This window comes from Pantherophis guttatus, chromosome 8 (genome assembly GCF_059756535.1).
Source record: "Pantherophis guttatus breed Tessera chromosome 8, ASM5975653v1, whole genome shotgun sequence".
NCBI classification, from domain to species: Eukaryota; Metazoa; Chordata; class Lepidosauria; order Squamata; family Colubridae; genus Pantherophis; species Pantherophis guttatus.
In genome coordinates this window covers 57184324-57328502 of record NC_142070.1, presented here as the reverse complement: position 1 = coordinate 57328502, position 144179 = coordinate 57184324, and the positions used below count along the sequence as shown (strand labels likewise).

General features: G+C 43.9%; 1 long non-coding RNA gene across 1 annotated transcript; it reads left to right on the top strand.

Moving 5' to 3' along the window:
• The first annotated feature begins 33500 nt into the window (after nt 1-33500).
• Nucleotides 33501-121312, top strand: LOC148112662 (uncharacterized). The gene is made up of 3 exons (XR_015729239.1): nt 33501-33712; nt 96143-96294; nt 120716-121312. It is a non-coding gene; the product is annotated as an uncharacterized LOC148112662 (long non-coding RNA).
• Nucleotides 121313-144179: the final 22867 nt, after the last annotated feature.

The window sequence follows — 144179 nt, the reverse complement described above, 5'->3', positions numbered from 1 at the left end:
AATGGTTAGGCCCCTGATATATGCTTTCGTCGTGTCCCATAGATTTTGTAACGACGTTTGGTCCTTTGTGTTAATTTGGAAAAATATCTTAATCTCTTTTTCCATCATCTGTAGATACTCTTTTTCCTTTATAATACTTGTATCCATTTTCCATCTTTTTTGTTTTCGGGAGCCTTTCCAAATTATTTTGATAGGGTTGTGGTCAGCCCATATGTTAGGCATAATTTCTACGTTGTGTGTTTCTTTACTTAGTTGGGGTGTCATCCAGGCCATATCCAATCTTGACCACGATTGATGTGGGCCAGAAAAGTATGTGTACTGTTTGGTTGTAGTATTTAATTCTCGCCAGGTGTCATGTAGACTCATTTCTTGTACCAAGTTCTTAAATGTTTGTGGCAGTGTCTTCCTTTTGATTTTGTTCTTCCTGTTACTATAGTAGTCTTCTCGTGTGTTGGCAATTGCATTAAAATCTCCGACAATGCAGATATTTTCATAGTCCAGCTCTTTTAATTTGTCATGTAGTTTTTTATAAAAGTCTATTTGGTTTCCATTTGGGGCGTAGATGGCTACTAACAGTATTATTTTTGTTTCCAGTTTTACTTCTATTATTAAGACTCGACCCTCTTTGTCCACATATATCGGCTTTGTTCTTATATGGTCTCTAACATATATTACCACTCCCCTTTTTTTACAGTCGCCTAAGGATGTGTACATTACTCCTAATTTTTTATTTTCGAGTAATTTTTTCTGTTGTTTTTTTATGTGTACCTCTTGTAAGGTGATTATATCTGCTCCTAATTTTTGCAGTTTAGTGAAAATCTGATGTCTTTTGCTTGGTGAATTTAGACCATTTATATTTATAGAGATGAGTTTTAGTTCTTCTTCCATTCCTGGTGTTGTTTATTTGTCTGTTATTTTGAGTTTTGATGTGTTTCTTGTAACTCTTTGTGTGATCCCCGTCATTTCCTCCTTCCCCGGCTTTCCCTTCTTCCGTTCCTTGTCCTCCTTATTTATTGGCTGCTCTTCTTGGTCACTGGGGTTTGAATCTTCTCTGCCTCCTCTGCTCTCCTGTTCTCCTTCATATCCTAAATGTTGGTCTGCGAAGTCCTGGGCTTTTTCTATGGTGTCGATTCGAAATTTTCTTCCTTCCCAAGAAATGAGTACTCCTTCTGGTATAAGCCATCTAAATTTAATCTTGAGTTTATTCAACTGTCGTGTTAAGAAGTTATATTCTCTTCTCCTATCCCTGGCCCTTCTCGGTACTTGTTTTAGCGTTAGAACTTCCCTCCCTTTGTACATGACTGTCTCCTCTCTCATCTTTCGGTATATTTCTTCTTTCATTGTTTTTTTTGTGAATCTGATGTGTACTTCTTTAGGGAGTTTGTTTCTTCTGGCATAGTTTGTGAAGGCCCTGTAAATTTCGTCGATGCCACCTCTTATTTCATCTTTATCCTTATGTGTCACCTCTGCCAAGATTCCAACCATAATTTCACCCAAGTCTTCCTCTCTCTGTTCTTCTATATTTTGAAATCTTAAGTAGAAAGATGCCTTTTCCATTTCAAGAAATGTAAGTGCATCTTCTGTGTCTCGGCTTCTTGTTGCTTGTTGGTTCTCCATCTGTTCCAACCTGGTAGCTGTGGCTTCCGCCTTTTCCTCAACTTTATGGATTCTCTGTTCATTTTCGGTTATATTTTGTTGAATTTTCTCTATTTTTTCATCTATATTTCTAATCTCATCTTTAATTTCCCCTACATCCAATCTCATTTGTTCATGGTTCTTTTTCGTTTCATCATGATTCAGGGTCATCTTATCTTCCATCCTTTTCATTCCCTCCTGAATCATTGCAAGGGCAGCTTGGATATTTTGAATACCTATGTTGGTCTTTTCTTTATCTGTTGTTTCCCCTGTCTTCTGCTGGATCGGGGAAGCCACCAATAGTGTTTGGGTTGGGGGCATTTTCTTGGTTGATTTAATAGTAGTTGGTATGTTTGAGGTTGCCATATCTATTATGCTTATTATTTTTGCCCACAATTTCATAAAATTCTCACGTCTAATGTTTATAACCTGGATGCAGGATTATTTTTACAAGGTTTTTTCAGAGTATTTCTAATTAGTAATACGATATTGGGAAAACAGCAAAAAGGAAGGCGGGGGGGGAAGCAAGAGAAGGGGGGAACAACGGGGAAAAAGTAAGCTTCTAACAATTCATTAATTACCTTATTCTTCAATTACTTACAAAATAAAATGTATTTTATTATAATAGTTCTAAATTAGTATCAATATCAATTTAATTATTATAATTCTATCTAATTATTTAAAATCATTTACTGTATATGAATAAATTAATTAAAGATAATTAAAGATAATATTCTATAATTGTTTAATTAATTTCAAATAGACAAATTAGACAGACTATTTCAGAGAAAAACTAATAAGTTATTAAAGGTTATTTTCCGGGTCTAGTATCTTATAATATATAGTAGAATAGATTTAAATCGAGCTAAGCATATATATATTGTCCATTAATTATAGTCTCTTATCTTTCTTAGTGTTATGTAAACTTATCTTTCTTCCAACCAAATACGGTTCCAAAGGTCTGAGTCACCCTATTCACTTTAATTGTTCCACGATCCAATTTAATCTATAGTCCTCTGTATTCCTGTTGTTAGAATCCAGATCCAATCCCAAGAGTGTAATGTTGTATCCTCTATTTAAGTCCTTATCATCTGGTTCATCAAGTATTAATCAATATTTAAATTGTTCAATCCAAACAGTTCAGTCTCTAGTAGTCAAATAATCAAAGTCAAAGTCCCTCACACTTTGTATCAGTTTTGTATCCTAATCTTCACAAGAAGTATCACTAAAAGATAGTTTGTATAAATCAGTAAAATCCAATACGATCAATTTGTAGAGATCCGTCCAGGCTCCTCTCCTCTCCTCCGATCTCCGGCACTCCACACTGCACACGCTGTCCCCGCTCGCTCCGATGCTGCACGTTCTGTTCTTATTTGTCCAACTCTCTCCACTCAATCCAGTCTCCCACAAGCTTTTCCTCTTTCGAATTATCTAGTTCAATCCACACTGGCAACTCCACATCAGTAAAGTCCAATACGATCAGTTTGTAAAGGTCCGCCCAAGTTCCTCTCCTCTCCTCCGATCTCCAGCTCTCCTCGCTGCACACGCTCTCTCCGCTCACTCCGATGCTGCACGGTCCGTTCTTGTTTTATTTTTTATCCAATTCTCTCCACTCAATCCAGTCCACATTTATAAAATCCAATACTAATATCCAAGTCTTTTTAAATTATTCTCTATTCTCATCGCAGTATTCATAGGAATTACCTCCTTCCGCTCTTCCACTCTCACTGTACACTCAGCTGTTCGAATTTTTGCGCTGTCACTTTGCTTTCAAAATGGCTCCGTTCCGATCTATCTTCCGTCGCCGCTTATCCTCTTTCTTTTTTCGGGTTTCTCTTCCACCAGCGCTGGTTCTTACTATCAGGTAATTTTTTGGGGTTTTCTAGTTAAGGATCTTCTGTTGATGACCTCTTATAGCTTTCAATCTTCGCTTCCCTCTTATACAGTTATCAGCGCCTCCGGCCAGCCCCGTAAGGCTGGTTTTTCCTCACTCTGGATTAAGGGCTTTATCTTGTACCTTCGGAGAAGTTGCGATCTCCTCCGAGGTCCTAAGATGTTCCCCTTTAAACTATTGATCACTACGAGATCAATAGCGCCTGTTTCGGCTCCAGATGCGGGATTGTTAGGGACTCAGGAGCGGAGCTTCACCCCTTTCATCCCTAACGCGCTGAGATCGCCGCCGGAAGTGATCTCTAATTGTCCATCTCTAATTGTATTAATGAATCTTCTAATTCCTTATTTTGCATCGTCAACGTCTGATCTACCATGTCCAGTTTCTTCTCATTTTGTTCTATTTTTTGCTCCGCCTTCTGGATCCTTTGTTCGTTGTTCGAGATTGAGACTTGAATCTCATTCATCTTCTGGTCCAGTTGGTGGATATCTGTTTTTAGTTCGGTATGGTTATTGGACATTTTTTCCTGCATGGCCATCATCGTTTCTTGGATTAATGTCAGTGTTGACTGTACTGTTAGTAATGTTGGTGTTGCTATGGCCTTGTCCGTTTTTTGTAATCCTTCTGTTGATTTTTGGGTAGCCGGGGAGGTCATGGATATGGTGGGATTTGAGGGGGTCTTCTTCCCTGTTTTCAGGATCGTTGATGACATGCTTGTCATTTCTTTCAGAATTATTTTTTGTTCTCTAATTATTTCCTCGATATTTCTCCAAATTTTCATACACTGGCTGTCACCTTTTTTTATACTTCCTCAAAGTATGGGGGGGAGATTTTTTTTTTCCCAATCAATGTCCAAAATCAATGTCTATTTATCGCTTGTGTCACATGTATCACTTCCAATCACTATCTTAAATAAACTTAACAATCAATATCAATTCACCAATCTATATTACTTACAATCAGTGTCTTAAATAAATAACAAGAGTTGATTTATGACTTATAGTTATGTAATTATGATAGTAATTAATTAGTGTGTTAAGTAAGCAAGACCTGGTAATTCTAATCACAATAACCCATTAACTCCTAAGTAAATCTATGCTCTTTAGCTACAATTCTTATATCTAAATTACTGCTTAAAAAAGTATTAATTCAAATTTCTATACTTCTGATTACCAATAAGTTAATATGAGTAGGAATTGTAATTCTAATATGGCAATATATCAATATATGGAAATATTATTTGTACAGATAAATATAAATATAAATAGATATAATTAAATGGTTGAATAAATAGATATAAATCTAATAAACTTTGTAAGAATATATCTTGTATATAAGCAATTAATTAATATAGAGATCTACGCTTCTTGTTGATAACAATGATAATATGCAGAGAATCAAAATATTAAAGAAAGATTTTTCAGAAGAAAGAGGGAAAAAGAGGGGGAAATCTCCAAGTTTTTAGTTGGGGGCAAGCAATATTTTCCCAAAAGCAAAGGGGTGATATTCTTTCTTTCTTTCTCACTCAGCCGCCAGTCTCATCCAGTCCTGTCTTCTTCTTACGTTTACTTTTGCCACTGTCAAAACTCTATGGTAAGCCTCGAAGCTAGATCGTCTCCGTGTCTGTTCTTTTCAGTTTGCTCCGTCAGACTTCTTCAATGGCTGCACTTCCTGTTCTCTGGCACAATTAGATAGAGTCCAATCTCCAGCTTAATTCATCTTTCTGCTTTAACCAGCAAATAGAGAAAGAAAAGTTCTTCTGAATTCTTTTGGCTTCCTTACTCCCTATGCCCACCGATCCTCTTCTTGCGCAGGTAATTCAGCGACCTCAATTTCTTATTCTCTACGCCGGCTTGTCGAGCTCCGTGGTCTTTCAGTCTATTCTCCACTCTCCGTCACCGCTCTTTTCCGTTTAAGCCCTTCTCGCCCGACTCTGCCGGCCCCTTCCTGATGTTCACTCTCACGTAGGCAGGGAGGACACGGTTCAATCTCGACACTGCAGCCTCTGATCTTCCTTGCTTCCCATCTGGTTGTCAGCTACCACAGCTTCGGGTCAGCCATTGAGAGGCTGACTTCACACGCGTTGGCTTGACAGAGCCGCCCGGTTTAGCGAGAAGTGTGTGCGCTTCACTTTCTCGCTCACCCGGCTCTCTCTATTGTCCGCGGGACTCTCCAGGACCCGCACCCCCGAAGGGATCCCCAAAACGCGGTGACAAACGGTGCTGAGGGGTGACAGTCACTCACTCAGCACCATGTCGCTGCAGCTCGCCAACCCTCAATAATTTCTTAATACATGTCCAATGAAACTGTTTTGCCTTACCTACGTGTCGTGATAAGAGATTAACACTAAGTGCAATGTCGGGTCTGGTCCAACTACTAATGTACAACAGTGACCCAATGACTGAACGATAAAGTGTTTGATCCTTGAACTCAGGACTTGCTTCTTGTGTCAAGTTATGAAAATCTGTTTGCATGGGTGTCTTTGTTGTGTTAGCATCTTTCATGTTGCAATAATGCAAAACTTGTTCAATTTTATCTTCTTGTGAAAGACTAAACCCCTTCTGTGTTTTTTCAATCTGAACACCTAAATAAGTGCTAATGTGACCTAATGATTTCAATGTGAAGAATCTCTGCAAAGCTTTGGCAAAAATCTCACTCATTTGCTTATTTGGACCAATATAAACAATATCATCAACATAAACAAGAACTATCTCATATGCATTGTTAGATCTTTTTGTGAACACGCACTCATCAGTTTCGGACTTAATAAAGCCCATTGAATTTAGTTTGTCAGTAAGACATAAATACCACATTAAACCAGATTGTTTCAGACCATAAAGACTTGTGCTTAGAAACCAGGTATCCCCTTCTTGCTGTCGGAATCCTGGAGGACTTCTCAGGTAGATCTCTTCGTCTAGGTCTGCATGCAGATAAGCGGTGTCAACATCGAACTGGAAAACTTCTAGACCAAGGATAGTTGCAGTTGCTAAAGCAATTTTTACACTCTCAGTTCGAACTGTCGGTGAGTAAGTATTTGTGTAGTCCTCAGGATAATGTTGAGCGAAACCCTGAGCTACAAGTCTGGCTTTGTACAGTGACTCACCATTTGGTTTCTTTTTGATTCTGTAGACCCATCGAGTGCCAATGACCTTTTTGTTTGCTGGAGGTTTTGCAGGTGTAAACACTTTGAGTTTCTTTAGACTGTCCATTTCAACCTGCATTGCTTCATACCATTTGTCTTGCTCTGAATCAGGGAGCTGCTTGATTTGTGTGAAATTATCAGGTGGAAGTGTAACATTGCAAATCAAAGGCAAGGGTGCTTTTGTCAGTTGCCAAGAATATCGTTGTGGAGGGATTCCTTTTGTGGCCCTTTTGGAACGTCTCGGGACAACTGTCCAGTCTTCTTCTGCTTTGTCCTCGTCCTCACTTTCGTCACTAGCGTCAGCATCCGCGGCTTGCGAAGACGGAACATCAGGTTGAGAAGAACTAGTGGAATCTTGATCATCAATCTGCGTAGCATCAGCAGTATCATCTCTGGGAAAATAAACTCCAGGATCATTGGAATGAATCCTGGACCAGTCAATATCTTCTTCAAAATTAGCAGATTAGGAAATCACAATTACATGTTTAGAATCAATAAATTTGCTCCATTTTGAATTATCATCAATACCCATAAATCTCAGTCTCTTTGCTGCTGGACTTCCTTTTCTTCTTTGAGCTAAGGGAATGTTCACCATAGCATATGAACCAAAAATATGGATGTTTTTAAGATTGGGCTTGAAGAAAGGAGTCTGATTTGTTACACTGCTCCAAGTACGGTTGACAATGTAATTTGCATACTTGATAGCTTCACCCCAGTATATCTTACCAAGGTTGGCGTCTTCTAGGAGACAACACATCATGGTTTGCAGTACCTCTCTGTTGTGAGCCGGTGTGTCAGGGGCCGAAGTCTGATGAATAATTCCATTCTTACGCATCCAGTCCTGGAAACACTGGGACATGAATTCGGCACCACGATCACTCTGGATTCTGGCGATGCGAACTTGGTGTTGGGTAGAAACAAGGGCTGCAAAGTCTTTAAAGATCTGAAAGGTCTCAGATTTTTCTTTCATAGGATATACATATTCATATCTAGAGTAATTATCAACAATTGTTAAAAAATATTTTCTACCACCAAATGATGGTGGAAATGGACCAACTATGTCAATGTGAACCAAATCAAAATCCGTGTTGACAGGCGTGTAGTGCGTTTGGGAATGGCTGCTGCTTTGGATTTGGCCTTTTTGCATACAGCACAATCCAAAAACACCTTACACCCCTTTAGATCCAAACCTTTTGCGAACTCCAGCATCTTCCTAAGAACACGGAAACTGGCATTCCCCAATCTTCTATGCCATTTGTGGATACACCTGGAATGCAAAGGTTTACCAGTTAGTGAATTCTCAACATTAACATTTTTATGCGGAACCTCAGGCTTGCTCTGAGCAACCTGTTTACCAACTCTCTTTTTGTTGGCTTTAGGACCCTTTGGAATAGCAACAGGATCTCTCTCTGGAGCATCTCTCTCTGGGCCTGTGCTCTCCCTTTTTGGAGTTTGTATACTTGCCTGTGTTTGTGTTTTAGGCTTTGGCTTTAAGTAATAAACACCACCAATTAATATGGTTCCAGCAACAATATCTCCATCTTTAACTATGTAACTTGCATTTTCAAGGTGGTGAACCTGGAACTTTAACATTCTAGACAAGTGACTCTGACTAAGCAAGTTACTGGTTGCTGTTGATATGTAATAAACATCAGGAATGAATGCATCGAGCTCTTCAACATAAACAGTTTTCCTTTGACCTGACAAGGATGATTTGAAAAAGAATAAAGTTCATGTAGTTCTGGTTCAGGCTCATGCATCTCTGTGAAGAGTTCCTTTCTGTAGGTAACATGCAATGCTGCACCACTGTCCAAAGTCCACAGGAGTCGTCTGTCGTACTCTGGTTGAGATTGTGGATCATTGGTTAAAGCCAATGTGGTGAGTGGAGTTTGTGGATCACGCCGGGGACCACAACGACCTTGTCTTCCGCCTCTGCCTCTGCCTCTGGAATCTGTTCCTCTGGGCTGGTATGTGACGGGAGCTGGAACTCATTGGGGACAATCCCGGGTGGCATGTCCCACACGATTCCAGGTGTTGCATCTTGGCATCCTTGGAGCGTAGGTTCTTCTGGAGCTGGAGCTCTTGATGTGGGTGGTCCTCTCAAATGTGGCGTGGCCAACATGAATGCCTCTTCTTCAATTAAAAGTCTACAGACATTGTCCACTGTGCGTTGAGCAATTGGGACTTGGTTAATTTTTGTAACAGCATCTTTCCATTCATAATTCAAAGAGTTAATAATGATGCTGATCATTTGAATATCTTCAATGTTATGGCCTCTTTCTCTCAATTCTGTTCTCAGTCCTTTCAGTTTGGTCAAATGCCCTCCAATTTGTTCACCGGGTTTCAATCTCGAACCATGGAGTTCAGACATGAGTAAACATGAAGATTCAATTGAGACAGGCCTGTAGCAATTTTCCAATTGAGCCCAAATTTGTTGGGCTGTTGTATTTGGTGGAAAAGTGACCTGCAGTTCAGTATCCATGGACATCAATAATGTTGTGCGAGCCCTTATCTCTAAATCTCTTATTGCAAAAGTCCAAGGTTGTGCAGGGGGGTTAAAAACCATGCAGTGAGTGCCTTCTCTAAGAAGCAATAGTGTAATCTCACTGACCCAGGCTTTATAATTGTGTCCTGACATTTTTAGTTTTGACTCACCAGTTAGTGGAGAGACAGAAAATGCCTGGTAAGGAGCCTGCATTTGATATGCTGGCTGTGCTGGCAGAAATGCCTGTGGTATTTGCTGTGCCTGTTGTGGACCTAAAAATGGTCTTGGTTGTGCCATTGGAGGTGGACCAGGAGCTGGCCCTATTTGCACTTGTGGCTGGGGCACATATGCAGGCATTTGTAGCTGCTGTTGCCAGTTGCCATTTGTGCTTGAGCTGCAATATTGGCATGACCTGCTGGAGATGCAGTCATTTGCCTTTGCTGCATTAAGCGTGGTTGTGTTCCATCTAAAAAGACACCAGCACCACCAGGGGGTGTTGGAGTTTGGGCTCGTGGAGACACTTGTGGCATTTCAGCTTGAATCTCTGAGTGAGTTAGAGACAGGTTTGCCAGGGTCTGCTGTAATAATTTAAAGTGTTCATCCAAGCTCCGTTCTCTTTCAGCTTCCTGTAGTAAATTACTTTCGCCAGCAGATGGTGCTGCACCTTTAGCTTCGGGCAGCCCAGTTACAAGAAATGGCTGCGTGGCAGGTTTATATGTAACTTGATCAGGGAGACTTTCATGTGACGTATGCAGTGCTCTCTGCCTTAATTGGCCTGACACAGTATCCACCAGGGGGAGTGTCTTTGGCTCTGAGGAAGAAGACAAGATGGCCCCTTTTGAAAATCTTAAGTCACGGGACTCTGCCTTTTCTTGTTCCAGCATAAACAAATCTCTCTTAAAATGAGACAGTTGATTTTCATAATATTTCACATGTTCATGATAGGATTTGATGGCCATCTCACGCCGAGTGAGTTCAGGGCTTTGAGGAGAATAATGAATTGCTTCTCTCTCTGCATGGGGGTGAAAAAGCTTTGCTGTTTGTGGAAACTTTCTTGGCCTAGCACCAAGCACATCGTAATCTGTGGGCTCTGGGAGGATAGATTCGTAGCATGCAAATTGAGAAGAAAAAGCTACCAACCTCAGTCGCAGTTCATTATCTTCAAAAGCAGCTGTTCTGATATCTCTCCTTTGATGTGTTTCCGAAAGCATTTTCAGATCTTCTTCACCCATGGCACCTTCTTGTTCCAATTGCGTAGCTGTAGCAAGAGGCTGGAATCTTGAGGGCGTTACTATCTCCTGTTCTTCTTCCAAAGAGGATAAAGCTCTGGGCTTCATTTTTTCCTTTTTCTTGTGTTTTGGCATCTTAGCAAAAATAATTAGTGTACCTCAGTAGCTAAAAACTAATCGCCTATGCGCTCTTATCAGAAATAACAAAACAAGGAAAAAGCCATAAATCAACCGTCTGAGCTACCAGATGTCAGGGCATTGATTAATCCCATGTTTGGCTCTGGGATAAATCACCCTGATTAATTAGAAGATGGATCGTGGCTTCCTCCAAGTTGCAATATTCTGAAAAGAAAACCCGAAGAAAAGCTCTCTAATAAAACTCATTTATTTGTTATAAAGAAAATAAAACACCTCACTAACTAAGAAAGATAATTGCTACATTTTGAAAGTAATTCGGGCCGGATGCTTTTCACAGCAACCGGCACTCCTGGCAAGAGAACAAAGGAAAGAGTGTGTGAAGGAATGTGGGTGGATGCGGAAACACGTAGCTTACTGATAAGAAGTTGGCAAGCTACAGAGAGTCTGACAGTCCAGAAATAATTAGCTCAGCTGGTAAATAAAATAACGCAGTGACACCTCTTTCCTATACCGTCTGTCACCTATCACCATCAATGTGTTTCCTATACGCGCACCCCCCTCCACCGTGCTTTGTTGCTGAATCCAGATGTATTCTTGAACATCCCTTCCCTGCATGGGTAAGGTTCTTGCCATCAGGTTCATCACGTGTGTGTCGAGGAGATTTGCTACTCGACATGCTGCCCCCCCTACCAGGTTTCCTCCTGCAGGGGTGAGAACAAAGACATTGATTATCTGTTACCTGCCACATTTCTGGGTGCTTTGTCTGGGTGCTTTCTATGAAATTGTTTTAACAATCGTGGAGCGTTTAGGTCCTCGCTACGTACCCATGATGCATCTGTATCAGGAATTCCTTTCCATCTCACTAAATATCTAAGTGTTCCATGCCTTATTTTTGAATCAAGTATTGTTTCCACCTCATACGTATTACCTGTTATAGGTCCTGGACAATTAGCTGTTATCTGTATGTTATTTGCTGGTTTCAGGAGGCTACTATGGAATACGGGGTGTATTCGACTTAACAAAGGTGGTAGTTTTAACTGTACTGTTACTGGGTTTATTATTTTAATAATAGTGAAAGGGCCTATATACTTCGGACCCAGTTTCCTACTTGGTATTTGCAGTTTAATATATTTGGTGGACAAATATACTCTATCTCCCACCCGGAAGGGTGGGGTATCATGTCTCCTTTTATCAGCATATTTTTTATATTCTTTGGATGCCTTGGTTAAAGCAATTTTTATGTGTGGCCAGTTTCTATTTATTTTTTCTATCCAATCAGGGGGGTTGTATTGGTTCGGTACTTGGCTATCTAGTTCGGGAATGGCAGGAAATTCTTTACCCAATACTACTTGAAAAGGTGTGTACCCTGTACTACTGTGTATAGTGTTATTGTATGCTGCTTCCGCAAACAGAAGAAGGTCGACCCAATCGTTTTGCTGGTATGAAACGTATGATTGTAAATATCTTTCTATCATAGCATTGGTCCGTTTGGCTGCCCCATTAGTGCTCGAGTGAAAGGTGGAACTAAGTCCCTGATTGGTACCTATCCATTGCAAAAATGCTCTCCAAAAGCGAGCGGTGAACTGGGGTCACCTATCTGATATGATTCTTTTGGGTGCACCATGTATGCGGTACACATGTTGTACAAATAGTTTTGCTAGACGCCTCGCTGAAGGTAGGCCTTTACATGGTACAAAATGTGGCTGTTTTGAAAACAGATCAAGTGTGGTCCATATAACCGTACACCCATCACTCTTTGGTAGTTCGACGATAAAGTCCATTGCTACCTCATCCCATGGACGCTGTGGATCTGCTACTTCTTGGAGAAGACCGAAGGGTTTACCTGGGGCTGGTTTAGTTTGTGCATATATGGGACAACCCCGTACATAGGCTTCTATTTGAGACCGCATCTTTGGCCACCAAAACTGCCGACGTGCCAGATGCAATGTTTTTACAAAGCCAAAATGCCCTGCAGTTTTCACATCATGACACTGCTTTAGCACTTTATCCCTTAGAGCAGACGGGATATATAATTTATCCCCTCTCCAAGCGAGCCCTCCCCTATGTGTTATTAATGTTTGATGATTTGTAAGCCAGCTATCGGTTGACAATTCCTGCTTTAAGTCATCTATCCATGGAGACCTCCCAAGACCACGATCTCTTAACTGATGTCCAATTTGTCGGGGGTGGGGTATTAGAGCTTGTGTTGTATTATCTCTTTTACTCTCGTATTGAGGCATACAGGATAGGGCGTCAGCCAAATAATTCTTTCCCCCTGGCACTACCTTCAACCTAAATGTAAAACGACAAAAATACTGTGCCCATCTGATTTGTTTTGGTGACAATCTACGGGGAGTATGGAGGGCTTCCAAGTTTTTATGATCGGTCCAGACTTCAGACTGTATATTAGTGCCCTCTAGAAGATGTCTCCAGGTCTGGAGTGCCCATTTGATGGCGTAAGCCTCCTTTTCCCATACAGTCCAATTCCGTTCTGTGGTTGTTAATTTTCGGGAGATATATGCACAGGGGTGAAGCACCCCCTGGTTATCTTTCTGTAATAATACTGCTCCTACCGCTACGTCACTGGCATTGGCCTGCAACACAAATGGCTGTGATGTGTCAGGATGTTTCAGGATAGGTTTTCGGGCGAATAAGGATTTTAACTGTTCGAATGCTATTTGACAGGCCTGTGTCCATTCTATGACCTGCTTTGGGTTTGGTTTTCCTGGTTTGGAATGTTTGGGTCGCAAAAGATCAGTCAGAGGTAAAGCTATTTGGGCAAAAGATGGAATAAATTGCCTGTAAAAATTGTCAAAACCCAGAAAGCTTTGTAACTGCTTCCGGGTTCTCGGTGCTTGCCACTCCAACACTGCTCTAACCTTGTTGGGATCCATTTCTATACCTTTACCTGTAATCCTAAAGCCCAAATAATCAATTTCTGTTTTGTGAAACTCGCATTTTGACAGTTTCACAAACAGTCGAGCCCTCAATAATTTAGTCAGGACTTGTCTTACTAGGTGTACGTGTTCCTCCATCATATTAGAATAAATTAAGATATCAGCTAAATAAACAAGAACGCCCCGATACAAATGGTCATGGAGCACTTCGTTGATAAACTGCATAAAAACAGCAGGGGTGTCCTGCAGACCGAACGGCATCACCTGAAACATATAACTGCCAAGAGGACAGTTAAAGGTGGTCTTCCACTCATCACCTTCACGGATACAGAGCCTGTAATATGCCTCTCTTAGGTCTAGTTTGGTAAAAATCTTACCAGTTGCTAAGGCCGCCATCAAATCGGTCATGAGTGATAACGGATATAGCGGCTCCATGCAAACAGCATTCAAAACTCTAAAATCAACGCATAATCTCAACCCACCATCTTTCTTTTCCTTGAATAATACTGGTGCCGCCATATGAGACCTACTGGGTTTAATAAACCCTCTGGCAAGGTTTTTATCAATATAGCTTCTTAATAGCTCTTTCAGTTCATGAGGGGCCATTGAATACATCCGTGGCTTTGGAAGCCTGGCACCCGGTTTTAATTCTATGGCACAGTCAGTGTTGCGATGAGGTGGAAGGGACTCACACTCCTTCTCACTGAATACTTGCACCAAATCCCTGTATATATCTGGAACCCCTACTGGAAGTGGCAGAGGCATTTCCTTCCCAATCGCTCTGTGAGTACTCTCCAAGGGTTCAGGACCCACTGCAATCCTTACTTTACGATACCCATCCTCCCACCAAATAGTGGGTTTCCATTTATCCAGCCAGGAGAGAGTCCCAAAATGAGGGGTTCAATCATGGCCCCAACCACTACAAACCGTATTAATTCCCAATGTTGTCCGAATTCAAGTCGTACTGGTTCAGTGACATGGGTGGCTGGCTGTCCTCCTACTACTGAGCCATTCATTTGTTCAAACACTATGGGCTTTCGCAACTGAATAATACGAAGACCCAGGTTATCCGCTATCGACTGCCTTAACAAACAACGTGTACACCCAGTGTCTATTAATACTCCCTGTTGTACCTCCTTACCCGTTTGGGTATTTTTTAATGTCATCGGGATTATGAAAGGACATATGGGAACACATACCATAGGGTCTTGTGCCTCTTCTTCTTCCTCTGCAGCTTCCATCTGGGTTAGTAATTGAGCTGGTCCGGAACAGTAACCACCTCCCTCACGTACCTCCGGCTCAATGCCCGGTGATTGGGTCGCTATTCAAGACCTCTCCTGGGTTACTTGTGCTTGTGGCTTTGGTCATCTCCCTGGAACTGCTGCTTGCAGGGTTGACCCCCAAATGGGGGGAAGGGGACAGTCCACTGCTCGATGACCCTCCTGGTCACATCGAAAACAGCGAAACATGCGTTGTTATTGCTTGCTGGCTTGATATTCATCGGTATGTAGGGTCTACCCACCCCCTGCCCTGCTGGTGGTCTCTCTGGCAGTCTACGGGGTTGACTTGGCTTTTCCACGTTGGGACGAAACTCTTTCAAGCCGATGTCAAGCTCTACTGCAGACCTATACCATTCTGCTAAACTGGTCCCCAATCCTCGGTACACACAGGCTTGCCGTAATTCCCTATCAAGGCCCATGTGGAACTGATGTACTAACATGCGTTCCGGCCAGCCTCTCAATCGTCCAGCTATGTTGCGGAACTCCTGTACATAGTCCTTCACTGCACGGCCCCTTTGTCTCAATGACATCAACTCCCCCTCGGTAGCAGCCTGGGCACAGGCATCATCTTCAAACCGTCTACAAAGGGCCTCCAAGAAAGGCCCAAGGTCAGCTAACTCCCTAGCGTGTTTATTATGCAAGCTAGCCACCCAGTCTGCTGCTTCACCTGTCAAGACCGTAGTAACAGCTACTACTCTTGCCCATTGAGAGGGGTAAAAATGCCCATAGGTGTCCATATGACTTATCACCTGACTGAGAAAAAGGGCTACATGTTCAGAATTCCCATCAAAAGTAGCTTGCAGCCGGGGTGGGGCCCATGGTAGCTGCAGTGGCCACATGCCTGGCACCCACATTGGTCCTTGATCTCTGCCTCGAATGGTTCCATCACCATCATGGGCTCTCCTACCCGTTCCGGTCCGGGACCTACCTATTGGGTCCCCCTCCCTCTCACATTGGATTTGTCCCTGAGGGTGAGCCCCACTTCTCATTGCTCCCCCCAGCGAAGATATTGATTCAGGGTTTACAGACTCCTCTCCCCTGGTGCGATATCTTGCCTGGTCTAATCTCAATTTGGGGCTAGCGAGATGGAATCTGCTTTCGGAAGGGCCTCCCATCAATGAACCATTTCCCACTCCTTGCCATGCCCCTGTGTCTGCTCCAGGTGCCCATGATTGCCAGGAGGGAGCATCTCTAAAACTAGCTTCTCCGAATCTATCCCTTAATATATCCATCATGGTAGCTCCAGGACCAGCAGAATAACTCCAATCTCCCTCCTCTTCATCTCCCCACTGTCTCTCCCTCCAGCATTGACACTGCACCCCCAAGGGGGGAGGGGTTGGTGCTCGTAAACCCTGCTTCCCAAGTAAGGCAGAGCTGTGCCACCAATGTCCAGAAGAGCATTTTGCGTTTTCACCTCCCAAAGAGTCCTGGGCCCCTTTCTTCTCTTCTGCTTGGGCCACTCACTGTTTAGGGTGAACTACCGGCAATTCACACTCCACCGTCCCTTCTGCACCTTCCTCTGTCTTCTCAGCCCCCTCCAGCACCTCCAAGTCCGGCATAGATGCTCCGTCCATTGTCCCTTCTGCCATTGCTCCTATCAGCTGCCTGTCGTCACTCCGCCCCAACGGAGAGCAAAGAAATCACGAGGAGCTCCATCTTTCTCTCAGCGTTCCAGGAACCATCTGTCCAAAGCTGGGTAAAGCACAACACACACACAGAATTGGCTAATACAACCCAGGGTTTAATCTTGGTTAACACGACGGTCTTACAGAAAATGCTGGCACTGTGACTTCAGCTCAAAGACGGAGTTAGCTGCTGCTCAATTGCTGTGGTTTAATAGGCGCTGTAGCATCTTTAAATATACTGCCAGCTCCATCCCCTCCCATTCGAAGGCTGAGAATGCCAGTGAATGATGTCATCAGCTGTCGTCGCTGCTTTTGCTTCAGAGTGCCTGGGTTCCCCCCCCTCTTGGTTTCCTCTTTCCTATACTGTCCGTCACCTATCACCATCAATGTGTTTCCTAGACATGCACCCCCCTCCACCGTGCTTTGTTGTTGAATCCGGATGTATTCTTGAACATCCCTTCCCTGCATTGGTAAGGTTCTTGCCATCAGGTTCATCACATGTGTGTCGAGGAGATTTGCTACTTGACAGGCGGCCATTTTGTGCACCAAATTCGAAGTGAAACACAGTGGCAAGCATGTCTGCATTCCACCCACCTACGCCTTTTGATCCATTAAAGGAGAAATGAGACACTTATATGACCCAATTCGCATGCTTCATGGAAGCCAATGATCTTCTTGGGTTATCGGATAACCAAAAAAGGGCACTCTTCCTTAGGCATTGTGGCCACAACATGTTCAACATGGCAGAATCCCTGTCTGAACCAACTCTGGTGAAGTCCATACCATGGCGAGTGCTGCAGAATGCCCTGAAGACCCACTATGCTCTGGCGCCATCCAAAATCGTGGGACACTATGAATTCAGGCACTGATTACAGAAGGATGGCAAGTCCATCAACCATATATTGCGGCGCTTCGAAAAAGCCGCTGCTCATTGTGAGTTTAGAGACATAGATGATGTTTTGTTAGACCAGCTCATTTATGGCAAGACCTCCACCTGCAATGTAGGCTAAAATGAACCTAACTCTGCAGGCTGCATTAGACAAAGCAAAGGCCACAGAGTCGTCTAACAAAGCGGCTGAATCGCTCCAGAAGCTCACTACAGCCCCACAAACCATAAAGCCTACGGTCACTGTGCATAAGGGCCATTACGAAGATGAGGATTCCAAGGGAAGCAAGGACGAGGTCTATCGCATAGAGAGGAAGAAGCCCACAGAGCTAGAAAGCAAGCAGCAACCATGTGCCAGCTGTGAGGGTCAGCACCCAAGAATTTCCTGCTGCTACAGAGATGCCATCTGCTGGTGATGTAACCTGAAAGGCAGGGCGAACCTGCCTGCAAATCGCTGAGCTGCCTCAGAGACCATCCTACCCGAGGCCCCAAAACCTTGGCAAGGTTGGAAACCAAGGCATGAAAACACCAACTGAGGGGCGCCTGAAACCAACCAGACTAGAATTGGGCAAGCGAGCACCCCCTGCCAGAAGAAACTACACATGACAGTACAGATTGAGGGGTCCCCTTTTGAGATGGAGATCGACACCGGGTTATCGGTGACTATCATCTCCTGGCAAGCCCTGAAAAAAGCAGTCCCGAGTATCAAAAAGAATCAGCTAGATCGCCAACAGCTACAACTCAGCGACTACCAAGGGTATCACATCCCTGTGTTAGGCTGCAGAACCTTCAATGTAAAATTCAACACGTTCCATAGGGACCTGCCCTTGACTGTCATCGGCAGAGACCTCCTGACCCTGCTCAGGTTAAACTGGTTTGAATCCCTCGGGCTGTGGGTAACTGGCATCAACACAATCGCCAGCAATTGAGCAGACGACCTGATCAGAGAGTTCCAGGATGTTTTTAGTCTGGAGCTTGGCAAGTATGTGGGCACCCTGATATCCTTTAGCCTAAACCCCAATATCACGCCTATATGCATGAAGCCCCGGAGGGTTCCCCTCGCGTTAAAGCCTAAGATCGACCTAGAATTGGACAAACTAATCAGTCAGGGCATACTCAAATCGGTCGATCATGTGAAATGGGAGACCCCTATAGTGACTCTCGTTAAGGGGGACGGGTCATTGTGTATCTGCGCTGATTATAAGTGTACCTTAAATAAGGCACTTCAGCAGAGCGCCTACCCTGTGCTAATCATCTAACAATTATTGCATTCCCTGGGACCAGGAACTATATTTGCAAAACTCGACCTCGCACAGGTATACCAACAACTGCTGGTAGATGGCGCTACAGCAGAGGCCCAAACCATTGTAACACATGGGGGGGCATTGAAGTGTCACTGTTTACAGTTTGGGATTAGCATTGCCCCAGGAATTTTTCAGAGTGTAATGGAATGACTTGCAAAAAATTCCCAGGGTAGTGCTGTACTTTGACAATGTACTAATAACAGCCTGCAACAAAAAAGCAGTAAATGCCAATTTGGTGTCCGTGAGGTTGAATTCCTAGGCTACAAGACAGATGGGAAAAGCATACACCCCACCCATAGTAAAGTCTGGGCTATCCAGGAGGCACCCACCCCAAAGAACCAGACCGAACTGCAAGCATTTCTGGGTCTGCTGAACTTTTACAGCATTTTTCTGAAGAATAAGGCAACGGTTGCAGAACCTCTCTATAAGCTGCTAGCTAAACAAAGCCTTTTTCTGGGAGGGACAAAGAATCTGCTGCTTTTAAGGCAGTGAAACGTCTACTCTTGGCTGACAGTTTTTTAATCTAGTACAATGACACTCTGCCTTTGGTATTGGTTTGTGATGCCTCCCCTTTCAGCATGGGGGCAGTTCTCAGTCACTGCCTCCCAAATGACACTGAAGCCCTGGTTGCCTACTATTCTCAGACTCTGTCTAGTGCAGAGTGGAACTATAGCCAGCTGGACAGAGAAGCACTGGCTGCAGTAGCTGGGGTCAAGCAGTTCCACAAGTATTTGTTTGGGAGGGATTTTTAATTGATGATGGACCATAAGCCATTATTGGGCCTGTTGGCGGGCGACCGTCCCACTCTGACTGCTTCATCTCCCCGTTTCATGAGATGGACCATATTCCTGTCTGCCTATAGCTACAAACTCCTCCAAAGATCCAGAAAGATTTTGGGGTATGCGGATGCCCTCAGCAGGTGCCCCCTGCCCGACCTGTTGGATGACCTGACCCTGGGCATTCCCATCCTCCTCATTGACTGACTTGATTCTGGACTAGTGACTTCTGCTGAAGTGGCAAAGCAGTCAGCCAAAAAGGCCACATTCAAGACTCTTTTGAACTGGGTGTGGAGGGGATGGCCGAAAGGCCCGGTCAGAGCCGAGTTTAAGCCATTTGTGACTAAACAGCATGAAATGTTGGTGCAAGGGGGTTGTTTGTTGTGGGGAGACTGGCTTATCATACCCCCAAGGAAGGCCCCCTTACAGGAGTGAGAAGGGCCAAGAGCCCCTTGGTCTAGGATCCACATTGATTTCGCTGGTCCATCCCATGGCCAAACATTCTTGGTGGTAGTGGACGCATACTCCAAGTGGCTGGAAGTAATACTAATGGGCACGACAATTGTGGACGCAGTAATAAAAGTGCTAAGGAAACTTTTTGCAATGCATGACCTGCCTGATGTCCTCATATCAGACAATGGGCCACAATTCATGGCCACCCAATTCGAAAGGTTCCTGGCAGAGTAGGGGATACACCATGCCCTCATGGTGCCTTTCCATCTGGCCAATAATGGTCAAGTTGAAAGGATGGTAAGGTCAGCCAAGGAAGCTTTGGGCAGGTTGGCATTGGCAAGCCAGGGTTGACAAATTCCTCCTGTAGCAACACAGGAGGAATTTGTGTGGACCCCAGGGTGGTCACAGGGAGAAGCCCGGCTGAGCTTCTAATGGGCTGCTGCCTCAGATCAGTTCTAGACTGGGTTCACCCTAACTATGCACCCAAAACAATTCAAGGAAAAAAAAACCAGCACCCGGTCCTTTAGCATCAGGACCTGGTGCACACCAAAAACTTTGCTGAAAGAACCAATGGCTACCAGGCAAGATAGAGGAAATAACCGGCCCCTGGTCATACATAGTCTGACTAAACGATGGGCTTGACGTCAATGGAGGAGGCACATAGACCAACTACATAGCTGCCTCAGCCCAAGTACTGACACCCCGGAATCAGACCAAAAAGAGCCAGAGTACACACCTGAAGAACCGGGAATCCAGCAACGTTCCTGCTGTGAACTGGTTCCAATAGAATCCGAGGTCCCACCCGGAAAGTTCCAGGACCTTCAATAGGTGGACCAGGAGGCAGCAGCAGGCACAACCTCTCAGGCCACTGCTGCCACATCAGCTGAGCTGCGCAGGTCTGATAGGACCTGTAAGTGCCCTGGCTACCTGCATGACTACGTAAGTAGAGTGGATTGCTCCAACTAAGAGGGGAGGGGTGTTAGATACTGAAAGACTGAAAGGTTTTCCCTCTGGTCCATTGCTTGAGTGGGAAAAATACTCAAAAATGTGATTGGGTGAATTCCCTGACAGCTCCCTATATAAGGGCAAGCTGTCAGAGATGCAAGCTGCTGGATTGTACATAGTTGCTGAATAAAGAGCTGTTGTCTGAGCCTGTCTCCAGTCTCTTCAATCACACTACTCAACAAAAGAATTCCTTAAAGAAGGGAGATAGAAGAAATTTGGGATAATTCCTCCCTGATTTATAAAGGGTAAGTGCAGTCAGATCTGCAATATTCTTTTATTAGAATCTCTTTTATAGCTGGTTTCCTGGTCTAACTTTAAGGACTAAGAAGTTCAGATCTGGGCATGAAACAAAGGCAACTCTTAAATAGATAAATAGATTAACAGAGTTGGAAAGGACCTTGTAGGTCTTCTAGTCCAACCCCCCTTCTGAAGCAGGACACCCTACACCATTTCTAACAAGTCCAGTCTCAGTCCCATTGGTTGATTGTTCTCACTGTCAGAAAATTTCTTCTTATTTCTAGGTTGAATCTCTCCTTGATCAGTTTTTATCCATTATTCCTTTTGGCCTTCAGGTACTTTGGAAAAGAGCTTGACTCCTTCATCTCTGTAATAACCCCTCAAATATTGGAACACTGCTATCATGTCTCATCTGGCCTTCTCTTCACTAGACTAGCCATGCCCAGTTCCTATAACCATTCTTCATATGTTTTAGTCTCCAGTCCCCTAATCATCTTGGTTGCTCTTCTCTGCACTCTTTCTAGAGTCTCAACATCTTTTTAATAGTGTGGTGACCAAAACTGGATGCAGTATTCTAGGTGTGGTGAATGTATATAAATAACAAACTTCCTTTATTGTTTAATAGTTTTATTATATCTTGAGGGGCCGTATTAATAGCTGTCCATGGCCACATGTGGGCTGTGGGCTGCAGGTTGAGCACACTTGTTTAAGAGGATACAGATGTCAGCCTTGGAAGCCATATTAGGCTGGAAGCTTCAATGCTGCCATCTCCTCGTGGGTGGGAAAGTAGGAGGGGGGATTTAGGAGAGGAGAATTAATAGACGTGATAGCATTCTTCCTATTGGTCAAGGTCAGGGGCTGAGTCGAGGTGGAACAGACATGATTGGAGCATGTGATCGACTGGGGAGAAATGGGATGGTTTAGGGAGCTTTGAATTACTGAAGGAAAGCCCGGGCTTTTCAGATTCGGGATTTCCCAGATGTGCCAATTTGCCTATTCTAGTAAAGAGGACTTTGGAAAATGCTTGCTTCCGTGTCTTTACTTGGAGAGGGTTTTTTTTTCTGGAACGCTGACAACAGATACATTCAGGAGATTGAATGGGATGGAAAAAAAGAAAAACAAGGAGTGAGGGGAATGGATTGTTGATAGGTGCAATGATCATAATAACTTTATTAACAGTAGCCACCCATGACTATTTAAAATATATTCTTCCATAACAAATTGATCTATTATCTATGGTTATCCTAAGGTCAGTGAAAGAATATATTTGAATCATAGAATCATAGGGCTGGAAAGGGCCCTCTTCCCCCGCCCCAGCCTCCTTTTGCCAGCATTGCCAGGCAGACGTCAAGTTGGCCATGCCCACTCAGTCACATGACCATGCCAACCAAGCCATGCCCACAGAACCGGTAGTAAAAAGTTTGAATCCCACCACTGGTGCAGACCATGGTCCAGGAATCCAAAGGTTTTTTTGGGAACACCAGCCTTTTGGCCAGTGGTTCACTTCTAGAATCCTTTGTTCTCTTACTAGGTGTTGACCTTTTGTTGGCAGTAGAGATGAAAAAAATACTTGTGCATCTAACTCCTTAACTTTCTTGCCTAGCTGCTCATAATTGCTCAATATTGTTTTCAAGTTCTTTCTTGTGGATGTCTTTGGTTGGGTCATTGATAGCAAGAGAATGTGTCCCTCCTAATCTTTATCTCAGTGATACCATTAATTGTAGTACCTTTTTGTGAGAGTTGGGGATTGGGGTAGCAGTGATTCTGCTCCTTGCTTAGTAGGTTATTTCAGCTATGGGAATGATTTTGAAGAGATTGGCAAAAGAATCACTCTCTATTGGCATGCTCCAGGACATCCAGGGCATCAGACATAATTAATCTCTGCAGTAAATGAAGCTGCTGGGAGAGATCATCCAATAGTTTGGAGTGTGATATCATTAACAGAGTACCCAATGTCAATGTCTTATCCCAATGTCTGCAAGTGCCAAAATCTGATGGATTAACATATTGAGGTTGAATTGCAACAAGACAAAGTTTGTTTTTGAAATGTTCAATCTTTTTCTTGATGATGTGACATTGCCCTGAAGGACCAGGTTCATGACGTGGGATTATAATGACTGCTGGATTGGCAGGTCCCAATTACTGTTAGCATGAGCTCTTCAAAGAAGTTCACCACGTGCCCCTTGGGAACTCAACTGTGTTGTTATAGGGTACAATAGCAATCTTTGGAAGCCTGACTGAGATTTTTCCCCCTCTCTCTTTCTGTCCAACAGAATCATGGCAGAGCAATCCTAAGGTTTTCCTTACCTCTTCCAATCCAGTCCAGCTAAACTGATATTTGCATAATGATTGTTGAATACTTTTGCAAGGTGATATTTATACACCTTTGCAGCTGGTGTGCTAGTTATGCCTTACTGGGAGCAAGAGAACATTGCAACAACTGATCCCAGTCTGCTATTAACTAGCATTTTTTTTCTCGGGTATATTCATCTGTATTCCAGGCCCTGCACTGGCTTCCTATTAACTTCCAGGTATAATTCAAAGTGCAGGTTGTTATTTGTAAAGCCCTACATGGTTTGGCACCAAAATATTTATGGGACTGTCTTCTCCATCTGGAATTGGCCCATCTGACCTGTTCATTCAGTAGAAACTTACTTATTTTATAGAATAGTCCTTTCAAAGAAATTGGATTGTCCCCGATTTCTTAGCCTCTGGAAACTCCTGAAAATTGAGTTAATTGTTCTGGAGAGCTTATTGTGAGTGATAGGATAGCCAATTTTTAAAATGATTTTTATAGTTTTCAGAAAGCTATGTTTAAGTTCCCACTATGAAGATTTTATTTAAATGCTTGTGTTGCTTGTAATTATTGTAAACTGCAAAGAGTCTTGTCATTATAGTAAAAGTATAATAAATCAAGTTTAAATTTAGTAAATATGCATATACTATATTTTTGGTGTTGTGTATTCCTTTTTCAGGTTGCTGCTATGCGGGGAAATATGTACAGAATGCCTTTGTAAACATTGCAGCAACCTGGTGTCAGATCTGTTGACGGAGAAAGAAAATGTGTTACCACTGTGCCTATAGAGCAGTAGAACAGTAAAGGTTAAGAATGTGAACCTGAAGAACCAACTGAGTTGCTACCCATTTGCGCACTGGATGTCTGGGTCACTGAGACACTCCAAGCTGTTGATTCCAAATCCTGCCGACAGGAAGCACTTTTGGGTCCCACCTGGAGAGACACAAAGAGAGGTCCTTTCCTTTTTCAAAGATTCTCACTCGGGATGAAAACAGTGGATTTTTCCTAAAAGTTCCACCTTCTTGTGAACTTTTAGAGGGGATGGTTTTACTTCTTGCTTACTTATGCAGTTTAAGAATATAAAAGCATCAGATTATCAGATTATTCAAATGGTATAAAAATCAATATATAATCATGTCTTTTAATGAAAGCACATTTACAATATATACTAACATGAACATTTTCTTATTTGATATAGAGATATAAAAAACTGCAACTATTTATTCAAATAAGGCTGATTTAGCTTATATTTAAGTTATATGGCACACTGTTCAAAAGGTAGTTCAATAAGTTTATGAAAAGAGTTCATTTGTTTTTTAAATATGTGCATCTGTAGGTATGCTAACTATAATCATGCTTAGTTGACTTCTACAGTGCTGGCTCAAGGGAATATAGTGCCCAGACCATGGCAACTAATGGTGCCACCTCCTGCTGGTGCAAAGATTTCTATTTTTAGAATGATTTGAAAGGAGGGATAATGCAGGGGTGAAATGCTCCCTGTTCGGACCGGATCAGGCGATCTGGTAGTGATTGTGGCAGGTGGTTCAGAGAACCGGTAGCGATGGTGGTGCAAGGCTCCACCCACCTGCCTGTGTGTCATTACTTCCTGGTTTTAACCAGGATTTTTTTACCCTCTGTGCATGCGCAGAAGGTTTTGTGCATGAGCAGAGGGTCTATGCGCGGATGTGGCACATGCACTTCCAAACCAATAAGGAAGGTAAGTAAATTTCACCCCTGGGGTAATGTTGTTTTGGTACACTAGGTCAGTGCCTACTCAGCCTTAGCCGCAGACTGGCCCCATTATATATAGGCCACAGCAGCTCACTCTCTATGGCTGTCCTTCTGCTCTTCCACACGCTGCCATCTTAACAAGCACCAAAGATTCTTCTGCTCTTCTGCTTTTTTTTTTAGAGTTTTAAAACAAACTTTATTAAACATAAAAAGATAAAATATCAAATCAAGTACATATCAAATATATATATGTTTTCTGAGGTCTTCGCGGGTGTTTGTATGTAGGTCTTTGGTTATTCGGGTTTTCTCCCACGTAAAATTGGAAGTGTCTTGGCGACGTTTTGACGAAGTCTCATTCGTCATCTTCAGGCTGGTGTTTTCGGCTTCGTGCTTCTAGGAGCAATGTGTGATCGCAACTGTTTCTTCCTTTTAACTGCCAGTGGGGATGTGAACTGATTGGGTGAGAGCTTGGCTGTGTTCTGATTGGGTGGAGGTGTGTTCTGATTGGTTGGGGGCTTGCCTGTGCTCTGATTGGATGGGGGGTTGGCTGTGCTCTGATTGGATGGGGGTGTGTTCTGTTTGGGTGGGGGCTTGGTTGTGCTCAGGTTAGTCTGAGTTGCAGGGGGATTTGAGCTGATGAGCTGCATTGCTGTTGTTTGGCTTCGTAGTCGTGCCACATCTTCATGGTGGGTGTCAGTTTGCTTCATGTATAGATTGGAGGGGTTTAAAGTGGCTAATGATGCAGCTGTGGTCTGGCTTCTGGTTTGTGGTCATGCCTCATCATCGGTGTGGGTTTTAGTTTGCTTTTTGCGTGGATGTGTGGTGGTGACATCCTGTGTGGTTTTCGTGAGTGTAGGTCTGGCGTCATTCTTTGTGTTAGGGACTCGTTTGTCAATAAGGGCGGGTTTCCAAATGGCTGGTAGGCAGGAGGTATCATCTCGTTTATTCATGCTGTGTGGGCATTTTTTTATCTCAATGGCATCTCTGATTATTCTGTTGTTAAAGTGTTCAGTTTTCTTGTTCTCTGTCTTGGATTTTAGTGGGGGTTTCTTTTTAGATTAGGTTGGTAATCTTATTTCTTTGGAATCCATTGGATGTTAGTACGTTAGTGAGAGTGTGTAGTTTGGTTTTTAGGTGTTGTTCATCAGCTAAGCGTTTTGTTCTGGAGATGAGTGTCTTTGCTATGGAGTTGATCTGTGCTGGGTGGTGGTGTGAGAGTGTGTGCAGATAGTGGTTTGTGTGTGTTTTCTTCTGGTAGATGGTGTGTCCTAGGGAGCCATTGGATTTCTTGTAGACTAAGACATCCAGGAAGGGAAGTTGGTTGTTAGCTTCTGTTTCATGGTGAACTGTATTTTGGGGTGTAGGCTGTTGAGATGTGTGAGGAAGTTGTCAACAGCCTACACTCCAAAATACAGTTAACAACAACACCTAAAAACTGAATTACACACTCTCACTAACGTACTAACATCCAATGGATTCCAAAGAAATAAGATTACCAATCTAATCCAAAAAGAAACACCCACTAAAATCCAAGACAGAGAACAAGAAAATAGCAAAGCCCTCCTCCCATACATAAAAGGCACCACAGACAGAATCAGCAAGATCCCCCACAAACACAACATCAAGACAGCATTCTGCACAAACCGAAAAATATCCACCATCCTAAGAAACCCCAAAGACAAAATTGAGTTAGAAAATCAAGGAGTATATGAAATCCCATGCACCACCTGCCCCACCACATACATCGGACAAACCAACAGAAGTATAAGTGCACGCATTGAAGAACACAAGAACTGAGTCAGAAAAGAGAAACCAACTTCTTCCCTGGTCCAACACCTTAAAGCCACAGGACATGAAATTGACTTTAAAAAGACCAGAACTATCGCCAAAACTGAACACTTTAACAACACAATAATCAGAGAAGCCATCGAGATAGAAAAACGCCCACACAGCATGAATAAACGAGATGATACCTCCCGCCTACCAGCCATTTGGAAACCTGCCCTTATTGACAAACGAGTCCCTAACACAAAGAATGACACCAGACAGAGTGCACTTTGCTTCATGCATTGCCATAGTGTAAGCTCAAATATGGGACATGCTATGCTGGATTTGCTTTTCATCTCCTTCTCCAAATAACTTTTCTGGTGCATCATTTCTCAAAGTGCCCAGTAAACCATGATGTCAACTGGGATCAATCCCCAGAAAGAGGCACTTGGGGGCAATACTTGTTCAACACTTGGTTTACCTTCCATTGTCAGTTTTTCCCCCAGGCACTGAATTGTTTTGCTTGCTGGAGAACTTGAAAATCTCCCAAAATCAAAAAGTGGCTAGAGAAAATAATACAACTGATAAATGGAAAACCTGAGACGTTCCTACTAGGGATATTCACAGAAAAATTTACGAAGGAAATAAAATATTTAATATTACATATTTTAACTGCCGCTCGTATAGTCTATGCCCAGAATTGAAAGAAAGAAAATGTACCATCTGAAGAAGAGCTAATAAAAAAAAATCTTGGAATGTGCCGAGATGGACAAACTGACAAAAGAATTTAAAGAAAAAGAGGATACAGAATACTATAGGACTTGGCACAAGTGGTATAAGTGGCTGGAGGGAAGGAAAAATGAAGAAGAAAATTAGGGGGGAAAGATAGAAATGTTAAAAAAGAAAGAAAGGATATGTTAAAGTATAAAAAATAGGAAATAAATATGAATGAGAGAAATATATTGTATATATAGTAATTAAAATGCTGGGGACAAGTAGTAAATCGGAATAATACAAAGAGAAAGAAGGGGAAATTGTGAATAACAAAGAAGACCACCATGCAATAGCTGTAAAGAGATCGTGTTTTTAAATGTTGTATGTCTTGTATTGTTTTATTGTGTTATAAAAATAATAATAATAATAAAAAAGAAAGAAAATCTCCCAACTATCCTTTGGAAAACATTTAGATCCACTAGGCATCTCACATTACTCAGTACAGGATTAATAATAATATTTAAAGGTCTTTAAAGTACCCTTTGATTAATGGACACATTTTGATGCATGGCTGTTGTTTTCAATGGGCCACTAGAGGGAAATATTGCATTGCAAAGAAAATAATCCCCCAAAGCCATATGTTTATTACATTCAAGTACATTGTTTTATTTATTTTTTCCTTTTAAGCAAAAACAGTTCAAGGTAGCTTGTGATAAAAAGAAAGTTAAGCTCATGAATAATTTTTTAATAGACATATTGTATATGTTGAAAATTTGATGGAATAGAACATCCAAATTAGTTGTGGAATTCAAATTGTTTTTTACTACCGGTTCTGTGGATGTGGCTTGGTGAGCAAGGCGGGGAAGGATACTGCAAAAACTCAATTCCCACCCCACTCCAGGGGAAGGATACTGCAAAATGTCCATTCCAATCCCACTCCAGGGGAAGGATACTGCAAAATCTCCATTCTCTCCCCACTCCTGGGGGAAGGATATTGCAAAATCTCCATTCCCACCCCACTCTGTGGCCAGCCAGAGGTGGTATTTGCTGGTTCTCCAAACTCCTCAAAATTTCCGCTACCAGTTCTCCAGCCCCCATGGCCATCCTGGAAACTATAAAGGTCTGCCCCAGATCACTTTGGGCCCACACCATTGTCAGCATTCTGATGCTGCCATTAAAAGACGAGGCTTGACTTTTCACCTACTTATTTCTCTGTAGATAATATCCCCTAGGAGATGGGATGGGAGGGGGGAACATTCCTGTGGGGTGAGGTCAGAAGCTGGGGAGACTGACTTGGAAGATGGCCAATGAGAAGATGAGAATTGGGGAACGGAAAGGGAAGGGTTTGGGGGTCAGAGGGTTAGTATCGGCTACGACGAAGTCGGGGCCAGATCTGTCGTACTCAATAAACGGAATATTTCAGCAAAGATTAATTGTTTGGGAGTGCAATTTATTTGAGATGATATCGAAACCTGACAACCATCTTGGTCTGTGTGCATGGGCATAGGCCCAGTTCTCCGTTGCTGCATGCAGGGCAACTAAGGTCATTTGTAGAGACTATGGTTAAAAAAAAAAGTTCAGACCTTCCAACTTTTCACACACACAAAAAAAATCTCACATGGTTGGAAGGTCTGAACTATTTTTTTATCATAGTCCCACAGATTAGTTTAGTTGCCCTGCACACGGCAACAGAGAACGGAGCTGGAAAGCAGGTTAGTGAAGGGAAGTTGCTTCCCTGGGGGGGGTGAGAGTTTGGCATGGGTGGCCTGGCTGAGGGGCCCTCAGGTAAGCCCGGCAGGTGGGGGCAGCTCCGCAGGCTGCCTTGCTTCATCCTCCATCCTCCAGCTGCCCGCCATGCACTGGCTTACTGGCTTACCTGAGTGCCTTGCCAAGATGGATTATGTGCCCACTTCTTAAAAAGCTCTCAACCACCATAGCAGAACCTCTCTATGAAATATCTTTCAGAACCAGCTCCTTGCCTAACTTATGGTCAATAGCCACAGTCATCCCTATCTTCAAAAAGGGTGACCCCAGCCTAGTTGAAAATTACAGACCAATCTCATTATGTTGCGTCACGTGCAAAGTCATGGAATCAATCATAAACCAATACATTACCCTCTACTTAGAGACAAACAACCTACTCTCTAACAAGCAGTTTGGCTTCAGAAAAAAATTGTCCTGCAAACTGCAATTCTTATATTACAAAAACATATGGACTTCACAACTCGATCATATTATAAGCAACTGTGTTCTCTTTGCTGATGAAGTAAAACTGTTCAACATCACCGACAATGCTGTTACCCTACAAAAAGACCTTGACTATCTGTCAGAATGGTCAAACAATTGGCAACTCCAAATCTCAATCAACAAATGCTCTGTCTTACACATTGGCAAAAAATATCAAAACACAAAATACAAGCTGGGCGGATACGACCTCATAGATGACCCACACAATGTGTGACAGAAAGTAGACTCTGGGTGTGTTTTTCCAAATGTAGTAAGTGAGGTTGAATGTGAATAGTTTTAGAAGAGTTGTGTGTGTGTGTGTGAGAGAGAGAGTGCCTATACACACTCTATTCCCGTGATGGTGAATCTATGGCACGCAGCACCCTCTATGGGCATATGGACTCCTTACGCACAGTCACTCAGGCACTCGTCACTTCCCGCCTGGACTACTGCAATGCTCTCTACATGGGGCTCCCCTTGAGGAGCACCCGGAGGCTCCAACTGGTGCAGAATGCGACCATGCGGGGGATTATGGGAGCGAGGGGGCGCTCCCATGTGACACCTCTCCTGCGTGAGCTGCATTGGCTTCCAGTGGTCTGCCGGGTGCACTTCAAGGTGTTGGTTACCACCTTTAAAGCTCTCCATGGCATAGGACCTGGGTATTTGCGGGACTGCCTTCTGCCGCCGATAGCCTCCCACCGACCAGTATGCTCCCACAGAGAGGGATTCCTCAGGGTGCCATCAGCCAGGCAATGTCGGCTAGCGACCCCCAGGGGGAGGGCCTTCTCTGTGGCAGCTCCTGCCCTCTGGAACAATTTGCCCCCAGAGATACGAAGGATATCGGATCTCTGGGTCTTTCGCCATGCCCTGAAAACTTCTCTTTTCCATCAAGCAGGGCTGGCGTGAACTCCCCCCCCCTTTTTAGTCTTTTTTTAATTTTTTAGCTTTTAAATTGTCAATGGGTTTTAATTCAAATTGTTTTAAATTTGGGCCAAAGTTATGTAATTCTTTTAATAATATTAAATTTTGTATTGGTATGTGTTTTAGTTCTGGCTGTGCACCGCCCTGAGTCCACTAGGAGAAGGGCGGTATACAAATTGAATAAAATAAATAAATAAATAAATAAATAAATAAGAGCTATCGCCCCAGTTCAGCTCCACCATGCATGCGCCCGCATCTCCCGCCAGCCAGCTGGTCTTTGGACCCACACATGCATGTGTGGGGGGAGGGGGTGCATGAGCAGGGGGCGGGGCACATGCATGGGGGCCACACGCTTTGGGCACTTGGTCCAGAAAAGGTTAGCCATCACTGCTCTATACTATGTAATATGTATGTACACATATGGCATCTATACATAGGATTAAATAGTATATTTTGGATGTTCAGTAGTAGTAAATAAATAGACAGGGAAATTGTATCTCATTGAGACCTTTGAGGCATGGACAGGCCAGGCACCCTAACCCTAACCCTAACCCTAACCCTTGAAGTGAATGATGTTAAGTTGGCCATGCCCACCCAGTCACATGACCACCAATCCATGCCCACCCAATCACATGACCACCAAGCCACACCCACAGTCACATGACCACCAAACCACGCCCATCAAGCAAGCAATGCCCACAGAACCGGTAGTAAAATTTTTTGAAACCCACCACTGGATTACATTGGCTCTTTTGGCACACTGCTGGCTCATATTTAGCTAGTTGTCCACTAAGACTCCAAGATCCCTCTCACAGTTACTGCTATTAAGCCTGGTTTCACCCAGTCTATATGTGTACTTTTGGTTTTTCTTGGCTAAGTGTAGAATTTTACTTTTCTCTACATTGAATTTCATTTTGTTAGATAGGGCCCAATGTTCAAGTCTGTCAAGATCCATCTGAATCTTGAGCCTGTCTTCTAGGGCAGTGATGGCGAAGCTTTTAGACACCTTTTAGTGTCCAAACCGGAAGGTGCATGCATGTACGCACATGCACATGCCAGAGCACTGGAAACCTGATGACCAGCTGGCTGGCACCTCAGAAACCCAACGACCAGCTGGCTGAGCTGGGGCAATGGCACGGGTGCTTACAGAGAGGGCTCTGCATGCCACCTTTGGCACATGTGCCATAGGTTTGCCATCGCGGTCCTAAAGATTGGTCACCCTCCCCCCTCAATTTTAGTTTAAAGCCCTCCTGATAAGTTGAGCCAGTTGTTTTCTGAAAACATTTTTCCCAATCTTTGTGAGATGTAACCCATCCCTTGCCAGAAGCCAATCATGGAGATAGTATAGACCATGGTCCAGGAATCCAAAGCTTTTTTGGTGACACCAACCCTTTAGCCAGTGGTTCACTTCCAGAATTCTTTGTTCTCTTACCGGATGTTGTCCTTTTGTTAGCAGTACAATGAAAAAACTTGTGCACCTAAGTCCCTGACTTTCTTGCCTAGCTGCTCATAATCATTCAATATTATTTTCAAGTCCTTTTTTGTGTCATTCATCCCTACATATAGTAGTAGAAAGTAGTCTGTGAGTTTTATTATTTTGGTTAGGTTTTCGGCCACATCTTTGATTTTAGCTCCTGGGAGGCAACGTACCTCTCTGGATTGATTGTCTGGTCTACAAATGGCAGGTTCTGTTCCCTTGAGAATTGAATCTCCTATCACCAGCACTCACCTTTTTTTTCCTAGGGAGGTTTGGGGTGTTTTTCTATCTATCACAGAAGCATTTGATGGTGTTACTTTTTAAGGGACATTTGATAGTGCTTCTTTTCTATGTGTCTGCATGTTTTCCATGAAATCAATTGCTTAGCACCAGTGGGGCTGCGTCAGAGTGGGTTGGGTTGGTGAGGGGTTTTGTACTAGGTTTGAGTTTTTTTCTATGAGTGACATGTTTCCATCTGTCTTCTTCTTCCTATAAGAGGTCAATTCTTTTAGAGGTTGTTTGATCATTATTATATTCAATTTGGGCATATTCTTCTTGCAAGGTTTGGGGTTTCTCATTTTGTGGGTTGAGTTTCAGAGTAATTAGAGTTTCCTCTGGACCCTTTACTTTTTCTTCTAGTAACTTAATTAGTTTACATTTGGTACATACATAGTTTGGGTATTCTATGGGCATAAGTGTATACATGGAACATGTTCTGCAGATCACAATAGTATCAGTTTCTTCTTCCATGAGTGGATTTTAAAAAATTGAAAGTGGAAGTGTAGAAAGTTTTACTACAGATTTTTAAAAGGGAAAAAAGTCCAATTTGGAATATACAGTATATATTCTAACAGATCATTTAAGTTTCAAATTTGGGGGGAAATGTAGCTAAAAATTTAAGGTTCTAGCAGTTAAAGAATGTCTAGTTTAAGGATTTAAAGTTCTATAGTTCAAAACTGTCTAGTATAAAAAAATTGAAGTTCTAGCAGATCATTTAGGTTGTCCAATTTTAAAATTTTTCAGTGTTGAGTGGGCTTAAGTGCAAGTTTCGTTCTTAGCATGTCCTGGAATGTTCTATGATTGTCCCTTTCCTCCATTCCTTCTTATGATCCTTTCCCTCTATGCCTTCTGGTGGACTTAATTTATTTCTTTCATTTCTGTCTTTATATATTCCTTACTTGCTATTGTCTACTTGCCTTCGATTTTTTTTTGCCTTGTGTCCTGTGTTGTCTTTTTATCCTCCCTTCCTACTTGTTTTTCTCCTGCCACTACTGGGTATTCAGCTCCCCCTGCTTTTCTCAGTTCATGGTGTTCCCCCCACCCCTCGCCTGTTGGTCTCCCATGCTGCTCTGTTGCCGTTCTCAGTCACCGGTCTGCTGATCCCCTTTGCTGAAATGTTCCACCAACACCAACAGCCTCTGGTTGCACCGATGCTCTCCCATTGCTTTCCATGCTCCTCTCAGAATTTGCTTCACTGTGTTGCCCCTCGCTGCCAGCTCTCCCATCTGCTGTGCTGCCACTGCTCCTGGCTCTCCAGCCACATGGCTCCCATTTGCACTGCTTCTACAAGCAAACAGGACCTCCTGGATAGCTTACGGTAGGCTTGTCTCTTGTCTCCTCTACACAGCCTGTTCTCCTCCTCCTTCCTGCTCCTCTCTCTCACTGTTTGCTTTTTCCTTCTCTGCCAGTCGTTGCTTTGCCCCCAGGCAGCTCTCCTCTCTGCCCCACAGATGATTTTCCTCCCTGCTCCACAGCTGGGCCACACTCGCTCACCAGCTTGGCTGGTTGCTCTCTGCCGGTTCGTTTTGCCTCTCTGCTCACCTTGCTTCAATAGGCCTCAGGGCTCTTGGGTAGGCCTTTCAGGTGCAGCTGGGCTTCTCTCAGCAGGCCAAATTCACTGTGTACCATGTTCCTCCTATTTCTCCAATGTTTCCTCTCCTTTTCCTTTCTTCACTTTTTTTTTGTCTATGGTTTATTCTATGATTTATCTTTCCTCTCCATCTCCCCTCCTATCATTTATTTTAGTATAATAGCAACTTTTTTCTTCTTCTAACTCACTGTGATATAACTATGCTTCCTCTGTTGCCACCATCTTGAATAATGCCATCTTGAACAACAAAGATCCTCAACTCCATGATTGAAGTGAAAGGTTTACTTTTACTAGATTCAAGCAATTACAGTAAGCAAAGCTGGATCCGAATATTTCCTCACAAAGCCTGCAGTTTTCTCACTTCCCCTGGCCCTCTCCCCTTGACCAATTCATCAGTGTCCAATAATATTAATTTTAGATGTTTTGGGAATAGCTTTGAGGTTTGAACCTCTTTGATGTAGTTTCGCATTCCACTCTCCTAGTCTGTCCTTGATGGGTTGGATCATTCTGATTTGACACCTCTGGTTCCTGTCATCTTTACATTCCTTCCCTTTCTCCCTTTGCCCATTCCTTACCTCTGTATCCTCCTTCTCTCTCCCCTGCATTTTATGGCAGGAGGCCAGCAAAGCGAGGTATGCTGAAGATGGCAGGTATGACATTCTGCCCCCCTTGGGAAAAGACGTCAGAGAGAAAGGGAGAAAGGAGACAAAAGAGAGAGAATTATCACTCAAAGGGGTTTGTCCAGGTATTTGTTGCGGAATTTGTGAAGGAGTTTGGGGGCTTGGACATGTTGGGCATCAACCCATTCAGTTTCGGGGAGAGGGAAGTCTTTCCATGCAATTAAATATTGAATTTTCCCTCTGTGTTTGTGAGTCTAAAATTTCTTTAACCTCAAAGTGTTGTTCCCCTTTGATTAATATGAGGATTGGAAGTTGCTTTGTTGTGGGGCACAGTGGGGAAGTGATTGCTGGTTTTAAGAGTCTACAATGGAATAATGGGTGCACACGTATGAGGGATTTGGGTAGGTATAATTGCACAGTGAAAAGGTTGATGATTTTATTAATTGGGAAGATTCCAATGTATTGGGAACCTAGTTTCTTTGATGGCTGCCTAGACTGGAGCTATTTGGTAGACAGATAGACTCTGTCACCTACATTATGTTAGTCTTTTGGCTTGGAGTGTGTTTTGTCTCGCATGTCTCTTCCAGCACTTTGCTACTGGCCAAGGTGCTTTGAAGTTCAGTAATCCAGTCTGCTAATGGTGATTTTTGGCTTGGTTTGGGGTAGCTCTGGTATGGCCACAAAATCTTGGCCAGTTGCTACTTTGAATGGTGAAAAACCAGTGCTGCTATGCACCACATTATTGTAAACCACCTCTGGTCAGCCTAGCTGTCTTGCTGGTAGTTAACATAACATCTCAGGTATTGTTCTAGAACCCCATTCATGCATTCACACACCACGATTCATCTGCAGATAATGGGAAGAGCTAAGCCCCTGGGCAGTGCCAAGCAGATTCAGGAATTCTTGCCAAAATTGCAAAGTGAATTGGACCCCACAATCTGAAATAATTCATTCTGGGGATCCATGGAGTCTACAAACATGTTGTACAAAGATTTTGGCTACAGTACATGCTGAGGGGATTTTGGTGCAAGGCACAAAGTGCACCAGTTTAGAGAAGAGGTTGGTCACAATTGCTATCAACAATTGCTACCAACCTGCCTTCCATTGAGGACATGTATACTGCACGAATCAAAAAGAGGGCTGTGAAAATATCTGCAGACCCCTCACATCCTGGACATAAATTGTTTCAACTTCTACCCTCAAAACAACGCTATAGAGCACTGCACACCAGAACAACTAGACACAAGGACAGTTTTTCCCCGAATGCCATCACTCACTAATTCCCACAATACTGTCAAACTATTTACTAAGACTGTATTACTATTATTCTTCTCATCCTTCCTATTACCTATCTCCTCCCACTTATGACTATAACCATGTTGCTTGTATCTCTATGATTTATATTGTTTTGTTTCCTAGTATGATTCGATTGCTTATTTAATAACCTATGACTATCACTAAGTGTTGTATCTTATGATTCTTGATGAATGTACTTTATTTTTCTTTATGTACATTCAGAGCATATGCACTAAAGACAAATTCTTTGTGCGTCCAATCACAGTTGTCCAATAAAATATTCTATTCTATTCTATTCTATTCTATTCTATTCTATTCTATTCTATTCTATTCTATTCTATTCTATTCACTACGGTGATCCCTGAGCTTCCCAATAACTTTACTATAAAGTCCATAAAGATTTCCTTCCAGGGTGCTTGAAGTTTTGCCGCTGGTTGAAGGAGGCCTGGGGTTTTCCCCGATGATGAGCAAATGGGGCAACTAGCCATATAGGTGTCAATGTACTTTTACAGAGATGGCCACCAGAATTGATGACTCACTGTGTAGGGTTTTTACAAAGCCAAAATGCCCTGCAGCTTTAGAGTCATGTTTTCTCAAGTTTTCTCACTTCCCCTGGCCCTACCCCCTTTGACTAGTTCTTTAGCATCCAATAATATTCGTTTTAGATGTTTTGGGAATGGCTTTGAAGTTTGGCTCCTCTTTGATGTAGTTTCACAATCCACTCTCCTGGTCTGTCCTTGATGGGCTGCATTATTCAGATTTGACACCTCTGATTCCTGTCACCCTTACATTTCCTCCCTTCCTCCCCTTGCCCATTCCCTACTTTCCCATCCTCCCCCCCCCACTCCCCTGCATTTTATGGCAGTATGCCAGTGAAATGAGGTATGTTGAAGATGGGAGGCCTGACACTTCAACTGGTAGAAGTGAGGTAAAAGAGATCAGTCTTAAATTGGTGGTTAGAAAAGCCAGCTATTTATTTTTAATGTTCTAAGGTTGCAAGTATTTGAAATGGTAAATCTAAAAGAATCTGAACTTGGCATTTTGAGGTTGCTCCTTTTCAAACCACTATGGAGTGGTTTCTCAAAATTTTGAACAGAGCAAAGATGGAAATTCTAACTAGTTTGCTGAAAAATGGAGCAGTAGAGGACCATTTTTGAGTCCAGACATGAAGCAGATTGAAGTTGTTAACTAGCAAGAGTCTGGCTGTCCTAATAGGTGGATGTCTGGGGTGAAGCAAGCATCAATGATATCTACATTGATTGGGAGGTGAATATCACTAATTATTTTCTTATACTCTTGCAGAACATTTCCCCCTCTTAGATGTGGTGGAAGAATATCAGGGGTGAAATGCTACCGGTTTAGACTGGTTCTAGTGAGCCAGTAATGGAAATTGGGGCTGGTTCGCTGAACCAGTAGTGACCACTGGCTGGCCACGCCCCCGAACCAGTCCGCATCCCACAGTCCTGCCATGCTTGCCTGCCTTCCACACGGCCTTCCTGGCATCCCCGTGGCCAGCTTGAGAAGGTAGGCAAGTGGAAGGCCACGTGGAAGGCAGGCAAGCATGGCAGGGCTGGGGGGAAGGGAGCTAGCAGTCTACTCCCTTCCCTGCAGCCCTGCCATGCTTGCTTCCCTTCCACGCTGCCTTCCTGGCATCCCTGTGGCCAGCTTGAGAAGGCAGGCAAGTGGAAGGCCACGTGGAAGGTGGCCAAGCATGGCAGGCCACGTGGAAGGTGGCCAAGCATGGCAGGGCTGTGGGGAGGGAGCTAGCAGCCTACTCCCTTCCCCATAGCCCTGCCATGCTTGCCTGCCTTCCACACTGCCTTCCCAGTGGTCCCCCATACCCGCTTGCCTTCCGAGGTTGATGTCCAGCCTGGCCTGGCCAGTGGCTGGGTGGGCGGCCCTTGGTGGAGATGCCACCACTGCGCTGCCCCAGGACATGTGCAGCAGCCTGGGGACATCCACCTGCCCTCCCAGAGTATCACCACAGCGCTGCTGTTCGCCTTCTTCCTTCTCTTGCTGCAAAATGAAAGAGAACAGTGGCGGCGGTGCTTTGGGAGGGCACCGCATCACTGTCCAGGACTTCAGCTTGCCCTCCTGGAGCACCACCACAGCGATGGAGGCCCTCTCAGCCCTGGAGTAGCGGCTGCAAATCCACCAAGGGCCGCCCGCCATCAGCCTTACCAATGCTCTGGCTATGTTGGGATGATGGGCATGCTGAGTACGCTGGTGGAGGATCTAGAACAGTGGTTCTCAACCTTCCTAATGCCGCGACCCTTTAATACAGTTCCTCATGTTGTGGTGACCCCCAACCAGGGGTGGGTTCTATTTTTTTTTACTACCGGTTCTGTGGGCGTGGCTTATTTTGTGGGCGTGGCTTGGAGGTCATGTGACTGGGTGGGCATGGCTAGCTGGTCATGTGACCAGGTGGCCATGGCTATGTGTATAGGGACTATTCAGAGGGCTGAAAAAAGTCATTACTGACAGGTCCTCGCACTTTTGACTGGTCCTCACACTTATGACCATCCTCACATTTATGCCTGTGCAGCATTCTTAACAACCATGTCACTCATTTCACAACTGCTTCTCTTCAACATGGTATAAGATAGGGCAAAAAACGTAAAATGTGAGGACAGTCATAAATTCGAGGACTGGTCAAAAGTGCGAGGACCAGTCAAAAATAACTTTTTCAGCCCTCTGAGTAGTCCCTGTGCACAAAAGGACTACCCAGAGGGCTGAAAAATGTGATTTCTGACAGGTCCTCGCACTTTTGACCGGTCTTCACAGTTATGACTGGTCATCATTTATGCCCATTGTACCATTCTTAACAACCGTGTCACTCATTTCACAACTGCTTCTCTTCACCATGGTGACAAGATAGGGCAAAAACATAAATTGTGAGGACAGTCGTAAGTTCGAGGACTGGTCAAAAGTGCGAGGACCAGTCAAAAATAACTTTTTCAGCCCTCTGAGTAGTCCATATGCATAAAAGGATACAGCAATAGAGAGGGATGAAGGAAGGGAAGGGAAATTAGAGTAGGAGTGAGGGTAAGAGAGGGAGGAAGAGAGGAGGGGAAGGAGAAAGGAAGAGGAAGTAGGGAGAAGAAGAAGGGGGGGAGAGAAAGTAAGAAGGAAAGAAAAGACAGAGGTGGTAGGTTTGAGGAGAAATATTGCTGTACAATAAAAAAGATGAAAGGAAAGAAAGCCAACCCCAAACAAATATAAAGATATTAAGATAAAGAATGAATTGTTAAAATTAAAAGAATAAAAGAGAACAAATAGCAATAAATAGCAATAATTAGAAACACACATACAAACATACAACGTATTTTCTTTGAACAGAGTATTTGGCCGGTCCACAAATTTAAACAGTTGTAGGAGGTTAGCACCCACCCCTTTCCTAGAAGAATGAAATATTTTGGGAAATATTAAAAAGGCAGAATATTATATTTCCCTGGATGAGAAATGGAGAAGCATATTTTACAGACAAAGCAGCTTCCACCTTCCTGCCCCCCACCCTTTGTTAATGTGCCAGAGGCAGAAAGTCAATCCTTTGTCAAAGGACATTTGCAACACAATAGCAACAGAAACTAACACAATGGGCCCCATCAAGCCATGTGATCCTGTCCACCATTAAAACATCTTTCCAAACAGTCTCCATGTTTCCAGTGTCTTTTTCCCCACTTGGAGCAGAACCCAGAAGGATATTTCTTCCAACACAGTATTTAGTCATTTCAATTAAATTTACAATTTCTATATTTCCTTTTTACCATATTTATTCCTCATCTATTTTTAAAAAAAACCAATATTACCCTTCATCCTCATCTCTAATCTTAATCAAATTCAATTTTTCCCTTCTATTCTATATTATACCCCTTCGCATTGTCATCTATTTTCATATCCATCCTCACATTGGTTAATTATGTAATACAGTTGTTTAATACAAATTCAACATTTTAATATAAATCAATTAGTTATATAACTATCTTTTTTTTGTATATTAATCAATATGAACATGAATATTCCAATTATTTCCATGCAATCCAATTTCTTACAAATCAATTAATTATATTTACCAATAATAATAAACCAAATAATTTCCCCCATATATTCCTCCAAACCACAACTTAACCGTTTCTGCTTTCAACACAATATACAATTAATAGTATCTCAATTATTACAATTCCCTAGTTAAATAGAGCTTTTTTTCTTTTGTGTTTTAAAATCTTGAACCTCCTCTTGCCCTAAATTTCCTATTGTTTGCAGTTTTGTACCTACTTTTTTTGGTGAGGAAAAAGAAAAAGAAATCTCTCTGCCTCATTTTGTCACGTTGCAGCTAAGACCCTGCTTTCGCTTTCTCTTTTCAGCATAGCTAGGGGAAAAAAAACTTGCTCCAGGAATGTACCTCTTTGCAGCTAGCTCTTTGAAGCCCCGCGGCAAGAATTTAAAGTTTTTTTTCCCTCTAGCCATCAGCTGGGACTCCGGAGGCAGCAATAGATTGGGGGTGGGCGGGGTAAGCAAACTGCGACCGGGCGATCCAACAGAGGCAGAGGGTGAGGGTGAGTGAAGGGGGGGGCGAGAGAGGGCTTTGGCGACCCCTGTAAAATGGCCGTTCGACCCCCAAAGGGGTCGCGACCCCCAGGTTGAGAACCGCTGATCTAGAAGGTAAGGCCGATGCTGGCAGTAGAGGGGAGGGAGACCCGCTGCACTTGGCTCCTCAGAGGGACTTGGCAAGGCTCACTCGCCTTTTGGGCCTGGCACGCTTGGCTTCCATGGGGCCTTTGGCCGACTGCTGCCCACTTGCCTTCCCCTCTGCCTCAGATCCCGCCTGGCCTCCCAGAGCACTGCTGTGTCGCTGCCATTCGCTTTCTTCCTTCTCCTGCTGCGAAACGAAAGCGAACAGCGGCGGGGTTGCTTCAGGAGGTTGCTTTGGGCAGGCTGATTTCTGCCATGAGGCGGGGAGAGAGGGCGGCAAGAACGACAGTGGCAGGCAAGGGAGCTCCAAGATGAAGGACTACCCACATTGGCCTGCCCAGGTAAGAGCTGCCGCCCAGGCCAAAGGGAAAGTACCATGGGCTCCGCAGTGGCATGGCCAGGCCTGGCCCTCTCCCTGGCTGGGGGGCTTCTGCCCCTCTTGCTCTGCTTCTTTGCTGGCTGAGCCTCCTTCTCCCTGAGTGCTGGACTCTGCAGGCCAAGTTCTTGGAGTGGTGCTGGCAGTCAAAGAGAGCAGGCAGGGGACTGGGTAAGAATCTAGTGGGCTGCTTCAGATCCCGAAGCCCTGTGGAGCCAGCATGGGAGGCACGGGTGGAAGGCAGCCTTTTCTGCAGCATCCCCCTCCCCTCTTTGGATTGCCCTGCAAGGGGGGACTCTGCCTTTGCAGAAACAGGGCGGGCGGTTTGTACGAAGGATTGGTGGGGGAGATGTGCAGCCCTCCGGGAAGGAGAGCGAGACAAGAGGAGGCTTCGAGGTTTTGAGAATCAGTGTCTAATATGCTCTGGCTGCCTGGCTGGGGAGGAAGAGTGGGAGGCCAGGCAGCCTCTCTCTCTCTCTCTCTCCTATCTCTCTGGGAGAACTGCGTGATGCTGCAAAAGCCTCAACTGTAGCTTTTTTGTTGCTGTTATTTTGCACCGTGGAGAGGGCTGGGAATGCAGCCAAGCAAGCTCTGCAGTTGGGAATCCCAGCAACTTGGAAGCCAGGATCTCCCCCCGCCTCTCCTCCTCTCAATCACAAATCCCAAGCAAGGATTTACCACATTCGCCTTCAGGTACTTCGTTATGTCCTTATAAGGACATCCGCCCTGATTGGCTGCTAGCCATCGGGCGGGAAATTTGAATCCCTGTCAAGGGGCGGTGCGTCTGCCGGGAGCGAATATAAGGAGAGCTCCGACAGCGCGCCAGCAGTCTTGTCTTGTTACCTTTGTAATTATTAAAGTTACTAAATGTATCGAGCTGGTCACGTCTTCATTTCCTGCGCCTGATCTAACACTGGCGACGAAGGACTAGAGAAGAGAACCTGAGCAAGACTCGTGGCATGATCGCCCACCGAGCTGAAGTCACTAAACCACAGTGACTTCCAGAATGGCAACCCCGCAAGCTCCGATTGCCGCACTGAACCCATTCGATCCATCCCGAGAGAAGTGGAGGTCGTACATGGTCCGATTCCGGCAGTTCCTGCGAGGCAATGGCTACCAGAACCTTGACGATGAGCAGAAAAGAGCCCTCTTTCTGGCTCACTGCGGATCGGACGTCCTGGAGATGGCAATCGACCTCGTGGCACCCAGGGACATTGAGGAGATGTCCTGGAACGACTTGCAAGAAGCCCTGCAGGAGCACTACGCACCCACAGGCACCCCAATCACAAACAGGTTCACCTTCCAGCAGAGAAACCAGCGGGAAGGTGAATCCATCAAGGAATTCATGGCAGCGCTTCGCCAAATCGCTGCCAACTGCGAGTTCGACAACATGGACAATGCCATCCGTGACCGCGTTGTTTTTGGAATGCGAGATGTGGGGCTGCAGAAGAAGTTCCTCAGCCGAAAGAGGATCCCACTCAAAGATGTCCTCGATGAAGCAACAGCGGCTGAAAATCTGAGAAAGCAGCCACCGCAATGGTTAAAGCAAGAGGGATCCACAAGATCCACAAGTCGGGCCTGAACTCCTCAGATGACTCAACCACACAAACGGAGTCTGATGAGGAAATGGCCGTCTACAAGGTTTCCCGCCCCCCCAGGTGGGAAAACCCACAGCATGGCGACCGGGGAGAACGATGCGGCAGTTGCAAAGGCGACCACCCCAGGGCAACCTGCAGATGGAGGGATGCGACCTGCCGCCGATGCCTGAAGAGGGGGCACATCGCCGAGGCCTGCAGAGCAGCAGATCCAGCCCCAGAACCACCCAGACCACGATTCCGCGAGAATCACAAAGATAACCAGAGGACATCCAAATGGTCCTCGAACCAGTCCCGGCGCGGGGAGGAGGAATATCCCCGCAACAGAACGGTGCACCAGACCACCATCGCTCACACAAGCGACGAGGGGACCACCAAGTTCCACGTGACGCTGCTGGCAGAGGGGTCACCGTGCAAGATGGAGGTAGACTCCGGATCCGCCTACTCCATCATGGACTGGCAGCACCTACAGCAGCTGAAGCCATCCTGCAAGAAGACCCAGCTGAAAACCCCGAAGTCGAGGCTTGTGGACTTCAACGGAAACCCCATTGGAATCCTGGGCAGAACCACCATCCACATCAAATACAAGGACTTTAACGGAGAGCTGCCCATCACCATTGTGGAGAACAGCCGACTGAACCTGTTAGGAGTGGAGTGGTTTAAGCCGCTGGGGCTTTCCATTGAGGGCATCCACGAAATCCATAGGGACGAACTCGACACCATCCTCGAAGAGTTCAAAGAAGTCTTCGATGGTAAGCTGGGGAAATTTGTGGGGAGGCCAATTTCCTTTAATCTGGACAAGGGAATCACCCCAATCAGGCTTAAGCCCCGCCGAGTTCCGTTTGCCCTGCGGCCGAAAGTAGACGAACAGCTGGATAAGCTGATCGCCCAGGGCGTTTTGGAACCGATCGATCATGCCTCATGGGAGACCCCCATTGTGACCCCACTGAAGCATGATGGGTCTGTGCGCATCTGCGCCGACTACCGTTGTACCATCAACAAGGCGTTGGCACAGAGCGCATACCCAGTCCCAGTTGTGCAACATCTGTTGCATTCCCTGGGAACGGGCTCAATTTTCGCGAAACTGGACCTGGCCCAGGCTTACCAGCAACTGCCAGTGGATGAAAAAATGGCGGAGGCACAAACAATTGTCACGCACAGGGGGGCATTCAAATGTAACCGCCTCCAATTTGGAGTCAGCGCTGCCCCAGGCATTTTCCAATCCATGATGGAATGCCTTCTCCAAGGCGTTCCAGGGGTGGTGCCTTACTTCGACGATGTGCTTGTCTCAGGTGACTCAAGAGCTCAACTCCTTGAAAGGCTCAGGCTTGTCCTGCAGCGGTTCAAGGCCAAGGGCTTGAGGGTCAGGCGGGACAAGTGCATCATAGGAGTACAGGAAGTCGAGTTCCTGGGCTATCTCATTGATAGCACTGGCATCCACCCCACCAAATCAAAAGTGGAAGCAATCCATGAAGCTCCAAGCCCAAAAAACAAAACGGAGCTTCAGGCTTTCCTTGGGTTGCTCAACTTCTACGCCATTTTCTTAAAACAGAAAGCCACAGTTGCTGAGCCACTCCACCGCCTGCTGGGGAAAGCGGCTTCCTAGAAGTGGGGCCAGGAAGAGGAAGCAGCATTCCGGGCCATCAAAGGACTATTGACGTCCAAGAGCATCCTCATCCAATACAGCGAGACGCTCCCCATCAAGCTGACCTGTGATGCATCGCCTTACGGGGTGGGGGCAGTTCTCAGCCACGAACTGCCCAACGGCTCGGAAGCCCCGATCGCTTACTTCTCGAAGACCATGTCCGGCGCAGAACGGAACTACAGTCAGCTGGACAAAGAAGCCCTGGCCATCGTGGCAGGAGTGAAGCGCTTCCACGAATACCTCTATGGAAGACGCTTCACCGTAGTCACCAACCACAAGCCACTCCTGGGACTGCTCGCAGGCGACCAACCCACCCCGACCTTCATGTCCCCGTGGATGACGAGATGGGCCATCTTCCTAGCCGGCTACTCCTATAGGCTCGTGCACCAGCCAGGCATAGCCATAGGAAATGCCGACGCGCTCAGCAGATGCCCATCGAAGAATCCAGTCGAAGTCCCAGCCCCCACGCTCCACCTATTCCACATAGACGACGATGCCAGCTGTCCAGTCTCATCCGCAGATGTGGCCGTCCACACCCAAAAGGACCCCACACTCCGCCAAGTGAAGTCCTGGATCCTCAGAGGGTGGCCATCGGAAAAGACGGAAGAGAGGTTCAGCCCGTTCGCCAGGAAGCAGAAGGAGCTGTCCACCATAAAGGGCTGTCTTCTATGGGGAGACAGAGTGCTGATTCCAAGCACTCTGCAACGGCGGACGTTAGAGACTTTGCACAAAGGGCATCCGGGCATCGTCCGCATGAAGGCCCTGGCACGGAGTTACGTCTGGTGGCCCTCCCTGGACAGAGACATTGAACAATGGGTCTCCAGATGTGACCCATGCCAAGAAGTTCGCCCAGCGCCGCCGCAATCCGAAGTCGCGAAGTGGGAGACCCCCAGCAACCCCTGGTCGAGGATTCACATCGACTTCGCGGGTCCGATGCAAGGGCGACACCTCCTCATCGTGGTAGATGCCTTCTCCAAGTGGCTCGAGGTGGTACCCATGGCATCTACCACAACAGAAGCGACGATCCGAGCCCTGCGCCGTCTTTTCGCCACACATGGACTACTGGACGTGCTGGTCTCCGACAACGGCCCCCAGCTCACATCCCTGGCCATGGAGTCCTTCCTGGCAGGACTGGGCATCCGCCACGCCCTGTCCGCCCCATACAGGCCGGCCGGAAACAGACAAGCTGAACGCATGGTGAGGCTCACCAAAGAGGCACTCACCAAGATGGGCCTGGGAGACTGGCAGGAACGGATAGACAACTTCCTCCTCACCCAGCACATCATGGCGCATGCCACCACCCACAAGAGCCCGGCCGAACTGCTGATGGGCAGAAGGTTGAGGTCACCCTTGGACCGGCTGCACCCCCAATACAGCCCGGAAGTGACCGCAACCGCCAGCCTCCCGCTTCGCGCCTTCAGCAACGGAGATTCAGTTTTCGCACTGAATTTCAACGGCTCTCCTAAGTGGCTGAAGGGGAAGATTGCCAGCACAACCGGCCCCATATCCTACACCGTCGAGTTGGAAGATGGACAGGTCTGCAGACGTCACATCGACCAACTCCGGAAAAGGTGGGGGGGAACACACGAAAACCAGCCTGACGAGGGAGGCCTACAACACCCAGACGAGGTAGGCCTACAACACCCCGGCGAGGTAGACCTACCACACCCAGACGAGGTAGGCCTACGACACCCCGGCGAGGTAGGCCTGCCACACCCCTGCGAGGCAGGGCAACGCCATCCCGACGAGGTCGGCCCAGCACACTACCAGGTACTGTCACGTCGGCAGTCCAGCGAGGTAGACCGGGGCCAGCCGCACGGGGGATGCCAACACCAACCCAGCCAGGTGGGCACCCGGCACAACAGGGCCAGGGACCACCAACCCAGCCCACAAGTAGACCGGGACCTGCCCGGAGGAGGAGCAGCGCACCCCACCAGTGACGGCAGCCTACGCCAGCCCGGCCAGGGAGACCGCAGTTCCAGGCGAGTAGACTGGGACCCAGCCAAGACGGGCACCCCTCTACCCACGGGCGAGGGTGGCACACGACTCCCCGGCGAGGGGGACCCCCGCCCATCTCAGGAGACAGCCAGGAAACAACAACTCGACCCGGATGACCCCAGGCACCAACCGGCGGTAGACCAGGGACTAGGGGGAAGGGAAAGCCGACAACAACCTGGCCAGGGAGACCTGCACCACCCCGGCAGGGGAGACCTCCACCGCCCCGCAGAGGTAGGCCCGCAACAACACCCCGACCAGGTCGACCACCACCAACCAGACCGGGTAGACCAACGCCAGCCCAACCGAGTAGACCGACGCCACCCCTGCGAGGTCGAACAGCACAACGCAAGCCAGCACAAGCCGCAGCCGGCGGACCAAACCCGAGGGCACCGAGCGGAACCACCACCCGGACGGCAGCAAGCCGGACCGCAACCGAACCGCAGCGCCCGGGAGACCAGGGAGGAGCAAGCGACAGACTTACCGAGTCTCGGCCTCCCCCGACCCTGGATTGCTGATGCACAAGAAACACACTCGAGCCGGAATCGGAGTATCTTGGTTTAATCGGCAACAACAGCTCTCGGTGGAAACCGGATTGCAAACAATACAAAGACGCGGCTGCTGGGAGCTTGTAATAGAGTCCTTTTACAGAGCGAGTGCCGAGTGCTCCCAGCTGGGGAGACTCGAAGTTCCCGCAGCTGTCATTCCGGCCGCGCAGGGATGACGTCATCCATCTCGGGTTTTGCCGGAGCCGTGTTGTTCGCAGATATTCCTCTATGCCCACGCGTCCCCATCAAAACCCCCGTGCACAAGAACGCCTAGTCGTTACACTAACCCCTCCACCAGCACCCAGTGGCCCATGTCCACCCCCCCAGCGAGCGCGCCACTCAGGCTGCAGCGGTTGGACTCGAGTGCGTTGCAGCGGTTGGCATGCCGGGGGTATGCCAACTGCTAGCATAACCGAACCAGTGGTTCTGCGCATAGGAGACCATCAAGAACGAATTCGTTTTATAGTGATAGCACAAATGATAGAGCCAATCATCCTTGGTCTTGCATGGTTGGACAAATGGAAACCCCATATCTGGTGGGAGGGAGGGTATCGCAAAGTGAGGATTCCACTAACAGCAGATTCTTGTGTTGGGTTGCATGCTGAGGTGTTACCAGAGCCCCGGTACCCTCAGGTGTACAGCGACCTTGCCCAGGTATTTAGTGAAGAAGAATGTGACACCTTACCACCGCATCGGGACACAGATTGTGGAATAGAACTAAAACCCGGGGCTCAGCTACCTAAACCCTGGATGTATTCAATGACCCCGGCGGAGCTGAAAGAGCTACGCTCCTATATCGATAAAAATCTAGCGAGGGGCTTCATTCGCCCCAGTCGGTCGCATCTAGCCGCCCCGGTTCTCTTTCATGGAAAAAAAGACGGGGGTTTACGCTTATGCGTGGACTACCGAGGACTGAACGCTGTGTGCATCGAACCATTGTATCCCCTACCCTTGATGGCTGATTTGCTCACGACCTTATCTACAGGAAAGATCTTCACGAAGTTAGACCTCCGTGAAGCCTACTACCGGGTGCGGATACGCCCGGGAGACGAATGGAAAACCACGTTTAACAGTCCCCTCGGCAGCTACCACTTTCTAGTGATGCCTTTTGGTCTGCAGGGTGCCCCCGCCGTCTTCATGCAGCTGATAAACGAGGTGTTGCACGATTATTTGTATCGTGGGGTCCTGGTGTATCTGGACGACATCCTCATTTATTCAGAGACAATGGATGAACACATTCAATTAGTCAGACAGGTACTAACCCGATTATTGGAAGCCCGGTTGTTTGTTAAGCTTTCAAAGTGTGAATTCCATCAAAAAGAGATAGACTATCTTGGGTTCCGTATCAATGAAGCCGGGATACAAATGGATCCGAAAAAAGTGGAAGCGGTGTTGGAGTGGCAAGCCCCACGAACACGAAAGCAGTTACAAAGCTTCCTGGGTTTCGCAAATTTTTATCGCCAGTTTATCCCATGTTTCGCTAAGACGGTGTTACCCCTCACCGACTTGTTACGAACAAAAGGACTTGTAAAGCCTGGGACAAAGCCCAGACCAGGATACATATTACCGTGGACCTCCCAGTGCCAAAAAGCGTTTGAGGAGCTCAAACACCTATTCGCCAAAGAGCCTGTCCTAAAACATCCGGACCTGTCACAGGCATTTGTGGTACAAGCCGATGCAAGTGACGTGGCTATTGGAGCTGTCCTTCTGCAGGAAGACAAAACCGGTGTCCTAAAGCCCTGTGCCTACACCTCATGGAAATTCACAACAACGGAAAGAAATTGGGCTATATGGGAAAAGGAGGCCTTCGCAGTTAAATGGGCGTTACAAACCTGGAGGCACCTTTTGGAGGGCAGTACACAGCCGTTTGAGGTCTGGACAGACCACAAAAACCTAGAGGCACTCCAGACGCCTCGCAGGTTGTCTCCAAAACAGGTCAGGTGGGCGCAATACTTCCAACGTTTCCGATTCTCTCTGAAGTACAAGCCAGCAGGGAAGTTGTTTCTAGCCGATGCCTTATCTCGCATGCCCCAATATCACAGCAAAAGAGCAGAAGGTTTACAGTCTCTATTCCCTCCTATAGAGGCCGAGGCATGTGCTCTGGGAACACGACAAACCCGTAGTTGGATATCGGCACTGCAACAGGCCCTGTCCACCGATGAATGGTTGCGTGACAACCGCCCGCTTGTAACCCATCGGGATGGGCTAGCGTGGTGGGGGGATAGACTATATATACCCGGTGCGTTACGACAACAAGTCCTACGGCGTTGTCATGACCAGAAAACCGCGGGACACTTTGGGTTTTTGAAAACCCTGCATTTAGTCAGAAGGCAATTCTGGTGGCCGAAGATGCGAAAGGATGTTGACCAATATGTCGGAGGCTGTCACATATGTGCGATCTCTAAACCAAGACCCGGGAAACCCCTGGGCTTACTACAAGCCGTAGCCGAACCGAATAGACCATGGGATGAAATCTCCATGGATTTCATTGTAGAACTTCCAAGTAGTAGAGGGTATACCGTGATATGGACAGTGCTTGATCTCTTCTCCAAGCAGGCCCACTTTAGTCCCTGTAAAGGGCTACCGTCGGCACAACGATTGGTCCGACTCTTCATTCAACATGTCTACCGCTTACACGGGGTACCCCAATGGATCATATCGGATAGAGGAGTCCAATTTACGGCTAAGTTCTGGAGAGGATTCCTCCATGACATAGGAGCAACACAAGATTTGAGTTCCGCTTACCACCCGAGTACGAACGGGGCTGCGGAACGGGCCGATGCCATGGTGGAACGTTGTCTGCGGTCCTATATCTCATACCAACAGAACGACTGGGTGGACTACTTACCCTTCGCCGAAACAGCATACAATAATTCTGTACATCGCAGTACCGGGTATACTCCCTTCCAGATTGTCATGGGACGAGATTTCCCAGCTATCCAGCGGTTGGTGTCGAGCAGGGTATCCCGCGGGCTCGGTCCTGGCGGCCGCGGGGTGGACATCCGTGGTGGTGGTAGAGGGCATTCGGCTGCCCGATGCCCCTCCTGGTTACATCTGAAACACCGGAACGGCCGTCTGCTCGACTCGCCGGGACCAGTCTCCAGCACTGGGGGTGGCCTGATAAAACCCCTGTCGCCAAATCACCCGCCCAACCCTCGTTTTGGTTGGTTCTGGATGGTGGTCCGGGGTCTGAACTCACGCAACCCCACATCCAGGCTAACAGCTGCTTTGTACCAGTCCGACAGGCGAGACCCCAGTCCTCGATACACACAGGCCTGGCGTATCTCTCTGTCTAAACGTGATTGAAACTGATGAATCAGGAGGCGTTCCGGCCAGGACCGTAATTTCCCAGCCAGATTGCGGAACTCTTTGACATAGTCCTTGGCCGGGCGGCCCCGCTGTTTGAGGTTTACCAGTGCTCCCTCTATAACTTGCGTTCGGGTCTCGTCCTCAAAGCGACTCCTTAACGCCTCTAGGAACAGTCCCAAGTCTGTTAGTTCACGTGCGTGTTCGCTATGCAGGTCGGCCACCCAGTCGGCTGCTTCCCCTGTAAGAACAGCTGTCACCGCAAACACCATTGACCATTGCGAGGGGTACAACCGCCCGTACAGATCCATGTGGCTAATTATTTGACTGAGGAACAATGCCACCTTTTCTGCTGACCCGTCAAATGTAGCTTGTACAGGGGGTAGCCCCCAGGGGGTCTGAGGGGTCCACACCCTGAGTCCCCACATCGGCAATGGCTCCGGCTGGCGGGGTTGGGTTGGTCTTTGCCTTGCATCGCTTTGATCATGCTGACTATCCATGGCGTGAACCACCGTCCTATCCCTACCGGGTCGTGGAGGAGCTCTAGCAGGTGCACGGAGACCCTCCCCCCCCGGCGGGCTGAATGGTACTGCCTCTTCCTGGGGGTTGGTGCTCCCCGCTGACCCGTCTCGCGCGTTGTTCCAGTTTAAATTTCGGACTAGCGAGGCGGGGTCTGATGGCCCCAGAGCCACTGCTCATGGCCCCGCCCCCCTGCCACATCTCAGAGGGGTCTCCACCGGGGGCCCATGGCTGCCAGGAGGCTGCATCCCGGAAGCTAGCCTCCCCGAACCTATCTCGTAGAACATCCATGGTAGTTGCTCCTGGGCCAGTAGAGTAGCTCCATTCCCCTTCCTCTTCTTCAATCCACTGCCGCTCCCTCCAACCCTGGAACTGAGCGCCAGAGTGGGGTGGTGTTTGCACCCGCGTCCCAGGTAGGGCGGAGCTGTGCCACCAATGCCCCGCACTAGCTTGAGTAGTCGTTTCAAAACCTTGTGGCTCCTGACCCCCCTTCCGTGGGACTGCTCCGGTGCCCTCCTTCCGCGGCCCCTGTTGCTTTGGCCTGACCACCGGCTGCTCACTGGTCTCCGTCGGGTTGGCGGCGGTAGCCCCCTCGTCCTCTTCCTCCTTCCCTTCAGGCAATGTCTCCTCAGGCAGGGTGTCCGCGCCCTCCGCCATAGTGCTCCGCTGCTGAGAAACCTGGTGGGTAAGAGGAGCCGCGTCTTCCTCTCGGCCTCCCCTGACCCTGGATTGCTGATGCACAAGAAACACACTCGAGCCGGAATCGGAGTATCTTGGTTTAATCGGCAACAACAGCTCTCGGTGGAAACCGGATTGCAAACAATACAAAGACGCGGCTGCTGGGAGCTTGTAATAGAGTCCTTTTATAGAGCGAGTGCCGAGTGCTCCCAGCTGGGGAGATTCGAAGTTCCCGCAACTGTCATTCTGGCCGCGCAGGGATGACGTCATCCATCTCGGGTTTTGCCGGAGCCGTGTTGTTTGCAGATATTCCTCTATGCCCACGCGTCCCCATCAAAACCCCCGTGCACAAGAACGCCTAGTCATTACACTAACCCCTCCACCAGCACCCAGTGGCCCATGTCCACCCCCCCATCGAGCGCGCCACTCAGGCTGCAGCGGTTGGACTCGAGTGCGTTGCAGCGGTTGGTGTCGAGCGCTTCGTGCCGCTCGACACTGAGACTCAGACGCTCTTCCCGGGTCGGAACCGAGCAACCGAGATGAGGCGATAGATCCACAGGCCAGGAGGAAGACCACCAGAACCAGCCATCCAAGGTCTGCGGTCCGGCCGGAGGCACTGAGGGTGACCCCGCTCACTTGACAGCCGAACCAAGCCCGGTTCCGGGGAGGGAACCAGGAGATGAAAGAACCCCGTCCGTCCAGGCCGGAGACGGAGAACAAGTGAGACTGCGCAGGTCAGCTAGGGCGCCGAGGCGTCCTACGTACCTGCGCGACTACGTGACTTTTGTTGACGAAGTTTGACAGTTCCCGGACTAAGGGGGGAGGAGTGTTATGTCCTTATAAAGACATCCGCCCTGATTGGCTGCTAGCCATCGGGCGGGAAATTTGAATCCCTGTCAAGGGGCGGTGCGTCTGCCGGGAGCGAATATAAGGAGAGCTCCGACAGCGCGCCAGCAGTCTTGTCTTGTTACCTTTGTAATTATTAAAGTTACTAAATGTATCGAGCTGGTCACGTCTTCATTTCCTGCGCCTGATCTAACATACTTGAAGTGTATCTCCCTACAGATCTTCAGGCTAGACAAAACCAAAACTTTCAACCATTCCATGGAAAAACTTCCCCTTCAGGCCACTTATCAACTTGCTTGATCCCCTATGGACATTTCAATTTTTTAATATCCTTCTTAAAATGTCCTGCCCAGAATTGGATGCAACTGTAGCTTTGGGCTAAAAGGGTGGTTTAAGCACCTAGATTGTTTTCTTTCACATTTCTTGTGATTTCGCACTACCTGGAGTTGTGGTGGTGTTGGGCAGCCCCAAAATTTAAATAATAAATAATAAAATATCCTGTTTAATCAGGATACAGCATTGGAGTCTAAAAAGTCTAAAAAGATTTCTCAGCTAATCTTTGCCCCCAAACTGGGAGGAGTGGCTGCCTGCCAGAGAGTGGCTCCGGGAGAATGAGCCTGCAGCCTCAGCAGGCCAATAGCAGAAAGTCCCTGGCTCCTTAGTGACAGTCTATCTAGTCATTTACAATGTGGTCATGATAGCCTGGTGAGCGAGCGCCAGTGCACTCTTGGTGGGTGGGTGGGCTCAGTTTTGGGGTGCAGAAGGAGGGTGTCTGTTGGGCCACTTCTTCTTGGGGAAACCTGACAGCCCTCTGCCTTCCCTGGCTTCTCTCCCTTCCCTGTCCCAGTGTAATGGCCTTTGCTCCTTTGAACACACCTTTCTTTGCCTTTATCTGGGCAAAGATTGGAGATGCATATAAGCGGGCACCTCTTCTCTTTGGGATCCTTATTGAGGACCCCAGCTTGATGATTTAATGAGACATATTATTTCTAAGTTGGAGATCATTGTATAATACCATGTTTCCCTGAAAATAAGACTGGGTCTTATTTTCTTTTGATCCCTGAAAAAATGGCTAGGGCTTCTTTTTAGGAGGGTCTTATTTCCCCCCTCCAATGTACCGGTATGAGGTGGGGGGGTGAGTGGCCTTCCTGAAGTGGCTTCCTGAAGGGCTGCCACAGGCCATCCCACCATCCATGAAACAGCTGGTTCGCAGGTGCCACTCAGGCCACCTCCTCCATCAAGCGTGGCCACTTTTGCCACTTTTGCAATACGAACTGGTAGTAAAGGTATGTAAAACTCACCCCTGCCACATGCCCTTACCTAATGGTCGCACCTGCCATCCATGCAGAACAGCCTCGCGAGAGCAGCTCCCACAACCCTAGCCACCATGCCCCTTCTGATAATGGAGGCCACAACAAGAGTGGTAGGCCCAGTGACACACCTCATGCCCTCTTTACCTAACGGTGTGATGGTCGCAGCAGGCCATCCCACTGTCGAAGAAAGAATTGCTTCACGGGTGCTGCTCAGGTCACTTTTGCAGCCGCAAAAGTGGCAGGAGGCCAAGCGACACACCCCACACATCCCTTGGCCTCCTCATTGCTTGTTGTGCAGACAACATGAGGTAAGGAGAGGCCTGGGGGAGGGGAGGAGGAAGTTGCCTCACACAAATATGATACAACTGTCATATTTGACAGTTATAATCTGGGGTCTTGTGATCCCCTTTTGAGACCTCCTGACAGGCAAAGTCAATGGGGAAATCCAGATTGACTTAACATCCATGTTGTAGCTTAACAACTGCAGTGATTCCCTTGACAACTGGCAGGAAAGGTTGTAAAATGAGGCAAAACTCATTTTTGCCTCATTGCAAAAATTGCAAATCCCCCTCCCCCCAGGGCAACCATAATGCCAAATCCCAACCACCACCACACCCAGGGCAACCACAATTGCAAACCCTAAACCCACACACAGAGAAACCACAATGCTCATATATGGATATTATGTCGGCTGGCGACACCCAGGGGAAGAGCCTTCTCTGTGGGGGCACCTGCCCTTTGGAATGAACTGCCCCAGGACATACACAAGATCTCTGACCTCCGAGTTTTCCGCTGTGCTCTTAAGACCCTGCTCTTCCAACAGGCAGGGCTAGCTTCATAATTGAGTTTTAAATTTGGAATTCTTAAATTTTGGGGTTTTTTAGCTAATTGGTTTTGAATGTAATACTTTTAATAATTTTTAAATTTAAATTGTGATATTTGTATTGTGTTTTTACCTGGTTGTACACCGCCCCGAGTCCTTCAGGAAAGGGGCAGTATAGAAATAAAATTATCCTATCCTATCCTACAACAATCAATTTATTCAAATTCAACAATTTATTCAAATATAGTCATGTCATCTTCTTCTGGAACATTGTCAAAACTCTCCACACCCTGAATTCCAGTCTGAGTTTCTTGTGACTCCATTTTGTTTAAAACCATTGGTCCCAATCGCTGATGTCCAGCAATAGATGTCTCCTTAAAAGAGTACCTCCTGTCCATGTAGCCTGCTTGTATTGCATTGGCAATAGAGGTGTCACTGATTTTGTCCCATGCATCCTTGACCCAAGTCACAAGCTCTGGCAGGCTAGGCTTCACAAAGTTTCCATGCTGGTTTCTCCCCATTCTATTCTCAATGTACTCATTGATTTTGATGTGCAAATGGTCCTTGAATGGCTTGTTTATTGTGATGTCCAGTGTCTAGAGGTATGCTGTCATTCCTGTAGGAATCATTATTTGGTCAATTCTTTTCTGTGCAAGAAACTTTTTCATGTCTTTGACACAGTGAGTGCTGGCTGAATCCTAGACTAGCAGACCTCTTTGGCCACCTCGCACAACAAGTGGCAGCATTAACTCAACCCACTTCCTTATAGCTCCTTGTGGGCACCAGGCTTTTTCAGTTTCAAGAACATAAATCCCTGAAACATGTTCAATCTTTTTTTTTTTCTTGCCCTTGGTGATGATTAGAGATGGGACTTTGCTTCTATCCAGATGAATTGCCAAAATGCAGGTAACACGTGCACTTTCATATCCAGTGGAGGGAATGTAAATTGATGTGGCACCCCTCTGATCAATTGTTGTTTGAGCTCCTTGGCCCATAAACATTGCAGTTTCATCCATGGCAATCATGTTGGAGAGCTGGTATTTGGAAAAGTCAATGCTATCAATGAAGGACTAGAATGCAAGTGCATGTTTGACAAGTTCAGCATCTTCCAGCTTGAACAGCAAGATGGGTCTCCTCAGAGACAGTTCATATTGCTGAAGGAAGCCATCCAGCCAGTGTTGAGAGGTTTGAATTCTTCCTGGGGAATTTGTAACTGTGATGTCATTGCAAGGGAAAAATGCTTGAATATCAGCCCTGTGTACAACCAAAGCCGTTGCTCTCCTGTCAGTGATCCTTTCAGAGATGCTGTCTTCAAGTTTAGGAAATAATGGATGTTGACTGATTCACACCTGCGCTTCTTAGCATTTCCCTCATGCACCTGTTGACTGAGGTTATCGAACTCTGCTCTCCATTTTCGGACCATACAGCGATCCAACATCTTCTCTTTGCAGAAAACTGTCAGATTCTTGCCCTGAGAATCCTCCACAATTCCTTTCTTGAATTCCACGAAGTAGCTCTTTCTTTTTGAACTCATCTTGTCAAAATAAAAGTCATTTTAGATCATTAAATCCATTAATCCAAAACCCTGGGTGTGGTGGTGGTTGGGATTTGGCATTGTGGTTGCCCTGGGGCGGGGGGGGGAGGGATTTTCAATTTTTGCAATGAGGCAAAAAAAAATGAGTCTTGCCTCATTTTACAACCTTTCCTGCCAGTTGTCAAGGGAATCACTGCAGTTGTTAAGCTACATCACTGATGTTAAATCAATCTGGATTTCCCCATTGACTTTGCCTGACAGGAGGTCTCAAAAGGGGATCACAAGACCCCAGGTTACAACTGTCATAAATATGATAGGTAAGGCAGTGGTGAAATGTAAAATTTGTTACTACCGGTTCTGTGGGCGTGGCTTGGTGGTGGTGGGGATAATGTGACTGGGTGGGTGTGGCCAACTTTTTTTTTTTAACTTTTAAAAGCATTTTTTCTACAACCTCTTCAGCCAAAGATGTTGCAGGAAAAAAGCTTCTGACAATCAGGCAACTCAGCTTGGATCGTCAGAGGCTTTTAAAAGCATTTCTTTCTACAACCTCTTTGGCTGAAGCATTTTTTCAGCCGAAGAGGTTGTAGAAAAAATGCTTTTGATGATCGCACGGCTCAGCTGGGCATGGTGGGGTGGGGGCAGGGATTTTTGCTACTGGTTCTCCGAATCACCCGCCTCTATCGCTACCGGATCGTGCGATCCGGTCCGAACTGGGAGCATTTCACCCCTGAGATAAGGGCATGTGGGGCATGTTCCTCCCACCTTTCCTGGCCTCTCCTCCTCACCTCGTGTTGTCTGCACGGCAAGCAATGAAGAGGCCAAGTGATGCATGGGGTGCATTGCTTGGCCTCCTGCCACTTTTGCGACTGCACACTTGCTGGAGGTGGCGGCCTGAGTGGCACCTGCGAAGTAGCTGCTTCATGGATGGTGGGATGGCCTGCTGCGACCATCATACTATTAGGTAAGGAGGGTGCAAGGCATGTTGCTGGGCCTACCACTATTAATGGTGGCTGCCATTAACAGAAGAAGGGGCACAGTGGCTAGGGTTGTGAGAGCGGCCGCGGCAAGGCTGTTCCATGTGGATGGCAGGTACGACCTAGGTAAGGCATGTGGGGCATGTGGGGCATGTTCCTCCCCCCTTCCCTCCCTCTGGCCTCACCTCCTCACTTCATTTTGTGTGCATGACAAGCAACCAGAGGAAATGGCAGGGACCGGCTGCACAGGCACTTAAATAGGACTTTTCTTGGGGCTTATTTTAGCACATGCGCTCAAAAGAATGATAGGGCTTAATTTCAGGGGAGATCTTCTTTTCAGGGAAACACAGTGTGAACATTTGCTTCTCCAAAGAGCTTTCTTTGTCATGTATCCAGTGGTGATATTCAGCTGGTTTGGGCAAACCGGTAGTGGCGACCTGTGGGTGGGCCCCAGTGCTATGACATCCTATTTGTCACGAGTGTTTCCAGGATTGCTGTGGCTACTTGCCTACTCACAAACAGTATGGTTTTAATCAAGCCATCTCCTGTTTGTAATTACCTGCAAGCCTTCCCCGCCCTAGTTAATTGCAGGTTAACTCCCCATATAAGCAAGGACATTTTCGCTTGCTACTTGGGCCTAGACTCCTCGTTTAGGCCTAAATGCACAGCTCCTGCAGGAAGCTTAGTGCAACGCCGCAGATGGGAGAAGAATGCAGATAAGGACTCTAGACGCCGTTGCAGAGAAACTCCCACGGATGCTTGCCTTTTGCTGTTTTGAAGCACGCAAGCTATCATCGGGACTGCTGCTGGACCTTTTTCTTCCCACAAGCTTCAAGCAATGTTTACTGTTTGAACTGTTTTTACTTCAGGTGACTTTTAGCTGTGAAGTTTGTGCTGCCCCCATTTTGATTGCCTTGATGATGTATCGACGCCAAAGCTGCTTACCTTCATGCTAGCTTTATTCTCTTGTGAACTGTTTCGGTATTGTGGAGAGGGATCTAGGGAGATAGCCTTGCTTCACATACCCAGATAAGACTTTGTTTTTAATGTGCTTTTTTAAAGACATAGTGCTTTTTAAATGTTTTAAAGTAAATTATATTTTTACACAAGACGCCTCTGTCAGAATTATTTCAGTGTCAGTGTGTTTGCTCATGAGCTGGTTCACGGTCCGGGGTACCCCTCAACCCCATTCCATAACACTATTTAGCCACATTTTTAAGCCATGTGCATGCATGCAACCTGCGCGCAAGAGCATGCGCACACTCACTCATCTTTTCATCATGAGAAATTTAGTTCTAGCCTGACTTTACTACAGCCAGCATCTTTTAGTAAAATAACCTATTACTTCAACCAAATGGAGTCGAGTCTTTCCTAAGGGATCAGCCTGGGGCAAGTCTGACAGGATGGGCACAGAAAAGCTGGACTTGTCTGATCGGTTCAAACCAGCTGTTGTGGTAATGGTCTACTTTGATTTCAACAAAGCTTTGGACAAGAAACATCATAGTGTTTTCAGCTGTTGGTGTGGTTTAGCTTATATCACAGTAAAATGGATTCAAAACTGGCTCACTTAATGAGTCAGCATTTATGATTCTACATTGAGATGGACAGCATTAGCACAACTGTCTCATCCCAATGGGGCTGGCTTGTTCTTCCTGTGCTGGCAGAGGAGGCATATTGCGGACCTTGTCAATCAGGGAATTCTGGCTGGTGGAGTCCAGGAGAAGAGCCTTTTCTGCCATGACTCCAGTCCTTTGGAATATCTTGCCCCCTGAGGTGAGATTGGCTCCCAATCTCCTGTCCATCCATAAGAGCCTAAAGACCTGACTCTGCCAGTTGGGTCAGGGACCCAATGGGGGAGTATTACAGTTCAGATGGTTGATGGAAAAATAGCAGACACCACCTGTACGTTCTGCTCCCTCCCTCCCAATCCTTTAGTTATAATTCTTATTTATATGTGGATGTATGTATATGTATATATGACTGTGTATCTACACACACACACACACACACACACACAGGTATGACAGGCCATTTAACAAATGTTCAAAATTACAACATACACTACCTCCCACGCCAATCTACCTATGACTCTATTTCCAAGTTACGACAGCTGCAGAAGGCTGCAGTTGTTCAACATTATGATCCACCACAGGGCTGCTGCAGCACCCTCCTTTCTCCCCATCCCATCCCACCGGAACCCTGCAGAGTTCAAGCCATCTGCCCACAAACCCATCATGCTCTACACTTACCTTTTGAAGCTCTCCAGGCCTTATGTTATGGAAGGAGGGCAATCCATTTATTGATTGATTGATTGATTGATTGCGATTTATATGCCACCTTTCTCCCTAGGGACTCAAGGCGGCTTACAAAATGACAACTTCAATACAAATCACAATACAATACCAAATTAAAATCAGTAACCCAATTAAAAAATGATTTAAAATTATACCAGTGTACCCCCAAATGGATCAGTTTAATTGTCGGAAGAGCCACGTCTTCAGCTCGCGACAGAAGGAAAGAAGGTCGGGGGCTGTCCTGAGCTCAGTGGGCAATCCATTCCAGAGGGTCGGGGCTCCCACAGAGAATGCCCTTCCCCTGGGGGTCATCAGCCAACATTGTTTGGCCGACGGCACCCTGAGGAGGCCGACTCTGTGAGAGTGCACAGGACGATGGGAGAACGGCTGGAGATGGTCCTGCAAGTACCCCGGGCCTAAGCCATGAAGGGCTTTATAGGTGAGCACCAGCACCTTGAAACGTATTCGGAGTGCCACCGGTAGCCAGTGCAGCTCACGCAGGAGAGGTGTTACACGGGAGTATCTTGACGCCCCCGTAACTACCCGCACGGCTGCATTTTGGACTAGCTGAAGCCTCCGGACACATCCCAAGGGAAGCCTCATGTAGAGGGTGTTACAGTAGTCCAACCTAGAGGTAACAAGGGCATGAGTGACCGTGGCGAGGGCATCCCGGTCTAGGAACGGGCACAACTGGCGCACAAGACGGACCTGTGCGAAGGCCCCCCTGGTTACGGCCATCAGATGGTCATCTAAAGACAGCCAAGAATCCAGGAGGACACCCAAGTTGCGGACCCTATCGGAGGGAGCAAGGGTTTCACCTCCGATCATTAAGGATGGAACCTCCAGATCCCGGGATGCCGGCATCCACAACCACTCAGTCTTGGAAGGGTTGAGTCTAAGCCTGTTCCTCCCCATCCAAACCCGCACCGCTTCCAGGCAGTGGGACATCACGGAAAGGGCATCCCTAGGGTGGTCAGGGGTGGAAATGTAAAACTGGGTATCATCAGCATATTGATGATACCTCACCCCAAAACCACGGATGATCTCACCCAGAGGTTTCATATAGATATTAAAGAGCAGAGGAGAGAGAACCGAGCCCTGAGGCACCCCACAAGTGAGAGGCCTCTGGGAGGATCCCTGACCCCCCGCCCAAACAGACTGCAGACGGCCCGAGAGATAGGAGGAGAACCACTGTAAAACAGTGCCTCCTAACCCTATCCCCCTGAGCCGCTGCAGCAGGATACCATGGTCGATGGTATCGAACGCCGCTGAGAGGTCAAGAAGGACCAGGATGGAGGAGCAACCCCCATCCCTGGCCCACCAGAGATCATTTACTAGGGCGACCAATTTATCCCCAGGCCATGCAGCAGTGATCTAAATGTGGCTGCCATTTTGTCCCACCCATTTGTGGGTGGGACAAAATGGCTTCTGTCAAAAAAATTGCTTTATTTGGTAGCTTACAGAAGTGTGCACAGTGCTTCAGAAGCTTATGAATACTGACTGCCAGCTGCCTGCAATTTGGCAGTTTGAATCTCACCAGGCTGACTCAGTCTTCCATCCTTCCAAGGTCAGTAAAATGAGGACCCATATTGTTGGGGGCAATATGCTGACTCTGTAAACCACTTAGAGGGAGTTGTAAAGCACTATGAAGTGATATATAAGTCTAAGTGCTATTGCTATTATGAATGCTGAAGAAAACTTCTGAAGCACTTTGCAGACTTTGGTAAGGCAGCAAAGTTAAGCAGTTTGTCCCGGGGCTGTGTGGCGGCAATCTGAATGTTGTTTCTGCCTATTTGTGGGTGGAGTCAAAATGGCAGCTGCCAGACAAACTGCTTCCTAGTGCATCCCTGGTGGTAAGTATATAATATTGCAGGCAAACTCTTCCCACAGTCTACAGTTCAATCCTGATGGGCTCGAGGTTGACTCAGTCTTCCATCCTTCCAAGGTAGGTAAAATGAGAACCCAGATTGTTGGGGGCAATATGCTGACAACGGAAACTGCATAGAGAATGCTGTGAAGCACTATAAAGTCTAATGCTATTGCTATTGTTTCATTTTGTTATCCTATAGAGAGCTGCACTATGCTGCAGAAGTTCTCAATGCTGCAGAAACCTCTGCAGCACAATGTAGAGCTTGTTAAGACAGCAAAATGAAGCAGTTTGTCATCAGATCACGAAGCAGCAACCTGAATGCAGCCATAATTTTATGGGTGGGAAAATAACAGCTGCTTTTTTTTAATGTTTTATTTATTTTATTTGAATCTCTATATATAAAAGCAAAAACCACTCACACATTAATCACGAAATCTCCAGAACCGTAGAGTCTACAAACTTGAAATTTGCCACGTATGTTCATCTTGACTTCTAGATGCTCACTAAGAAATGATTCTTCGAAATGACCATCAGAGCATTAGTATTTCCTATATTATTATAACACGCTCTGATGCTAATTAGTTAGACATTCTACTCCTCTGCCCAACTTGAAAATAACTCTGAAGAGAATGGGATAGCATAGGACAGACTTCTGTGGGGCAAGCCTCACGGAGAAAAGGGGCTAGAAAGCCTGAGGGAGAGAAGGGGATAGGATAGGAGAGGCTTCTGTGGGGCCAGCCTGAGAGAGAGAAGGGGATATGAGAGGATCTGTGGGGCCAACCTGAGGGAGAGAAGGGGATAGAGAGGAAATGATTCTGTGGGGCAAGCCTGAGGGAGAGAAGGGGAGAGGAGAGGCCGATCGTAACTACTCATTAATTTTCAAACTCTAAGTGTCGACTTATCAAGCCCGATCACATAGTTTCATAGCAGAGCATGGATATTCAGCTAGTAACATATAAAAATTCCATTTCAATCAAACAGTATGTTGTCTGGGTACAGATGTTTTTAGGCAATCATAATCAAAATGTTTACAATAACATTCATCACAATAACATTGATGCTATAATAACAATAATATTTTTTGTCTATTTTATCAAATTTCCGTTTTAACATTTATCCTTTTTATGTCCTTGCATTTCTAACTTCTGTTTTTATTGTCTAACTATTGGTAAAATAACTCCCATATCAAAAAATACTCAGTTTCTTCTTTCTCCTTAATAGTAAGCGTTAGTCTATCCATTTCTGCACATTCTAATATTTTCTTTATTACACTCTCATCTGTTGGGATCTCATCACACATTTTATATATTCATCTTCAAGGTTCATCTTGAATAACATTTTATATACTTTAGCAATCAAGTGGTCATGTCTAGAACATAAATTGATATCTAATTCAGTTTTAACTCCTGTGAAAACAAAACTTTTTAAAATCAAGTTTAAATCTTTCAAAAATTCTATAATAATTAAACTAGTCATAATCAAAACCATCTGTAAGGTCCTGCCTCGCCAGTCTTTTCAAAAAAGCAGAACTCTTGAAACAAATTGCATTTCAAAAGGAATTTTTATTGGAAGACAGTGAAAGCAGAGAGAGTGTAGGTAGAATCTGAATTTTGCGTGCTGGAGCATTAGGTTAAACAGCTCCTTTCGAAGCCACTCCCCATGTCCAGTTCATCTTTGAGCCAATCCCAAGGTGCGAAGATATTATGAGAACTTCAGGCTGAGAAGGTGATAACAGACAGTTCCCAGATGCCATGATCTCGCTCCTCCAGTGGTGAGACAAAACAGATGGCCCAAGGTACATTCTTCCCCCCCAACACCCCAAAGATACATCAAAGAAAAGAAAAGGAAGAAATAAAAGCCCATGCAAGTGTAGCCCAAAATCCTCCCCCTCCCATCAGAATGGCAAGGTCCCTATAGAGATCAATGTGACCTGACATGCTGCTCCCCTAAGAAAAGGAGACATCCACCCGGAGGCAAAGAAAATAATAAAGAGGAAGACAATAATAAGAACAATCAGTTAGGTTTGTCAGGATAGGGTTGGTGGGAAATGTTTAATCACTCTAGAGCCTCTAATGTGTTTTTTATGAACCATTCATTTTGCGATGCAGGGAGGTCTTTAAATGCCACTAAATACTGGTGGACCCATGGTGCCGTCTTGAGTCAATGATCTGTTTAATTTCAAATTGTTGTTCACATCTACCATAATGTGTTATGATAAGGGGGTGGGGGTGGATCATAAAACCAAAGTTACATCTGGTTTTAATAGGTTGCAATGGAAATTTGGGTGCACTTGTTGCAGTGACTTGGATAATTGCAGCTCCACTGTGACCAGGTTAATAATGTGGGTAATGGTGAATATGTCATGAGTGTTTCCAGGATTGCTATGGCTACTTGCCTACTCACAAACAGTATGGTTTTAATCAAGCCATCTCCTGTTTGTAATTACCTGCAAGCCTTCCCTGCCCTAGTTAATTGCAGGTTAACTTCCCATATAAGCAAGGACCTTTTCACTTGCTACTCAGGCCTAGACTCCGGTTTAGGTCTAAATGCACAGCTCCTGCAGGAAGCTCAGTGCAAATGCCGCAGATGGGAGAAGAATGCAGATAAGGACTCCAGACGCCATTGCAGAGAAACTCCCACGGATGCTTGCCTTTTGCTGTTTTGTAGCACGCAAGCTATCATCGGGACTGCTGTTGCTGGACCTTCTTCCTCCCACAAGCTTCAAGCAATGTTTGCTGTTTGAACTGTTTTTACTTCAGGTGACTTTTAGCTGTGAAGTTTGTGCTGCCCCCCTTCTATTACCTCGATGATGTATCGATGCCGAAGCTGCTTATCTTCATGTTAGCTTTATTCTCTTGTGAACTGTTTCGGTATTGTGGAGAGGAATCTAGGGAGATAACCTTGCTTCACATAACCAAGATAAGACTTTGTTTTTAATGTGCTTTCTTAAAGACATAGTGCTTTTTAAATGTTTTAAAGTAAATTATATTTTTACACAAGACGCCTCTGTCAGATTTATTTCAGTCTCAGTGTGTTTGCTCATGAGCTGGTTCACGGTCCGGGGTACCCCTCAACCCCATTCCCTAACAGTTGGTAGCAGAGGATGGTTTAACGAACCTACGCTCATGTGGTAATGCACTAGACTGAAAGGTCTGCAGTTGAATAGATGTTGACTAGGGCAGCAGCAGCAGCAAAAAGTATGAAGTCACAAACTGGACTGTCTGGGGCTCAGGCCAAAAGCGTTTTGGCTGAAAAACCCCAAACTCTAATTGATTTAGAGATAGGTTGTAGGTTTTGGAGCAGAGGCCTTAACTTCTGAAGGGCCTAAGATAGTGAGTAAACCATCATCACCTAAAGAAGTAGAGACTGGAAGAACGCCACTTCAGGTCTTGAAAACAAATACAGAGGTGGATGATGAATTTAGGAAGGCAATCCTTCAGTTTTTAGATTTGCCACAGTAAGTCAGAACCCAACTGCTGATTCTAGCGGATTATTAAAGAATCTAGCCGTGAAAGGAAAGAAAATCGAAGTCCTAGAAAACACCGGATCGGTAAGAGACTTTCAATCTTTTCCTAAAACCCCTACCTCAGACCATAAGTGGAGAATGGGGGATAACAGACTGCCTGATTCGAATATTCCTGCTTCTTTGTTAAACCAGCATGGCCAAGTTGATATTGCGCCACCTGCTGTTGAAGCCATCATAGATCAGGCCATAAAGACTTTAGCTCCCTTGATGACGTCAGTGACTTCTGCTAAAAATTTAAGAGACTCTCATGTTGAGCGTAAGGTTGCAAGTGTGATAGAAACTTTGGCAACCATTTTAGGCGATGGTTTGCAGGCGCCATCGGCTCAACAAATAGTAGCTGCACATACCAGAGTACCCCTGATGTCTGCCATTAATTCAGCGCACGCCATGAGTGGGATATATCCATCCATGATGACATCGACATCCAGAATGGTTCCGGAGGCTGCCTCAACTGAAGAAAGGAATTTGGGAGCGCGTCCAAAAATTCCTAGAGATGTGCACCAGAGAGGACCCTCGAGCTTTTGTGATCAAACCAGGATGAGCTTTGCATCCGCACAACGTGAAGTTTTAATCCCTCCCATTGGGGAGGAACAATTGTCAGAATGCCAGATGGAAGACATTGTGCTGTGTGCTTCCATTCCAATGCCTTATTGCCCGTTCCAGGACGGACCACATTTTGAACATCAATTAATGTCTGTTTCCATGTTTAATAATGTACAGGTCCTTCCTCCTAATTTTAAAAGTTTAAGTGTGGGTGGAGGAAATTTTAAGGAATGGGTTAAAAGTATTCAAGTAATTTTAATGGAAGAGAATGTTTTATCGTTGTTGTTAAAACCCCCACCTAGACCATGGTCCTTAGAAGTTGATCTTTTACATCATAAGGCCTTTTGTATTTTATTGATGTCCATTGACCCTGCACTATATCCCAGTATATCTAGTAACCTGACCGTAACAGAAGTTTGGGTGAAACTGCATAAGCTATTTTGTTCAAAAAGCTCCCAAGTTACAGAGTTTATAGGGAGTTCTATTCCGCAAGGTTGAAGGCGGGAGTAGATATTAATGAACACTTATGTGAGTTAAACAGGTTAAGGCAGGAATTGATGTTGAAGGGGGAAACAGTGTCTGAACAAACCCTCATTACTGTTATACTCAATTCCCTTGATCCTAGCTGGGATAATTTTATATCGCAACTGGATAATGTTAGTTGTAATAACTTATCTTTAGAAGTGTTATCTGGCAGATTGATTGCAGAAGATAACTTGCGAAAATGCAGGGCGGCTTTTCACAAAAAGGAAAAACCTTTAAGAAGGCCTGATAGTTCAGATAGAGCATATACTATCGGAGAATGCTTCAATTATGGTTCAAGAGAACATTATAGAAGGGATTGCCCACAAAACGTGAATGCTAGGGCAAGTTTAAAGACATCTTCTGATAATAAATGTAAAAGGAGGTCATTCCATCCCGGCAGAAAGCCAAGTGGAGATGTTCCTAACCACAGAAGGGGTAAAAAGCCAAATAGAGGCAACAAAGGGAACAATCCCATGTTTAATGATAGTTCTGTAGGTATAGTGGAAACTACTGAATCAGAACTTACAAGGGAACAGCGAGAGCAACTATGGTTAATGGACAGTGGAGCCAGTAACCATGTTGTCAGTGACCAAAGGTTGTTTGTTAATATGAGAAGGCATCAATCCATGGTCAAAGTTGCAAACGGTAAAAAGGTGAGTGTTGTTGGCATTGGAGATGTTTATATCCCTAGGATAGGGGAGATTCATGGAGCATTGTATGTACCTGAGATAGATCATAATCTGCTAAACCTAATGAGGATATGTGAGAACCCTAGAATGGAGATTCTGTTCTCAGGAGGAACAGCTGTGATCAAAAACAACAAATGTGTGATTGGGGAGGTTTTGAAGATAGGTGGCTTGCCTTATTATTCCCCCAATACGAATGCTGAGACCTGCAGTGATAGCAATTATACTATCTCATTTGGTAGTAACAATGAATCACAGTTAGAACTAGGTGATGAGGATCAAGACTTTCACCAGAGAAAGCCTTGTAAAGACAAATGTAAAGTTAATAAAAGGTTTTTAAATTTTAATTTAGAGTCAGTTAATAGGGAACCTGAAAATGCTAATGCAATTTCTATAGGAGAGCCATTGCACAATGAATGTGCTCACTTGATGCATCGCAGATTAGGTCATGTGAGTTTTCCTATAGTGAAAAAGGTAACCGAACACTCAAGGGGAACCAAGATCAATGATTGTAACACATTTCTAGACTGTTCAATTTGTAGGAGTGCAAAGTTGAAGGTGAAATCTGCGCCCAAGAGGTCTCAGAGGTACTCTGAACACCCGTTTCAGCTCGTCCACATGGATTTGGTGGGTCCATTCGCACCTTCCGTGGGTAAGAGACAGTACTTTCTTACCATAGTAGATGACCATAGCAGATTTGGATTTGTTTTTCCCCTAATGTCCAAGAGTGAAACGTTGACTAAGTTTAAAGAATTTTGTAACTTAGTCCAGAACCAGCACCAGGTCAGAGTTAAGAAGATCTTAACTGACAGGGGGACTGAATTTAATTTCAGGCAGTTCTCCAGCTGGTTGAGGAGTAAGGACATAGTCCACTTACACACCGTGCCTTACTCTGCATTTCAAAATGGCGTCGTAGAACAGCGCAGCGACGTATTACAAACTATGATGCGGTGCGCCCTAGAGGATTCCGGATTAAACTTCACGTACTGGGTAGAGGCTGTTAGGTACGCGAATTACACCCTGAACCGTGTGTGGTCTAGCGTGGTGCAGAAGACCTCATACGAGGTGCTATACGGCCATAAGCCTAGCTTGGCACACCTCCATGTTTTCGGAGTGATGGCCGATGTTCATGTCCCGAAGGAACTCAGGAGAAAGGGAGATCGGATCTCTGTTAAATTGAGATTCGTTGGTTATGAGCAGGGCTCCAAGGCATTTAGGTTTGCCTACCCTAACGGAAAACTGATGATATCAAGGTCTGCCACCTTTCACGAAGGGGCCAACTGGAGTAAGATCCATGCCAATGAGATTCTTACTCGGAACCCTTCCCGTAGTTGTCATAGGCAAACGGAGGATGTATCGGAGAACCTATCTGATGATAGGGATACATCTGGTTCTGGGGAGCGTGTATCCCAGGCACCCTTGAAAGGGGTATTGAAGCGTAAGATGGGGGTAGCCAGGAAGGATAGGCACCCAGCTTCTGAGACGCATAGTGATAGTCACGAGGTAGATGACTCATCAGATGACTCTGATGTGAGTGACACTCCTAAAGGCAGACCAGTTAGGGCTACCAGAGGCAATAAGCCTAAGAGGTACGACGACTTTGTTATCTCAGTCGACCAGGTTTTGGCCACCCCTCAGAGATATGAGGATGTGTTGCCCTTACCTGACCATGAACGACAGAAGTGGCTGGCCGCCATGGATACAGAACTAGACAGCCTGAAAAGGCTGGATGTATTCATGCCAACAAGATTGCCCAAGGACAAGGGGGTGATCGGCACCAGGTGGCTTTTCAAGAAAAAGTCCATTAAAGATGGGGGCTTTGTCTATAAGGCGAGACTAGTGGCACAGGGATTCTCGCAGAGATTCCCTGACGATTACGAGGACACCTTCTCGCCCACGGTGCGCCCTGAGAGCGTGAGAACAGCTCTCACTATCGCTACCATGTGAGGCGAACATGTATATCAGTTCAATATTCAGACCGCGTACCTGCATGCCCAGTTAGACAAAGAGCTGTACATGAGGATTCCTCAGGGAGTAAGCCATCGGGAAGACAATGTGTGGTTGTTGAACAAGAGCCTATATGGCTTAAAACAATCTGGTAAGCGATGGTACGAGTGTCTCACTAAAAGCCTGAGAGAGATGGGCTTTTTACCATCGTCGGCTGACGAGTGTGTTTTTGTCAAGGAAGATCAGGGCATTAGGGAAATGGTACTGTTGTATGTTGATGACATCCTATATATTTGCAGATCAGAGAACAGGCATAAGAAGTTCTCTGAGGACCTAAGTAAGAGTTTCGCCTTAAAACCATTAGGTCATATTAGCAAATTTTTAGGGGTGCAATTCGTAAAAACCGAGAAGGGGTTTCGGCTCTCTCAGGAAGATAAAATTCAGGAATTGCTTAAAAAGTGTAGCATGGTAGAGGCGAAGCCATGCGATACCCCTATGGCAACAGACTTCCTTAAGAGCATGTACACTCAGAGCACGGAGTTTGAAGATAAGACCCTTTACAAGTCTGTGATTGGGTCGTTGTTGTACATTGCAAATTGGACTAGACCGGACATCAGTCTAAGTGTAAATGTGTTATCTAGACATTCTGAACATCCCACACAGTACTATTGGAGCGGAATCAAACGACTCCTGAGATATTTAAAAGGTACTGTGAACTATTCATTGTTATTGGAACCAGAAGCAACCAGAGATCGTGTCATATTGATATTAAAATCAAACATGTGAGGCAATTAGTGAAAACAGGTTTCATTAAGACTGTGTATTGTGAAACCAAGGAACTGGTAGAGGACGTCTTTACCAAACCGCTGCCCCGTGACCAACACCTCTATCTTCTGAGTAAAATGTCGATGGCTATGTGAATGTACTTACCATTGATGCGTACATGTACCCAATGTAGAATGTATGTTTGTTAACAAGTCAAATAGCCGCAGAGAAGGGGATTGTCACGAGTGTTTCCAGGATTGCTGTGGCTACTTGCCTACTCACAAACAGTATGGTTTTAATCAAGCCATCTCCTGTTTGTAATTACCTGCAAGCCTTCCCCGCCCTAGTTAATTGCAGGTTAACTCCCCATATAAGCAAGGACCTTTTCGCTTGCTACTCGGGCCTAGACTCCGGTTTAGGCCTATATGCACAGCTCCTGCAGGAAGCTCAGTGCAAATGCCGCAGATGGGAGAAAAATGCAGATAAGGACTCCAGACGCCGTTGCAGAGAAACTCCCATGGATGCTTGCCTTTTGCTGTTAGCAAAAGCAAGCTATCATCAGGACTGCTGTTGCTGGACCTTCTTCCTCCCTCAAGCTTCAAGCAATGTTTGCTGTTTGAACTGTTTTTACTTCAGGTGACTTTTAGCTGTGAAGTTTGTGCTGCCCCCCTTCTATTACCTCGATGATGTATCGACGCCGAAGCTGCTTATCTTCATGTTAGCTTTATTCTCTTGTGAACTGTTTCGGTATTGTGGAGAGGAATCTAGGGAGATAACCTTGCTTCACATAACCAAGATAAGACTTTGTTTTTAATGTGCTTTCTTAAAGACATAGTGCTTTTTAAATGTTTTAAAGTAAATTATATTTTTACACAAGACGCCTCTGTCAGATTTATTTCAGTCTCAGTGTGTTTGCTCATGAGCTGGTTCACGGTCCGGGGTACCCCTCAACCCCATTCCCTAACAGAATAGTCCTACAAATTTTTGACCAAGTGTTTTAGATGACTGTAAGGACTGTAAGAACCGAGTGGACAGGTAGACTCAATCTCCAATTTTAAATTGTCTAGGCTCCACTCTTTTTTTGTCTGCTTGAGCCTTGTAGGCTGCTTTTGCTTCATCTAAGGCTTTGCGAACCATGGGCCAGGTGGTCTTTAATTGATTGATACATTCCTTTATGGAGGGGATCATTGGTTCTGTTGTGGATATTTCAGGCATTGGGTTAAATTCCTGGCCTGTGGCTTCTTGGAATGGGGTGAACCCTGTGCTGGTGTGCACTGGAATATTGTGGTCTACCTCAGAAAATGGCAACAGGTCAGTCCAGATGTCCTGCTGGTAGTTAATAAAGCATTGGAGGTACTGTTCCAGAACCGAGTTTTGTCACTCCATTAATTTGAGGATGATGACTAGAACTCAGGCCCTGGTCAGTTCCTAAGAGATCCAAAAAAGCTTTCCAGAACTTGGGTGTGAATTGAATTCCCCGGTCTGATATAATATGGTGTGGAGCACCATGTAAGTGGTATATGTGAAGTAAGAACAGTTTTGCTAGAGTTTTGGCCATTAGGATTTCCTGGCACTGGACAAAGTGGACCTGTTTTGAGAAGAGGTCCACTACAACCCAAATTACTATGTTTCTGGAGCTCTTTGGGAGTTCTATGATAAAATCCATAGAAATCTCTTTCCAGGGTCCTGAAGGATCAGCTACCGGTTGCAAAAGACCAGGGATTTTTCCCTGCCTGCATTTTGCCACTGTGCAGGAGGGGCAGCTGGCCACATAGCTTTCAATGTCCATTTTAAGGGGTGGCCACCAAAATTGTCGTTTCAGGAGATGCAGAGTTTTTACAAACCCAAAGTGCCCTGCTAATCTGGAGTCATGGCAGGCTTGCATAGTTTTTAATCTTTCACTAGCTGGGACATAGAGCTTGCTTTCCACCCATGGTAGTCCGTCTTGCATGGAGCAAGTATTTTAGTGATTGAGGAACCACTCATTCTTTTCTAGGGTTCATTTAAAGGCTACAGTGGTGGAATTATCCATGGGGTGGGGGGAGGGTCGCCCTTTGCTTCCGAACTTGTAGTGATTCATGCTGCCAACTGCAATGCAGGAAACATGGACTTAACTACTTCTGTCTTCATATTGGGGAAGTCTGGACAAAGCATCTGCCAGGAAGGTTTCCTCCTCCAGTAAATAGTGGAGGGTAAAGTCAAATGGCTGAAAGTATTGGGCCCAAAGGACTTGCTTAAGGGACATTTTTCTTGGGGTCTAAGGCTTCCAGATTTTTTAATGGTCAGTCCATACCTGGAAAGGGATTTTATTTCCCTCCAGGAAGTGCCGCCAAGTGAGGCGAGCCCATCTGACTGCAAATGCTTTCTTTTCCCATATTGTCCAATGTTGCTTGGTTTCAGTTAGTTTTTTCGACATGTATGCACAGGGGTGTAGTTGACCCACCTCGTTTTCCTGAAGCAGCACCAACCCCACTGCCACATTGCTGGCGTCGGTTTGAATTACAAAGGGCTTTTCTGGTCCGGGTGTTTTAACACCTGCTCAGCTGAGAAGAGTTTTTTCAGTTTCTCGAATGCCACTTGGCATTCCATATTCCACTTTAGTGGCTGGCTGGGTTTAGGCTTATCTATCCTTTTGGTTCTTAGCAGGTTAGTAATTGGGAGGATGATATTGGTGAATGATGGGATGAATTGCCCATAGATGTTTGCAAACCCTAGGAAGCTTTGTAGCTGTTTTCAGGTGCATGGGGTTCAGAACAGCCTGTGGGGTCTGGGGGGTGTCTGAACAACTGCATGACTGGTATACCATGTCCATACCTCTAGACAGAGAAATTCACGCTCACCGCAAAACCCCAGCAGAGAAGCTTCCTCGGAGAGCTTTAGCTAGACGACCCATTTCAAAGCCTGCTGAACCTCCCTTCCCAGGAGGTTACACAAGGCTGGCTCCAGGGGATTATTAACGTTTTTGAGTGAGGGTGTCTTGCCAGACGCCTTAAAAGAGGTGGTTGTGAGGCCCCTCCTCAAGAAGCCCTCCCTGGACCCGGCTGTTTTGGCTAACTATTGTCCAGTTTCCAACCTTCGCTTTATTGTGAAGGTTGTTGAGAGTGTGGTGGTGTGACAGCTTCCCCAGTACCTGGATGAAGCTGTCTATTTAGATCCGCTCCAGTCCAGTTTCAGACCTGGGTACAGCATGGAAACGGCATTGGTCACGTTGCTGGATGATCTCTGGAGGGCTCGAGGTAGGGGTTATTCCTCTATCCTGGTCCTGTTAGATCTCTCAGCGGCTTTTGATACCATCGACCATGGTATCATGTTGCGCCGGCTGGAGGGATTGGGAATGGGGGGCACCGTCTTGCGGTGGTTCTCCTCCTATCTCTCCGACCGGTCGCAATCTGTGTTGACAGGGGGGCAGCGGTCGACCCCAAGGCGCCTTGTTTGTGGGGTGCCACAAGGGTCGGTCCTCTCGCCCCTTCTGTTCAACATTTATGTGAAGCCGCTGGGTAAGATCATCTGTGGTTTTGGGGTGGAGTTCCATCAGTACGCTGATGATACTCAGCTGTACATCTCCACCCCAGACCATGCCAACGATGCCTTGGAAGTGATGTCCCAGTGCCTGGAGGCCGTGCGGGTCTGGATGGGGAGAAACAGGCTTCAACTCAACCCTTCCAAGACCGAGTGGCTGTGGCTGCCGGCATCCCAGTATAGCCAGCTGGCGCCATCGCTGGTTATTGGGGGCGAATCATTGGCCCCCATGGAACAGGCTCGCAACTTGGGCGTCCTCCTGGACGCACGGCTGTCTTTAGAAGATCATTTGATGGCCGTGGCCAGGGGGGCTTTCTGTCAGGTTCTCCTGATACGCCAGTTGCGCCCTTTTCTGGATCGGGACTCCCTACGCATAGTCACTCAAGCACTCGTCACTTCTTGTCTGGACTATTGTAATGCTCTCTTCATGGGGCTCCCCTTGGGGTGCACCCGGAGGCTCCAACTGGTGCAGAATGCGGCCGCACGGGGGATTATGGGAGCAACGGGGCACTCCCATGTGACTCCTCTCCTGAGCGAGCTGCATTGGCTTCCAGTGGACTTCCGGGTGCGCTTCAAGGTGTTGGTGATTACCTTTAAAGCACTCCATGGCTTAGGGCCGGGGTACTTACGGGACCGTCTTCTGCCACCAATTGCCTCCCACTGGCCAGTTTGCTCCCACAGAGAGGGCCTCCTCAGGGTGCCGTCGGCCAGACAATGTCAGCTGGCAACCCCCGGGGGAGAGCCTTCTCTGTGGTGGCACCTACCCTCTGGAACAGTCTACCCCCAGAGATACGCATGATACCAGACCTCCGGACTTTTCATCGGGCCCTTAAAACCTACCTCTTTCAGTTAGCTGGGCTGTCCTGATTTTATGATGGGTTTTTAAAATTTGAAATTGGTTTTAAATTGAAATGTTTTAAATTATGGGCCAAATTATTTAATTATTTTAAATCTATTTTAACTTTTGTATATAAAGTGTTTTACTTGGCTGTTCACCGCCCTGAGTCCGAAAGGAGAAGGGCGGTATAGAAATTTGAATAAATAAATAAATAAATAAATAAATAAATAAGTCACCCCCCTCAACTGGCAGAGTCAATTAAATGCTATCAGTGTGGACAACCAGGACATCGGGCTTCTGAGTGCCTGGCCCCTGCCCCAATTCCACAACAACATCCTGCCACAGCTGCTTGAGGCAGAAGGGCTCCAAAGAAGGCCCCAGACACCAGTCGATTTGCCAGACAAACCATAGAGGTTCCCCTCCCCACTGAAGAGAGTGAGGAACCTCTGGCCAAAGAAGCCCCTCCCGACGAGGCAAGCAGAGAGGAAGACCCGATGGTGAGTTCACCCATCACCCCTCTTTTCAATTAAAGTGAAACTGGTGGTGCCAGAGACAGGGGAGCAAGGAGAACTGCCAGCAATAATAGATACAGGCTGCACCAGATGTTTAATTGGATTTCCAATTGTTGAACAATTGGGGATCAGAACAAGAGCCTTAAAGCGCCCAATTAAATTTCACCGGGTGGATGGGACGTTAATTGGAGGGGTCCCCACCACCTATATTACAGAACTGGTTAGATTAGAAATTGGAAGACATCATGAATTTATATGATTTATAGTAATCCCAAAGATGTCAGAATCTGTCATACTGGGCCTGGCATGGCTGGACAAATGGGCCCCCACCATCAAATGGGAAGACGGATACTGGAAAATCATAATGGGTGTTGGCCCACTACCCCCTGCCCCTCCTCCCAAGGAACAGCCTACCCATAAGAGCCAGCTGCCAGAAACAGACAGACCTCCAAGCAAACCCCGAAGCGTTCAGCGAGGAGAAATGTAACCTCCTCCCCACTCATCGGCCCATGGATTGTGCCATTGAATTAGAACTGGGACCCAAGTTGCCAAAACCCAAGATGTACTCCATGACACCTGCTGAAATGACCGAGTTGACAAAGTACATTGACACCAACCTAGCCAGAGGGTTCATCGAGCCTGCAAAATCCAGGGTGGCTGCCCCAGTATTGTTTAAAGAGAAAAAAGATGGGGGGAGGGGGCTGAGATTATGTGTGGACTTTAGAAATGTAAACTGCATTTGCATACAAAATACCTACCCACTACCACTAATGAAAGACTTGCTGAACTACTTGTCAAAAGACAAGATTTTCACCAAGTTAGATCTAAGGGAAGCCTACTATCAGGCTTGCATAAAGGAGGGAGACGAATGGAAGACTGCTTTTAACTGCCCCCTGGGAAGCTTCCAATTCCGGGTCATGCCTTTTGGACTCCAAGGGGCCCCCGCAGTTTTCATGCAACTGATCAATGAAGTTTATTGTTTTATTTATTTTATTTATTCAATTTATATGCCGCCCCTCTCCGAAGACCCAGGGCGGCTCACAATACACTGACAAAATCACTATAAAAACACTTAAACATTAAAAACTTTAAAGACATTAAAACCCATTCACACCATTCATGGCCGGATCTCATCACATTGCAAAGTGAGATCAATGGCCCCAGGCTGCCGGAAAAGCCAGATCTTCACCGCTTTTCAGAAGGCCAATAGGGTGGGGATGGTCCGGACCTCAGGAGGTAACTGGTTCCAGAGAGCTGGGGCAGCCACAGAGAAGGCCCTCCCCCGCGGGCCCACCAGCCAACATTGTTTAGCTGACAGGACCCGGAGGAGACCAACTCTGTGGGATCTTACCGGTCGCTGGGAACTATGCGGTAGAAGGCGGTCTCGAAGATAACCTGGCCCTGAGCCATGTAGGGCTTTAAAGGTAATAACCAACACCTTGAATTGTGACTGGAGGCCAATAGGGAGCCAGTACAGCTCGCGGAGAATTGGTGTAATGTGGGTGTACCTAGGTGCACCCAAGACAGCTCATGCGGCTGCGTTCTGGACCAACTGTAGTCTCCGAACACTTTTCAAGGGTAGCCCCATGTAGAGCACATTGCAATAATCTAACCGTGAGGTGACAAGGGCATGAGTGACTGTGAGGAGAGCCTCCTGATCCAAGTAGGGTTGCAATTGGTGCACCAGGCGAACCTGTGCAAAGGTCCCCCTAGCCACAGCTGTCAGATGTTGCTCTAATCTTAGCTGTGAGTCTAGGAAGACACCCAAATTGCAAGCCCATTCTGAGGGAGACAATTTCTCCCGCCCCCCAGAACCAAGAATGGACAATCGACATAGTCTTTAGGAGGCAATACCCACAGCCACTCGGTCTTGTCTGGGTTAAGTTCTGCATGAGCAGCTGTATAAGGGGGTCCTTGTTTACCTGGATGACAGCCTTATATTCAGCGAAAATATGGAACAACATGTCAAATTAATCAGGCAAGTGCTGAAAAAACTCCTAGCGGCCAAGCTTTTTGCAAAGCTGTCAAAATGTGAGTTCCATAAGGAGTCCTTAGACTACCTGGGATACAGGGTGTCAAATCAAGGAATTCAAATGGATCCGGGGAAGGTGAAAGTGGTGCTAGACTGGCAACCCCCAAGAACCCATAAGCAACTTCAAAGCTTCCTGGGGTTTGCAAATTTTTACAGACAATTCATCCCTTCCTTCACCGAGGTTGGTCTCCCCTTGACAGAATTATTAAAAACTGGTCTGTCTCCCACCAAGCCAAAACCTAGCCAACCCCTAGCTTGGACAATGGACTGTCAAAAATCCTTTGAACAATTAAAACGCCTATTCACAGTGGAGCCGATCCTCCAGGACCCTGACCCAAATAGACCCTCTGTAGTCCAGGCTGACATGAGTGATGTGGTGGTGGCTGCTATTCTACTGCAAAGGAACACCCAAAACGAAATAATGTCGTGTGCTTACATATTGAGAAAGTTAACAGACACTGAGCGCAGATGGGCGGTAATGGGAGAAGGAGGCTTTTGTGGTGTGATGGGCTCTCCTATCCTGGAAACACTTCCTAGAGGGGGATAAGGAGCCTTTCGAAGAGTGGACTGACCACAAAAACCTTGAAGCGCTGAAGACCCCACAGAAGCTTTCCCCCAAGCAGGTTCGCTGGGCTCAGTATTTCAAATGCTTTAACTTCAACCTGAAACAATAGGAGGGGAAACCTATTAGCTGATGCTCTCTCCTGTAAGCTCCAGTTTGACAGCTGACGAGAAGAGATAGTTCATGCCATGATCTCTGAGACTCAGCCAGCAGCCCAAGCCTGCACTAAAATGCAAACATGCCATGGTTCTGACCTCCCTGAAGACAAGTTGACAGCAGAGTTAAAGCAGTGCTCTCAACCGATTCCTGGTTCAAGGAAAACCAGATGGACCTAACCCTAAGAGACAGATTGGCTTGGAAGGGGAGTAAGATTTATGTGCCCAGCAGCATGCGACTCCTGGTGCTAAAGAGAGGTCATGATTCTCGACTAGGGGGCCACTTTGGACTTTTAGAAACCCTCCATTTGACTAGGAGACAATTTTGTTGGCCAAGAATGAAAGCTGATGTAGAGGACTATGTTAAAAGCTGCGCCACCTGCGCCACCATGAAGTCCAGACCAGGAAAGTCCCCTGGCCTTCTCCAAACCATGGCTGAACCCACCAAACCCTGGGAGGAGATTGCAATGGACTTCATAGTCAAACTCCCTGACAGCGGAGGGAACAAGGTGATTTGGACTGTCATTGATTTTTTTTCCAAACAAGCACACTTCACTGCCTGCAATGGATTACCCTTGGCCAAGAAGCTGGCAAAGCTTTTTGTGAAGCATATCTACAGACTACATGAGGTTCCAAGGAGAATAATATCAGATTGTGGGGTCCAGTTTACTGCTAAGTTCTGGAAGGAGTTCCTGCGGTCCATTGAGTCATCCCAGGAGCTTAGCTTAGCTTTCCATCCATCGACTAATGGATCCGCTGAAAAATTGAACACAATGGTGGAACAATACATTAGATGTTATGTAAATTATCAATAAGAAAACTGGGCAGCGTTATTACCATTCGCAGCTTGGCTGTCTCAGGAATTCTGGGAGTTGAAGTCCACAGGTTGTAAAAGACCCACAATTGCCCACCCCTGCCCTAGCCCATCCAGTCGCTGGAGGAGACAAGTGACTTTTCTCCACCCTGGAACACTTGCTGCCCAGGCTGCAGTGGAAGCTCCGCATCGTAATGGGCTCCAGGAGGACGAGGGGCGCCTTCTGCCCCATTGTAAGAGCAACAAGAGCTGACTGCAGGCTCAGCCAGGTGGATGCATGTGCAATGGGGCACAGGCATAAGGTACCACCTCCAAGCCGAGGGGTGACCCGATGGTGCGGTAGGTGTGCTGCCACTGCCACCCAGACAGGAGAGGAGAAAGAGATGGAGAGGAAGGGGGGGGGGAGAAAGAGAGATGGAGAGAAAGGGACAGGGAGAAAGAGAGATGAAGAGGAAGAGAGATGAAGGAGAGAAGGGGGAGAAAGAGAGATGGAGAGGAAGAGAGATGAAGGAGAGAAAGGGGGGAGAAAGAGAGATGAAGGAGAGAAAGGGGGGGGGACAAAGAAAGAGATGAAAGAGATGAAAGAGACACACAGAGATACCTGTTTAAAAGAAAATACTGGGAGCCACAAAACCTGGGTTGGGAGTAAGTGATATGGAATTGGCAATGCCCACCCAGGTTTAAGGTTGTGTTTAAGTGTTTACATGTGTTGAAGGTTGAGTGTTTAAAGTTGCAGACCCCTGACCTACCCGATCTGATCACTTCACCCTGCAGCCAGCCCTGTAGGCTGCGCCCACCTCCCACCTAGGCAGCAGTGGCCTACCTACCCCGGTTGTATCACCTTGCCCTGCAGCTGGCCCGAATGCCCGCCTCGGACTGCCTCCGACCGCTCCAGCAGGTCATTTTTATTTAATTAATTTAATTAAGAATGCTGCAATGGGCATAAATGATGAGCGGTCAAAAGTGCGAGGACCTGTCAGAAATCACTTTTTTCAGCCCTCTGGGTAGTCCCTATGTGCATATGGACTACTCAGAGGGCTGAAAAAGTTATTTTTGACTGGTCCTTACACTTTTGACCAGTCCTTGAACTTATGACTGTCCTCACATTTTACATTTTGCACCCTATCTTGTCACCGTGGTGAAGAGAAGTAGTGGTGAAATGACTGACATGGTTGTTAAGAATGCTGAAACGGGCATAAATGTGAGGATGGTCATAAGTGCGAGGACCAGTCAAAAGTGCGAGGACAGTCAGAAATTACTTTTTTCAGCCCTCTGAGTAGTCCCTATGCACATAGCCATGCCCACCCAGTCACATGACCAGCTAGCCACGCCTACCCAGTCACATGACCAGCTAGCCATGCCCACCTAGTCACATGACCACAAAGCCACACCCCCAAGTAAGCCACACCCACAGAACTGGTTGTTTAAAAAATTGAATCCCACCACTGTTGAGTTGCCTAGAGAGCCGCCCACTTCCATGTCCCTAACAGAATGGATGACCTCATTAAAAAAGGGTTGGGAGAATACTAAGAAAGCTTTAGCTGAATCAGTGGCAAAATATAAGGCCCAGGCCAACAAACGCCAATCTCTCCAATCATGTTTCCAAATAGGAGATAAGGTGTATTTGTCAACCAAATACCTAAGCTTGAGGTTACCTAGCAAGAAGTTTGGACCCAAATTCATAGGTCCCTTCCCTATAGTGAAAGTGATTAACCCAGTGACTGTCCAACTTAGCCTCCCTTGCATATTAAGGAAAGTACACCCAGTTTTTTACAGTAGCTTATTGAAACCAGCAAGAGAATCTAACTTAAGGCCCTTACCAGCTGCTCCCCCCCTCCTTTGGTAGTACAAGGGGAGACTCATTATGAAGTTAAGAGGATCTTTGACTCTAGACTATTCAGGGGTCGGTTACAATATTTGGTATACTGGAAAGGGTACCCATTGTCTGAAGCTACCTGAGTGAAAAGTTGAGATGTGAATGCTGATACTCTAGTAAAGTAATTTCATGATAAATTCCCCGAGAAACCAAAAGGTCCGCCTGGAGAGGGGAGAGGGGGTTAAGGGGTCCTGTACAAGGTATTAACCTCTTCTTTTGTGTTTTGTCTGTTTTATTTTTCAGGGTGTGTTTTGGCTTTGGGAGCCATATTAGGCCGGAAGCTTCCATGCTGCCACCTTCTCATGTGTGGGAAAGTAGGAGGGGGGATTTAGTAGAGGGGTTATCTGTAGACATAATAGCATTCTTCTTGTCAGTCAAGGTCAGGGCAATCCTGCATCTGGAGAAGGAGTAGTCGGAGTGATGTCTCGAGATGGGACGGAGATTGATTGGAGCATATGATCGACTGAGGAGTGAGGGGATGGTTTTGGGGGTTTTGACTTACTGAGGGAAAACCCAGACCTCTCAGATTCGGGTTTTCCCAGGTGTGCCAGTTTACCTATTCTAGTAAATAGAACTTTGAAAATTGCTTGCTTCAAAGTCTTTACTTGGAGTTGGGTTTTTTTCTGGAATGCTGACACAGTTTACAAAGATCAGACTGCCCCCGTTGTGGGCCCAACTACTACCCCTCCTATGAAAAAAAATATTTCTGAGACTTCCGGTTGGTGATTTGCGGCGATATGGTGTCGAGTGAGAGATAGCTGCTCCCCGACACCCTTTATCACCGCGTTTTGGGGATCCCTTTGGGGGCGTGGGTCCCAGAGAACCCTGCGGACAAGAGAGAGAGCCAGGCAAATGAGAGAGTGGGGCGCAACCACCTCTCGCAAGACCGGGCGGCTCTGTCGATCCAACATGGTGAGCCGGCCATCTGATGGCGGGCCCGAAGTCGCAATAGCCAGCAAAAAGACGGGAGCTAAGAAGAAGATCGGATGTGCCGTACCAGATCTGACATCACGTTTTCCATACCTTGGGACGATTTAGCATTGAGAGAGGAGGTCGGTGGAGTCGGGAGAGGAGTGCTCGGTGTGGTGAGAGGCAGCGACGGAGAGTGCAGAGCAGAGCAGATCGTAACGGCGGAGACCCGACAAGCTGACGAGAAATACGCAGGGAGCAGGTCGCTTGTATAAAGAGCTCTGGAGGGCGTGGTGAGAGGGAGAAGAAAATGAGTATTGATGTGGCTGGCGCTGTGATCGATAAATGGGGAGGAAAGTAAGCAAGAGATCGAACTACTGAATTTCTTTTTTTTTGAGTGCTTCAGCGAAACAGGAAGTGCGGCCATCATTGAACTGAAGGAGTGAGATAGCAGAGGATTGACAAGGAGACGATCTAGCAGCGAGACCTACCATAGAGAAGTGTCGGAACTTACTAGGAGTGGAGAGAAGAAGATTTATGACCTTGCAGACACTATTTACTTATAACTAAAGGAAAAAAAGTAAGAAAAAAAAAAGAGGAGAAGAAGAAGAAGAAGACTTTCATACCCTTACTATATACATAAATCATGATACTCTGATTCCCATCCTCCCCCCTATTCTTTTGAGTAATTGGGTTTCTAATACTTGAACTTTGGTTTTCTTTCCAAATAATAATATTAAGAATTACAAACGGTTAAGGAATATAGAATATAGAACTTAAGTGTTGATTCTACCTTGTCGTTATTAAGTATATTTATATATAAGGATCCAGACATATAATTAACCAATTAATTACATTTACTATATTTATTCATATTTATCTAGTTATATTTATCTATCTCAGAATATTTATTCTTACGGGTAATATTTATCAACTTACTTATATTAATTCCATATACTAAGGCTTGAATTTAGATATATAAGAATCACAGGTAGTATTTATTAACTTATTTATATCAACTTTTTATATTAAGGTTTGAATCTAGCTATATTGTAATCATAATATTTATTGGGATACATAGGTATAAAACTCTTGGTTCTGTAAGCCTATGTGAGAATTAATTTGGGATCTGGTAATGTGATTTAACTCATAGGCTTTAATCTATTAAGAAAGTTTGAGAATTTCAGAGCATTATAAAGATTTGACTTAAGGAAGATATTCTGATGAATTGATCCTGCCTAGTGAAGATAGAAAATCTCTTAAATAGACTTAAGAAGAGGAATTAATAGAGGAAATAGGGGCAAAACCATTGAATAGTTATTTGGAAAAATATTGAGAAAATTATAAGAGAACAAAAGCTAACTCTGAAAGAAATGGCAACAATGACATCGACAATCTTGAAATTTGGCAAAAAAGCTCCATCTAATCCTACTCTAACAACACTGTCCCCAGTAATCCAGAAACCCTTAGAAGGCATACAGAAGTCAGACAAGCCACCAACAACCCCAACTCTTCAAATAGTACAATCTTCTCTATCGCTGATTCAAGAGACCATGTTAGTAATGCAGGAGAAATTGTTAAATAGTCATTCCGAATTAAAAACGGACATTCATGTTTTGGATTCAAAAATGACTGAGATTCAAGCTTCTATTGCGAACAATGAGAGAAGAATTCAAAATGTAGAACAAAGGATGGAACAAAGTGAGAAAAAATTAGATATGGTGGACCAGACATTCGCGATACAGAACGAAGGAATCGAAGAGTCCCTGATACAATTGGAAATGGATAAGGCTTCATACTACCTTCGCTTCCAAAATATTTGCGAAGAAAAGGAAGAGGATTTAGGCGATAAAATAGCTGAGCTGATAGCTGATGCCCTTCAACAAGATAAACAAGATATTATTAAAGAACTTGATGAGGTTTACAGGGTTCAAATGAATTATGTGAGAAGAAATAGGCTCCCCAGGGAGGAGCACGTGAGGTTCGCCAGGAAGAAAGTGAGGGATATTCTATTTAACATAGCAAGAGAAGAACAGGTTGTATTTAAAGGAAAGGAGGTGAATATTCTGAAACAAATTCCGAGAAGAGTGAGGGAAGTGAGGAAAAACTACAGGTTTCTGGCGAGCCAACTGAACAGAAGAAATATCATATTTAGATGGATCCTGCCAGAGGGGATGTTAGTATCATGGCAAGGAAGAAAAATCAAAATTGATAGTTTAGCTGTAGCACAAGATTTTTTAGACCAACTAAGAGAAGGGGAAGAAGAACAAATTAGCAAAGAAGAGATCGATATGGCAAACACGGAAGAAGAAACCTCACAAGAGCAAAGTACAAAGGAAGAAATAGAAGAGGAGAAGAAAAAAGAAGAAGCAGAAGAACAAGGAAGGAAGATCAGACCAGTAAGAGCAGTAACGTTAAAGACAAACAAGAACTAGAAATCGGACATAATACAAGAAATGGATGGCTTAAAAATTTTATCCTTAAACGTTAATGGCTTAAACGATCATAAAAAAAGAAAGATAATTCTATCAAAACTGGCAAAACAGAATCCAGACATAATTTGTATACAGGAGGTTCATATAAAAAAAGATGAGGCAAATTGTCTAGAATTTACTAAATTTGGCAAATTGTTTGTATCATTAGCAGAGAAAAAGAAAAGTGGGGTGGCTATGTATGTGAAAAAAGGAACTGAGGCAGAATTAAAGTATAAAGATACCAAAGGGAGAATTCTAATGGTAGAAATTAAGAGAGGTAATTCAAAAATGATGTTGGTGGGGGTATATGCCCCGAATAAGAAACAGGGACAATTTTACAAAAAACTACATGATCAATTAGGAAATTGGGCCCATGTTGAAATATGTATGTTAGGCGATTTTAATGGTATTGTTAACCCAGAGAAAGATCATAAAAGTGGGGAAAGGAAAAGAAATAAAAGATTACCTCTGCCAAAAAGCTTTTTTGATCTGGTGGATGAAATTAACTTAATTGATATGTGGCGTACACTATACCCGCATGATTCCCAATATACCTTTTACTCAACCTCACAGAATTCTTGGTCCAGAATTGACATGGCATGGACTACTAGAAAATTAGGTCTAGAAATTAAGAATGTGGATATAAGTACAAATATGTGGGCAGATCATAAACTTCTTGAAATAAATTGGCATTACACTAACAAGAGAAAGCAACAGAGATGGAGACTAAGGACTAACCTGCTGAATGAAAAAGAGTTTATAATAAAAATAAATGAAGAAATTAAGCGCTTCTTTATTGAGAATGGCAAGCAAGGCACGGCGAAGGAAATTGTATTGGATACCATGAAAGCGTACTTGAGAGGAGTAGCGATATCGTATATGGCATTTAAAAATAAGGAAGAAAGGAAAGTTAGAGAGGCTTATAATAGGAAACTAGAAGAAGCGGATAGTAATCTACAACAAAACCCGGGAGACGAGGTGGCCAAACAAAAATGGATGATGGCAAGGCATAATCTTAATATTCTGGATCAGGAGGAGTTGGCGCAAAAAATCAAGAGAATAAAACAATACCACTTTGAGAACGCCAACAAGTCTGGAAGGTGGCTGGCGTACAGATTAAAAAAAGAACAGGAAAAAAATCAAATTCTTACATTAGAAGACTCCAATGGCGATATTTTGATAAAAGAAGAGGATAAGCTAGAAAGAGCGAGAGAATTTTATGAAGCCTTATATAAAGAGGAAGCGATTGACGTAGACAAAATTGAACAATACCTGATGGAAGCTAACTTGCCACAGATAACGGAAGAAGAGAAAGAAATGTTAAATAATAAAATCACAATAGAAGAACTTAAATTGGCTCTTACCAAAATTAAGAAAAATAAAACACCAGGCCCAGATGGTCTCCCGGGGGAAATTTATGCAAAATTTGAGGAAGAACTACAATTAGAACTGTTAGAAATATTTAATGAGGTATTAGTTGGTACAAGAATCCCAGACTTTTGGAAAGAAACTTATATTACACTCATATTGAAAGAAGGTGCTGACCCGAAACATATAGCAAATTATAGGCCCATTTCTTTGCTAAACTCAGATTACAAATTATTTACAAGTATAATTGCGGAAAGACTAAAAAAAATTCTAAATGGCTGGATTCACAACGATCAGAAGGGATTCCTCCCAGGGAGACAAATGAGAGATAATTTGAGGACTGTAATAAATGTCATAGAATATTACGAGCAGCACCCAGAAAAACAGCTGGCGTTAGTGTTTTTGGATGCCCAAAAGGCATTCGATAACTTGAACTGGAAATTTATGATCAACCAAATTGATTTAATGGGATTTGGAACAAATTTTAGAAAAATGATTGAAAATATTTACCATAATCAGAGGGCGAGTATTCTAATAAATGGGGACAAGACGCGGATATTTTGGATACAAAAGGGAGTTAGACAGGGATGCCCCTTGTCCCCTTTACTTTTTATAATGGCATTGGAAATTCTACTTAGAAAGATCAGAGATAACAAAGAAATTAAAGGATTGCAAATTAAGAAAGAAATATTCAAAACACAAGCCTTTGCAGATGACGTGGCCTTAATAATAGAAGATCCCTTTAAATCTGGCCCCAAATTACTCCAGGAAGTACAACAGTATGGAGAAGTCGCTGGCTTTAAACTTAATAAAACAAAAACTAAAATTTTAGCAAGAAACATGACAGAGGCAAATAAGAAAGAGCTAGAAAAGTCTTTAGATCTTCAGATAGTGAAGAAAATAAAGTACTTGGGAATATGGATCACCCCAAGATATTCCTCTTTAAAGGAAGATAACTACATCCCATTATTACAAAAAATAAAGCAGGATATAGACAGATGGAAGAAGCTAAAATTATCTTTCACAGGTAAGATCTCGGCAATTAAGATGAACATTCTCCCCAAAATTATATTTTTATTTCAAACTATACCAGTGAATCTCGATAAAAAATATTTCCTGGATTTGAAAAAGAAGTTGCGAGAACTTTTATGGGAAGGGAAGAAGGCGAGGATTGCATACAAGACACTGCAAGGGAAAAGAAATATGGGTGGCTTTGGATTACCTGGTTGGGAAGTATATCAGAAGGCGGCTAAACTAGTATGGATCAAAGAATGGGTTACATTATAAAACAAGAGAATCTTGATGTTAGAAGGCCACGATCTACAGGCAGGCTGGCACGCCTATTTATGGGATTTAAAGAACAAAAAAAAAATAATATTTCCATAAACACAAGTGAAGGGAGACCCTTATTCAAACATGGGAAGAAATTAGGCAACAATTTTATGTGAAAGTACCGAATTAGCTTTCAATCATGGAGGCCTTGACTGCTTCAAATAAAAGAGATATTTTGAAATTCGGCACGTATAAAGACATATTAGATGATAATGGTATCCTTAAATCACGGGAAACATTAATAAATCAAGGCTTCAATTTAGACTGGTGGAGCTATCTACAGATAAGCTCAAGATATCAAAAAGATAGGGTTCAATTTGGTATAGAGGTGAAGCACAACAATTTGGACAAAATTATGTTGGGGACGGAAAAGAAAATGCTAGCGAAATTTTACAACTTTCTACTAGGCGAGGACAGGGCAGAAGGAATAGCTAGAAATCAATTAAATATTTTGGAAAAAAACATTGGTTATAAGTTATAACTGGGAGGAGGCCTGGAACAGAAACTATAATCTGACTAAATTAGCATCTTATAGGGAGAACCATTACAAAATTTTCCATAGATGGTATCTAGCGCCAGCTAGATTAGCAAAAATATTTCCCAGTGCTTCAGCAATATGTTGGAAGTGTGGAAAGGAGGTTGGCACCTTCTTTCATATGTGGTGGTCCTGCCCTGAGACAAAAAAGTTTTGGACAAAAATACGAAACTGGTTACGAGAAATAGTGGAAGAAGATATAGAACTTTCCCCTGAAATTTTTCTGTTAGGAATGATCGGAGATGGACTTTCTAAAGATAAGATACATCTTATAATACATGTCATAACAGCGGCCAGGTTAATCTTTGCAAAATACTGGAAGGACAAACAAACTCCTCCAGAGGTGGTAATAATAAACAAAATTCTAGAATGCACAGAAATGGTAAAATTAACAAGTGTTCTTAATGATGATGCGAATTCAAAATTCAAGGCAGTATGGGAAAGGTGGTACAAATGGTGGAATAATAGAATGAGATTGTAAGGATATGTTCAATAATGGTAGATTCAAATGTAATAGATATGTATATAATGTATATAACGTAAATATGTAATTACACGACACCTCAGATGTTAACAGAGATTTGATGTTTTCTTTTTTAAAATTTTTTTTTTAAAAAATCAATAAAGTATATATTAAAAAAAAAAGAAAAAAAATATTTCTAACCATTAAATTAGAGGGAGCTCCATGCCCCATGGAGGTAGACTCAGGATGCTCTCTATCCTTGGTATCTTGGAGCACTATTAAAAGGCTGGTGCTCAAGATAGCAAAAAGTTGGCTTAAAAGTAGTAATTGAAAAATCAGAGACTATCAGGGTAACTATATACCCATAATTGGTAGTCGCAAATTCAAAGTAGAATTTAATAATTTCTCTGGAAGACTTCTCCTAACTGTAGTTAAAGGAACATTACCCAGTTTAATTGGGTTAGACTGGTTCCAGTCTTTAGGGTTAGGAATTAACAGGAGTAAACCATATAAACAGTACAGAATGGAACTCACTATACAAGGAATTCCCCTCAGTATTTGAAGGTGGTCTAGGGAAATACACAGGCATCCCAATATTTTTTTAATTTGGACCCCTTTGTAGCTCCAATTTACCTTAAACCAAGACAAGTTCCTTTTGCACTCCGAAATAAATTAGATTCAGAATTAGACAAACTCATTGAACAGGGTGTTCTTAAGCCTGTAGACCATGCACAATGGGAAACACCCATTGTGACACCCATAAAACCTGATGGATTATTGAGAGTCTGTGCAGACTATAAGTGCACGTTAAATAGGGTGTTACAAACATATTCCTACCCAGTCCCTGTGGTGCAACACCTGTTGCACTCTTTAGGAGAAGGCAAGGTGTTTGCCAAGTTAGACTTGGCACAAGCCTATCAGCAGCTCCCCGTCAACGAAGCCACAGCTTTAGCTCAGACCATAGTCACCCATAGAGGAGTTTTTAAATGCTACCATCTCCAGTTTGGAGTCAGCATGGCCCCAGGCATCTTCCAAAGCTTAATGGAGAGGCTTTTACAGGGAATCCAAAGTTTTGTTCCTTACTTTGACAACATCCTGGTTACAGCAACAACTAATAAGGAATTACTGCACCGTTTAAGAACAGTTCTCCAAAGGTTCCAAAATGTAGGTTTAAAAAAGAGAAGCTATTTTGCTGTCCTTAAAGTAGAATTCTTAGGGTATTTGGTAGATGCAGCAGGATTACATCCCACAGCTGAAAAGGTAAACCATCAAAGAAGCTCCAACTCCCACACAAAAGGCTGAGTTACAAGCCTTTTTGGGATTGCTTAATTTTTATAGCATTTTCCTTCCTCATAAGGCTTCTATAGCAGAACCCTTACACAGGCTTTTAGATGCCAAAGCCCCTTGGTCTTGGGGAACTAAGGAAGCCAAAGCTTTTAGAGCTGTCAAAGCCCTCTTAACTTCTGACAGTGTTCTCATTCAATATGATGAGAAATTGCCAATTGTTTTGGCCTAAGATGCCTCCCCTTATGGGGTTGGGGCTATACTCAGCCATTGTCTTCCAAAGGGCACTGAGGCTCCCATAGCTTTCTTTTCAAGAACCCTTTCTCCTATGGAAATATAGCTAGCTTGATAAAGAGGCTCTAGCTATGGTAGCTGGAATTAAAAGGTTCCATGAATATCTTTACGGCCAGCATTTCAAGCTAATTACAGATCACAAGCTGCTTTTGGGTCTCCTGGCTGGCAACTGACAGACACCGCAAGTGCTGTCCCCTTGGATGTCCCGTTGGACTATGTTCCTTGCCGCATATGATTATTCACTGTTCTACAGACCTGGCAAACACCTATCACACACAGATGCCCTGAGCCATTGCCTGCTGCCAGGTTCAAGACCCTGCCCCTGCATGATTGGTCCTACTCATAGATGACCTCCAAGTTCCTGTAACAGCACATGACATTGCTTGTTATTCCTCAAAAGACAAACTCTTGACTCAAGTTTTGGATTGGGTGACTCGAGGTTGGCCCAAAGAACTGGTCAATGCTGACTTTAAACCTTTTAAAATGAGACAAAATGAACTGTCAGCCCAGCAAGGGTGTTTGCTCTGGGGGAACTGGGTGGTCATTCCAGCATCATTACAACAGACAGTTCTTTCTGCATTGCATGTGGGACACCCTGGAATTGTCAGAATGAAAGGGTTAGCTCGTGGTTATGTTTGGTGGCCAAACATCTACCTTGCAATCACTAATTGGGTGTCTAGATGCAGGTTATGCCAGGAATCAAGGCTATCCCCACCTAAAGCCCCAGTCAGGAATGGGAAACCCTATGGGGTCCGTGGTCAAGAATTCATATAGATTTAGCTGGCCCAATCCAGGGCAGAAACCTACTAATCACAGTAGACGCTTTTTCAAAATGGTTAGAGGTTAACATTTTACAATCTACTACATCAGACACTATTATAAAGATGCTAAGGGGATTATTTGCCACCCATGGGTTGCCTGACTTGGTGGTCTCTGACAACGGACCGCAGTTTACTTCAGCCCCGTTTCAATGCTTCCTGGCTAGCCAAGGAATTAGACACATGTTAATGGTCCCATTTCATCCTGCTGCTAATGGAATGGTTGAACGAATGGTACGCTCAGTCAAAGAAGCCCTAGGAAGGATGACCACAGGCGACTGGCAACAGAGGGTAGCCCAATACCTATTAGTCCAGTACGCCATGCCATGTCCCATCACTAATCAAAGCCCTGCCGAGGGATTAATGGGCAGGCGGCTGAGAACAACCCTGGATAGGCTCCATCCCAATTATGCCCCAGAAACTCCAATAGACTTAAGGGGGAGGATAAGAGCATTTGATATGGGAGCCAAGGTTTATGCTAGGACTTACGCCAGAAACCCATTATGGCTGTTAGGTTCAGCTTGTAGCTTACTCCTAACTTGTTGGTCAGGCAATATATCTGTTTCTTTAAGAAACAACTGAGCCACGTAATCAGGGTTTGCTGAACCCTGTAATTAGGCTACAGTGCATAAATAAGCATCGCAGAGAAGCGTTCTTTTTCCTGATTGCTCCTGTTGCTTCCTGTGTCTTTCTGCTGATTGGTGTTAGACTGAATTGTTATATGGTACTGTATACCGAGAGTTACTAAAGTCTGTTTGCTTTGGTAAGGGAAGATACTTACTGGACTGATATTACTGTTTATGACCTTGGACTGTTTTACCTACACCGAGACTGCTTCTTATCTTGTATATAAAGTATTTTTCTCACACGAGCTGTACGTTTATCTCCTTCCCTGTGTGTTTCTGCTCTGCTCGTTGCACAAGCAACAAATACTTTTTACACACACCCTAACAATGGCTACCTGGCAAGATTATAAGAATAAATGGCCCGTATTTCTATGAAGTGGAATTAGAAGACGGCAGAAGTTGGAGGTGCCATATCAATCAGCTAAGGGGTTGAGAACGACAAACAATTCAAAACCCAATCAAGCAAGACCCACTGGGAGCCATGGAGCAAACAAGACCTATAACAGCTATCGAGGAGGAACTGAGTTCCGAAGCAACAACACGCAACCAAGAACAAAATAAAAACTTACCAGAGAATAGTAATCCACCATTGAAGGAACAGGAACTGACCTCAGTAGAACCACAGGTCCAGGACGACTGCATAGAAGAAAGGGCCCAGCCCGTTGTTCCAACTGAAGTAGTCCTAAGAAGATCCAGCCGGGCCCGGCACCCACCAGACTATTTACGAGACTACACATGCGCCTCACTAGGTGGGAAGGAGTGTCACGAACAAGTTTCCACTCCAGTCCGCATTCCTAGGGGGCGCTATACTAACTGCTGACTGGTTGAGGTATTTGACAGCCGGGTATAAATAGCCGGCTGGTGTGAACTCAGCTGTTGCTGACAGCTGAACGGTATTTGTGTTAGCTGCCACTCTGGAAACCTTGTTAGTCATTTGTTAGAAATAAACTTACTGTTAGCCTGCTATCCTCCATCTTGTCTCCATTCTTGCCCATCAATTGCAGATATAACAGTAAGGATGATGATTATCTCCCTTTTTGTGTCTAATAATCAACCTAAATGTATCATGTAGTAAAGTCTTTGCATTGTATAAATAAGCAAGGAGGCACAAGCATATTATCTTAGAGATTTAGGCAGCACCGTAATCCAGGAGAAACTTGTATCAAATTTCTCTGCAGAAGAACTCATCAGAAATACCTTTCAATAAGAAGGACCATACCTACCAAAGTACACACACTGGAAACAAAATAAATTCTATAACAAATCAACAAGCACTCAAGCACACACTTCCATGGCTCTGTCTTATTTTTTTTTTTTACATACAATTCCAAGGGGTTAATACTATGCTAAGATCTCTCTCTCTCCCCCACACATACATAGACATGCATTCTTGTTTTTGTTATCACTCCAACTTTTCTCTTTTATTATTCAGAATAATAATGGGCTTGTGAGGAGATTTCATGTTTAAAAGGGGTGTTCATTTATACTTTTCTACTTCTATGTATTGCTCAAATAATTTTTTTCATTTAAGCATATTTTTAGTTGTTGTAATTAATGCCATTCACATTCATAAACACACACACACACAGAAAAGAAAAATATAATTGAAAGGTCCCAAAATGCTATTTGCTGTATGGCATTGAGCAAAGAAAGACTTTTATAAGTCCAGACGTTTTATAAAGAAAGTTATAAGTATAAAGATGCTGAAAATCTGAAGAGAAAACCCAGCTACACTCAATCATTATTAAAATAGATGACTACACCATTCTTTCAAGTAATTGCTGTTATTTAAAAGAGCCTTGGAGTGGCCTCTCAGTGTCAAACCAGTTTTCCAAGATATTTACAAATGGGTGTAATATTATTTAAGGTCACAACTCCTGTCAAAATGAGTACCACATGTCCAAGATTAAAACAGTAATTCAAAATTTGTTCCGCATATACCCACTTTACTTGTCATATTTTAATGCCAGGATAAACGATAGACTAATCCTGCAATTATAATTAGCGTAAGTGTGTAAATTTATTTCAAAGGAATTTGTGTTCCTTGTTTAACTGTTGTAAGTCAGATTTAAAACCCTATCAGTCAAGAGCACCAGGGTTTATCTAAACATTATTATCTCACAACATATGTGTGGAATTGTATATAATGCTCTTTCTTCATCCACTCCAAATGCAGGTACTTGACCATGTTTTTTGACCAGTTCTAGATATTGACCCTGATTGGCAAATAATATTTAACAGGACTGTATTTTGAACAGAAGAAGGAACAGTAATCTAAAATGCCTACAGACCTCCAAATATGCTATGGAAGCCAGAAAAAAGAACCATGTAATGCTTTTTTACAAGGGCGTAGGTAAACAAATCTTTATACAAAATTCTTTTTTATGATTGATTGATTGATTGATTGATAGATAATAGATAGATGATAGATAGATAGAAAGATAGATAGATGATAGATAGATAGAAAGATAGATAGATGATAGCTAAATAGATAGATAGAGCTAAAAGGATACTTTTAAACAATGATATCCATACTTCCCTGTGAAAAACAATCCAAATTATCCCCTCTGTTAATTTGAGTGGTATAAAATGAAACTTTGTCATTTTGTTTTGCAAAAATTAGGTCTATAGTTTTGCTCAGACAAGAATTGTCAGCTGGATAGCATAAAGGTAGAATGGAGGAGCTTTTTGGAGACCCTGGTAAATCTGACAATTTTAATTGTCACTCAGATCCTCATTTTCTGACAATACTTGGAATGCAAATATTTGGATGAGCATGACCATAGGATGGCAGCAAGGAAATGAAAAAAACCTGTTTTGGAGCCACCTTTTGCAACCCAAAAATATATTTAGAACAGAACAGAAGACCATCAGAGTTGGAAGGGACCTTGGGGGTCTTCTAGTCCAATCCCCTGCTCAAGCAGGAGACCCTATACCATTTCAGCAAAATGCTGTCTAGTGTCTTCTTAAAAGCCACCAGTGATCGTTCTCACTGTCAGAAAATTTCTCCTTAGTCCTAGATTGTTTCTCTCCTTGGTTAGTTTCCACCCATTGCATCTTGTCTTGCCTTCTAGTGCTTTGGAAAATAAATTGACCTCCTCTTTGTGACAGCCCCTCAAATATTGGAACACTGCTAATCGTGTCACCCCAAGTTCTTCTTTTCACTAGAGTAGACATACCCAGTTCCTGCAACCATTCTTCTTCCAGCCCTCCTATCATCTTTGTTGCTCTTTTCTGCACTCTTTCCAGAGTTTCAATATCTTTTTTATAATATGGGGACCAAAACTGGATGTAGTATTCTAAGTATGGTCTTACTAAGGCCTTATAAAGCAGTACTATAACACTACATGTGATCTTGATTCTATCCCTCTGTTAATGCAATCTAGGATTGCATTGGCTTTTTTGGTGGCTGCAGCACACTGCTGGCTCATATGTATTAGACTCCAAGATCCATATTTACTGCTTTTTAGCCAAGTTTCATCTAATCTGTACCTATATATTTGGTGTCATGTCCCCATTGGAGTCTGAATCTGCAGAGGAAGACAAGCCGGAGCTGGAGCTGAGGGAGACCGAAGGGGCGGCTTCGTTGGCTTCGGAGGAATGTGGGGAGGAAGCAGGCCAGAGCCCCTCAGGAGTGGACAGCTTACTAGCAGGGAGGCATGGGGGCAGGATGACTGAGAGAGGGCAAGCAGTGGAAATGAAAAGCAATGGGCAAGGACCGCCCCCTCCTGATCCACGAGCACAGAGAGTGGAAAGGAGGCGGGAACAGTGTAGGCTGACCCGATGACTCGGAAGGCGACCACCACACCCCTCTTCACAAGGCACACCTGGGGACTGAGATTTAAAGAGATGCTGTGGGGAGGGGCATTTGTCGGGAACAAACACTGAATTCATGGAGTTTTGTGTGCTGTTGCCGACGTTTGGAGTTTCCTGGACTTCTTGCTTTATTTCTTGCTTCCTGGATTTATTGCCTTGTTTCTTTGCTTCCTGAAACCATTGCCATGTTCCTTTGCTTCCTTATTCCCTTGCCCCTCTGGATTTCTTGCTTTGCAGCTGTTGTGCTAACAGCATTTTGCTAGATTTGCAGCCAGAGGCTGCTGGAGGTGTGTGTGTGTGTGTGTGTGTGTGTGTGTGTGTGTGTGTGTGATCACTTTGCTCTGGGACTTGCCATAAATGGGGGCGTGTTTGGGGAAAAGTTGGAGCAATAAAGGGGTGATGTCAGCCTCAGCTTGCCTGCTTCAGCTGCCATAAGAAATGGGGAGGGATTAGGTATGGAGCAAAGGGGGGGAAGGGAGCAGGAGGGGGTTTGTCTTTGTAGGAGGGGACTTCGTGGGAATCAAAACTGTATTTTCAAAAGGGGACGGCTGACCAACTGTCTCGACATTCCTGATGGATGACGCTGCCAGACGTGTTGCCACCTGACCTTTGGAAGACCTTTGGGTTGGCTGAGGATTTATAAACACGAGGGGGGGAAGAAGCTTAGTAGATGCGTTTCGCGCGTTTTGCTCACTTCCAGCTTAACTGGGTTGTTAATCATTTCTTATTCAGTAAAAGTACCAAATTCTTCAAAATGCTTGACTTTGGGGTTTTCTTTCCTGGATACTGAAGGAAGCATACCTGACATTAAGCTGGAAGTAAATTGCACACCCCTGTCAGAAATTATTCTTTTCGGAGACCCATGTAGTCAGTAAATCTGCCTAATAAACAGTTTTGCGAGAGTTTTTGCTGAAGGGATCTTTGAGCAAGGTATGAAATGTACTTGTTTGGAAAACAAATCAGTTACTACCCAAATGACAGTGCAGCCCTCACTGTCTGGTAAGTCCACAATAAAATCCATAGATATTTCCTTCCATGGGGCGTTTGGTCTAGCCACACTTTGCAGTAATCCAGGGGATTTTCCTGGAGGTCTTTTAGCTGAGGCACATACTGGACAGCTAGCCACATATGCCTCTGTCTTTTTTAAGTGCAGGTCACCAAAACTGTCTTTTAACAAGATGTAAAGTCTTGACAAACGCAAAGTGTCCTGCGGCTTTGGCATCATGAGCATATTTCAATATGGTCGGCCTTAATGTGGTCGGAACATACAATTTCGATCCAACCCAAGCTAGTCCGTCGCGAAGTGTGCATTCATTCGAGTGGATTTTAAACCACTCGTCAGCTTTTAGCGCTTCTCGTAACTTTTCGAGTAAATCCCCCGAGAGTTCTGGATTGGTTTTACTCTGTGCTCTGGTAGTGACAGGTGTTGCCAATTGAGTTAAGGGGATCATCGGTTGAACCACTTCCTTCTTTATGCTGTTGTACTGTGGCAATCTGGAAAGTGCGTCCGCCATGAATTTTTTTCCGCCAGGAAGGTAACGTAAAGTGAAATTGAATTGCTTGAAATGTTGGGCCCAGCGTGCCTGTTTCAGTGATAGTTTGCGTGGAGTTTTTAATGCTTCTAGATTCTTATGGTCAGTCCACACCTCGAAAGGGTGTTTCGCCCCTTCTAAAAATTGTCTCCATGTTAACAGCGCCCATCTAACTGCAAATGCTTCTTTCTCCCATATGGCCCATCTCCTTTCTGTCTCGGATAGTTTACGGGATGTGTAAGCACAGGGTTGTAATATTCCATTCTCGTTCTTTTGCAAGAGTATTGCTCCTACGGCGACGTCGCTAGCATCAGCTTGTACTACAAAAGGTTGTTCTATGTCGGGGTGTTTGAGCACAGGTTCAGCTGCAAACAAGCGTTTCAGTTTTTCGAAAGCGGCCTGACAGTCCATAGTCCAGTCTAGTATAGTGAAATTGGTCTATATTCTTTATTTGTTGTACATCTGTCTCTTCTTTTGGTATAAGAGTTATATATGCCTCCATCCATGAGTTCGGAACCTTGGCTTCTATTAGTAAATCATTAAATACTTGTATTGCTTAGTACATTTTGCAACTTTTTATATAATTCTGCTGGTAGTCCATCTGGTCCCGGAGTTTTTCCATTCTTCTGCTTTTTTTTTTTTTTGAAAAGTTTTTTTTTATTTTTTAAAACATGAAACATAAAATACATCTTTTTAGAGCAAGGATTTGATCCGGTATAAAGTAAATACAATTACTCACATTCCCTCAACCAATTTTGTTCCAAATTTTATCCATTTACCTCTTTAAAGAAAAAAGAAAAAGAAAAAGAAATCTTATTCTAAACATTTAGATTTTAAACATTCCACTATGTCACCCTAAATTCTAAACAATTATTTCCAAATAGACATCATTCCAAATCTTTATCATTTTAACAATCAATATTTCATATATATTCCTCATTTCTAAGACCCATTACATCAAGTCTATATTGTACCTCTTTTAAATGGCAGCTAGTATCCATAATCTTGACAAAAAATATTTTCCTCCTCTCTTAATTGTTTCTAAATCAATCAACGTTTCCATCTAAAATTTGTCACTCCCAAAATACTTTATTTTAAAGTCTAATATTTAACTGATTCATAATAGCTATTTCCCAACAGTGTTTTCTGCCACTTCTATCTCTATTTATTTAACTGGTTCACAGTTTGGCTTAACTATTCTCCAGGATTGTCTCCTCCACTACCTCCTGAGTTTATTTTTTGGCTGGTTCGCAACTTAATCAGTTGCTTTCCAGCGATGCTTTCCTCTATTCTTCTGCTTTTTAATTCCCTCCATCAATTCCATCATTGATATTCTTTCTTCTAATGTTTTTTAAAATTGTTTTGGTATTTTAGAAATCATTACTTTTTCCAAATATTGTTCTATTTTTCCTTCTGATATCTGCTCTTGTTGATATAATTTCTTATAATATTCCTCAATTATTTTTTTCTTTTCCTCTCTAGGAGTCTCTGCAGGCTGGGGACAGCAAAAAATGTCACTTCCTATCCAACTGAAATTTGGAAAATGGGCCATTTTGGGCCTCTGGAGGGCCTCCAAGGGGGTGGGGAAGGCTGTTTTCGCCCTCCCCAGATACATAGAGAGGATCTGGAGCCAGGTGAGAAAGAAAAACGGGCCTACTGGTCCATCGCATGCCAGGAGCTGGGTGGGGGCTGGGGAGGGGTGTCACATGCGCATGCACGGGGTATATGATTACAGACAAATGGCTGTCCAATCTCCTCTCGAAAACAGTGATGGAGCACCCACAATTTCTGAAGGCAAGCCATTCCACTGATTAATTTATTGTTCTCACTATTAGCCTTAAATTTGCTAATTTGCTAATCTTCGATAATTTTCCATTTATTACTTTTTATCCTGCTTCAGGTACTTTGGAGAATAGGCTGATCCCACCTCTTTGTGACAGCCCCTCAAATATCTTCACTAAATTAATCACTTTGTCAAAGAATGCAGTGAGGTTTGTCTGCCATGATCTGTTTTTGACAAACCCATATTGGTGTCAGGTCCCCATAGATCCCTTTCAGGATGATGCCATTCTGGTGGGAGGGGGAAGCCTCAGTATCTTTATGATCTGTCACTTGCTTTGGTCCTTCTTTACTTGATGTATCTTCTTGAGAAAGGGAGGGGAGAGGGATGAGCCTGGGGCCATCTGTTTTGTCTCAGCACTGAAGAAGACAAGAATGTAGTGCACCCACCCTACCCTGGGGACCATGCACAAGATGTCCAACCAGGGAAGTGAGCAGGAAGAAGCTAAGTGCTGGGGAGAGACCTTGGGCTCAACCTGACACAACCTCCAGCAAATGGAAGGAGCAAGTGAGCACCCTGTGAAGTCAAAATAGTCCATCGGCATGGGGAAAAAGGAGGACTGGGGAGGGAGAACCAGACCAGCTGCCTGCAATTACTGCAGGGTTCGAATCTCGCCAAGGCTCAAGGTTGACTCAGCCTTCCATCCTTTCTAAGGTAGGTGAAATGAGGACCCAGTTTGTGGGGGCAATAAGCTGACTTTGTATAAATATACAAAAGGATGAAGGCTATTGCTGAGCACATTGTAAGCCGCCCTGAGTCTTCGGAGAAGGGCGGCATATAAATCAAATTAAAAAAAAAAAAAAAAAAGGGAGTCACCCTCACCTGAGACAACTGGCAGAATGACTGGAGATGGGAGATGGATGCACTATACAATGACGATGACCTGGAGAAAGAGCCAGACCATGCCAATCATCTCATGAAGCAAGCAATGAGCTTCATGATGGCAGCTTTCCAAAATCTGAAAACCTGAGAGGCCAAGGCCTTCATGGAAGGAGGGGATGGAGAGCATGGAGAAGCCACAGGTGGAAGGAGGGAGTCCCTTACACTGGGGACATTCCTGTGTACTGCTGAGGCTGCATATAGAGTATCTGCCACACCTGTCAATCCTCCTCGGGGAGACCAAGGTGATGTGAACATCCAGAAAGCCAGGGGAGGAGAAGCCCCACAGCTGTAATGTAAGGCACCCCCCTGAGTTTGATGGAGACTCCCAGCAATTGGGATTCTTTATCACCCATGTCCTCACCTACATGCAGGAGTATGGATGAGGCTTTTCCACTGAAGGGGCCAGGGCCAGGGCCAGGGCCAGGGCTGTCACCTTGGCCCTGGAAGGGGCTGCCACGTGGTGGATGGTGACCCTCCATAATGCCCATACCCTGGAGTCTGCATCTTTGACCATTTCATGACAGCATTGAGATGGAGATTTGAAGACCCTCTGGCTGATCGCAAGGCTAGGGATCATATCAAGACAATGAGGCAGGGTCACCTCCCTGTAGCTGAGAATACTGAGGAGTTCCAGGACCTAACCTGCTGCTTGGACTGGCTGGAAGACATCCTGGTAAGTTATTTCAAGGATAGGCTGAATGATGACCTGTACCATGCCTGCATCACCAGAGGAGCCCTGAATCACCTCCACAACTGGTACATCCTCGCAGAGGAGGCTGAAATCGGCCAGGCAAGGGACCAATATTGCTCTGGCAGGGTGTGGAAGTGATCTCTGCCCGACAGAAAGAGAGAAGTAGCCAAACCCCAAATGGTGCTGCTGTGCTTGATGGCCTGCTTCAAGTGAAGTAAGGATGGTCACCAGGTTGCTGAGTGCTGCACAAAGTCCCCAGCCAAAAAAGGAGATTGCCTGCCTGGAGAAAAACTGATCAAACCCTCACAGCGCATCAAAGACATAGCCCTGAAGAGTGCCAAGGTCATAGAGTTCTGTCCCTCCCCAAAAGCTAGAGGGATAACACCAACCCCATCAGAAGAAGAACCAGGGCGTTTGGACAGTGATTTTGATTATGACCACCTGGTAAGTGAGCTGATCTAGACGGTCACCCAGCCCATAGAACTGTTGATCCCCAACTTGGGGAAGAAAGTAACTGTCAGGGCTGCCTCTGTCCATTTCCTAGAAAAAATCTTCAGCTCTATAGATTTAGAGAAAAGTACTTTACTAGAAATGAACTGAAAGGAAGCAATTCTAGGCAAGTGTGAAAACAGCAACTTGAAACAAACTGTTCAAACCAACCCCCTTGTAGCTAGGCAACCAGAGGACTTCTACATACCAACACTAGAAGAACTGACCTTGGAGAGGTAAGCAAAGTTCAGGCTGTAGTTGCAAAGCTGCAATGAAAAATTCCCCACTGATCCCTCCCCCCTTTTCTATGGCAGCAAGCAGCAGGCTAGTTGACATTCAGCCCACTGTAACAGAGGCTTTAGCCGTGCAGAGAAAATTTATATAGGTAAAACACGCAACACATCACACCAAGAACAGTGATTCCTTCAGGGTTTGTCAAGGTATCTTCTATAAAAAATCTGGAGTTTAGGTGCCCGGTCATGTTAAGCATCCACCCATTTGTGGATGGGTGGATGTGCAGTGGGAAAATGTTTCCAGGCAATGAGGTATTGGACCTTCCCTCTATGTTTCCTGGAATCTAGAATTTCTTTAACTTCAAAATGCTGCTCTCCTTCAATTAGAGTGGGTACAGAAGGAGTGTCAGGTGTGACACAATTTCAGGTTTTAACAAACTGCACTGAAACACAGGGTGAATACGTTTAAGGTTCTTGGCAACTCCAGTTGTACAGTGACTGAGTTAATTACTTTAATAATTGGGAATGAGCCCACATATTTAGGATCCACTTTCTTAGATGGTTGGGTGGACTGTAAATACTTTGTGGAGAAGTAAACTCTATCACCTACTTTATAGTCTTTTGGCTTCACATGTTTTTTTCAGCTTGTTTCTTATCTGCCTGACATGCCTCCTCCAGTACCTTACGGGCAACTGCAGTGTTCTGCAGTTGGGCTATCCATTCTGTTAAGGAGGGTATGTGTGGTTTTTCTTTCTTTTTTTTTTATTGAAAATTTTATGAAAAATACAAACATTTTCACCCCCCCCACCCTTCCCCCCTCAACCCCCCCTCCTCCCCTTCCCACCCTCCCTTCCCCTCCCTCCCCCCACCCCCCTCCCTAGACTTCCCAGAACGAGCACAGGGTATAGCATTCACAAACCAAGAACTAAAATGTGCTAACAAATTATTACATTTCATATTCTCCCTAGGTCCTTAACTCCTTATAACTCAGAAAAAACAAACATAAACTACTTAATATTATTTCATTCATAAGCTATATGAATCTTCTTATTCGGATACTTCTTCTGTATGTAATCAATCTATTTTCTCCATTCCGATATATATCTCTCATTTGAATGGTCTTTAAGGTATGATGAAATTTTTGCCATTTCCGCCAAATGCACAACTTTTAATGTCCATTCCTCAATAGTAGGTGGATCTTCCTTCTTCCAGTACTGTGCCACCAGTAATCTGGCAGCTGTTATTAAGTTCAAAACCAGCTTAGTCTCTATTACAGTACAATCCGTAACTATTCCCAACAGAAAAAACTGTGGTGTAAATTTAATTTTTTTCTTCAAAATATTTTGAATAATCCACCATATTTTTATCCAAAAAGCCTTAATCTTTTTACATGTCCACCATATATGAAAATATGTAGCATCTTCACACTCACATCGCCAACACTTGGGTTGTAAATTTGGATACATACAAGCTAGTTTTTTTGGGTCTAAATGCCATCTATAAAACATTTTGTAAAAATTCTCCCTTAAATTTTGTGCTTGTGTAAATCTTACATTTCTAACCCATATCTTTTCCCATGTTTCCATCATTATTGGTTCACCTACATTTTGTGCCCATTTTATCATACAATCCTTGACTAAGTCTGTTTCTGAATCTATTTCCAATAATGCATTGTACAACCTTTTTATGTGCATTTGACCTTCATCTCTTATTTGCTTTATCAAATTCTCATCCTGCTGCAAAATACCAATTTTTTGATCTTCTCTCCATCTGGCCAGCAGCTGTCCATATTGAAACCAAGTCTTAATAATCCCTTCTTCTTTTAATTGTTCCATGGATTTTAACTGTAGTCTGACTCCTTCCTTATAAAGGAGTTCCTTATATGTAATCTTATCTTGCTTTTGCTCTAAATTTATCTTCTCTATCGCGTGTCTGGGTACTGTCCATATTGGTAACCTATCATTTAGTTTATATTTATACTTTTTCCAGACACGCAATAGAGCATTTCTTAATATATGACTTTTAAAAGTCTTATCTACTTTCTTATCATACACTAAGTAAGCATGCCAGCCATAAACCAAACCATATCCTTCAATATTCAATATCTTTTCCTCCGTTAAGTTTATCCAATCTGTGATTGCTGAGAGGGCAGCAGCTTCATAAGACAATCTTAAATTGGGCATCTTAAGACCACCTCTTTCTCTAGTATCTTGCAATATCTTTTGTTTGACTCATGGTTTCTTCCCTGCCCACACAAACTTATTTATGCCCTTCTGCCATTCCTTCAAATTCTCATCTTTTTTTAAGTATTGGTATCATTTGAAAAAGAAATAGAAATTTTGGTAAAATATTCATTTTTACAGCAGCTATCCTTCCCAGCAAAGACAGTTGTAGTTTTTTCCAGTTGTCCAACTCTTTCTGTATTTTGTGCCATAATGGTTCATAGTTATACTGATATAATTTCGTATTTGCAGTCATAATATAGACCCCCAGATATTTAACCTTCTTAACTACTTCAAATCCTGTTAACCTTTCTATCTCTTCTTTTTGGCTCCTAACCATATTTTTAGCTATTATTTTTGTTTTAGCTGCATTTATTTTAAAACCAGATACTTGTCCGTATAAGCAGGTTATATCCATCAAGGCTGTAATCGATTGTACCGGTTGGGTTAAGGTAACAACCAGGTCATCCGCAAATGCTCGTACCTTGTATTCATGCTGTCTAATTTTAATTCCCTTAATTGTATTCATCTCGCGTATCTTGTTTAATAAAATTTCCAGCGTCAAAATGAACAATAACGGGGACAAGGGACAGCCTTGCCTTGTTCCTTTTTCTATATTAAAAACATCTGTTAAACCACCATTAACTATTATTTGCGCTGTTTGTTTTTGATATATTGCCTTAATAGATTGTACAAATTGTTCTCCAAATTGCATCCTTTCTATTAGTTTTAGTAAAAATTGCCAATTCAATCTATCAAAGGCTTTCTCAGCATCCAAGAACACAAGCACTGCGGGGACCTGGTTGTTCCTTCCCAAATACTCTAATAAGTTAACAATTTGCCTTACATTACCCTTCATTTGTCTACCATTTATAAAACCAGTTTGATCATGGTGAATCATTTGCTGCATGACTGTCATTAATCTACTTGCCAAAATTTTTGCAAATATCTTATAGTCTGTATTTAATAATGAAATTGGCCTATAATTTTTAGGATCTGTATCGTCATGCCCTTCTTTTGGGATCAACGAAATAAATGCTGTCCTCCAAGTTGGAGGTACCTCTCCTCCCTGTTGTATATTGTTAAATAATTCTTTCAGCGGTTCTATCATTTCCTCCTGTAAGGTTTTATAGTAAATAGCCGTCAAACCGTCCGTCCCAGGAGCTTTACCCACTTTCAACTGCTTAATTGCTAACGCAATTTCCTCAGAAGTTATCGATTGATTTAAACTATCCCTCTGCTCATTTGAAATTGTATAAATATTCTCTTTCTGCAAATATCTATCTATATCTATATCTTTAATTTTATCACCAGTATACAGCCTCGAATAAAACTCTAAAAAAGATTTTTTAATCAATTGTTGCTCATAAACCTCTTTACCCTTATATTTTATTCTCTCTATTGTCCTTGATTTTTGCTTTTTCCTTAACAAATATGCTAACCACCTGCCTGGTTTATTGGCATTGTAAAAAGTATTATATTTTGCATATCTTAAATTAGTTGCCACTTGATCTGCTATTAACATATTAAATTGACCTTTCAATAAATTGATTGCCTCTTTAATTTTCTTATCTGTTGGATTAGCTACTAAAGCCCGTTCCTGTTTACTAATCTCATCTTCTAATTCTTTTCTTTTTGTCCCCTGTTTCTTTCTATATTTATTATTCAAATATATCAAAATTCCTCGCATATATGCCTTACTTGCATCCCATACCATTTCCATCGATGTGCCCTTTTGCATATTCATAACAAAAAATTCTTTCATAAATTTTTTACACTCTTTTACATTTTCTTCATACCTAAACAAATTATCATTTAACCTCCAGGACCTCCTAGGCCCTTTCTCATACTCCAATTCCAGCCAAACTGGACTATGGTCTGTCAATGTTCTTGAGCAAATCTTCGTATTTTTCACCCTGGATAAAAGATTGCTAGTAATTAATATAAAATCAATCCTTGAAAAGGATTGATGTCTATCTGAAAAAAAAGTAAAATCTTTTTCTTCCAGGTTTCTTTCACGCCAGATATCTCTCAACTCCCAGTCATCCATCATTTCCCAAAACGCTTTGGGCAATTTTGCTCTTGTTGACACATTTTGTTTAGGTCCCATCTTGTCTTTTTTAACATCCAAAACACCATTCCAGTCGCCTAACAGGATACAAGTTTTATATGCCCAGTGTGTCAATTTTGAATGTAGTAAATTATAAAAGTTTTCTTGTTGTTGATTCGGGGCATAAACTCCGATTACAAGTATTTTTTCTCCTTTTACTAAAAGTTCTATCGCTAAAAATCTGCCTTGATCGTCTGCTTCAATTAATTTAGCAACTAAGTCTCTTTTCAAATATATAACTATACCATTTTTCTTTTCTGGTGCTGCTGCTACGTAAGATGTACCAAGTCTTGCATTAATCAGATATTTTTGATCTTGTATTCTTATATGAGTCTCTTGTAAACAAATTACTTCATTCTTAAATTGCTTAAGATAGTGAAATATTTTTCTTCTTTTCTGTGGAGAATTCAAGCCATTAACGTTCCAAGTCAAAAATCTAGTTCCCATCTCTGGGCTTTTGGAGCCTCTGAAGCAAGTCCTGATGCTCTGATTTCATTTGAGTTTTAGGTCTTGCTCCCCCCACTGCTCCTGTTCTAGTAGTATCTTGAATCATTTCTTGAGTTGCCATCTGGGATTGTTGTTGTCTTAATTCTTCCTTGAGTCTAGCTGTCACCGATCTGGTCTGTCTTTGATCCTTTGATAACTGCGAGAAATCAATCAGCACCAACTCCTGAGTAGCCATTTGAATTTGTATTTCTTCTTGATCAGCCAAAGCTCCCCCCTGAACTACTGTCAAGAGCTCTTCTGTCTCAGCTTCCATTACTTCTTTCTTTCTTTTGCCTTCTGGTGATTTAGTTGATTTGGGTGTGCCAGCCTTTAATACATTAGTATGAAAGTCTCTTGCTTTCCAAATTGTGTTAAGCCGATATCTCTCTCCTGAATAAGTCACCACTAGTCCAGTTGGCACCTCCCATCTGTACTGTATCTGACGTTTTCTCAGTTCATCCACCAGAAAGGCATACTCCCTTCTAGCTCTCAAGATCTTAGGGGGGATTTCTTTCATTGTCATTACTTCCTGGCCTTCCACCCGAAGCTTGTTTTTAAAAGTAGCCTGTAAAATTTCATTGCGTACTCTCCTTGTAGTAAAATATATCACAATGTCTCTTGGTAGATGTTTCTGTCTAGCAATCCAGGAGTTAACACGGTACAGCTTGTCCATCTGCCAGCCCAGATCATTTTTGGACTCCCCCACCAGCGGTGCCAATGCCTCAGACATCATTTCTCTCAAATTCTCTTGTTTATTCTCCTTCACCCCTCTAAATCTTAAAGCAAATTCCATATCTCTGTATTGTACCATTACTACATCGTCTTCAGCCCTTTGAATTCTGTTTTGAGCTTCTCCTATTTTGCTATCCAACATTTCAGAAGATTGTTTAATTTTCTCAACTCTGTCATCCACCATCTCAATATTGCTTGCCAGACACTTAAATGCCATTAATATATCATCCCTAATCCCCTGATTGCGAATTGCAATCTCATCTGACACAGCCTGTATCTTTTCATTAGTTTCCTTAATTTTTTCATTAGTTTCCTTAATTTTTTCATCAATCACATCAACAATTTTATTTTGGGTGATTTGGAGAGCTTGTTGCAACATTTCCAACGTTAAAGTCTGTGGATCCGCTGGAGGAGCAGAAACTTGTGATCTAGGAATATGAGCTGGGGAGCTACCAGCACTCCCAGTTCCTTTAGTAGGAACAGTTTTTACAGACTTTGAGGCCATTTCCAGTTTGAAATTAGTCTTTATATTTAATCAGAGTCAAAAAGAAGAGTTCCTCAAAAGATTTCCCAATGTTAATTAATGTTTAAAATCCTCCTTCTGTCAGCACAAAAGCTTTTTTTTTTCCCAAGCGAAGGGCTGCCAGCAAAACGAAACTTTTCCTGTAACTTTCCGTTTCCCCCACCCTTTCAAGCTTCAATCGCCATATTGTTGCAAAGTACTAAGTGATTACTTCCGAAGGAGGCTCTAGGCATTGGAGTTAGGTAAAAAATACTTGCAGTCTGATTTCTCCTTGCTCGTTCCGCCTGCTGTTAGTTCAAGATGTTAATTCCCTCATTTCCATTCAGCAAGATTGGTCGCGGCTTCTAATTCCGCTAATTAGCTAATTAGCAGAGACGTCCCTGGTCTGGAGCGGCTTGACAGGCTTTTAGGGAACGCACGCCCTTCGCGCCCCAGGATTTTTCCTAGGGCGTTTGGGGGGGTTCTACCTCCACCTGCCTGCTCTTCTCTCTCCCCTTTGCCCAGGGGGAGAATTTCAAGCCTCCAGACAGCGTTTGTCGGCTGTTCTGGGGCTTTAACGGAGCCAGGGAGCAGACGCTCTCAAAAGAACGTCTTTCAAAGCTCGCGGAGCCAGCGGAAGTCCCTGTGTGGTTTTTCTTGAAGCAGCTCTGGCATAGCTACAAAGTCCTGTCCAGAGGCCACCTTAAATGGGGTGAACCTATTCTACTATGCACAGAATTGTTATATGCTACTTCTGCAAAAGGCAAAAGGTCACCCCAATTGTCCTGTTAGTAATTAATGTAGCACCTGAGGTACTGTTCCAGGACTGAATTGGTTCTCTCACATGCTCCATTAGTTTGGGGGTGGTGGGAGGAACTTAAGCCCTGGACTTCAAAAATTCCTGCCAAAATTTCTGCCTTCTGCCACCAGTAGCCTCTCACCGGCCAGTACGCGCACATAGAGAGGGGCTCCTCAGGGTGCCGTCAGCCAAACAGTGTCAACTAGCAGCCCCCAAGGGGAGACCCTTCTCTGTGGAGGCACCTGCTATCTGGAGTGAGCTCCCCCCGGAGATACGGAGGATCCCGGATTTACGCACCTTCTGCTGTGCCCTCAAGACCTATTTATTTCAACAGGCTGGCCTGGCCTAACTTTCCTTTTAATTGTAACTTTTAAAATTGGTTTTAAAACATTAGAGGTGTTTTAAATTGTTTTGGGCCAAATTATTTAATGGGTTTTTATATTGTCTTTTAAATTTTGTAGTTTGTGTGTTTTATCTTTCTGGCTGTTCACTGCCCTGAGTCATTCAGGAGTAGGGCGGTATATAAATCTAATAAAAATGAAATGAAATGAAAATGAAAACTGAGATGTAAATTGCACTCCTCTATCTGAAAAAATGTGCTGTTTTTATTGCCTCTTCCCTCAGGGTTGCCGTGGCACCGAAGTTGGGTTTTCTGGATCAGCATGCCACAGCTTGGTGCCCTTTCTTCCCACATCTGAAGCATGTTGTGATCCTGGGATGTTTTTTACATATGGGAGGGAAGGACTTGCCCCGTCTGCTGAACCTCCCTCATCGGTCCCAGGCGAGGTCAATCTCCACTTCCTCCACCAACACATTCCAGTGTTGTAGGGTTGTGTGGCCCTGCACAAGATGCAGGTTTGGTAGACATCATCGTTGAGGCCATCTTTGAAGCAGTTAATGAGGATGTCTTCAGGCTATGTGGCTAACCAGCCTGCCATCTCCAGGAACTCCTGGGTGTATGTGGCCACCGGCCATCACCCTTGGGTGATGATCTTTATCTGGATCCGAGCCTTGTATTCAGCCAGTGAATCCATCCACTCAGCTGCTGCACTCTCCAGAGCCATGGTTAACTGTCTTATTTGAGTTTCTCCTGTCTCCAGTTTGGCTCCATACACCTGCATATAGTTCCAGAATTGCACCAGGAATAACCCAAGTTACTTGGGATCTCCCCCATACTTAACCCCCAAGGCTGGGATTTTTGGGCCTGGTGCCTTTGAGGAGCAGTTTCTGCAGATGGAGTGACTTGTGCAGCTTGGTCTGGGGTGAACCAAGAACCTTGGGTAGCCATCTGTGCAAGAAGTTCTTGGGGTCTTCGACTCCCCCTAACCTGTTGTATCAGGAACAGAGCCTGGTTTGGCAAGGCTTCCTCTGGGCTTCCCTCAAGGGGTGGTCTTTCCTTTGCCCCACACCCCTTGCCCATCTGAGCCTGATGGGCTTCTTGTTGAAGTCCAGCTCCTCTCACCATTCTGCCTCGGTTTGAGCACGGTGTAGTCTAGTGGGAGAACTGGCCATAGCTCCAGTTTCCTCCAGCTCACTCCTGTGGTTAGACATTGGATGATTGATCCCCACTGTAGACTACTGTCTCAAGGTTGACAATTAAAGCAGAGCTTGCCTAATGTCAGGGCTGCCTCTGTCCATTTCCTAGGAAAGAAAAATCCTCAGCTCCATAGATTTAGAGAAAAGTACTTTTACCAGGAACGAACTGAAAGCAAACAATTCCAGGCAAGCTGTGAGGCAAAACACACAAAAACAGCAACTTGAAACAAACTGTACAGCCCAACCCCCTTGTAGCTAGGCAACCGGAGGGCTTCTGCATACCAACACTAGAAGAGTTGGAGAGATAAGCAACACTTGGAGAGATAAGCAAAATTCAGGCTGTAGTTGCAAAGCTGCAATGAAAAATTCTCCATTGATCCCTCCCTCCTTTTCTAAGGCAGCAAGGATCTGGCTAGCTGACAGTAACATTAAAGGCCCTACTAGACATGGGATGCACAGGTGCTTAATAAGCCCAACCCTGGTGGGAAAATTGGGGGTCTACCTGGGGAGATTAAAGAACCAAATCACTTTCTGCCAGTTAGACGGGTCCATCACAGCTGGTGTCCCAGCCATATTCACCACTGAACCCCTGGAGTTAACTATGAAAGACCATTCCAAAACTCTGACTTTTGTTGTAGCACCAGGCATGGAATGGCCCCTCATCTTAGGGCTAACCTGGCTAAAAAAGTGGAACCCGTGGGTGGACTGGAGAGAGGGGCTCCTGAAATTCCCAAAAGGACAGCGAGCCCCACGCAACAGCAACCTCAAGGCAAGAGATGGGCCCTGTAGAGAAGTGGTGACCACTTCAAATGGTGAGCATTACAGGACATACCCTGAGAATACCAGGACCCGGCCAACGTGTTTAGCTCAGATGAGCTCCCACCCCACTGATGCACAGACTTGTGCCATCAAGTTTGTCCCTGGGGCCAAGTTACCAAAAACAAAAATGTATTCCATGACTCCGAGGGAGCTCAATGAGCTGCAAAATTTCATAGACAAAAACGCAGGGTTTCATTCAACCTGCTAGACCACAGGTATCAAACTCGATTGCGTTATGTGATGTATTGTGATGTTTTTGCCTTTGCAGAGCTGGAATGGGCATGGCCTGTGTGTGATACATCCAGTTTGACAGGTCTGTGCTAGACCCAAGGTAGCTGCCCCAGTACTGTTCCAGGAGAAGAAGGATGGTTCTCTTCATCTGTGCATGGATTATAGGGGTCTGAATGTGGTATGTGTTGAAAATATGTATCCCCTCCCCCTCATGAAGGACATGCTGGCCCACCTTTCAAAAGGCAGAATATTCTCAAAACTGAACTTATGGGAGGCTTATTACCGGGTCAGAATTAAAGAGGGGGATGAATGGAAAACTGCCTTTAACTGCCCTGTAGGGTGTTTCCAATTTAAAGTGCTCCCTTTTGGACTGCAGGGAGGTCCCGCCAATGTTCATGCAGCTGATCAATGAGATGCTCCATGAACACCTGTACAAGGAGGTTTTGGTGTACCTTGATGACGTACTAATTTACACCAAAATGAAAACTGAACATGTGAAATTGGTCAGGGCAGTCCTGAACAAACTCCGAGCAGCCAAACTGTATGCCAAACTGTCCAAATGTGAATTCCACAAGGACAAGATAGATTACTTGGGTTACCGAATGTCCCATGAGGGGGAAGAGATGGACCCAGAGAAAGTACGGGTAGTGCTAGAATGGGCACCTCCCCGCACAAGGAAACAGCTGCAGAGTTTCCTCAGCTTCACCAACTTTTACAGGCATTTCATCCCATTGTTCACCAAAATTGCCCTTCCCATCACTAACTTGCTGAAAAGAAGAGAGGTGGACAAGCCAAAACCCAGCCAACCCCTAAAATGGACAATGGATGCCAAGCGGCATTTGAAAAGTTTAAAAGCCTTTTTTCCGCTGAACTGGTGCTAAGGCACCTGGACCCGGAAAAGCCTTTTGTCATTCAAGCCGATGCCAGTGATATAGCCATCAGGGCTGTCCTACTTCAGGAGAACGCACAGGGCCAACCTCAGCCTTGTGCTTATACCTCAAAAAAATTAACAGAGATGGAGCAACGTTGGGCAGAGTGGGAGAAGGAGGCCTATACTGTTCAATGGGCTCTCCTCACTTGATGCCACTTTCTGGAGGGGAAAAAGATGCTGTTCCACATGTGGACAAACCACAAAAACCTCAAGAAAGACCCCAAGAAAATTGTCCCCTAAACAGGCCTGCTGGGCCCAGCACTTCCAAAGGTTTAACTTCACCCTCCACTATTTGCCAGGTGGAAGAATTTCCTGGTGGATACCTTGTCAAGGTTACCATAGTACAACAGCACAAAGCCAGAAATAGTCATGCCCTTGGTCCCAGCATTGCAATTAGCAGCCTGAGTAACCACTAGAGCACAAGAGAAGGGGGGCCCTTCCTTGGATAACCCAACTACCTTAGCTTTTAAACAGGCCTTGACTGAAGATGAATGATTCCTTAGCCACAAAGATTCCTGCTGCATGCATGAAGGCTTACCCTGGGCGGGAGGAAAGTTATACGTTCCAGCCAGTCAAAGACTAAAAACTATGCAAACCTGCCATGACTTGGGACTAGCCAGACAGTTTGGGTTTGTAAAAATCTTACACCTTCTGAAAAGATTATTTTGGTGGCCATCCCTCAAAAAAGACATTGAGTGCTATGTAGCTAATTGCCCCATCTGTGCAGCTGCCAAATGAAGGCAAGGGGAAATGCCTGGCCTTCTGTAGCCAGTGGCGGAACCTTCAGCACTCTGGAGAGAGATTTCTATGGATTTTATGGTAGAACTGCCAGAACTGCCCAAAAGCATGGGAAACACCATCATTTGAGTGGTGACCAACCTTTGCTTGAAACAGGTCCACTTCATCCCATGCCAAAAGATCCCACTGCCAAAACACTGGCAAAGCTGTTCCTCCACCACGTTTACAGCCTACATGGTGCCCCACCTCATATAATCTCCAATAGGGGATCCAGTTCACCTCAAAGTTCTGGAAGGCATTTTTAACTCTTTTGGGGACTGAGTTTGAACCATCATCCTCAAATGAATGGTGGAGATAGAAAGTATGAACAATACCTTAGATCACAGGTGTCAAACTCACAGTATCATGTTGCCGTCACGTGATGTTTTGTGATGTTTTCCCATTCACAGAGCTGGAATGGGCGTGGCCTGCACATGACACATCTGGCCATGGGCCACCAGTTTGACACCCCTGCCTTAGATGCTTTATTAACTACCAGCAAGACAACTAGACTGAGCTCCTGCCATTCGTGGAGATTGCCTATAACAACGCTGTGCACACAAACACAGGGTTTACTTCCTTCCAGGTAGTCGTTGGCCAGGAATTCAACCCATTGCCAGAGCTATCAAGCAGCGAACCACCATGCCATCCTTAAAGAAATGGATAAGCCAGCTACAAAATATATGGCCGGTGGTTTGCAAAGCACTAGATGAAGCCCAAGCAGTGTTCTGACCTAGGCTTCCTGAGTCATTAAAACACACAAGTAGTCCCAAAAACCTCTTTTATTGCAACAGCTGTGAATTCTGTTCATTCACAGATGAGTCCCAATTAGTTATAAATAGTCCTTCAGGAGAAGTCCTTCAGGATAATCACCCACCTTTATCTCCCTTGACACACTGCCAAAGACCTAATTGGCAAAGCCACATAGAGTCCAAAATCAAACAGAGCTTCAGACTTTAAGCTGAACCAAATGAACAAATGTTGCTTCCTGCAAAGGCCTATGTGCCTTTGCTCCTCTTTTAAATCTTATGGGAGGGGCCAATCATCTCCCAGTCCTACTCCTGAATCATCCCTTTTGTTTTAGCTGTTCTTGCCTTCTGGCAGCTCTGCGCATACGCTCACTGGGAACAGGTTCCCCCTGTTCCTCTGCCTCACTGAGGTACGACTCTGGAGGCTCCAGAGGTAGCACTTATCTCCCAGATGGCCCTTTCTCTGCCTCCAATGCAGATCCCTTGTCCAAGCCTTCCCCAGACTCCAGGACATGGTCCTCCCCAGCCTCCTCACTGTCTGACTCTGCTGCCAGCTCCACAGGCTGTTGGCGGAGCACAACAAGCAGCCTACAAGGCACAGGGCAGATAAAAAGAGAGTGGAACCTAAACCATTTTACATGGGAGATCACGTATACCTTTCAATGAGGTTCCTGCAATCCTTACAGCCCTCCAAAAAGCTGGGGCTGAAATTTGTTGGACTCTTCCCCATTACACGCATTATAAACCATGTCACAGTGGAACTTGAATTACCAAAAACCTTAAGGCAAATTCCCCCAGTGTTCCATTGTAGCCTTCTAAAGCTGGAAGTAACCTCACCCTTGAGGCCAGTCCATTATAATAGAAGGAGAACAGTTTGAAATTAAAGAAATTCTTGACTCCCAAAAAATCCACAGAGTGACTCAATATTTAGTGGCATGGCAAAACCTCCCTTCAATTCAAAACAAATGCATTCATAAGAAACATGTTAGAACTCCTAGGCTTGCTTTGGTCCTTCTTTACTTTGATGTATCTTCCTGGGAAAGGAAGGGGGAGGGATGAGCCTGGGGCCATCTGTTTTATCTCAGCTCCAAAGTAGATGAGAACGCTGCACCAGAGAACTTCTTATCACCGTCTCAGCTCGAAGTTCTCCCAACAATACAACACCAGGTGATTGGCTCACATCGGACTGAGCAGTGGGAGGGGTTTTTGATGAACAACTTTTAACCTAACATTTTAGCATGGGAACTTTAGATCCTGCCTATGTCCCTTGCTATCACTATCTTCCAATAAAAGTTCCTTTTGAAATGCTTCCTGTTTCAAGAGTTCTGCTTACAATTGGTTTCTAGCCTTTGCTCTGACTGGACTCCAAATAAGGAAAAGCAAATAAGAAATTTGGTATCCTTAACCTGGAAAAGATGGGAAAAATCTATGACAACACTCTGTAAATCCCTGAAAAGTGGTCCTACAGACAATGCTGACAGTTTGTTTTTGATAATGCTCTTCCCCAGGGCCTAGAACAGTGATGGCTAACCTTTTCCAGACCAAGTGCCAAAAGTACACATGCGTGCATATACGCACATGTGTGCCCAAACCCCCAAAATGCAATGCAGCCCCACGCATGCAATCTGCCCCCATGCATGCGCCCCACCCCCAGGTCTGTGCCTACCCCATGCATGCGCGCACAGCCCCCCATACATGTCCTACTCCCCATGCATGCACATACCCCATGCGCCCTGCAACCCACACATGCATGGCAGGTACCTGATGACCAGCTGGCTGTGGGAGGAGCACATGCATGCGCAGCAGAGCTGAATTGGGGCGATGGCTCGTGTGCTCACAGAGAGGGCGCTGTGTGCCACAGGTTTGCCATCACGGGCCTCAAATTTACTGGAAGACAAATTTCAAAATATCAGTTCAACAGTGAGACCAATTGACCAGGATTTGGTTTGCTTCCTTTCCTTAGCTGGGATTCAAGGAACAGGAAAATACCATTCCCTTATTAAACTTAATGCAGCTAAATTCTGGTCCTGTAGGTTTTTAAATTAAAAAAGAAATAACTTTCCACAGGGAAAAAAATCACTGTGCTGGGTAAATTAGTGCAGCAGCACACAGAGAGCTGGAGCTGAAGCTGAAGCTGAGACTACACTCAATCTCTTCAATGGGAGGGAGGACCATTCAGGAAGGGAATTACTTTAGGGGAGGGCCTGAGATTTGTTTCTTTTCCTAGTTATGGGGATGTGATATACAGATTTTGTTTTTAAAATGGGTAAACTCTATTTTGGAATTATACTGCCATTGTGTACACAACTCAGAACCAAAAGAACTTGGACTGATTTACAGCACTCAGTGAGCAGAATTCTGGAGAGATTTCTAAATCATCAAAAACATACCAATTAGCCCACATTCTATGTCAGAATCAGCTGGTTACACTGCATTTAATTTAACTACTACACAAAATTCCTGGGGAGGGGTTTTGATTCTTTATTTCTGTAATGCACAGGGGAAATATCGGAGGACTGAAAAAGAGCTGATATAGTACCAATCTACAAAAAGGGGTAAAAATGGATCAAGTATAGGCCAATCTGGATGACACCAATACCTGGGAAAATCCTGGAAAAGATAATCAAGTGGAGGATTTATGAGCACCTAGAAATGAACAAGGTGAGAAGCCAGCATGGGTTTATTAAAAAGAGATCATGCCAGACAAACCTTATATCCTTCTTTGATAAAGTGATTAAATTAGTGAACCAGCAAAATGCTGTGGACATAGTATACTTGGACTTTAAACTGTAGCCAAGGGAAGCTCGTGGAGTGCATGGGGAGGAGCTCAATCTGAGAGAGTCTTTACCTTTGTAAAGGTAAATTGATTCCTCTGCGCATGCCCCAAGATGGCGCTGTCCATGTGAGATCCGCCCGATGATGGGACGGTTTCTGGTCATTTGGGGGTCTGGGGAGCTGACTTGACCATCTGCAGCCCCAGCCCCAGCTGTGGGAGCCTCTGCCCAGCCTGTTGAGGGCTTTTTCGCCCTCCGGAGCATTGCGGCTGGGCGGAGCCGACGCGAGAGGCGCTGCGGGAGAATGGCGGCCTGGATACGGCAGTCTTCTTTGGCAGAGGCCGCGGAGGCCGGGGCGGCCCCGGCCCCTGTCGTGGGAGCCCTGCCCAGCCTGCTGAGGGCTTTTTCGCCCTCCGGAATATTGCGGCTGGGTGGAGCCGACGCGGGAGGCGCCGCGGGAGAATGACAGCCGCCTTCTGTGCTGGAGGCCGCGGAGGCCGGAGCGGCGGCAGCTGTGGGCGCGGCGGTGGTGGCATGGAGCAGGCCCTCCCCTCCCAGGCCCTGGATGTTGTCCCGGTGGTCCTGGGATGTGTCGAGGGGCCGGGTTCCAGACGGCATCGACGATGGCAGCTGAGGCGGCAATGGCGGCTGTGGCTCGATGGCGAGACGATGGCGGCGGCGGCCTGGTGCTTAGCAGCGAAGAATGGGGGGAGATATGGCCGCTTTGTTTCTGGCCTTACCATTAATATCTGGAATAGACTATCTGACCTGGGGGCTGGAGACTGGAGACGGGAGATACAATCAGGGGGTGTTATGAAGTCCTGGGGGCTGGAGAGGCTGGAGTGCGACCAAAAAACTGGTCATCTGGTCGCCTCGATTGATCCCTCCCCCCCCATGCCCTTGACTTGGTCTTCGGCTCCCCGCCTCCACGTTGTATCCAGCTGTATGTTATCCCTCCCTTTGAACATCTTCTCTCCCTCGGGTTTAATAACATCATGCCTCTATGGTCTGGCTCCTTTTTCATCCTGAGCCCCAAGCTGGAGGGTGTCTGGGCAACTGTCATGCGGGAGCTGAGGGAGTTGCTGCCTTTCACCAATGGAGGAATAGACCATCTAACCTTCCTAAGCCCTTTCCATCTGGGCTAGCCACCGTGAGAGGGTGGCTTGGATTCTTACCTCCAATCTTGATGAAATGACACGGGACTCCTCCCACTGCAGTGAGAGGGCAGTGGAGTCCAGCTACCTGCTTTGAGATCCATCTTGCTCCAACATCTTAGACTATTTATCAAACTCCTGACCAGACTTTTTTACCTCTCATCTATGTATGGCTTATACCACGACAGACCTGCTTGCGCTGCGAGATGCCCCCCTCTCGCGGCGATGGCCTTCCACGTTATCAAAGGCCTACCTTAAGGACGGGCTTTGGAGCCCTGAGAGGTGGCATGTTTCAAAGCGGGGATTAAGGGGTTCTTTAATTAGGGTTTTTAATAATTTTTTAAGGGGAACCGGGAGGACGACCAAAGGGGATGGGGGGGGTAATCCACCAAGGTCAGAGCCGAGCCCGGCACTGGGTAACGGTTTGGAGGACATTGCACGAGGGAATGGGGAGGGGGCGGAGGGAAATACCATCTGCACGGTGGCTGGGAGGGGCAGATATGGCGGGAGCAGGGGGCCACATCATGTGTTGGGGACGCGCACTCGCTGTCTGAGAGCAATTGCGCGCCCCGGCCCCCAAGGCTCCCCTCGGATACTAGGTGGCTTAGATACTCAGGACCTGGGCCTGCGATTGATGCTGTGCAACGCTAGGTCTGTGGTAAATAAGGCCCCCCTCATTCACGATCTTATCCAGGAGGGGGGAGCGGACCTGGCAGGTATTACGGAGACCTGGTTGGGACCGGAGGGAGGTGTCCCTCTGGTCGAGATGTGTCCACCAGGTTTCAGAGCATACCATCAACCGAGAGCCCAGGGGAGGGGCGGGGGGGTGGCGGTTATTATTAAAGAAGGTCTTGGTTCGAGGGAGACCACTGTGCCTCAGATTGTCGGATGTGAGTCCCTCTTCGTGAGATGGGGTCATGGGGTTCAGATGGGCTTGCTGCTTGCGTACCTGGCTCCCTGCCGCGTGGCAGCAGCCCTGCCTGAGCTACTCGACGTGATAGCCGCGGTGGCAGTTGATACACCCAGGCTTATGGTCATGGGTGATTTCAACTTGCCATCCGTTGGTGAAACGTCTGGGATGGCTCGGGAGTTCATGGCTTCCATGACGGCCATGGACCTGACCCAGTTAGTTCATGGCCCCACTCACGGGGGGGGACACACTCTAGACTTGATTTTTGTCTCTGGCCAGTGGTTGAGTGATCTTGTTATAGGGGATATAGATATGGAACCCTTGTCATGGTCAGATCACTCACTCCTTCGTCTGGACCTTCGTACCACTACACCCCGCCGCAGGGAGGCGGACCCAATTAGATGGGTCCGCCCCAGGCGCCTGATGGATCCTGATAGGTTCCAGACGGAGCTTGGGCCAATTCCTGATGATCTGGCACACGACTCGGCCGAGGACCTAGTAGCTGCCTGGGACCGGGCGGCTGGTGGGGCCTTGGATCGAGTCGTGCCTTTGCGGCCTCTGACCCGGTGTCGATCCCTCGCGGCTCCTTGGTTCACCGAGGAACTGAGGGAGATGAAACGCCGGAAAAGACGCCTAGAGAGCGGTTGGAGGGCCAGTCGCGCTGAATCTGACCGAACACTGGTAAGGTCGCATATTAAGACCTACCTAGTGGCGATAAAGACGGCAAAGTTTAATTACTTTTCCGCCTCTATTGCGTCATCAGGGAATCGTCCGGCCGCCCTGTTCAGGGTAACCCGCTCCCTGCTCCATCTGGGAGCGCGGGAGGATCCATTGGAAGGCAGGGCGGAGGATTTCGGACAATACCTGCATGACAAAATCGCTCAGATCCGGGGGGACTTGGACTCTGACTGGGTAGATCAGGGCAGGGTGACGAGGAATAGTCCTGAGAATGTTATCTGGGAGGAGTTTGATGCTGTGACTCCCGATGATGTGGACAGGATCTTGGGGAGACTTAGTGCGGCCACATGTTTACTGGACCCGTGTCCCTCCTGGTTGGTACTGGCCTCCCGGGAGGTTACACGAGGCTGGCTCCAGGGTATTATCAACGCTTCGTTGAGTGAGGGTTACTTCCCCGCGGCCTTGAAGGAGGCGGTGGTGAGGCCTCTCCTCAAGAAGCCGTCCCTGGATCCAGCAATATTGGCCAACTACCGTCCTGTCTCCAACCTTCGCTTCCTGGCGAAGGTTGTTGAGAGTGTGGTCGCGCGACAGTTCCCGCAATTCCTGGAGGAAACATCCTATCTGGATCCGTTCCAGTCTGGTTTCAGGCCTGGGCACAGCACGGAAACGGCATTGGTCGCGTTGGTTGATGATCTCTGGAGGGCTCGGGACAGGGGTTGCTCCTCTGTTCTGGTCCTGTTAGACCTCTCAGCGGCTTTTGATACCATCGACCATGGTATCATGCTGCACCGGTTGGAAGAGTTGGGGATGGGGGGCACCGTGTTACGGTGGTTCTCCTCCTTTCTCTCCGACCGGTCGCAGTTCGTGTTGGCAGGGGGGCAGAGGTCGACCTCGAGGCCTCTTATATGTGGAGTGCCTCAGGGGTCGGTCCTCTCGCCCCTCCTGTTCAACATTTATGTGAAGCCGCTGGGCGAGATCATCCGTGGCTTTGGGGTGAGATACCATCAGTACGCTGATGATACTCAGCTGTACATTTCCACCCCAGGCCACCCCAACGATGCCCTTGAAGTGATGTCCCAGTGCCTGGAGGCTGTACGGATCTGGATGGGGAGGAACAGGCTCAGGCTCAACCCTTCCAAGACTGAGTGGCTGTGGTTCCCGGCATCCCGATATAGTCAGTTGACTCCATCACTGACTATTGGGGGCGAGTCTTTGGCCCCCACAGAGAGGGCTCGCAATCTGGGAGTCCTCCTGGATACACAGCTGTCCTTGGAGGAACATCTGACGGCTGTAACCAGGGGGACCTTTTATCAGGTTCGCCTGATCCGCCAGTTGCGGCCCTTTCTTGATCGGGATTCCTTGTGCACAGTCACTCATGCCCTCGTGACCTCTCGCCTTGATTACTGCAATGCTCTCTACATGGGGCTCCCTTTGAGGAGCACCCGGAGGCTCCAACTGGTCCAGAACGCAGCAGCGCGGGTAGTGACGGGAGCAGCGTGGCGCTCCCATGTAACACCGCTCCTGCGTGAACTGCACTGGCTCCCGGTGGTCTTCCGGGTGCGCTTCAAGGTGTTGGTTATCACCTTTAAAGCGCTCCATGGCATAGGGCCTAGCTATCTTCGAGACCGCCTACTGCCACCGACGACCTCCCACCGACCCGTGCGCTCCCACAGAGAGGGCCTCCTCGGGGTGCCATCAGCCAAACAATGCAGGCTGGTGACCCCCAGGGGGAGGGCCTTCTCTGTGGGGGCACCTACCCTCTGGAATCAGTTGCCCCCTGAGATAAGGAGAATCCATGACCTCAGTGCCTTCCGCCGTGCCCTTAAAACTTTCTTTTTTCAACAAGCCGGGCTGGCTTAATTTCTTTTTAAGGGTTTTATTAATTGTTCTGTTTTGCTGATCGTTTTTAATTAACGGGGCCAAATCTATATATATTTTTAAATGTGTTTTAATATTTGTATGTGGTGTTTTTATCTGGCTGTTCACCGCCCTGAGTCCTCAGGGAGAAGGGCGGTATACAAATTCAAAAATAAATAAATAAATAAATAAATAAATATTTGCATAGCAAATATTTCCAGTTTACTTGCTGAAAATCAGTTAAAGTTGAGATTTCTCTCAGATGATATATCACTTTTGTAATAGCAAAGGAAAGGTTTTACTTCAAATGTATATTCCAAGACAAAGAGAAACAGATAACTTGAATTTACCCAAAATATATAACCAGTGAAATCTCAATTTTATTTGGAAGGAAGAACTTTCTTCTCCCCCACCTTTTCTATTCAGATCATCTGTTGGTAATTACTCTCCAATCTTTGTTGAGAACTTGTGTTATTTAATATTTCCTCCGTACTTGAACAAATAAGCAATAATAGCTGCAAGGTAGTTGACCACAGGAGTAGAAAGATGTTTAGCATGAAAGAGGCAATGTACACCTTGGTTTATAAAAACATCTGTTTTTTATTAGTGATTAAGACAAATCCTAGCTGTTGAAATCTGGGAGAATAGGTACACTGAAAGATTCTGCAAGTGGGAGAGACAGTTAAGCTTTAAATCCAGAAACATCAAAGGGTTTTTATAAAATAGAGAATTCTTATCTCAGACTTCATTATGTAATAATTAATTTCTGTTCTTTTACTATAGACTAAAGGCTATTTTCCAAATATTATGAAATCTAACTTGAGAAACATTTTCATTATATGCTTTGATTACATATCCATGTAAAACAAAAAAATAATAATCACAAATTAATATGTACTATAGATGTAGTGGAATTTTGAAAAGAAAGGCAAAGAGGTCGTGGTGGGCATTCTTTCTCTGTAAATGGGTTTTCCTTTTAAGATGATTGTGCATTGGGGAGCATAAGCTGGCTAGGAATTCTGGGCATTGAAGTTCACACATCTTAAATTTGTTGAGCTTGAGAAACATTGCAGAGAATGTGAACCAATTGTCGGTTACTATGAATCCCATTTCTTATATCTTCATTCTTTGGACATGATGTCATCATAGCATGATCTTAGATCAAAAGGTTAGGCAAGTCAGATTGACATGGTCAAGCATCTTTTCTTTAAACATGTATGATGGAATGTCTGTGGCATGTATTCTAGCACCTGGAAGATATTCTCTCTGATAAAGTGGTCAGTAATTAGTGATTAGTACCTGATTAGTACTAGTGTCAACTGTCCAGTTCGTAAATCCAGAAAAAGAAACTCCTGGGACATTATTTTATCAAGAGTATAAACTTTACTGAATAAATCACATTGGCACAGAATAAGTGAAACCATCTCTGTGTTTCCCACACAAAGCAAGTAGTTAATTCCCCCTTTCCCACAGTCCATTACGTCCACCAATCACTTCTGTTCATTTTGTTATGGGAACCAGCCAGCCACACTGGGGCATCTGTTTAGGGTGTCCTTGAGGTGGGAGTAATGTCTCACAGGAACCAACGATGCTTGGATGCTATTCCCCCTACCCTTGCATTCCATTCCATTCCACTCCTCTCACTTTTCTTTGTCAAGCTGTGAGTGGAACATAGATGAAAGTGTGAGTTAGTCTTGACAATTAGATTTACCCATGAGAGATTAAGGTCTCCTTTCTGACCTTGTTTGTTTATTTGTTGACCAGCTTCATTGATGTTACCTAGTTTGGTAATGAAATATCTGCAAGAAAACAACAAAACTCATAGAGCACCAAGGCTCCCTCATTTCAAACCTGAGTTACAAATATTCTCCTTTAGATGTAATTCTGTTTAGATTGGGATCCTAGCCATCTTCAGGTTTTATCCAGTGTCATCTAGGAAGATCCTAAGGGACACAAGCTAGATTTTCATTTTGTCGGCAAATGTGTTGTTTGTTGTAACTGTTTGTACAGTGATTTTCTATACTATGCTACATTTTGCTATTACATTTCTATGATTGCACCAACATTCTCTGAAAAACAGCTAGGACAACTCCCAATGATCCTTGATATTTCAAGATTGTAAACCAGTCTCTATTCCCCACCATTGCCCATTGTAGTCTGATATCTTTTTTCATTTTCCCTTCAATCTGTAAATATTATTTGTGCAATTTAAGAGATTCTCTTGGATTCTGGAGGCTGTATATTTTGTTGTCCACAGATACAGAGAATTGTTTGGATATGGTTTGTAAGTAAGGATATGCAAAACTTAACAAGGAAAGCCATAGAATATAGGAAGAACTATCTGTTCTAATGATTGCATTGCATTGGCTCAACCTACTTTTCCTTTTCGCATGTTTCATCTTAGTTACTAGAAGTTCAAAAGACTCAGACTTAGACCTCCAGTCCTTGTGGAAACAGAAATATCATTTCAGAGCTTTGATTTCAAATGTTGCTTACACATCTTCCCTCTTCTTTCAGCACAAAGAACAGTATATATCCAGGCTGAGCTAGTGCTAGATGAACAATGAACTGTTTAATAAACCAAATAGTTTTTTTCTCTGAAAAATCATGTTCAACTAGATTTACAATATGTATTTTAACTTTTTCTTGGCAGGATTTTAAAAAGGAATCTGGATGCTCTGGACATCCACATCTGTTTTCTTTCTGACATCTGAACTTCAAAGAAGTTACTGTGGCAGAGAATAAGACATTGCATTTCATTTCCCTTCCTGGGCAAGCTACAGACTGACAAGCTAGGGTATCTGTTTAAAATTTCATTGTGTAAATCCACTTTTTATTTCCTAGCTTTAAAAATGGATGCAAGAGTTAAACTAATATACAAATTGGAAATGTAGATTTATGTGCACTACATTGTATCCCAGATTCAATACAACTGAATGTTTACTTGAATCTCTACATTATAACAAAAGAAAGACATAAATATTTAAAGGCAACCTAAGCAGCTTATTAACTAATCAGGCCCTGAAAAAAAGGACTTTCTATATCATTAACTTTTTTGTATCTATCAAAAGTCCTAAATATTTACATTTAATTTTCTAAAAAAACACTGGTTAGTATAAAAATGTATAAGAGCATATATTAGAATATTTTGTCTATCTGTCTTGTTTGTTTGTATTATGTGGATATGGAATGTGGCATGCATATTTTTGAGTTTTTGTCCTAAAACTGGGAATAGTAAAATAAAATGTGCTGAAAACAAAGAATTTGCCCTTTTTGAGGTCTTTGTTGAGGTCAACTCTTCCCTTTTTCTTTTTTCTTTTTTTGTTACCTTGTTATGCAGGGGTTCAGGTGTGACTCGGTAAAAATAAAGAGACGGAGCCCTGATGTCTCTTGATAAGCCAAACACATTTATTCAGCTGAACAAGGCAGGTGCTTTTGTTGGAAGAACCCTGAACACAGTGTTAGGCAGATATACAGTATAGATTTCTTACTTTTACTTAGTTGCATAACAGGAAGTTAGCACACATCAGATAAGGTATAGAAGTTATAAAAAAACTTAGGTATGCCTTCTGTGATTTTGGTCACATGCTTAACCCAAAGACTTATGGTTTCTTGTAACACTTTCCACAGCCTTAAAAGCCTGCTCAGGCCTGAACTTTAGTTCTGCCATTTCAACATATGTTCCTTTTAATCAATCATCAAACTCATCAGATTCCTGATCAACAACTTCTTGGAGGGCAACAAATATTTATTTTATTTATTTATTTTATTTATTTAATTTATATACCGCCCTACTCCCGAAGGACTCAGGGCGGTGAACAGCCAAACAGTAAAAATACATAGATACAAAATTTAAAAACAAAGTAAAATCGAATTAAACAAATTTGGCCCAAACGTATTAAAACCCCAATCATTTAAAAAACCAAATTAAAATTTGCGTAATTAAAAAGAGGGAAAAGATTAGGCCAGGCCCGCCTGGTGGAATAAAAAGGTCTTAAGAGCGTGGCGGAAGGTGCGCAGATCCGGGATCCTCCGTATCTCCGGGGGGAGCTCGTTCCAGATAGTAGGTGCCCCCACAGAGAAGGCTCTCCCCCTAGGGGCCGCCAGTCGACATTGTTTGGCCAACGGCACCCGGAGGAGCCACTCTCTATGAGAGCGTACCGGCCGGTGGGAGGCTATTGGTGGTAGTAGGCAGTCCTGTAGATAAGCAGGTCCTAAGCAGCATATCAACTGCTTTAACTCTTCATCCCCCTTTATTTGTAGTTGGTGTACAACTGAAATCCCAAGTGTACAGTTTCACTTACAAGGCAGCATTTCTTCTCATATGCAAGCATTTAGGGTTGACACTGGGTTTTTATCCTGCTCTTTGGAAAAAGATATCTGATCAAGAGGACAGTTTTTTAAAAAAATTAAGTTTTATTGGGTTCCCCCCCCCCCACATTCACCCACATCTTTTTTGAACAGAGTATTGGTCATATCTTATCTTATACAATTTATCAAATTTAAATACATTTTACTCAATTACAATTTTTGCCACAATTTTCTTTTTTCCTTTTTTTAAATCATATCTCAATATTTCTTTGCTTACTTATATAAACAACATCTTCATTCGCCCTCAAATTCTAATTTTCCTGCTTATTCATATTTATTCTCTTTTATTCTTTAACAATTCATTCTTTTTCTTAATATATTTATGTTTGTTCGGGATTGCCTTTCTTCCATTTCATCTTTTTCCTTGTACAGCAATCTTTCTCCTCCAACCTACCATCTCCCTCTTTTCTTTCTTTCCTACTTTCTCTTTCCCTCCTCTTCTTCTTTTATCTACTTCCCCTTCCCTTCTCCTTCTCCTCCTCTCTTCCCCTCTCTCCTACTCTAATTTCCCTTCCCTTCCTTCCTCCCTACTCTTCCTTCCCTCTCTCTCCTCCCTCTTTCCTTCCACCTCTCTTCTCCTCATCTCTCTCTATTGCTGTATTTATCTTCGATTTAATATTTTCCACTATGGAGTCCAGGCAACCCCGATCTTTCATTTATCAAGTATATTTCACAAAATTCCTCTTATCTTTTTAATTATAACACTTAAATCATTTTTTAACATTTCAATTTCATTCAATTTTACATTCAATTTTAGTTTTCCATCATAATTTCAATTAATGCTTATGTTACTTATTTCTCTCCATTTAATGCTTTCTCCAAAATCATTCTTTCTTTCACATTGCACCTACTGGTCTGTTTCATTTAACATTTTCACATATAATTTCTACCACTAACATCATTCTCTTTATTAACAAATTAACATTTTCACTGACTCTTAACAATTTTCCCTTAATCTTTCCACAACTCCATTTCTTAGTTCCCATTCCCTTACCTTCCTCTTTTTCCTTTTCTTGTATCTCCCCTTCAGCCTCTTTCCTTTAATTTTAACTCTATTCATTTTCTTTCTCAATCTTTCCCCATTTATTTCTCTTCTTTTCTTATTTGAGATGTAGTTTCCCTTATCCATTCTTACTCTGTCACTGCTAAACCCAGTGTAATCATCTTTATCTTTATTTTCAATTATTTCTTCTCCAATATTATCTCTTTGTTTCTTTTGTTTCTCATTCTTCTGTTCTTTTTCTCTCTTTTTGCATTCTAACCAATCCTCTGCTTCTTTGTTTCCCTTAAATGCTTCTCTTATTTTTTGAAACATCTTCCTCAATGTCTCATATTCCTCCTCCCAATTCTCCATATTTTCAATTTAAAAAGCTGAGATTTTTAAATTTATTCTTTTCCTTTACATATATTTCAAATTTCCAAGTCCATATAGTGTTCTTTTTTCCCCCTTTAAATAATCTCCAGTTCAGATCTTTACTTGAGCCAGCACCATTTCAGTCTTTGTCCTTTGTTCTCTTATCTTGGTAGAGCTGTCTGAATACTCTCACACCTCTTTCTTGCACTCTCTGCCAGCAGCTGTCTTTCTCCAATTCACAATCCTTTGCATAACAAAATAGCCATCTTGTAATACACAAAAGCATTCACTTCCTCTTTTCCACATTAAATTCTTCTGCTGTTTAAAATGTTTTTCTATCTTCTTTTCCTTGTCTTATTTTTTCCCCCCAAAGCCAGTTTTAAATCTGAATGGAAGATTTTTTTTCCAGGGCTTTAAGTTTGATTTTTAAAGTTCTGGCTTTTTTCCCCCCTCCACTTTAGTCCTTCTGTGCCAATTAGCCGCCAATCTTCTGCTACATTTTTTTCAAGCAGTCAAAGACTTTTTTTTCTTTTACCTGTGAGTTGGCCAATTACTCACCCAGCAACAATACTCTGTTCAATTACCACTCCGACATTCCCTCTTTCTGATTGTGGCCATTCTGGCTTGTGACAGCTCCTTAATGGCTGCCTTCTTTTGCTGATGGGTTGAAGACTAATGCCGGCATTTCAGGGAACTTGCTCATTCCCTATCCGTGCCAGCCAGCATCTTCTTTCTTTGCTGTCTCCACAAAACAGCTATGATCCCTGGGGATCCCCAAAATCGGCTAGGATATCGGTGTTCTCCTGGAGCCCCAGAATCCACACCTTATTGCCTGATGCTGGCCACACACACACACACACACACCCGATCAAGAGGACAATTGAAGTGCAATTCAGTACCATGCTGGCCTTACAGTTCAGCAGGTTATGACATTCTAATTTTAACTTCTGCAAAGAAAAATGGATAAGGAATTCAATGTGGATTCCCTCTCTCCCTCCCTCCCTCTCCCTCCCTCCCTCCCTCCCTATCTCTCTCTCCCCCTCCCTCCCTCCTCTTTCGCTGTATCTTGTCTCATTTTAGCTAATTTTTTCTGGCTATTTCTTTATGAGTCAACCTTCATTTCTATGTCTCCAAATTTGCCACTCAAGAAAGCATTTCATACTTCACTTTGTTATTCAAGTAGAACATAGAACATAGAAGAATAGGTTTGGAAGGGACCTTGGAGGTCTTCTAGTCCTTCTGAAGCAGGATACTTTATACCATTCTGGACAAATGGTTGTCCAATCTCTTCTTGAAAATCTGTAATGATGGAGCACCCACAATGTCCGGAGGTAAGCAGTTTCACTGATTAATTGTTCTCACTTCTCCTTGGTTCTGGGTTAGAGTTCTCTTTACCAATATTCCACCTGTTATTTCTTATCTTTTTGTCCATCTGCACAAGATACACCTGTCCTTCTGCACAATTCATATAGGTTTCCTTTTGTGGTCTCCAGGCCACTCCTTTCTATTTTTTCTGCCAAGGAAAGAGTCAGCCCTGCTTCAGATTCTTACTTAACCTCTCAATAAAGGTCAGATCTTTCATTGGATTTTGGCCAAGTTATGTCAGTATTGGATTCATTCTTTGAATGAGAATTGCATTCCATAACATATGTATTCTCCAATTGATAAGGGCTATCTGACATTACTGCCACCTCCCACCTCTCATTTTCCTATTGTTTTCTCAATTAGCATATCACTTGGTTCCCGCAAAATTTCCAGCTTCCCCTTACAACCTTAAAATCCTTTTTTTAATCACAAAGGCTTGTCTTCTGGAAATTATTTTCTCTTTTAGTATTTATAATTTGTTAAAGATTACAGGGGGCAGGGTTAGTATGGAAACTATTTCCTAATATTATAGAAACACCTCATTTCCCCCTCTATCAACAATGGGCTAGGACTTTTTGTGAAATTATTTGTCCTAAATGCAACTGAGACATAACATATATAGATGTAGTATTCCCCTGCATTACTTTCTTACCAAAACATTGTATGCCTACTAGACCACTGATGCTCATGGTAACCTTACTGGCAACTGCATGTTTTTCTATCCAAAATATGTATTGTAGCCAGAAAGCCACATTTCTGAAGGATGTAGTACTGGAAAAAGGAACCACTTAATTGCATAATAATGACTTTCTTGCAATGAGCTATTGGAAAGATAACATATCCCACACTTTCCCCATTAATAACTTATAGTGTCATTTTAGAATCACTGCTCTGAGAAAATAACAGTTCAGTAATAAGAGCAGACTTTAGAAATTGGATAATACTATAAAATAGCAACAAGTCACTTGTGAAGAAGTCATGTATGTCCATCATTTTGATCTGCCACTCTTCATAATAACTAGCTTTGTTGCCTATCTAGAGAGTTGGAAGAGAACTTGCTGATCCTATGTTAGCCTAATCACTTGTTGATGCTCTGTGGCTATTGATTAATGGAAAATGAAAAGATCTCTTAATCAAGATCAAGTGAGGGAGCAGGAAGCAATGTAACCTATGAGAAACACTGAAATCTGAAGAAGGGAAAATAATGCAGTATACCTTTTCATAATGAAAATAAGCAATTAAAGCCACACAATTTATCAGTTTTAAAGCACTGGTATCATAACATTACTTTTCTCAGATGTTAATGCACAGAGAAACAAGTCATTTAATGGAATAGGCACAAGTGTGATTTAATTCATAACTTTGAAAATAAGTATTAGTTTTGAGAACTTCACAATATGGCAGCATCAGTCTCTATTAACTAACAATATCAAACAATATTTGATATACAAATGCTTATTTCTACTACTGTTATGGGAGAAGTTCATTGAGTGTTCCACTAATCTAAGGCAATCCAATCTGAGTTGTCAGGGGTGGAAGAAGGGTAGCTGTTCAAAAAGTTGGATTTGGTTTGGATTTGGATGCAGACAGGGTATCTTAAACAAGAAAGCTAAAGAAAAAGTGTAGGATCAAAACCATTCTTATTGTTTTGGTCCAAGAATTCATCAACATTGTTGGGCACCAGGATTTAATCAATATCTCATAAGAAGAGTGGTAACATGTGATGCTTCTAATATTTCCATTCTATTCCTCAGAAATAATGATAAGGAATAGTATTCAGAAATCTGTCTATTATTACAAATGATTAATTCAGTGCTGACCCAGAATATGCTATTTTGTACTGTAGTGCTTATTTAAAGTATCAGAGAACAGTCTGTTTTATGAATGACTTATAATAGCAGAGAGCTCTGACAAAATGTGATCCACTAGAGAAGGAAATGGCAACCCACTCCAGTATCTTTGCGATGAAAACCCATTGGACAGTACCAAAAGGCAAAAGATATGATGCTGGAAGATGAGCTCCTCAGGTTGGAAGGTGTCCAATATGCTACTGGGGAAGAGCAGAGGGCTAGTACTAGTAGCATCAGAAAGAGTGAAGTGACTGTGCTAAAGCCGAAAGGATGCTCAGCTGTGGATGTATCTGGTGGTTAACAACGAATGTCAACATTGAAGAAGGTGAAAAAATTAGAACTATCACTTCAGAAAGATCCCCAAAACAGGGAAATCAGAAAGGAAATAGAGTTAATGAAACATAAAATTAATATACTACAACAGAAAGAAATGATAAGGAATATAAATTTGGCAAAACAAAACTATTTTGAATCGGTAAATAAACCAGGGAGATGGCTCACCCACAAATTGAAAAAAGAAAAAGCTAAAAAACTGATACAATATTTATGAGATGAGTGGAGAGGGGGCGGGGCTGACGAGATGAGACGACGGTAGGTTTCGGCACTCCAAGACCATTGCCGATATCTCCATCGCTGGACGGTCCAAATTGGACCTCACTGTCCCGTAGAGACAGTGATAGAGGAGGGTACATCCTGCTGATCCCAGGGACACCACAAAGTCCCTGGTTTGATCAAGGAGAAGCCCTTTTTTCCGGCGTTGAAGAGGCAGCTATCAAGCTGCTGAAGTTGGGACAGCTCCAAATGGAAGAAGGTGAGTGAAAGTGTTACGATCTGATGAGAGCCTTTTTAAATCTAGATTTTAAGAATACCCTGAAGTGCAAATATAATTAGAAATTGAAGATAAGAGATATTTAGCCGCAGAATTGAGCCTGAACTTAAATTAATTTTCCAAAATTGTGAACTATTTTTATTTGTGGATGCTTATGGAGAGTTTTATTCTTAAATTTGACTGGACTGGATTGGAAAGAAGATTTCCTCTTTTATTCGTTTAAATATTAAATTTTGGTGCCTATTGAGCCTATAAGATTTTGGATTAGTTTTGTTACTTCCTCTTTTGGATAATTTGGTTAATTTTTACATTTTAATTTTTTTCTTCTTTTTATATTGGCTTCACTGTAAAGAGGAAGAGTGGAAGAAATAAGAAACATTGCCATCTAGTGGACTGAAACATTGTATTTCTTTTTGTTTTTTTCTTTCCATTGATAAAAAAGAGTAGCAACTGTGTTATTTTTTGAAGGTCACTAAGTCTGCCTATAGACAAAACATAGAAGAGCATTAAAGAGCGTTTGCAGGATTGTTTATACAGGTGCTCTTTGGAAAAAATATTGTTGACAGGCGGCTAAAATCTGAAAGAAGAAAACAGTGACTCTGGAAAGAGAGCTGTAAAATTGAGTGAGATGTATGAAAGAGCCTTTAAATGCTACACAGTTGTGGACTCTTAAATTAAATTTGAAACTAAATTAAACCTCATAGAAAGTTTTCTTTTTTATTACTCCACTTCTTCACTCTCTGATTATTTTTAATAGATCAGGTCTGTGACTGTAGACCCTTAGTATTTTTAAGTTTTTGAAATAGTATTTTTCTTTTTTTCTTTCTCACTTTTTTTTTTTTTACAATATATTATTGTTCAATTGGATTAGGGCACACAAGAGCCTGAAAATTGATTTTTTTTCTTGGTTTTTTTTTTCTTTTTTTCTCTTGCCTTTTTTCTTTTCTTTTTCTTTTTGCCTATAGTTATTTGGGATAACACCTGCTATTCATAAAAATGGATTAGGGTTGAGAAGAACCTGAAGATTTTTTATTTTACTGCTTTGATTTGGATTACCTATAGAAATGAGTAAAAAAGCAGCAGTTGTCAGCTCTGCTGGATCAACCCCCTCTTCATCACCAGCGGGAAGACAATGATCAATACAGGCCATGTTGCAACAGGAAAAAGGGAAAGAATGTGAAAAAGATAAGGATACGACAATGCAGATGATTTTACAAGGAATACAAGATATAAAATTAAAAATACAGAAAATTGAACAAAGAACAGGGGAAATAGATGGAAAAGTGGAGAATATACAACAGATGATGAAGAAATATGAGGACAGACTTGGAAAAATTGAAGAAAAGGAGGAACAAAGAGAGTGCCTGGAGGCCGTGCGGGCCTGGATGGGGAGAAACAGGCTCCGACTCAACCCCTCCAAGACCGAGTGGCTGTGGCTTCCGGCATCCCGATATAGCCAGCTGACGCCATCGCTGGCTATTGGGGGCAAATCACTCACCCCCACAGAGAGGGCTCGTAACTTGGGCGTCCTCCTGGATGCACGGCTGTCGTTAGAAGATCATTTGACGGCCGTGGCCAGGGGAGCTTTTTATCAGGTCTGCCTGATACGCCAGTTGCGCCCCTATCTAGATCGGGACTCCCTACGCACAGTCACTCAGGCACTCGTCACTTCCTGCCTGGACTACTGCAACGCTCTCTACATGGGGCTCCCCCTGGGGTGCACCCAGAGGCTCCAGCTGGTCCAGAACGCGGCCGCGCGGGGGATTATGGGGGCGACGAGGCGCTCCCACGTAACACCTCTCCTGCGTTAGCTGCACTGGCTCCCGGTGGTCTTCCGGGTGCGCTTCAAGATGTTGGTGACCACCTTTAAAGCGCTCCATGGCTTAGGGCCAGGGTACTTACGAGACCGCCTTCTGCCACCAATAGCCTCCCACCGGCCAGTACGCTCGCACAGAGTGGGCCTCCTCAGGGTGCCGTCCGCCAGACAATGTCGGCTGACGACCCCCAGGGGGAGAGCCTTCTCTGTGGCGGCGCCCACCCTCTGGAACAACCTCCCCCCAGAGATACGTACAATAACAGACCTCCGGATTTTTCGTCGGGCCCTGAAAACCCATTTATTTCAACTAGCGGGGCTGGCTTGAGTTAATTTTAAATTGATTTTAAATTGGGTTATTTTAATTGACGGCCAATAATATTTAATTATTTTAAATTGTTTTTAAATTTTGTATGTATTGTTTTTTTATTCTGGCTGTTCACCGCCCTGAGTCCTATTCTGGAGAAGGGCGGTATAGAAATTTAAATAATAAATAATAAATAAATAATAATAAATAAAAAAAATTAGGGATATGGATAGCAGGTTAGAAGAAGTTGAGCGTGATAAGGGTGGATTAGGTTGGGAGATGGATAAATCAGAATTTTACCTAAGATTTCAAAATGTGGAAGAAGAAAAAGGAGAAAATTTGGCGGAAAAAATGATAGAAATCTTGCCAGAAGCATTAGAAATTACCAAAGAAAAAATGTTTGATGGCATTGATGAGATGTATCGAGTATATACTAGATACGCAATGAGAAATAAACTACCAAGAGAAGTCCATAAAAGATTTACCAAGAAATCAATTAAAACACAAATACTGCAGATTACAAAAAAGAAAACACTGCAGTACAAGGGCAAGGAAATTGTGGTTCTGAAGCAAATACTGAGAAGAATGAGAGAGATGAGAAGAGAATATCAATTTTTAACAAAAATACTGCTCCAGAAAGGTGTGAATTACAAATGGCTGATACCAGAAGGCTTGGTGTTTACATGGCAATTGCAAAGATTTAAAATAGATTCAATTGATAAAGCTAAAGCATTTTATGCAGAATACTTAAAAGAAAAGGATGTTGAACCTAGAAGGGAAGAGCCACTGCTTCAATTGCAAGAGGAGGACCTAGTGATGATTGAAAAGGCAGAAGATGCAGTAGGAGGCATTGTAGAATATAAAGAACAACGCAAACTGAGATCCACTAGAGCAACAAAACCCTTATACAAAGTATAAATACATAAATATGGAAGAGAAAAAATTGATTACAATGAATATAAATTGACTTAATATGGCAACAAAAAGAAGAAAAGTATTTCATAAATTGGAGAAATTAAAATTGGACATAATTTGTTTACAAGAAGTGCATATTAAAAAGCAACAGGAACAACTTTTGCTACAGCCTAAACTAGGGAAATTATTTGCCTCATTGCCACAATGTAAGAAAAGAGGAGTGGTTTTGTATATTAAAGATATAATACCAATGGAAAAAATTTATACAGATGAAGAAGGAAGAATTTTGATGGTGGAAATAATAGATAACAACAGGAAAATACTGTTAATAGCGATATATACTCCAAGTGACAATCAAGATGATTTTTATAGAAAATTACATATGAAATTAATTGAATTGGACTATGATAATATCTGCATAATGGGAGACTTCAATGGAATAGTGGATGGGAAAATGGACTATAATACACAAAAGATAACAAAACAAAGTAGGAGAATTCTACCGAAATCTTTTTTCAAGGTGATACAGAAAATAAATTTAAAAGATGAATGGAGAGAAAGAAATGCTAAAAATAGACAATATATGTTTTATTCTAATAGACACTTATCATGGTCTAGAATAGATATGATATGGATGACAATGGAATTGACCTCGAATATAGAAGAAATTGACATAGAAGCTAATACTTGGGCAGACCACAATCCAATGATGGTGAGATGGAGAAGATCCAGATGGACTTTAAATACCACAGTACTAAAAGAAAAGGACTTTGTACAGAAAATGGAGAAAGAATTGGCCTTTTTCTTCAAAGAAAATAGAAAAGAGGATACATCAATACAAAATCAGTGGGACACTATGAAAGCTTACACCAGAGGCCTGATAATTGACTATATAAGAAAAAGAAATATTAAGAAAGGACAAACTTATAAAACGTTAGAGGATGATTATAAGGAATATGAAAAAGAATTACAAAAATACCCACAAAAAAAGGATATTAAAATGAGAATGGACATAATTAAACATAAAATGGGATTAATAGAAAAAGAAGATTTAGCACAAAAAATTAGAAGTGCTAGACAGAACTATTTTGAAGATGCCAATAAACCAGGCAGATGGCTAGCATATAAATTGAAAAAAGAGAGAGAATCAAGAAAAATAACACAATTATTAGATGAACAAGGACAAATGAGATTTGGGAACGATGAGAAGAAAAATATTATACAAGATTATTATAAAAAATTATATGAAAAAGAAAATATATAGGAGGAAAGTGTTAAACAATATTTACATAAGGCGAATTTACCCCAGATTTCAAAAGATACTGAGATAATGCTAGAAGGAAATATAACGATGATGGAACTGACTGAAGCAATTAAAAAATAAAAGATTGGGAAGGCACCAGGTCCGGATGGATTGCCTGCGGAGTATTATAAGACTTTTCAGGAAACACTGAGTCTCCCATTACTAGAAGTTATGAATGAAGTAATGTTAAAGAAGGAAATACCCAAAACATGGTTAGAAGCATATATTACACTTATCCCAAAGGAGGATGCTGACCCACAACAAATCAAAAATTACAGACCTATATCCCTGCTAAATTCAGATTATAAAATCTTTGCTGCAATATTGGCAGAAAGATTTAAAAGATATTTAAATAACTTTATACATTCGGATCAAAATGGATTTTTACCAAAAAGACAGATCAGAGACAATTTGAGGATAATATTGGACACTTTGGAATATTATGAGGCACATCCGGAAAAGCAAATGGCTTTGATGTTTTTAGTTCTAACACAAGCTGAAATAGTGTGCCTTTTGAAGCTTTTGAAACAGAAATAAGAACAAGATAATTGAGACAATATCAACAGCCTTGCTTGGGAGCTTTTTTCTTTTTCTTTTCTTCTCTTGGCTGTTTGCTTGGGGGGTTTTAGGACGTTACCATTATTTGATTATTTTTTTATTCTTTTTTCTCTCTCCTTGACTATTTTTATTGATTGGATTGTGTTTCATTTTTTCTTTTTTTTTCCTTCTCTTTTTTTCCCTTTTTGCATTAATAGATACAGGATTTTTAGTAGTTTTTCCCCCTCTTTTCTTGGTTGGTTGGGTTTTTTTTTGAGTATTTGAATATCAATAATACATAAAAATTGGATTAAGGTCAGAAGAAACTGAAGAATTAGAAGTTTTGGGATTTTTAAACCCTTTTTTGGCTTTGTTTTTGGACTTCTTCTATTTTTGCTTTTTGCTTTGTGTTTTTGGTTTGATGAAGTTTTTTGGTTTCTACTTTTAACTAATCCATCCAACGGGGTGGATTAGGTATTTGGATTATAAATTCAAGTCATATTTGGATTATAAATTCAGTGGTTTATAGTATACAAAATGGGACAAGATGAAGAAGACAACAGCACAGTTACCTTCCACAACATCAACTTCAAGCCCATTGTGCTGCTGGCCCCTTGCTCGGGAAGGTGAATGCTGGTTGTGCCAAGGCCCACTCTGGCAGCTCAGTGCCAGCATGCTGGGGTGTCCCATTTACTCTGAGTTGGCTCAACTGCTCCGGCAGACCAGCTAGGGATTGGCTGCGTGATGGCGGTGGGAGTCCCCATTCCTCGGAGTGCTGGCGGTGCGGTGGCTGCGATAATTCCATCGTGGTTCTCACATCGCTCCTCGAATCAGGGTGACTCCACTGGCTTCACTTTACACTGCTAGGTCCTGCTGCAAGCTTCGCTTTGGCAGTTGCTCCTTAGGCCAGGCACCCAGTCGGTGGGCAGCCTCTGCAGCCTTTATCGCTTCCATCATCCCTGATTGGGGGGGGTCAGTTCTCTTCAAAGTTCTGGAAAGCTTTTTTGGGCCTTCTAGGTGCTGGACAAGGCCTGAGTTCGAGTCATCATCCTTCTACTAAGGATGATGATGGCGGATTGGAGAGAACTAACAACATTCTAGAGCAATATTTGAGATGTTTTATTAATTCTCAACAATTGGACTGATCTCTTGCTCTTTGCATACAATATCTCTGTGCATTCTAGCACTGGGTTCACCCCATTCCGAGTTGCAACAGGCCAGGATTTCATCCCAATGTCAGAGCTCCCAGGAGAGGAGCCAACCATACCCTCCCTTAAAGAGTGGATACAACAACTGCAAAACACTTGGCCAGTAGTAAGATTGGCTCTGAGCGAGTCTAGGGCCACTTTTAAAGCTCAGGTGGACAAAAAAAGAATGGAGCCAAAACCTTTTAAAATAGGGGATAAATTCTACTTATCCACCAAGTTCCTACAGTCCTTGCAACCCTCCAAAAAGTTGGGACCTAAATTCATAGGACTTTTCCCTATAACTAGGATCATTAACCCAGTGACAGTGGAATTACTCCTTCCCAAAACACTTAGGCAAGTCCACCCAGTGTTTCTCTGCAGCCTGCTGAAGCCAGAAATTACCTCACCCCTAAGTCCACCTGCAAACATTCCTCCAGTCCCTATCATGATTGAGGGGGAACAACACTTTGAGATTAAGGAAATCCTAGACTTTCGCACACACCACAGCTCCACACAATATCTAATAGCCTGGAAGCATTTACCCCCCTCCCAGAATGAGTGGGTACTAAAAAACTTGTTAGGGCCCCTGCATTACTGGAAAAGGTCCACTCGCAGTACTCTGACAAACCCAAATAACTCACTATGCTGTTTCTCTTGTACTTTCTTTACAGGTGGACCCCCTCATTTTTCTAAGGGGGGCAGCATGTCAGATCCCTATTACTGCCATTTCTGTGGGGAGGGGGGCTTGGATCATTTATTCACTTTATTACCCTCTTCCTGTTTCCTACATATCCTGTAATCCCTTAGTTTATAACTCTAACTCTGACACCTATCTGCCCTGTGCTTTGATTTACCTTTGGGGAATGTGTAAGCGGGGAGGGCCATCTGTTTTTTCTCAGTTCTGAAGCCTCCGGAGAGAAGTGCCTGGGAACACTCCCTTATCTCCTTTCCACAATGACCGTTTTCACAACATCTTCACACCTGTGGATTGGCTCATTCAACATTGGACTGAGGGGAAGGGTTTCTAACTCCTTTATCCTAACAGAATTGCGTAAGGGGACCTTAGAGCCTGCTTTGCTTTTGTCTTGCAATCGCTTCCTTTCAATAAAAGGTTCCTTTTGAAATGCTGCTGCTTCAAGAGTCCTTTCTTTCTTGATTTGGGGAGTAGAGGCAAGACCTTACATAATGTAATCAAAATGGTTATCAGGTTGATCACAGCCTCTATAGAAATGCCCCAAGAAATGATGGTCCTAGTTTTGCAATGGGCAGTGTGGACGGATGTTGAGTGGATAGCCACACTAAAGCTCCAATGACTAAAGAAGGACCTGCTTGATGGTGTTGATCTGCAAAATATTTGTAGTCCTCTTTACTTTTCTCCATTTTGTTTCGGGGCATCTGCTGGCTATATGAACTGATCAATCATGGGAACTAGGAAATCTGGAGAAGACAATGAGAAGAATTGAAGGTGGTATTCATAATTGACCAAAACCAACGACATCTGGGCAGTATGTGCTATGCATTGTTATACTCAAATTCTGCTAAGGCCAAGAAGTCTTTCTTGTTGCATTACTTGAAATTAACATTTTAGTGCAGATGCTAGGCACAGGAACCAAAATGACATTGTGAGCTGATCAAAGTTGCTTCTTTATTTTTGTTAGCCTATTTACAAGAATCTCACCAGACTAACTGTATTCTCTTGGGATCTGACAGATAAAAGGATTTTTAGGAATTTTTCTGGGATTTTAGGAATTGTTCTGCAGCATTTCTTCCCTTGGAGGGATTCCAAGCACACCAGTCTCTTTACCCCATGGAATATATTGTTCCAATATGGCATTAACTCATTCAATTCCACCATATAATTCTGGGTGATATACTGATGGGGAATGGAACAATTGGCAAAACTGCCTGCCCATGCCTGTTTCATGCTGCCCCCTCCCCGCAGACCCACCACTCCTCCCCCATCCCCTCACTCCAAGTGATTGACTGCAGGACAAATCACCGCTGATTCACCATGCAGGACAATTAGCTTCTAGTGGCTAATCAGTGCACCAAGAGATGGGCCTCTGCCTTCCCATTGAATATGACATGCAGAGAGGGTGCCAGGTTGGACAGGCAGCAGCCTCAGGCCATCCACTCTTGCAGCTGCTGCTTCTCCAGGCTCCAATGCTGTAGAATCTGGATTGCCTCTGGGGGAAGGATGAGCAAGAAGAGCAGCAAAGCCTTCCAGCACAGTGCAGAGGCTCTTGCAGAAATGTATGCCTCCACCTGGTGACCCCGGATGGCTGTGACTGCAAGACAAGGCAGCACTTAGTTCTGCTGCCCCTCCTTTGGGCATTGGGGCATTCTTGCTGTTGCCTTGATTGCCCTGCTGCATGGCAACATCTTCTGAAAAAGGTGTTGTAAGTAAAAGAAAGAAACAGTTTAAAGAGTAAAGACATAGGCAATGAAAACAAGATCTCTGGTACAACTCTCTCCCTCCCCCTTCACCCTCTCTCTCATACACACATATACATACATACACATGCCAAAGAACACACTTTAAAAAGAACACTCCCCAATAGTGATGAGCTCCCTTTTTGCTCATCTTTCACAGCAAAGGAGGGTATGGCTAGCATCGTGGTGAGATGACGCATCCCTTGGGAGCTCCAGGCACAGCGCCAATATCAAAGCTGCCAGGCAGTGGTGGGATTCAGCCAGTTCGCACCACTTCGGGAGAACCGGTTGTTAACTTTCTGAGCAGTTTGGCAAACTGGTTGTTGGAAGAAATCATTAGGGCAGAGAACTGGTTGTTAAATTACTTGAATCCCACCACTGCTGTCAGGTGGTCTGTTTGGACCATGAATTGCCTTGAAGGGGCGATGAATGAAGAGAGCTCACTCTGCTGATCTCAAGGGAGTCCATAAACTCCCTTATTGATCCAAAGAAAGCTCTCAAACCCGATGGAGTGGAAAAGATGGCTACTGCATGCCGGACCAAAGCTGGGGCAGCCACAGGAAGGAAGCATTGAAGACAGACTGTCAGTGTGATCAAACTGGGTGAGAGATTTCCAATTTTAAATTCTTACCAAATAGTGGAGTGAAAGTTCCCCTGAGAAGTAGTTGGTGAAAGTGGGACCCAAAAGAGGAGGTGGATCTGTTTTTTCTTTTTGACCCCCACAGAAAAGCAGCGAGAAGAGTTTTAGAGCCATTTTGAAACAGGAAGTTAAACTGGAGAACTTTTATTTTTATTTTTATTTTTTTGAAATATTTTTTTATTTATTTTTAAACATCTTAAACATAAAATACATCTTTTAAGGGCAAAGGTTTGGTCCGGTATTAAATAAGTACACTTGCTCACACTTCTTTAACCAATTTGATTCCAAATTTCATCCATTTACATCTTTAAAGAAAAAGAAATGAAATCACCAATTTTTTATCATACATTCTAACATCTTATTCTAATCACTTGGCATTCTATTATATCACCATAAATCTTAAATCCCAAATAAACACAGCTCCTTTTTTATATATACAATCTTTCATTTCCAAATAAACACCATCCTACATTTTTGTCATTTTATCCATCAAAGTTCCATATATATTCCTTAATCATAAGACCCATTTCATCAAATCTATATTTTAACCTCTATTGAATTACATCTAATTTCTTTAATCCTGTCATGAAATATACTTCTTATTTTACATAAAATCACTTCAAGATCAGTTCACATTATCATTCATTCCATGTTTCCATCCATGATTTTATCTAGTTCCTAGTCTACTTTATTTTAGCTGGTTTCCAGCGTATTCTCCATTACTACTAAATCTATTATTTAGCTGGATCACAACTAAGTTAGTTGTTTTCCAGCATATTCTACTCCACTCCTCTCGCTGATTACCAGCATGTTCTCCTCCTCTCCTAAGTCTGTTATTTAGCTGGTTCACAGCAAGCTGTTTTCCAGCATAGTCTCCTTCATTCCTCCCGCTGATTGCCAACATAATCTCCTCCACTCCTAAATCTATTTGTCACTGATTACCAGCATGCTTTCCTCCACTCCTAGCTCTGTTTGTTTGGCTGGTTCACAGCATTTTAGTTTAACTGCTCCCCAGTATAATATTCTCCACTCCTTCTGCTGATTGCCAGCATAATCTCCTCCACTCCTAAATCTATTTATCGCTGATTACCAGCATGCTTTGGCTGGTTCCCAGCATTTTGTTTTAATTGTTCTCCAGCATAATTTCCTCCACTCCTTCCGCTGATTACCAGCATAGTCTCCTCCACTCTAAGATCTATTGTTGCTGATTACCAGCATGCTTTCCTCCACTCCTACATCTATTATTTTAGCTGTTTTATTTTAACTAATTCACAGCATATTACATAAATTGCTTTTCCAATATATTTCAATATATAAACTGGAGAACTTTTAGAAGAGAGTAAAAGTATTCTGTATTTAAAAGCTGGACTGGATACCTCAAATATATTACTGGACTGGACTGCATAGAAGTTTTGAATACCACAATACTTGGATAAATAGATCTGCCTTTTTTGTTATTATTATTTTTTCTGAAATTTAAACTGGAATACATTGTTTGAAAGAGAAAAGATAGGAGAGAGAGAGAGAGAGAGAGAGAGAGAGAGAGAGAGAGAGAGAGAGAGTAGCAGAGCTAGAGTGCCATCTACTGGCAAAAGATGGAAGTGGAAGCTGGGAGCTGCAGGCATAATCTTGAGAAACTGTGTAAATATAGATAAGAATTGATTGCCAGAAAAATAACTTTGGTGTTATAAATTGGTCAGACTGAACAACTAAGATAGAGAGCATAGTATGGAGAGGTGTGATTTTTTAAACAGCCTAGCTCTTGAAACTCAAAGGGACATACAAGCAGTAAAAGATTTTATGTTTTCCTTTTCTTTCTCTCTCTGGCCCTGTGGACTCTGTGAACTGCTCCTTAGGGAATACAAATCAATTGGGTTTGGTGGGCATATGTGGATTACAATTTATTGATACATCATCCCTTTTTGTTGGATATTAAAGGATTAGGGTCTGAAGAACCTGAAGAAAACAACAAGAAGAAGGGGGTTAAAAAATTGGAATTTTTTGGATTATAAATTATCCTTGATTTTTTTTCTCTCTCTCTCTTTTTCCTGTTTTCCCTCCCTCTATTTTTATCCTTGGATTATAACTAATAATTACACTCTCTTCCCCTTGTGGATTATAATTATTACAAAGACTTAAGAGAGGAAAACACCATCAGCACAATCGTCAGTGTCCTCATCAGCAGCTTTACTATATGTTGCAAGATATAAGAAGCAGAGGAGGTTTTGAACTACCGAACTGGGAACTGTATTATCAGGCTGCTGTATTAACAAGGATGAAAGATTGTATTGTATTGAGGAACACAAGATTATTGACTTTGGAAGGTCATGACTTACAATTGGGGTGGCACACTTTCCTGTGGTATGGGAAAAACAAGATACTTGGATATTTTCAGAGACATTATATAAGAAATATATTAATGTTGGTGTAGGAGAAAATCAAAGAACAACATTACTTGAGGATACCAGTTTGGCGTTCAACAATGGAAGCATTGATTCACCCAAATGTTATTAACATGGGAAATATTGTTAGATACAAAGATATCTTGAAAGAAAAGGGGGAACTTAAAAACGAAAGAAGAAATGAGTGAGCAAGGGATCGATATAACATGGTACTCACAAGCACAGATACATTCTAGGTATGAGAAGGATGTTAAATTGCAGGGTTTTGTTAAAGAACTAACAGGATTAGATGAATTTTTAACAGGAACAGAAGAAAAATTGATAAAGAAGCTGTACAGTTATTTATTGGGTATAAAGTTGGAAGAGGAACAAGTAAAGGAGACAATAATAGCATGGCGAAAAATTTTGGTTACACGATAGAACTAGATAAATGGCAGAAATTGTGGGACAGGAATTGTAAATGCAGAATGTCAACTGCATATAAAGCTAACTTGTATAAGATGTTTTATAGATGACACCTTGCACCGCCGAGGTTGGCAAAGATGTTTAAAAATCAGCTAAATGTTGGAAGTGCCACCAGATATCTGGATCTTATTATCATATATGGTGGACATGTGGAGAAGCAAAGAAGTATTGGACAAAAATAAAGACATAGTTGGAAAAGATGACAAAACAACATATTGAGTTAAAACCAGAAATATTTCTGCTGGGGATCTTACCTGAAACCTATAATAAAGAGAATTGCATATTTAAATATTCATGTATTAACTGCAGCTAGAATTGTATTTGAACAACATTGGAAACATTGATGAGAAGGTGATTAGGAAAATATTAGAATGTGCAGAAATGAACAGATTGACACTAGCAATTAAGGAGAGAGAACAAACTGAATATTATACAATATGGGAAGTATTTTATCATTGGTTAGAGAATAAAAAAGGAATTTAGAAATGAAGAAGACTAAAGAAAAATAGAAAATATATTAAGATAGAGATATAAATAAGATGACAATTGTTAGCATATGTATGACGAGAATAACTATGTTCAATATTATTATTGTACTATTATTAGAAGATAGTAAGAAGAAAATGAAGAGTTTTATAATGTTTAATTGTTTAATGTATTGTAATTTTAAAGTTTACAGAAGTAACGTTAATGTGAATGTGAATGATGTTGCAAATGTTGAAGGATGTTGCACAGAGATAATTGTACCCAGATGACACACTGCTTAAGGAAAGATGGAATGTATGTATTTTAAAAATTGAAAAATAAAAAGACTTTTTTAAAAAAGGAGAAGAGAAGGGGAATCCTTGCAGCTCACCCAACTACAAGCTTAGTTAATGCAGTCTGCTGTATTGTGTAAAACATGACCTTTTATGGCCACCACTACTCCTGCGTTCCAGCATTCTGGTCCAAATTCATCTTTTTGATTGTGTAGCATTGATCATGGCTCCTTTAAGGCAAATTTACTCTGGATTTAAGGCTTGCAGCATTTTGCAGCATACAATGACAGCATTGGTGCCACATGGAACGGAGAGGGCAAGCTCTTCCCCTTTCTTGTACCTCCCTCCCTTGGCTAGGTGGGTGGGCTTGCCCTCCTCCCCTACAGCGCCAGCCCCAACCCCACCCCTTGGCAAGCCATTCCAGCTTTTGCAAGCAGGTGTCTGCTGCAGCTCCTGCCCAATTTCCTCCTCTCTCCCTCTCCTGCATGAAGAAGGAAGCTCTGTCTGGGGTCTCGTTACCCAGGTCCCTAGTTAGGTGGGCAAGGAGGGAGCTGCTTCCCCTTCTCCCAGTCTCAGATCTGAGCTGATTCTAATGGGAACTGGCATAAAGCTGGTGTAGCCAGGTGCCTGAAACCAATTTGCATAGACTCAGGCGACTTTGGATCCCCAAGTTCTTTTTTTTTAAGTTTTTTTATTTATACATTTTTCTTTAATATATATAAGTGCTTAATAAAGAAGTCTGAGTCAATTTACAAATAAATAGTATTAACAGTACTAACATTCTTTATTTATATATAATGATATTCTTCCAATTTCTAATTTCTAACTTTATTATCTAACCATTGGTAAAACAAATCCCATTTCCACACAGTCTAGTATTTTTCTAATTATATTTTTCTCTGCAGGAGTTTCCTCATTTTTTCAATGTTGTGCAAATACAATTCTCGCTGCTGTCAAAACATATAATATTAAATAAACATTTCCTTTATCATATTTTTCTAGCAGTATACCTAACAAGAATATTTCTGGTTTTAGGTCTATATATTGTTTTATCATTTTCTCTAGCCATGTATGTATTTTTGTCCAATTTTTTTTTTCCTTTGGACATGTCTACATATATGGTAATATGAGCCCGGTGTGTAGTTACATTTCCAACATTCAGACATGTTTTTAAACATCTTTGCTAGTCTTTCCTTATACATAGTTGCCATTGTCAGTTTATAATTTCTATCCCAGAGTTTTTGCCATTTATCTAATTCTATTGTATATCCAAAGATTTTTGCCCATACTATCATTGTTTCTTTCCCTTGTTTGTCTTCCATTTTAAGGCTTAATAAATAGCCTGGATAGTTCCTCCCTCCTGGCTGCTTTGAGGAGGGAGAGGGCTTCTTCCCAGCCTCATTTTCTTCACTCCCCCTTCCCACTAGATCATTGGGCCTCATTTGTCTAGCCAGGACAGTCCCAGGATTACAGCCTCCATCATTTTCCATACTATCATGAACCAGATAGTTTCCCAATGTTGGCCCATCTCTAGCTGCACTGGCTCAGTGTGTTGCAGGAGATCCATCTATCAGTGATCCATCGACCTGCTCAAACTTCATGGCTTGGGGCAGTCTCCTCACTCAGATCCCTAGCTTCAGCACTGTCAGTAGGCTAATTTAGGCACCAAGTGCAGCCTGAGTCTAATAGGGCATCCACCTCTCCCTGAATTCCTGACTTTGGCACCATTGTTTTAGTGGGGTTGGGAAAGGGGCAGATGGCTTCACTTACCATCGGGTTGCCTTTACCCTCATCTTCACTGTCATAGGAGGTGGGCTCTCAGCTGGAGTTCCCTCTCCCTCACTTGAGGGGAAGAATACTCTCAACAGCTTGATGCACCAAGCTTGACTTCTCCCAGCCCTTCCACAGTGGCTTTCTTGGCTTGGTTGATGTGGCTGGGGTTGCTTTTGGCTGGGGTGTGGGTGCTAGGCACTCAGAGACTTGATGGACCTATTGGCTACACCTGAAGCACTTGATGGGGCTCTGATTGGAGCAGAGGGAGGACCGGTGGGTGGAGTGGTGATGGGACATCAACTGAACCAGTAGCCTTCTTGGCTCCACTTGGGTCTTGGATCAGGTATGCTGCGCTTCTTGCACTACTTTAGCTCACTCATGGGTTCACTCAGAGAGTCCCACTGCCCAAGGAACTGCTGATATAGTTCTGCAGAGGAATTATTGAGTCTGTCATTTGTACTTCTATAACTGTCTGGTTTGTTACAGCAACCAAACAGGATAGATACAGATTTCAATGGATAGTTAGGACTGCAGAAAAAAAACCTATTGCAATCAGCCTGCCTTTCAATGAGGACCTTGAGCTTGTTTGGAGGTTCTGGCAGGGGAGCACAGCTATCATATACCCTTGACCGAAGATCAGTACACTCCTATCTGGAATGGTTGTTGTCTTCCACTGAGCACGCAGCTTCGGGAGGGACACACATGGAGCGGTGAGGGAGAAAGGGGACACCCGCCTAGCCAACCAGATTAGCTGAATTAACCCTGGCGATCAATGGGGTGACAGATGTTGCAGCCAGATCGCTCTCACATCCAGGACTTCTGGCATTATCGGAGGTGAGGACCGTGAGCTCCGCGGCCCTGCTCTGAGCTCCCCCTGTTGGAGGGCGGAGAAGTGGAGAAGCCACCCTGTGGGGGGGGTGAAGTAAAGGGGGGCACCCTGCAGGTTGAGGAGAGCCACATCTCTCCTTCCTGAGTTAGAAAATCCCCCTCATCCAAAGACAAGGAGCAGTGGCAGTCAACATGGCTGCCATGAAGCTGGGGACAGTTTGAATACCTAAGACAGTGCAGGAGCAAAGAGATGGTGAATAGTGTGTGAACTGGGTGAGAGAATATTTTCTGTTAAAATTTGACCCCAAGGAAATTTAGGGAGAATACCTAGAACTATTTGTTAAAGTGGTGAACAAGCACTTTGAAACACTACTAAACTGGAAGGAGGAGAATTCAAGAGAGAGGATTTTTTAAAAAAATAGAAAATTGGACTCTCAAAGTAAGAAGACATGGTATTGAGAAGGCATTTTAAAATGTTGGAGCGACAGACTTTAAAAAATAATACTGCTTTTTTATTGGAATTATAATTTAAAATACGTAAAATCAGACTTGCCAATAACACAACTTGAAGCAGAGCTGAGAAAATATCTACAAACCCCTCACATACTGGACAAACTATTTCAATTTCTCCCTTCAATTGCCAGTACAGGGCATTGTATGCCAAAACAACTAGACATAGAGACAGGTTTTTTTCCTTGTGTCATCACTCTACTGAACATCTAATTCCCACAGTACTACCTTATGTCTAAGTATATTTACCCATGGCTGTATTACTATTATCCTTCTCATCCATTCCACTACCTTTTTTATTGATATCATTACTTTGTTATTATGATTAATATTACTCTGTTGTTTGGCATGTACACTGAGAGCTTATGCACCAAAGACAAATTCCTTGCATGTCTAACCAGCTTGGTCAAATAAAGTATTCTATTCTGCTCTGCTCTGCTCTTTATTTATTTATTTATTTATTAATTTAATTTGTAT